This window comes from Bufo gargarizans, chromosome 2 (genome assembly GCF_014858855.1).
Source record: "Bufo gargarizans isolate SCDJY-AF-19 chromosome 2, ASM1485885v1, whole genome shotgun sequence".
Lineage (NCBI taxonomy): Eukaryota > Metazoa > Chordata > Amphibia > Anura > Bufonidae > Bufo > Bufo gargarizans.
Window position 1 is genome coordinate 531,503,896 of NC_058081.1, and position 144,179 is coordinate 531,648,074.

Sequence of the window (144,179 nt, forward strand, 5' to 3'; positions counted from 1 at the left end):
GGCTATGATGGTATGATGGAAGTAGTAGTCCTAACTTTGATACTCCCTGGACCATGAACTGTGAATGAAGGGTGCACCCTTTCTTCCCTCTAAGCGCTGCCTAACTTTCTGGGGCTTCTGCCTCATGGTATTTGGTTTGCCCTTGATGTTAGGTGGTTGGCAGGATGTAAGGCATGAGGTCGGATACAGGGCCAGCGGATCTATCATGGAGTCAATAAGGACAGTTTGCCATGTCTCCAAATAACTACGTGCGTGCTTTTCTGTACTTGTTAACTCTTTCTGCAATTCTTGAGCTGAGAGGTGCATAACTAGATCAGGATGGCCAGTCCCTCCCAAAGTGTGGCAGGTTCTGGAGGCAATGTACCTTTTCCACAGTAGTAAAGCCTTATCCATAAATGAATTAATACTTTACTGATGTTATCTTGCACAACATTTATGCTTCTGGACCTTCTAAGGTGGTTGGTCTCTTTCCTTCAAGGATACTCTGATGATAAAGTATGTTCTTTGGCAGCTGTAGTCTCAGATAAAAAGTTTCTCTGGACTTGGGCCTAGTCTGAAAGATCTTGTACATGTAGGTTTTGTCTGTAGCTCTGCTCAGCTAAGACTTCCTAACAAAATCTTCCACTGTTGACCATATATTGCCCATACTGTACATTGCTATTAGGTATACGTAGTGCATAAAGAAATATGAGCCTCAACAACAAATCACAACATTTCATTCAGCAACATTAAATTAACCCATTAAGCATTAATTAACCCTTTGCAATAGTCCTCTGTGGCACTGCATATACTGTACAATATAATGATAATATATGAATAATATGACTTTATACAGTATAATATATGGATAATCTAGTTTTATACAGCATAATATATGAATTCTATGCAGTGCAATATACAGATATTATAGTTTACTGCAGGGTGATATGAGGAATTAATATAGCTACTGTACATACAGTGTAATTTATGGATAATACCGAATACCGAATCCTTATTATACCCTATCCAATTACAGGTTTCTGCAAAAAAGGATAAATTTTAACAAGCCATGAAACAAGACCTGAAATTGCTGCATGATGCTTCTATGCAATACAAGGAGTGAACAGAAGGCTTTAAATCAACTACACAAAAATAATTATTGTGTAAGTATGTGATAAGGGCGTTCAGATGTTGTCTTGGACAGTGAAAGAACAGGAGATCATACTTAGTGATACTACTATGTATCGTGCATTACCATCATGTCCCACAAGCTTGCACAATCTTTATGGTCTATACAGCAGGAAGGTGTGAGTCACAGCATACTACTCAGAAACACTTTGACTTCTTTATGTGGAAAACCCATTGGGGAAATTTATCATAGACCAGCATTTTACGCTGGTCTATGATCTCTCCTGCGCTGGCAGAAGATTGACCTAATTTAGAGGAGCTGAAGATCAGTTCCAACATGCAGCTAGATAGCCCAGGTTCCTAGATTGCATCCAGGGGAAGAAGTTGCCTCCTGAGAAACTAAGTTCCTTTAAAAGTACAGTACAGAGCCATGTTTTTCCCAGCCAAACAGAGAGCTGAAGGGCAGAAGGATATTCTACAGCAAGGAGACATATACCAGAGGAAGGTTTCCCTACCCAAGGATAAAGCCAGCAATATGGCATATGGGCCTTGGAAAAAGCCAGACAGGAACTGAGGAAAAATACAGCCTGATCTGTAAGTGTTATTCCCTCTGAGTATCTTGCAAGGACTTTGCCTGCCGTTTCTGTGACACTCTTTTACATGTGGAACCAACTAAAGACTGTAAATAGTTGAACTGTTTCAGTAAAAGAAGTTCTGGTTTACTGCAACTTGTGTTCCTCAATTATTACTATATAAAACCTACACAGAAGAATGCCAGACCGCTTATACTAATCAAATTCTTTATTACAAAAATCACAATATGCTTGCATGATTAAATACAGACATGATTAAAACAAAGTGCAGGAGATAGAAAACGACATCACTGGAGGAGATGTACAGCGGATCCAAGTCCATTATTATTCAACATGATTCTCATTCACTAAAGTGCATGTGCAACAAAATGATAAATATATTATAAATAGTAAATATTTGGACATTTACCCATGCTGTTTCTCCTCCAGGATGGCATGGGTAAATGTCCAAATATTTACTATTTATAATATATTCATCATTTTGTTGCACATGCACTTTAGTGAATGAGAATCATGTTGAATAATAATGGACTTGGATCCGCTGTAGATCTCCTCCAGTGATGTCGTTTTTTATCTCCTGCACTTTGTTTTAAATCATGTCTGTATTTAATCATGCAAGCATATTGTGATTTTTGTAATAAAGAATTTGATTAGTATAAGCGGTCTGGCATTCTTCTGTGTAGGTTTTATATATATATATGATAGCTGCCATAGGCTTAACCAATTACTTGGACAAGTAATTAACCCTTGGTTGGGGTGAATATCGGATGTTATATTTACATTCTGTTTTGTTACAGATTTAACCGCAACCAGTACAATGGATTACAGGGCCAGGGAGCAATCCTGGCTCACATCCTTGGAATGCATTTTTAAAGACAAGGGTGCGGGTGTTGGGTGTGGAGACCCGGTGAATGTGAAGGAGATGCAATCAACCCTGATGAATCTCTTCCACAGAAGGATAAAAACATGGTGGAACAAAGCATTCCTGGAGAGGTACCTTCAAATGGATTTGATACCACGCGGCCTACGTATACAGGTGACACCGTCTTTTGATATTGATAGTGAAAGTTTCCTATCCAGTTGGGAAGAAATATGTACGGAATCAGCAAAGAAGTTAATGAATCTGGTAGTTAAACACAATAGTCAGACTCTTACCTCACTGGACACAGATATTGAAAAGCTACAGGTTACTTTGAAACAAGAATGCAGTAGAGAATCTCTGGCGGTTTTTGAGGGTACGCTTAATAAAAATTTTGAAAAATGGGAAAAGGAAATCCAGGAAGTCAAATCGAGGAAATTCACTAGAGACTGTGAGGATTTCCAACAGAAGCATGTATACAAATGGAGACAGAAGAATACACACCAGCAGAGGAGAGGTAATTACATCCCCTGGAACCGGACATCGTCAACATTGTCCTTGTCATCAATTTCTGACAACCAGGAGTCAGATGGAAGGTTGACTAGATCTGGCATGACACAGAAAAGAAAGATACCACCCGGATCAGCCTCAAATGGAAAGAGGAGGCCCTTTGGAGATAGAAGGGATAATAGTAATCGTGACGGGCTAAAGGTAATTAACCTATCGGATCATATTCTGACACCAGCAGATATATCGCTGCTGGAGAAGGGTCTAACGTTTTCTCCCTGTGCACATTTTGATTCATTCACAGCAGTAAAGGATCTGCATTTTTTCGCCCACTCCCTCCTTTTGAAGAGATGGCATCATAGAGAGGGCGATTCTGTTTTTTTTTTCCCCTGTAGAAGAGCTACAGGCGGTACGAATATTGGAGGAATTGGCAGGAGAAGACGAGTCACATACTTTGGAGGAGATTCCGGCTTCCATAAAATGTAAGTCTAAAAAATTCCCTCCCCTGTCACTATGCCCTGCAGTTGATCTATTCGTAAAACTTGTTTCCAAGGAATTTGATAGCATGGCGATATTCACTCCAAAGGATAATTTATCAGGAGCACAATGACAGAGCCTGAAGACCCTTGGTAGATTAAAGGATGTAGTATTTAAACCCTCTGATAAGGGTGGTAATATTGTTGTATGGCCCCATAGCCAATATGAACGAGAGGCTTATAGACAACTGAGGGAGAAAGAATGTTAGAATGTTATAAAAAAACTGACGTTCAATCCATTACAATCATTTGAGAGCAATCTTTGTAAAATTTTGGGGAAAGCAGTTGACAATCAGATAATATCGAAGAATCTATATGATGCTTTGATTGTCAAAGAACCGGTGATACCCACCTTATATTTATTACCCAAAATTCACAAAAATGCCAAAGTACCACCTGGTAGGCCGATTATTTCAGGCCGTGGGAGTCTGACGGAGAAAGTGGGGAGATATCTGGATTCCCAGTTAAAAAATCTGGTGTGTAGTCTTCCGTCGTATATCAAAGATACGACTGATTTTTTGCGTAAGATCGATGGTGTCCACCTTGGGGATGACACACTTATGGTGACGTGTGACGTTGAGTCACTATATACGAGTATCAGGCACCCAGATGGTATCCAGGCAGTGGATTTCTTTTTGATGCAGGAGAATGTAGGCAATGACAGGAGAGGGTTCCTGTTGGAACTCTTATCCTTTGTCCTGACACACAATTTTTTCTCCTTTGGAGGGTCCTTCTACCTGCAGCTCCAGGGCACGGCAATGGGGGCGCCTTGTGCACCGTCATATGCCAACCTGTTCCTGGGGCTGTGGGAGAGGGACCTGTTCCTGTCAGATCGGTACGCGTCGATGGACCGCGCCATCTTTTGGGCGCGGTACATCGACGATGTATTTATGATCTGGCAGGGAAGCACAGAGGAGCTAAGTGATTTCTTTGGGGTACTGAATAGCAATTGCAAGAACATCAAATTAACATATAAATATAGTAGGGAATCTATTGAATTTCTGGATGTGCAACTGGAAAGGGGTGTTGATGGATCTATAGTAACGAATATATTTAGAAAACCGACGGCAGTAAATTCATATTTACATGCATCCTCATCTTATCTGCCACAGATGATAAATTCGATCCCGACGGGGCAATTTCTTCGGGCCCGGAGGATATGTTCAACAGATGAAATTTTCAAGCAACAAGCCCATCAATTAAAAGAGAGATTCACTAAGCGTGGATACAGTCAACGTGTGATCAAGAAGGCCTACAAGAGAGCAAAGACATGCTCTAGACAAAATCTTCTGTTTTCTGGGAACCAAAGGACCAGTGATAGCAGGACACATTTTATCACAGGATATCATGGAAGGTGGATGGAGATGAAAGAGGTCCTGGGGAGATCGTGGCTTGTATTATTGACTGATCCTATTCTGACAAAGTATCTCGCACCGTATCCCATGGTAACAGCCAGACGATCTAAAAATTTAAAAGATCATCTTGTACGCAGTTTATTTGTGAAGCAGAATCAACCATTGTTTCCGGGAACTGGAAAACTTAAATGGGGCTTTGTTCCATGTGGAAAGTGTATAGCGTGTCCAAACATGGAAAGAGCGACTTCTTTTGATGATTCGACCCACACGAAAACTTTTAAAATAACCCAGTGTCTCTCCTGCACCAGCACAGCAGTCGTATATTACGCAAAATGTCCTTGTCCAAAAATTTATGTGGGCTTGACCACGAGAGAACTAAAGGTGAGAGTACGAGAACACGTTAGGGATATAAGAGCGGCAGCCAGTGAAGAAGATCTGTCCAATTTAAAACCTGTGGCAAGGCATTTTAAGGCATATCACGACTGCAGTCCATCACTTTTAAAGGTGCGGGCGATAGACTGTGTTATGAAAAATATCAGGGGTGGTAATATAACCAAAAGATTGGGACAACTCGAATGCAGGTGGATTTGGAAACTAGGCACACTGCATCCGAGCGGTCTCAACGAATCCACCGGTTTCTCCTCATTTCTATAGTATGGGGTTCACGGGTCTCCACACCCAAAGGGGTTTTCTGTTTAGTTTTAATGTTATTTTAGAAATCATGTTTATGTACGCCGAAACGCGCGGTGGGGTTGGCGCCATCCTGGAGGAGAAACAGCATGGGTAAATGTCCAAATATTTACTATTTATAATATATTCATCATTTTGTTGCACATGCACTTTAGTGAATGAGAATCATGTTGAATAATAATGGACTTGGATCCGCTGTACATCTCCTCCAGTGATGTCGTTTTTTATCTCCTGCACTTTGTTTTAATCATGTCTGTATTTAATCATGCAAGCATATTGTGATTTTTGTAATAAAGAATTTGATTAGTATAAGCGGTCTGGCATTCTTCTGTGTAGGTTTTATATATATATGATAGCTGCCATAGGCTTACCCTTCCTTGTGCTTCCAGGATCTGTGCTGCACAAACTCTGCTTGTAGACATAAAAAACTTAAGTAGAAAAAGGTTAGCATTTCATAATCCATACATTGGGGCTTTATTCAAGAAAATCCATACATTAAAAGTTGCAAAAAGATACAAACAAATCCTGTGCATTTCTACATCTTCTGTATCCTTAAACTGCAATGAGTATGGACAAGGAAGCTGTCTGACATGCATACAGTAGGTGTTGTCTGGATCTTTTTGCAACCACTTGTTATGGATATTCTTGAATAAACCCCCAAATTATGGATTCTGAAATACTAGACTATTTTCTACTTTAGCCTTTCGTTTTTCACTCTTCCATGTACCAGACATCTTATTATTTGTGGTCGGATCGGCTATCAGAAAGGTGAACCTAACCTATCTAACCCTATCTACAACAAGCAGTAGAGTTATGCCATAACTGCTGTGGTAGGGCAGCCTAAAGGGGCCCACCCTAATGAGAAGTAACTGTAAGAAGGTGTGGGTGGGTGAAATCAGCTGAATCAGCGTCAGCCTGGGCCCACGGGTGCCTGTAAATAGCCTAGTAATCAGCCAGCCTGGCCCACATGTGCGTATAATTAGCCTTGTAATCAGCCTCCCCTCCCACAAATGTAGCAATACATTGCTTAATACTTGTGGTCGGATCTACTATCAGAAAGCTGAATCTAACCTATCTAACCCTATCTACAACAAGCAGTAGAGTTATGCCATAACTGCTGTGGTAGGGGCCAAAAAGAGCAGACCTTAGTTTAGAGTAATATATACATACCGTTACGACACCAGATTTTGAACGGAAAAGATCTTTCACGATGAAGGTGCGGAATATACCGTATATATCAGTGACTTCCATCTACCTTACCTTTTTGTTATGTGCACCACCACATCGTTCTTGGAGATGGTAAATGCTGATGCGATTGAAAGAGCGGCCGGTAACCAGGAACGATTTACTCCCATGTTGACTAACATATGACCCTATAACGAGAAGGTCTGAATCCTGAGAGCTGCAGACTGAAACAAACAATGGTGAATCTGTTGGAAGGCCTAGATGAACTCCAACCATCCGCCAGGGGCCCTGATCAGGCACCAACTATTCCTGGTGGCAAAATACTTACCTCTACTTATACCCCAGGCCACACTTTCTATTAAGGGCCCAAAAGTTAGAACATGGCATCTTCCGTCTTACTGTAGTAGTAAATTAAGTGAAATGTGTAAACTCACCAGGCCTGGGGAACCATACACAGGAATACATGGCTATTTCGATTAACGAGCTAATGTTGCCTGTAATAAGGACAGAACGTACACATAATACCTGCAGTTGTGACAGAAAATAAGCTTAAGGTCGTGATAAACTATGTATGCTGCGCCTGTAGTCGTGATAGGACTTGTTGTGTCCGAAGACATGACAGACTTCGTAAACTGCGCCTTATTACTGTACCTCCTACTGGAAGACAGATGATACCCAGGACTTAGGCCGGACACCAACACCCTCGGCCCAAGTTTGTAGATGAAGTAAGCATGCCTGGGAGAAGATGATGTCCGCAAAAGCAGGCTTGGGATGACTGTTTATAAAGAAAAACAATGAAAACCCAACCACCTGGAAAATAAAAGTCAGGGAAAACAATAACGCGAGTGAGACTCTAATGGCACAAGCCATGCGTGCGAGCCACCACAAGTATTGTGTTGTGAGCCACAGATGACCGAGCCATGCAAGCGGGTCCGAAGGCAGAAAAAGACATGGAACTTACTTGTTGTGGGACCACACAGCCGGCCTCGAATGGCGGAGTTATGTGTGTAAAATTTAAACGGAGAAGCCATACGTGAGAGACTAATGGCGGAGCCATGCGTGAGAGACTCTAATGGCGGAGACATGTGTAACAGTAAAGGGAGAAACCATGCGTGAGAGACTGATGGCGGAGTCATATGTGTAACACTAAAACGGAGAAGCCATGCGTGAGAGAATAATGGCGGATTCATATGTGTAACACTAACAGGGGAGAAGCTGTGCGTGAGAGACTAATGGCAAAGCCATGTGTGAGAGACTATAATGGCGGAGTCATATGTGACACTAAAAGGGGCAAGCCATACGTATGAGACTAATGGCTAAGCCATACGTGAGAGACTCTAATGGCGGAGTCATATGTAACACTAAAAGGGAGAAGCCATACGTGAGAGACTCTAATGGCGGAGCCCTGCATTAGAGGCTCTGATGGCGGGGTCATATGTAACACTAAGGCCCCTTTCACACGGGCGAGATTTCCGTGCGGGTGCGATGCGTGAGTTGAACGCATTGCACCCGCACTGAATCCTGACCCATTCATTTCTATGGGGCTGTTCACATGAGCGGTGATTTTCACGCAACACTTATGCGTTGCGTGAAAATCGCAGCATGTTCTATATTCAGCGTTTTTCACGTAACGCAGGTCCCATAGAAATGAATGGGGTTGCGTGAAAATCGCAAGCATCCGCAAGCAAGTGCGGATGCGGTGCGATTTCCACGCATGGGTTCTAGGTGACAGTCTATTCACTGTATTATTTTCCCTTATAACATGGTTATAAGGGAAAATAATAGCATTCTGACTACAGAATGCTTAGTATAATAGTGCTGGGAGGGTTAAAAAAAATAAAAAAGTTAACTCACCTTATCCCCATGATCGCCTAGTTCCCGGTCGGTCTCTTCTTTAGCTGTGACTAAAGGACCTGTGGTGATGTCAGATCACATGCTCCATCACCATGGTGATGGACCATGTGATTGGAGCATGTGATCTGACATCACCAAAGGTCATTCAGCCCAAGCCCACAGCTAAAGAAGAGACCGACCGGGAACTACACGATCATGGGGATAAGGTGAGTTAACGTTTTTATTATTTTTTTAACCCTTCCAGCGCTATTATACTAAGCATTCTGTATTCAGAATGCTATTATTTTCCCTTATAACCATGTTATAAGGGAAAATAATAGAATCTACAGAACATCAATCCCAAGCCCGAACTTCTTTGAAGAAGTTCGGGTTTGGGTACCAAACATGCGCGATTTTTCTCACGCGAGTGCAAAACGCATGACAATGTTTTGCACTCGCGCGGAAAAATCGCGGGTGTTTCCGCAACGCACCCGCACATTTTTCCGCAACGCCCGTGTGAAACCAGCCTAAAAGGGAGAAGCCATGCGTGCGAGACTCCAATGGCCGAGCCATGTGTAAAACTAAAACAGAAGCCATGCGTGAGAGACTCTAATAGCGGAGTCATATGTGACTCTAAAAGGGAGAAGCCATACGTGAGAGACTAATGGCGGATTTATATACATTTTTTATATATTTTTTTTAAACCACTTATGCAGCACCAGTATGACTTGGGGACTCGCATAACCATGACCCTCTCCGACAATAAATCTAGGATGCTAACCAGCCTACAACCATATTGTACCCCTAACGAACAACATGAAGAACGGTCATCGGGCCCCCGAAGCCATGAGGCCCCCCGAAGCCAAGACACTGACCTGGATGACCTAACAGTGACGATAAGTAATTAAAACGTGAGCCAGACCTAATGGAAAATGCATAGACATTAGAGATTCGAACCACTTGCATGAATGAAACATTAAATCAACCGCGAAATTGAAACAGAAGGGAGAAAAACAAGAGCCAGAGGCATTGCAGTTCGCTAAGAAAAGACCCTTGTCGTGACAAACGAATGAACCACTGTGAAAACATAGTAGGAATTTACTCCTATTGGCCCACTGACCACTAGGGAGCTATTTGGTTAACTGGGGCGGGAGATCAATCTGAGTGAATGCAAACCAGAAGTAAAGGAGACCAGTCTGAGTGAATGCAAACCAGGACTAAAGAACACCACCCAAATGTTTATTTTATTTTATCTTTTCTTCTTTTCCCTTTCTCCCCCCCTACCCCCAAGTAAACAGAATAAGGTAGGCCTAAGGAATGTAACAAACCACCGGGGAAAGAACCGTAAGCAGCTATGTTTATCGGAAGAGCGGTATGCTGATAGCCCTAGTAAGAATACTGAGTAACCATTATGTAGCAATGAAAAGAAATGCAGCTTTAAGTGGAAGCAGAGTATAACACATGATGTAAGAACAAGTGGGTAAATGCAGCTCTGGATGTGAGTGGTGCTTAAAAACATGGTATGGGCACAGCTCTGAGTATGAGCATGAGGAACATGGTATAAAGCAGCCGTATGAATGCATTCTGAAAGTGAGCAGAGTATTAATGTAATGCAACAGCGGACGTATGACCACAGCTCTAGTAGTGAATGTTGTATAGGACAAAATGTGAACGCAGACACACGGACGTAGCTTTGAAGGTAACCAAGTCCGATCCTACCGTGAATGCCAGCACTCACCTGGCACCTTCTGTGTGTTATTGCAGTAAAGTGCGTTTGCTGCAACACTAAACTGTATATTGCAGTAATATACAAAATGTTCAATAACACAGGCTCGATAATGGTGTTATTGTAGTAAAATGTGTTTGCTGTAACAATGAACAGTATCTTGCAGTAATATAAAGTGCGTTCACTAACACTGGTATAAAACACAGTCGAGTCACATTATTATGACAACCAGCTAATATCTAGAGCAACCGGCGTGTGCAGCACAGACAGCAGAGCAGATTGATAGGTTGGGAGTGACTCAAAAAGGTCCTTGTAGGTTGTCCAATTCACAGCTGCTTGAGGGTGCGTGGAAGAGAATCCATAGAGGGAACACAAAGATCAAGGTGATCCCACAGATACTCAACCTGATTCTAGTCTGGGGAACTAGGGGGCCAGGTTAGTACTTGGAAGTCTCAGGCATGCTCTTCCAAACAATGTTTGATGTCTCATGCTCCCTGAAGCACTCTTTCACAATTTGAGCCCGATGAATCCTGGCATTGTCATCTTGGAATATGCCAGTGCCATCAGGGAAGAAAAAATCCATTGATGGAATAACCTGGTGATTTAGTATGTTCAGGTAGTCAGCTGACCTCATTCTTGGAGCACATACTGTTGCTGAACCTAGACCTGACCAACTGCAGCAACCCCAGATCATAGCACTGCCCCCACAGGCTTGTACAGTAGGCACTAGGCATGATGGGTGCATCACTTCATCTGCCTCTCTTCTTACCCTGATGCGCCCATCACTCTGGAACAGGGTAAATCTTGTCTCATCAGACCATATGACCTTCTTCCATTGCTCCAGAGTCCAATCTTTATGCTCCCTAGCAAATTGAAGCCTTTTTTTCTGGTTTGCCTCATTGATTAGTGGTTTTCTTACGGCTACACAGCTGTTCAGTCCCGATCCCTTGAGTTCCCTTTGCATTGTGCGTGTGGAAATGCTCTTACTTTCACTATTAAATATAGTCCCGAGTTCTACTGTTGTTTTTCTTTGATTTGATTTTGGTTTGTTGAAGTCATCACCGATCACGATCATTCAGGACTTTTTTCCCGCCACATTTCTTCCTCGAATACGATGGGTCCCCACTATCCTTCCAGTATTAAATAATGCGTTGGACAGTTCTTAACCCAATTTTAGTAGTTTCTGCAATCTCCTTAGATGTTTTCTCTGCTTGATGCATGCCAGTGATTTAACCCTTCTCAAACAGACTAACATATTTTCCACGACCATGAGATGTGTCTTTAGACATGGTTGTTTAAGAAATGAGAAGCAACTCATTGCACCAGTTGGGGTGTTGGGGTTAAATAACTTGTTGCCAGCTGAAAGATAATCGCCCATGCAGTAATTATCCAATAGTAGGCTCATAACTAGTTGCTTAGTTAAATCCAGGTGGCGACTTTTTTTTGGACAGGCAGTTTAATTGAGCTGTTGCAGTAAAATGCTCAACACTAAACTGTATCTTGTGGTAATATACAACACATACAATAACATGGGTATAACAATGGTAATATTGCAACAAAATGTGTTTGCTGTAACACTGAACAGTATCTTGTGGTAATATACAACACATACAATAACATGGGTATAACAATGGTAATATTGCAACAAAATGTGTTTGCTGTAACACTGAACAGTATCTTGCAATACTACACAATGCGTTCAGTAACATGGGTATAATAAGTGCATTATTGCAGTAAAATGCTTTTACTGTAATTACTGTAATTACCCATTATCATGCAGTAAGTTACAACACGTTCAATAACACGGATATAAAAATGACTTTATTGCAGTAAAATAATTTTGCTGTAACTACCCATTATCTTGCAGCAATAGAAAATGTGTTTAATAACATAGGTATATGTCACGACCATGGTCATGGTCGTGACTCCTTATCCGCATGCAGTTGCCTGCGGTTTGGTTTTTGTCAATCACATTGTGAGGGCGGCTGGATTGTTGCCTCACATGTGGTTGCCACTGGCAACATGTTTATACTTGGCAGTATAGCAGCCTGAGCTGTTGCTAGGCAGCTTGCTGCAATCTGTATGCGGTTACACTTGGCAACGTGTGTTTATGTGTGCACTTTCCTTGTCTGGTGTGCACAGGGTTTATTGTGTTTATTGCCCTTTTAGTTGCTGTCTTCCCTCCCCTGATGTGAGAAGGGTTAATTCCCTTCCTAGTCTGTGAGCACTGGGTGTGTCTGCGTGGGTGTGGCTACATGGGCTATTTAACCTCAGTTGAGACCTGAGTTCTGCGGGGTACTCCAGCCTTGTAGTAGCTGGAGGCACTCTCCTGGTCCCATATACCATCTGCCCGTGAGGGCCACCCTTGTGGTCATAAATTGTGATACTATATGTTTATGTGATGTTATGTTTATGTCTAAGTGGTGTCTGTTATTATTGCAGCTATGGTTCTGGGCTCCTGTGTGCTTATGTGTGCTGTGTCCTTTTATGTTTGTGTGTGGACAGCCAGCACTTGTGTCCAGGGATCCAGTCAGTGTGTCTGTGGCAGGTAGAGGTGGAAGTCTTTCACTCTCCTGCCATATCCATAGTCTGTTTATGGTTACATCCCATTGCAGCTCAGCCAGTTTTAGACTCCTGTTTCTCCGCATCCAGGAGGAACAGGTGGTCTACCCAGCTCCTAGTTCAGGGATCGGCGGAGGGTGAGTAGGGATCCGAGGTTCCTGAGCATGGGCCCTCTTACCTTCAAGGTCGGCTCATGCAGCTAGGAGTTAGGGTCGGATTAGGGATGCGTTAGGAGGTGACCTGCTCCTTAATTCTGTCGTCCTGGCCGAGCAGCCACTAACATCTTCCGGCATCTCACGGCTGAGGGTTTTCCCCATCCTCAGCCGTGACAGTATAATAATGTTGTTATTGCAGTAAAATGTATTTGCTATAGCACTGAATGCTATCTGCTGTAATATACAACACATTCAATAATACGGGTATAATACAGTAAAATGTGCTGAAAAGTGTTTTTTATAAAAATAAAAAAAAATAAGGGGGACAATTCCTTATAGGGTACAGCAGAATATATGCTATTGGGGTGTTGACAGTAAGTCTATGAACTATAAAAACTTTTCTGACAAAAAAAATGCTGTCTGACTGTTCATACAAAAAATATGAATTTCACACAGGATTGTGTAATACAGAAATTGCCAAGAACCTGTATGAAACAACTGAGACCGTGACCAGTTCCTCACTCTTTCTTTATGCTTAACTTTCCCTGATAAAACTCTAAAATGTACCCAAATATATCTCCATTTCTCTCCCTATAATGCCCTTCAAGTGATCTTTATAACGGGCTTGTGGCAGACACAGCCACAATACATCCTTTCGCAAACCTATCTGGAAACAGAATGTTGTTCCTTCCTTCTGAGCAGAAGAACCTGCCCGCATACTGATCCCTGATTGGCTGATCAGGATGTCTGTCAGCCTCTGAGCCAATCAGGACAAAATTCAGTGTCGTGTAGACCTTTTTTTCCCCCACCAATTTTTATAGTAAAAAGATGCTGGATTATTTTAACCCTTTCCCGACCAGCGCCGTAGTACTACGGCGCTGGCCGGGTCTTTAAAGATAGTGCCTGCTCCTGAACGCAATGCCGATCGCGGACATTTAACCCTGACCATGGCATCTGAGCGCGTGAAACACCAGAAGAAGCAATTGGAGGAACCGCAGCTTATATGCATCAGCCCCTGTCTTCGTGAATGACAGGAGACGGCTGCACAGTATTTTCTATGTACTAGCATTGGAGTCCATGAGAAAATTGCTAGTTTCCTATGGAGCCTATTATAGGCAAGGGCTCCATAGACAACCAGCAATTTTCTCATAGATTCCAATGCTAGTGTAGTGGAGTCTATGAGAATAGCAATCTAATGATTGCTTGTTATCGTTCCCTATGGGAACTATAAAAAGTGTTAAAAAAAGTTAAAATAAATAAAGTTTAAAGCAAAAACATAAAATTCAAATCAACCCCCTTTTCACAAAATAAAAATAAAAGAACAATTTTTTTTTTTTAAATGGGTGTTGCCATGTGTGAAAACGCTCATAGTATAAAAATATAAAAATATATTCCCCATATGGGAAACAGCAAAACAGAAAAAAGCGTCGATATTCTCAGTTTTTGGTTGCTTCATTTACTACAAACATTTTTAATAAAAAGTGTTCAAAAAGTCATACACACCCAAGAATGGTATCAATGAAAAGTTAAGACTTCCCCGCAAAAAATGCCCCCACACACTTTCACACTTTTTCACACTTTTTTATTATTTTAGCACTATCAAAACACAAGAAAAACTATACATATAAGGTATCGCCAGATTTGTACTGACCTGTAGAATAAAAGTAACTGGTCAGTTTTATAGCACATCGAATGTTGTAAATAAAAAACCCATAACACTGTGGTGGAATTACTTTTTTTTGCAATTTCACCCATTTGGAATTTTTTTCCCACTTCCCACTACATCATATGGAATATTAAATGGTGGCGTTTGAAAGTACAACTTGTCCTGCAAAAAACAAGCCCTTATATGGCTATGTCAACAGACAAAAAAAAAAGTTATGGCTCTGGGAAGGCAGGTAGCGCCAAATTGAAAACGCAAAAACAAAAGTTTGTTTGAAGCTAATCAAAAAACTTTTGAGAAATTTGTAACAAATCTGATTAATTTACAATTGATTTGCTTATTTCTAATGGATAGATAGATAGATAGATAGATAGATAGATAATGAAATGATAGATAGATAGATAGATAGATAGATAGATAGATAGATAGATATAAACAAAAGATAGCAGCAGCACAGTCAATAGTGAAATTGGGTGCAATACCTCCTGGACTTTAGGCATAAATCCATAGACAATATCCAAAAAGCAAATAATGAGGCAGCACTCCGGTATCAGTGAAAGGTGTTAGACCAGTTTATTTCCCCAGTCACAACGTCTCAGCCCAGCACAATGAGGCCTTTGTCAAGCAAATAAAATGGTGTCACGTGAGAACATATATACCCATAGACTAATCAAAATCAAAGATTGAGTAATTAATGTCAATTACAGTTATTATGTACATAAAACATAAGCAATCCATCAATGTACGTATGGTACATGATTGTTATATTATAAATTCAATATGTCACGATTCCATAAAAAATAGTGAAAAAAAAAGTGCCTAGTGCATAAAAGTGCTAATGATATCACCTGAAGTGAATATAGATCCTCTAAGTGAAAACAGCAAGAACTGCCAGAAGACATTAAGAACTAATAACTACTATACCATTGATGGTTCCAGTGAAAAAATGTGCCGTCTAATGTGTGCATGCCCAGGAGACGCATGGCGCCAAACAGCACGCCCCAGAATGTCTGATCAGTGCCTCCAGGATATCATCGTGCACATCACGTGAGCGCTCTATGGTGCATCATGACGTCATCAAGGGGCGGGGGGAAAAGCGCCAAACTATCACCTGACTAGTACACTGTCTGGTCCTTATACAATTAGTAACAACAAGGCCATCTCCATAGAAACCGCATATAGTTTAATGTTAAATCAGTAGATCGCAAACAGACAAAGAAATAAAGCAAAATAAGCAAGGAGAACCATCCAGGACTGAAAGACTCCATTATGTCCAAGCACGGTAACAGCAGCTATATGGACAATATAAGGGATATAAACAAAGAACAAAGAAATATATCTCCACTTAAAGTAAATTAATAGATGAACCATGGGTCCCCTATCTGTTTTCTCATAGGACTATCTTTGCCCCTTATAGAGTCCATAAAGAAAAGGGGAAAAGCTAACTGTGTCTAGGGAGTGGTGAGGGGGATGACCAGTGCCAATGATCAACAGTGATGGCCAGTTCGCAGTGTTCGCCTGCGAACACATGCGATCTGCCATCTTAACTGACTGGTCTGGCGAGGAACAGGTAAGTCCTTACCTGTGCCTGTGCGCGAGCCGGTCTGAAATGAAATGCGGTCTCCGGGAGCAGGCAGTTCTCCCGGAGAACGCATTTCATTTCAGACCGCTAGTAGTGATGAGCGGCAGGAGCAATATGCGAATTTGCAATATTTTGCAAATATTTGGTAGAATATTCATCATATATTCACGAATTCGAGAATTCGCTATTATTTTCTTGTTTGCAAAAATCGGCAATGTAATACAGGCGTGGGTCCTTTTGCTACAATTTCCAAGGTGCTAGAAGTTTCCTGAGACTGGCAATTAATAAAGCGCATATTTTGGCGCACTACGTGCAACTTCACATTTTAGCAGGTCTGACTACATATTACTGATTGGTGCACTAAGTATTGTTGTGACATCACAGCACTATGTATGTATGTATGTATGTATGTACTGTGGATATAAAAAGTCTACACACCCCTGTTAAAATGTCAGGTTTCTGTGATGTAAAAAAATTAGACAAAAATAAATCATTTCAGAACTTTTTCCACCTTTAATGTGACCTATAAACTGTACAACTCAATTGAAAAACAAACTGAAATCTTTTAGGTAGAGGGAAGAAAAAATATAAAAATAAAATTAATATGATTGCATAAGTGTGCATACCCTTAAACTAATACTTTGTTGAATCGCCTTGTGATTTTATTACAGCACTCAATCTTTTTGGGTATGAGTCTGTCAGCCTGGCACATTTTGACTTGGCAAGATTTGCCCACTCTTCTTTGCAAAAAAACACTCCAAATCTGTCAGATTGCGAGGGCATCTCCTGTGCACAGCCCTCTTCAGATCACCCCACAGACTCTCAATCGGATTCAGGTCTGGTCTCTGGCTGGGCCATTCCAAAACTTTAATCTTCTTCTGGTGAAGCCATTCCTTTGTTGATTTGGATGTATGCTTTGGGTCGTTCAGCTTTCTAGCAGAAGCCTGAAGGTTTTGTGCCAATATTGACTGGTATTTGGAACTGTTCATAATTCCCTCTAGCTTAACTAAGGCCCCAGTTCCAGCTGAAGAAACACAGCCCCAAAGCATGATGCTGCCACCACCATGCTTCACTGTGGGTATGGTGTTCTTTTGGTGATGTGCAGAAAACAAATAAAACTAAAATAATGTGGTTGCATATGTGTGCACACCCTCTTATAACTGGGGATGTAGCTGTGTTCAGAATTAAGCAAGTTTTCATAGTTCTATAAGCACCCTTGTTCTGTGGCGGCGGACAGAAAATAATCTGGAAGTGCCTCTCCCGAGACCAGGCTCTGGATCCGCCACTGGTCTGGACCGCTCACAGGAGTGTACATTTCTTCTATACTGTAATCCGTATGCTCTGACCTGCAGAAATCGACAGTCGCTCTGTAACAACTAACAGGCAGGACCTGTAGGCTGTAGCCTGGCCCTGTTACCGAAGCTAGCCGAGTGGTGTAAGGTTAAGGTACTAGTAGAGATGAGCGGCCGCTTAATCCTGATTTAAAGTTTAAGTTACTGCAGGATATGGATTACAGTTTAGAAATGTCAAATGTACACTCCTGTGAGAGGCGGCTCGGGAGATCTGTGGATGACACTGTTATGGAGGGGGAAATGGGGATGACACTGTCATGGGGTGTATCTGTGGATGACACATATAGCATAAGATGCTATATGCGGTATGTGTCATGCACAGATCCCCCCCATAGCAGTGTCATCCACAGATCCCGCTCCCTATAAAAGTGTCATCCACAGGCAGCTAGGACATGTTGAAATCTGAGTTGTTGTTATTTTAAACAACAGACAGCAGGACCTTTCTTTCCTGTTGCGGTTTTAGGTATTGGGTAAAGTATTGCAGCATTTCTAAGTGTACTTGTGTAAATGCATCGTTGCTATAGCTGCCCCCCTACTTTTGTCCTGGCCCCCAGTGTGCCCCCCCAAAATTTGAAAGCTAGAGACGCCACTGCATGGCGTGTCCCCAAAGTGGGGTGGATGAAGGTGTCACCTTTTAACATGTACAAGCAATTAACACAACTCAGACAGGGATAGCAACCCAATTTATTTGTGCTGATATATGTTTACACAATTCTCTTATTAGATACATCAGCTTTCACTAGTTTATCCCGCAAGTTAGGTGGGCGCCGATGTGACATCAGTGGAGGTATAGTTAGTTCAGTTAGTTTCAGATTACTGGTCAATACTGGCCAGTGTTTTCTGATAATGCTGCTGATCTGACTACTTTGTTCTGAAAAAGTAGAGACAAAGGGTATACGTGTAAAGGAAGTCTTGTCTTTGTTTCAGAATGTTGATAGCTGATAGGTCAATACATTAGACAAATGTTTCTGCATAATCTTCGAGGGATAACCTCTATGTCTAAATTTTTGTGACATTTCTTGATATCTGATAGGCAGTTTATTTGGGTCCTGTACAATGGGCTTAATTCTCAAAAACTGACTATACGGTAAAGCATTAACTGTTGATTTCGGATGGCAGCTTTCATATCTCAATAAATTGTTGCAATCAGTAGGTTTAGTGTATAAGTCCGTACTCAATCTATCACCTACGACATATACTGTTGTGTCAAGAAATTGAACGTGTTCAGTTGATGATGTCAGTGTAAAACTGATGTCAGAATCAATCTGATTCAGATAGTGATGGAAATTGTGCAAAGCAGATTCATCCCCTGTCCAAATCAAGAAGATATCGTCTATGTATCGCCACCACCCCAACACATGTTTGAAGTGGTGGGACACATAGACGTATCCCTCTTCAATGGCTGCCATAAATATATTTGCATACATGGGCGCCACGTTAGATCCCATGGCGGTCCCACGCAACTGCAAAAAAAAGTGGTCCATGAATGAAAAATAGTTGTGCCGCAAAACTAAATTGAGTAAATCAATGATAAACTCTTGACCTTCTTTAGTATAGTGGCTGGTATCCAAACATCGCTGTACTGCTGCAATGCCCCTGTTGTGGTCTATTGAGGTGTACAGACTAGTGACATCAAAAGAGGTCAGTATACAGTGTAATGGTAGTGTATTGCTCGCAAATATGTCCAAAAAAATCTCCTGTGTGCCTAATATAGGACCTAGTCTTGATAGCATAGTCTCGCAAAAGTTTGTCTAAAAAAATGGCAATATTGGAAAAAATGAATCCTCTGCCCGAAACAATAGGGCATCCTGCTGGGTTAACTAGTGACTTATGTATCTTAGGTAAGATATATAACAAAGGTGTTCTAGGGTGTGTGATCAATAAAAAGTGTAAAGGTCTGCATCTATGATCCCACCCAATTTAGCAGCATCCAGTTTTATTAAAATTTGGATCAGGGGATGATTCTGCTTTGCACAATTTCCATCACTATCTGAATCAGATTTATTCTGACATCAGTTTTACACGGACATTGTCAACTGAACACATTCAATGTCTTGACACAACATTATATGTCGTAGGTGATAGCTTGAGTATGGACTTATACACTAAACCTACTGATTGCAACAATTTATTGAGATATAAAAGCTGCCATCCGAGATCAACAATGAATGCTTTACCGTATAGTAAGTTTTTGAGAATTAAGCCCATTGTACAGGATCCAAATAAACTGCCTATCAGATATCAAGAAATGTCACAAAGATTTAGACATAGAGGTTATCCCTCAAAGGTTATACAGAAACATTTGTCTAATTTATTGACCTATCAACATTCTGAGACAAAAAAAGACAAGACTTCCTTTACACGTATACCCTTTGTCTCTACTTTTTCCGAACAAAGTAGTCAGATCAGCAGCATTATCAGAAAACACTGGCCAGTATTGACCAGTAATCTAAAGTATATTAAAGAACTAACCATAACTCCAGTGATGTCACATTGGCACCCACCTAAATTGCGGCATTGAGCATTCTAATCCTATGGTTACCCCGCTGCCCCACATGCGCTGCTGCGATCAGCAGCAGGGGCCCAGCCGATACTGACAGCCATGCCCCTGCTGTATCTGCCAGCATCGGTGAAAAGACCGATGCCGGCGGAATAACACCTTGTATGCCGCGGTCACGCTGACCGCGGCATACAGGGGGTTTGAGGCAGCTTGTACATGCCCATCGGGTCCACGTGCTACGGTGACGGGGACCTGATGGTTGCTATGTCATCGGGACTGCCAGCTACTGAAGCCCAGGAGATCCAGCCCCAGGACTGGGTCTCCTAGGCGACTGTTAGCATCTTACAGTGTAAGACACTGACAGTTCAAAACAGCACAATACAAATGTATTGTGCTGTATTGAAACAGGGATCAGACCCTGAAATGTTGAAGTCCCATAGTGGGACAAAAAAGAAAGTGAAAAAAGAAATGAAAAAAAATAAAGTTTTACAAAAGAAATTGAAAGTTTCAAGTTAAAAAAAGCGCCCTTTTACCAAAAAAGAGTAAAACTTTTTTTTTGTCACCTTACATCACTAAAAGTGCAACGCCAAGCAATCAAAAAGGCATATGCCCCCCAAAATAGTACCAGTCAATACCCACAAAAAAAGAGTCCCTACCTAAGACAATCACCCAAAACTAAAAAAAATTATGGCTCTCAGACTATGGAGACACTAGACATCAAAAATGCTTTTATTGTGTTAAATGTAAAAAATATATATATATATATATATATACATATTAGGTATAACCACGTCCGTAATAACCTGTTATATAAAAATACCACATAAACTAACCCCTCAGATGAACACCGTAAACAAAATAAAATAAAAACGGTGTCAAAAAAGCAATTTTTTTTGTCACCTTACATCATAAAAAGTGTAATAGCAAGCGATCAAAAGTCATAAGCACCCCAAAATAGTGCCAATCAAGCCCTCATCTCATCCAGCAAAAATTATATCCTACCTAAGACAATCGCCTAAAAAAGAAAAAAAACTATAGCACTCAGACTATGAAGAAACTAAAACATGATTTTTTTTTTGTTTAAAAAATGATATCATTGTGTTAAACTTAAATAAATAAAAAAAGTATACATATTAGGTATTGCCACGTCCGTAACGACCTGCTCTATAAAAATATCACATGAACTAACCTCTCAGATGAACACAGTAAAAAATGTAAAAAAAAACCTTTCAAAACCATTTTTTGTTACCTTACATCATAAAAAGTGTAATAGCAAGCGATCAAAAAGTCATATGCACCCCAAAATAGTGCCAATCAAAAACTCATCTTATCCCACAAAAGATGAGATCCTAACTAAGACAATCGCCCCCCAAAAAAAACTATGGCACTCAGAATATGGAGACATGTAAAACTGAAACAAACAACCAAAAAATATTTGGTATTGTCACATCCGTAACAACTTGCTCTATAAAAATGCCACATGATCTAACCTGTCAGATGAACATTGTAAATAACCAAAAATAAAAACGGTGCCAAAAAAGCTATTTTTTGTTACCTTGCCTCACAAAAAGTGTAACATAGAGCAACCAAAAATCATATGTACCCTAAAATAGTACCCAAAAAACTAGCACCTTATCCATAGTTTCCAAAATGGGGTCGTTTTTGGAGTTTCTACTCTAGGGGTGCATCAGGGGGTCTTAAAATGTGAAATGGCAACTTAAAATTATCTTAGTGAAATCTTCCTTCCCAAACCATATGGCATTCCTTTCCTTCTGCGTGTGTCCTGCCGTGTGCCCGTACAGCAGTTTACAACTACATATGGGGTGTTTCTCTAAACTACAGAATCAGGGCAATAAATATTGAGTTTTGTCTGGCTATTAACCCTTGCTTTGTTACTGGATAAAGTGGATTAAAAAGGAAAATCTACCAAAAAAGTGGAATTCGGAAATTTAATCTCCATTTTCCATTAATTCTTGTGGAACACGTAAAGGGTTAAAAAAGTTTATAAAAGCAGGTTTGAATACCTTGAGGGGTGTAGTTTCTAAAATAGGGTAACTTTTTGGGAGTTTCTACTCTAGGGGGGCATCAGAGGGTCTTCAAATGTGACATGGCAGCTTAAAATTATCCCAGTAAAATCTACCTTCCAAAAACCATATGGTGTTCCTTTCTTTCTGCTCCCGGCCGTGTGCCCGTACAGCAGTTTACGGCCACAGATGGGATGTTTCTGTAAATTACAGAATCAGGGCAATAAATATTGAGTTTTGTTTGGCTGTTAACCCTTGCTTTGTTACTGGAAAAAGTGGGGTGTAGTTTCTAAAATGGGGTCATTTTTGGGTGGTTTCTATTATGTAAGCCTAAAAAAGTGGGTTTTGGAAATTTTCTGAAAAATGTCAAGATTTGCTTCTAAACTAAGCCTTCTGACGTCCCCAAAAAATAAAATTTCATTTACATAATGATCCAAACATGAAGTAAACATATGGGGAATGTAAAGTCATCACTATTTTTGTAGTTATTACTATCTATTATAAAAGTAGAGAAATTGAAATTTGCTAATTTGTCAAAATTTTTGAAAAATATGGTATTTTTTTAAAATAAAAATAAAATGTGATGAGAAAACAATCTCAGAATGACCTGGATAAGTAAAAGTGTTTTAATGTTATCACAACATAAAGCGACACTCCTCCTAGGTCAGGTAGGGGACACCAGTGTTTTGGGTCCCCTGCCAGTGCTGCTATTGGCTGGAACAACACTCCAGCCAATGGCAGCGCTATAGCTGCACAGCAAGAAGTAGAACTTCCCTGCATGCAGCCATTCTAGCTGGTTACTGCATGCAGAGAGGTTTTGTGCCTTTCTGTGCTGCTTGTGGCTTGCTGGTACTTGTGGTGCACTACCATAGTGTTTCAACCCCTTTCCCCTGTCATTTTTTTACGGACGCCATTTGGTCCGTGCGCTTTTTTAAATCTTTTTATTTTTTTTAACCATTTTCCAGCTCTGCACCACTTTTTCTGCGTGCGAGCTGTGACCGCCAAGTGCTGTTCAGTGCGTACCTGCCTGATCAGCACCTGCAGATTATTTATGCAGATTGTTTGGCATATTTTGGTTAAAAAAGAAAAAAAAAGTAGTTAGTGCTTTATATAAATATATATAGAGTTCTATATTTCTATATATACAGTATATAGATATAAGTTAAATTTTTAGCCAGTGTTTACTGTAGTGAATTTTTATACTACAGTTTTTGCACACACGATCTGTGTGCGTGCTGCAGGGCACCGATCAGTAGTGTTCTCAGTAGCATCTGCACATTTTTTATTTTTTTTATTTTATTTTTTTGGGTGTGAAAAAAGAGCTTCAGTTAGAGGTAGTTTAGGTTTTTGCACAAACGCACCATCTGCATGCGTGCATTTTGCAGAGCACTGAGCACCGATCAGTAGTGTCTGTTACTAATCACGTCTGCTTTTTTGTGCAGAAAATACATTTTTTTCTAGAAGACTTTTTTTGTGCAAAATACTTTTTTTTTTACAACTTTTCTTCTAAATTTTAATTTATTACAATTACAAGCCCCTTCATGTGTGAAAACACTACATACACACCTCACACTAAATAAAGTTTTACACATTTCACACATCACACCCCAATAAAATAAAAATGGCCCGTCCATCCCAACGAGTGTACTCAGCTGAAGAGGCGTACGCCATTCTGGCCTCCGATACTGGGACTGCTAGTGTGGGAGAAGAGGATGCCACTTTCCTCTACTCCTCTACCCCCTCACCATCATCATCATCAGCTGATGAGGAACCCTCTAGAAGGCACCCCAGAGTAGCAGCAGAGGCGGCCCCCCGAGAGTGACCCCATATCAGATTTAGTAAATTTTATCGTGGCCCAAACAAATTTATATGCCCAGCAGTTTATTACTCAGAACCCCACATCGCCATTCGCAAGACCCCTTGGTTGGACCCCAATTACAGCAGCAGAAATGAAAAAATTCTGGGGGCTTCTGCTGCATCTGCTGCTTCTTAAAAACAACTGAAATTAGACAGTATTGGAGTGCGGATGTCTTGTACCACACTCCAAGATTCAGTAATTCCATGGCCCGGAATCGATTCGAGCCGATTCTGAAGTTTTTTGATTACAACGATAATGCAGTGTCCGCCCCAAAATGACCCAACATTTGATCGGCTTTTTAAAATTAGGCCCGTCCTTGACCACATCAGCACCAAGTTTGGTGACGTGTACACACCAGAACAAAATATCTGTATAGATGAGTCCCTGGTACATTTTAAGGGGAGGGTAAGATTCCTCCAGTACCTGCCCAGCAAGCAAGCAAGGTATGGCATAAAAATGTATAAACTCTGTGAGAGTAGCTCCGGATACACCTATAGGTTTCGGGTTTATTAAGGGAAAGATTCCCGGATAGAACCACCAGAATGCCCCTGTCCTAGGAGTTAGTGGGCAGATTGTGTGGGAATTACTGCACCCACTGCTGAATAAGGGTTACCACCTCTATGTGGATAACTATTATACCAGCATACCCCTATTCATGTCCCTAACTTCCAGAGGTATTGTGGCTTGCGGCACAGTACATAAAAATCATAGAGGCCTCCCTAGATCCCTGGTTGGGTAACCACTTAGAAAAGGTGACATCAGGGCTCTCCGCAATGAGAACATGCTGGTGGTTAAGTACAAAGACAAGGGGGACGTCCTTGTACTAACCACCATTCACAGTAACGCCAGCTTCCCTGCCGCTGTATGTGATACCACTACCACTGTCCTCCAACCAGACTGCATTCTGGACTACAACAGGCACATGGGCAAGGTTGATCTTTCAGATCAAGTTCTGAAGCCCTACCGTGCCACACGAAAAACAAAAATGTGGTACAAAAAGCTGGCCATACACATTGTACAGACGGCAATGTACAATGCGTATGTGCTATATAAGTCTAGTGGACACACAGGAACATTTCTTCACTTTCAAGAAGTAGTGATTAAGGCCCTAATTATTCCAAACCAAGCAGAAGAGGGCCCCAGTACTTCTGTAAGTGGCCGTGTTGTACCAGGACAACATTTCCCAGCTAAAGTCCCCTAGACAGCAAGAAAGGGAAGGACCCAAAAAAGATGCAGAGTGTGTTCAAAAAGGGATATTAGGAAGGACACCATTTACCACTGCGAAACCTGCCCTAAAAAACCTGGCCTGTGCATGAAGGAGTGTTTTAAAATATACCACACATCCATGGAGTATTAATTTAATTTCATCCTTTATGCTCCCTGTAATATTTCCACTTTATATCTCTGGTTTAGTCCACCTCGTTTGCATATCCACTTTTCAACAACCACTACATATTTTTTTCTGTGGGATAACTGTGCCCTTTCCACCCCTTAAAATGTCCGTACGGGGGTGCACTTTCCAAAAAGGGATCACTTCTTGTTTTTTTTTATATTTCTGGGGACCTCAGGAATTTTTTTATGCGACATGGCAGCTAAAATCCATGTCTATTTATTCAGGCATATACTGGGGTGCATTTTCTCCTTTGACCCCTTGTGAAAGTGAAAAATTGGGGTCTGCTAGTAATTTTTCATTTTTACAAATGTGTGCTTTGAAATACTTTCTCTACTATTTCTGCTTTCTGTGAGACACCTGTTTGCTGAAAAGTACCCTTTCCACCACTTAAAATGTTTGTACGGGGGTGCACTTTCCAAAATGGGGTCACTTCTTGGGGTTTTTCATTTCTGGGCACCTCAGGAAATGTATTTAATGCGACATTGCACCTAAAATCCACGTCTGTTTATTCAGGCCTGCAAAAAACAGTTTGTTCAATTGCAAGATGGCACCTGTGAATTATTCTGGTGAAATCTGCCTTCCAGAAGCCATTTGGTGCTCCTTTCCTTCTGACCCCTGTGGCACGCCCATATAGCAGTATACAAGCACATATGGGGTATTGCTGTAATCAGGAAAAAATGGGCAATAAATTAGGGGGTACATTTTCTCCAGTTCCCCCTTGCAAAAGTGAAAAATGTCGGCCTAAAGTCAATTAAAGCATTTTATTTTCACAGCCAATTCCATGAATCACCTTTGAGGACAAAGGTCTCACAACACATCTTGAAAAATTCTTTGAGAGATGTAGTTTCCAGAATGTTTTTTTGGGGTTTCCACTCTAGGGTACTTCAGGGTGTCTTCATATGCGACAAAGCTCCCAAAAGTCAATCCTGCAAAATCTGTCCTCCAAAAGCCCTATGGCGCTACTTCCCTTTTGAACCCTGCCATGCACCCATACAGGTCACTTTTTTGGGGTTTCCAATGTAGGGCCACCTCAGGTTGTTATAGCTCCCAATTACCATTCCAGAAAAATCCGCTCTCCAAAAGCCATATGGTGCTCCTTCCACTCTGAAGCCTGCTGTGTGCCCATACATCAGGTTTTGAGCACACATGGGGTGTTTCTGTAAACTCCAGATTCAGGGTAATAGATTTTCAGTTTTGTTTGGCTGTTAACCCTTGACGTGTTGCAGAAAAAATTAGATTAAATTAAAAATCTGCAAAAAAAAAAGTGAAATTTTGAAATTTCATTTCCATTTTCTTTTAATTCTCGTAGGGCACCTAAAGCGTTAACAAAGTTTATAAAATCAGTTTTGAATAACTTGAGTGGTGTAGTTTCTAAAATGGGGTAATTTATGGGTGGTTTCTAATATGTAAGCCCCAGAAAGTGACTTCATAACTGAACTGGTCCTGAAAAAAATGGGTTTTGGAAATGTTCTTAAAAATTTGAAGATTTGCTTTTAAACTTCTAAGCCTTCTAAGATCCCCAAAAAATAAAATGTCATTTTCAAAATGATCCAAACATTAAGTAGACATGTGGGGAATATAAAGTAATTACTATTTTTGGAAATTTGCTAATTTTTCCAAATTTTTGGTAAATTTGGTATTTTTTAATAAATAAAAATGAAATTTTTTGACTCATTTTTACCACTGTCATGAAGTACAGAAAACAATCTCAGAATGGCCTGTGAAAGTAAAAGCGTTTTAAAGTTATCACCACATAAATTGACACGTCAGATTTGCTAAAAATGGCCTGGGCAGGAAAGCGAAAACTGGCCCAGGGTTGAAAGGGTTAATGTCTTCTGGCAGTTCTTGCTGTTTTCACTCAGAGGATCTATATTCACTTCAGGTGATATCATTAGCACTTTTATGCACTAGGCACTTTATCTTTCCACTATTTTTTATGGAATCATGACATATTGAATTTATAATATAACAATCATGTACCATACGTACATTGATGGATTGCTTATGTTTTATGTACATAATCACTGTATTTGACATTAATTACACAATCATTGATTTTGATTAGTCTATGGCTATATATGTTCTCACGTGACACCATTTAATTTGCTTGACAAAGGCCTCATTGTGCTGGGCTGAGACGTTGTGACTGGGGAAATAAACTGGTCTAACACCTTTCACTGATACCGGAGTGCTGCCTCATTATTTGCTTTTTAAATAGATAGATAATGAATAGATAGATATATAATGAAATGATAGATAGATACATGCATACATAATGAAATGCTAGATAATGAAATGCTAGATAGATAATGAAATGCTAGATCCAAAAGACCGACAGATCCTAAGCCGGTACAGACTGAGCGCCCACAGCCCGCTCATTGAATCCGGGCGTCACCGACAGAGGTACAAGCCTAGGGAGAGCAGACTGTGCCAGCAGTGCGACCAGGAGGCCGTGGAGGATGAGGCTCATTTCCTGCTGCGATGCCCCAAATACTCAGCATGGAGGGAGACTCACTTCAGGAGACTGTCTGATCTCTGCCCAGACTTCATCTCCATGGAGGAGGAAGAGAGACTCTCCATACTGCTGGGGGAACACAGCGGCCACAGCAGTACAATATATTACTGCCTGCCATAGACTGAGAGGAGCCTGATATACCATGGACTCCTATACCCACCCTGTATATGTCCCCATCCCCCAACCCTGCCTAATTATTTCCCACTTGCTTTGGCAATGCTAAAATGTATTTAGTCCTGCCAATAAAGCTTATTTGATTTGATTTGATAATGAAATGATAGATAGATAAATAGATAGATAACGATTGATTGATTGATTGATTGATAGATAGATAATAAAATGATAGATAAATAGATAGATAGATAGATAATTAAATGATAGATAAATAGATAGATAGATAATTAAATGATTGATAGATAGATAATGAAATTACAGATAGATAATGAAATGATTGATAGATAGATAATGAAATTACAGATAGATAATGAAATGATAGATAGATAGAGAGATAATCAAATAATTGATAAATAGATAGATAGATAGATAATGAAATGATTGATAGATAATGAAATGATAGATAGATAATGAAATGATAGATAGATAGATAGATAGATAATAAAATGATAGATAGATAGATAATGAAATGATAGATAGATAAAATAATTGATAAAGAGATAGATAGATAATTAAATGATTGATAGATAGATAATGAAATGATAGATAGATAATGAAATGAGAGATAGATAGATAGATAGATAGATAGATAGATAGATAGTGAAATGATAGATAGATAGATAAATAGATAATGATAGATAGATAGATAGATAGATAGATAGATAGATAATGAAATGATAGATAGATAGATAGATAGATAGATAATGAAATGATAGATAGATAGATAGATAGATAATGAAATGATAGATAGATAATGATAGATAGATAGATAGATAGATAGATAGATCGTGAAATGATAGATAGATAGATAGTGAAATGATAGATAGATAGATAATGAAATGATAGATAGATAGATAGATAATGAAATGATAGATAGATAGATAGATAGATAGATAGATAGATAGTGAAATGATAGATAGATAGATAAATAGATAATGATAGATAGATAGATAGATAGATAGATAGTGAAATGATAGATAGATAGATAGATAGATAGATAGATAATGAAATGATAGATAGATAGATAGATAATGAAATGATAGATAGATAATGATAGATAGATAGATAGATAGATAGTGAAATGATAGATAGATAGATAATGAAATGATAGATAGATAGATAGATAGATAGATAGATAATGAAATGATAGATAGATAGATAATGAAATGATAGATAGATAGATTGATTTGATTGATTTGATTTGATAGATAGATAATGAAATGATAGATAGATAGATAATGATAGATAGATAGATAGATAGATAGATAATGAAATGATTGATAGATAGATAATGAAATGATAGATAGATAGATAATAGATATGAAATGATAGATAGATAATGAAATGATAGATAGATAGATAGATAGTGAAATGATAGATAGATAGATAAATAGATAATGATAGATAGATAGATAGATAGATAGATAGATAGATAGTGAAATGATAGATAGATAGATAGATAGATAGATAATGAAATGATAGATAGATAGATAGATAGATAGTGAAATGATAGATAGATAGTGAAATGATAGATAGATAGATAGATAGATAGATAGATAGATAATGAAATGATAGATAGATAGATAGATAATGAAATGATAGATAGATAGATAATAAAATGATAGATAGATAGATAGATAATGATAGATAGATAGATAGATAGATAATGAAATGATTGATAGATAGATAATGAAATGATAGATAGATAGATAGATAGATAGATAATAGATAATGAAATGATAGATAGATAATAGATAGATAGATAGATAGATAATAGATAATGAAATGATAGATAGATAATAGATAGATAGACAGGGTTTATTCTCCTGTTTTGCTCCTATTATTGGCTGACTATAGCCTGCACATCATTATACACATTATCAGGTGAGGACGGGCTGTTGGCGGGATGCGCTTCTTTTTCTCCAGCTGATGTCTGTTCACAGATAATGGGTGATAATTGATTTCATCCGCTCTATTTAACAAGCATTTCATTTGGATTCGAAACTTTCAATAGGTTTTATAAATGATTTATAGAGATACAGAGGATTCCACTAATTATCCTCAGCAGAAGGTTGTGTGCAGTGTGAGAACACAGCAGCAGCAGGACCTGACATCGCCCACTACAATGACTCCCAATTGCCATAGATCCTTCTACTTCATCTTGTCCTGGCGCCTCCTGATCCTCACGCTGCAGTGCCCTCGTGGCGTTTTCTGTATTCTGAACAGCTGAGTCCGTGATTCCCTCTGCGCTGTGAATATTAAAGATTACTGAGGAAATGTTTTCACATGAAGAAGAGATTTCAAGAAAATGAAAATGTTTCAAATTGTGTCACAAGAAAATCGACTTAAGAGGCGTCACGAGCGGGGATGACTTAAACATGTGATTTCTCTATTTATTACAGAGCGACGCCGTTTAGTGTGAGGCTGTCGCCGCCTCTCGATCCTCACAGACTCTACTCCAAAATGCTGTTTGGCACCAAAAATAAGCAAAGACACTGGAAAAATATTAAAATCTCTCCGGGAGTGACAGGGAAAAATGGAGTGAGACAGATTCCTATGCCGCCACCCTGCGCCATTCTTCTCCAGTTATTGAGTGTATAAATTTCAATCCGCCAGTACAAGCTGGAGGAAGAGCAGATTACCATATCATTCACCGACGCCGCACCGCTACCCAGAAGATGAATTTTAATCCGTGTTTTAATCGCGGTGTTATATTGTAGCCAATGTTCATCTCTTCCATCCATCACTAACACTCATGTCTGCAGCAGCTTATCCGAATACATGAGCTACTCGTGAGGTCAGAGTGGACCCCGCCATAACTGGGACCTCCATACTGGGTAATATCCTGAGGGCAGAGGGTGATGAGATGTAAAAACGAATTGCTAAAGATTCACATTACCCATTCCCGACCTCTGACCTCAGAATGCAGCCACATACCTAGAGACTGTATGTCAAGGACGCATGGGCAGTAGCTACAGGTTCATGGACCCTGGGGCAAGAGTTCAGCTTGGGCCCCCTTCCATCAGTGCTTTGTGGCCAGGGGCAAGGAAGCAAATAGCGTTTGTACTGCTTGACGCAAAAATTTAAATGACAGCCCCCCTTCGCCCCCATGCTAAATTCGTGACCTAACCCCTTCCCTCCAGCCAGAGGTGTAACTTGAATAGCATGGACTTTCTATAATACCGGTGTCTTCTTATGTGGAACAAGGGTCTTTGGACCCTCTCAGGCCCCTGGGCCCAGTACCTCTGCAACCCCTATAGCTACACCCCTGCAAGGACGCTAAATCTTAGGGAAGAGCGCCGATGTGCACTTATTATATAAAATTCATGGATCTCTCCTCCACAGTCACTAAATAACAGTTTGCCTGTGCACCCCAGTCCTGTATCCGCTCTACAGCAGCCACCTGGCTTCTCATCTCGTGTCTGATGTCCCCACCTGAGGATCCCATGATTCTGTTCGACACTGGAGACATCTGCTGCACTACAGTCAACTCTACAAGCAGGATGGGACCAAATAACAAAACTAGACTGATACCAGATCCCCGAGCTCCCTTGCCCTCCCCATACCTATGGTTATCTGATGATCACCTAGATGACACCACGTAGCCTACACCCTATGTATATAAGGAATGCCAGTGATGCCAGAGGCACTGGGCACAGCGCAGGAGGGCTCCATGCAGGCATCTGACCTTCTCCATAAATGCTTTTTAATTGCTGGAAGGGAAGGATTTATAATCATCTCATTTCCCGATTCAGAACGCACAACACAACTGCAGACTTAATTGAATTCTTGAGTTTGTGTGTTTAGTATCGACACCTTGTGTGCTCCCCATTACGGCGCTTAACTGAACTCGCAGAACGGCAAGGTCAGGCGTAATGGTCACACGGGGCGTAATAAAGCAATTACAGCACAAGTGAGTGCGGATCTATTACGACTTTGAGCGCTCACATCTCTCCAGAGTCATTAGAAAAGCTTCTCCCCAACAACACGCACCGTATCATAAAGGAGAGCGTGCAGCCAGGCATGAGTGCCGCGCACACTGCCATGTTACAGGAGACGTACTTCTTATTCTTAGGACAGAACCTCACTATCTGGAGGATGGAAGGAGCCTTATGTTAGGGTACAAGACTCAGCAACTGCCTTCATTTTATTTGAAGAACGCTCAATTATACAGTACAGGTCTATACACAAGGTTACATACATTAACACACACAATCATATGTACACATGCACAATTATACATGCATTTATACACAGCTACATAACCATACAGACACAAACATATGTACCCTTGCATTCACATAATCAGACACATCTACAATCACACATACACAGTCATACATTCACTCACACATCATACATGCATTTATACACAATCGTACAGAAATAATCATACATTCAATGTTGTATACAAACACACAATCCTGCATGCATTCATACATACTTATGAAACACATAATCATACATTTATACACAATCGTACATAAACAAACACACAAAATCATACACACACAAACATACTTAACCATGCATTCACATAAACAGATACATGTACAGTCGTGGCCAAAAGTTTTGAGAATTACATAAATATTGGAAATTGAAAAAGTTGCTGCTTAAGTTTTTATAATAACAATTTGCATATACTCCAGAATGTTAGGAAGAGTGATCAGATGAATTGCATAGTCCTTCTTTGCCATGAAAATTAACTTAATCCCACTGCATTTCATTGCTGTCATTAAAGGACCTGCTGAGATCATTTCAGTAATCGTCTTGTTAACTCAGGTGAGAATGTTGACGAGCACAGAGCTGGAGATCATTATGTCAGGCTGATTGGGTTAAAATGGCAGACTTGACCTGTTAAAAGGAGGGTGACGGTTGAAATCATTGTTCTTCCATGTTAACCATGGTGACCTGAAAAGAAACGCGTGCAGCCATCATTGCGTTGCATAAAAATGGCTTCACAGGCAAGGATATTGTGGCTACTAAGATTGCACCTCAATCAACAATTTATAGGATCATCAAGAACTTCAAGGAAAGAGGTTCAATTCTTGTTAAGAAGGCTTCAAGGCCTCCAAGAAAGTCCAGCAAGCGCCAGGATCATCTCCTAAAGAGGATTCAGCTGCGGGATCGGAGTGCCACCAGTGCAGAGCTTACTCAGGAATGGCAGCAGGCAGGTGTGAGCGCATATGCACGCACAGTGAGGAGAAGACTTTTGGAAGATGGCCTGGTGTCAAGAAGGGCAGCAAAGAAGCTACTTCTCTCCAAAAAAAACATCAGGGACAGATTGATCTTCTGCAGAAAATATGGTGAATGGACTGCTGAGGACTGGGGCAAAGTCATATTCTCCGATGAAGCCTCTTTCCGATTGTTTGGGGCATCAGGAAAAAGGCTTGTCCGGAGAAGAAAAGGTGAGCGCTACCATCAGTCCTGTGTCATGCCAACAGTAAAGCATCCTGAGACCATTCATGTGTGGGGTTGCTTCTCATCCAAGGTAGTGGGCTCACTCACAATTTTGCCCCAAAACACAGCCATGAATAAAGAATGGTACCAAAACACCCTTCAACAGCAACTTCTTCCAACAATCCAACAACAGTTTAGTGAAGAACAATGCATTTTCCAGCACGATGGAGCACCGTGCCATAAGGAAAAGGTGATAACTAAGTGGCTCAGGGACCAAAACGTTGACATTTTGGGTCCATGGACTGGAAACTCCCCAGATCTTAATCCCATTAAGAACTTGTGGTCAATCCTCAAGAGGCAGGTGGACAAACAAAAACCCACTAATTCTGACGAACTCCAAGAAGTGATTATGAAAGAATGGGTTGCTATCAGTCAGGAATTGGCCCAGAAGTTGATTGAGATCATGCCCATTCAAATTGCAGAGGCCCTGAAAAAGAAGGGCCGACACTGCAAATACTCTTTGCATAAATGTCATGTAATTGTCGATAAAAGCCTTTGAAACGTATGAAGTGCGTGTAATTATATTTCACTACATCACAGAAACAACTGAAGCAAAGATCTAAAAGCAGTTTAGCAGCAAACTTTGTGAAAACTAATATTTGGGTCATTCTCAAAACTTTTGGCCACGACTGTACAATCATACACACACATTCATGCATGCTCTAATAATCATCCAAACACATACAGTAATCATACAGAAAAAATCATACACTCAATATTGTACACATACAATCCTACATGCATTCAAAAATAATCATGAAAGAAAGGGATGCAAATTAGCTCCTAACATAACAAGTTCTGCCTCTAATGCCACCAGATGTAAGGCAGCTATCCTTAAAGTCAATGATTGACCCTTTAACTAGGCCTAGAGACTTGACTTGGATAATACATAGGCCAGCGCCTCATCTGCTCATTTGCATCCCTTTCTTCCCAGAATTCCAAAGGTGCATGTATGGCCTATAACTCTCCTCACGCCGATTCCCCCAATATTCTCTACTCTGCATTAATGAGGGGCAATCACCCCGAAACAGCTGTCTGCAGATGAGATGCTGGCTTATTTATTGCTGGTGGCATTAGTGGCGTAGCTTGTTAAGAGTTCATTTGCATATCTTTATTCCCAGAATTCCACAGTAGCATGTATGGCCTATAAGTCTCCTCACGCCGATTAGGGCGCTATCTCCCCAAGGAGAGATAGTACCTCCCAAATACATAATCAATCATACATATATACAATTATCCATATGTATACTCAAACATAAGCAATTATATATGCACACAATCATCCAATAAACAGAATACTTAAATACACATACATATAAAATAATTTTGTTTCTGTGATTCTTTGTCTAACATTACATACTGTATAAAAATAAGAAACTATCCAGATATCACTGAAAAAACATGCGTTTCTATTGATATTTGAGGCTCCATTTACAAACAGCATTAACAATGGAAAGTAATCAGCATCAGTGATCCACTCTGGTCTCTGTGTGTGCAGAGCACAATGGTTGTATAATGGAACTAATAGCGGAGCCATGCGCCGGTCCTGGAGGAAGTCAGAACTATTGCGCCCATCACTGCTCACCATGAATTGTATGTGGAAATAGCAAAGCTGATTACAACTAATATTACGATGATGGAATCCAGACCACCAGCCCTCAGATCATGAGCCAGTGAGAGGCCATGTGATTTCTATACATGGTGGTAGATTTAAGATATTTAAAAGAAATACAACTCTACCATCACAGATCAAAAAGTGGCATATCTCTCCCCATAAGAGGCAGACCATGCAACTGATATAGGACTTAAAGGGGTTGTCCAAGTTATTTTTCTATTCTTTTTATGTTTCTATTTAACAAAAAGTAACTTCTTCTACAGTGGCCCCTTTCTCACATTTCACTGAGCGTCACATGATCTGTGACATCAGCTTCGTCCCCTGCTCTGATGATCTTCCATGCACCAGCCTAGGGCTGCAGGAGGGAGCAGTCCTGCATCTGCGCACGGAACACCGCTGGAGTCTGATCTGTGGGCTCTGCGTGCTGGAGGGTCCTCACCACTAATGTCTACAGGCTTAGCTGTCAGGCATGTCCAGTTCATTCAGAAGGCTTCCTCATAGAGGCTAGCCTGTCAGCTGGTATTGTGTATGGGCCATAGGAAAATCAGCACTGAGGTTCGAAAGTGGGGTGGAGCTTGTTGGTGTGAAGCCACGCCCCTGCAGGTTACCTGAGGCAGAATGGCCTAGCATTAGCTTTTATAACCCCATAAGCAGAAGAGGAATTCCATTCACAGTGAAAGCTAACAGGGTGGGGGATGGCTTACTGGACAGGAACAGGTGAAACTCTGACTATATGGAATAAGCAGCAAGATGTAAATGGCCAGGAGAGAAACCATAAGAAAGAATGTCTGTATGAGGTCAGTGACTACTGGGAAGAGCTGCAACATGAGAAGATGGATCTGTCAGCAGAGAGAACCAAGACCGGGCAGTGGGAGGGGAAAGGCAGTCTTAGCTAACACACAAATATTCACATAATTTTGTTACATGACCCCACAGCTCTGCACCTGCATGCAAACAATGGGGCCAAAGGAGTGCTAGGTATGTGTTGAAATAGCATTTTTCTTTTGCTAGACTTCACTTTTCTAATGTAAATATTCCTTAATATCAGGTTTGCAGTGTCATTTTCTTTCTGTAACTCAGACAACCCCTTTTAAAGAGGTTGCAGGGCTCAGCGGAAGCACTTTCCTAAATGATACTTTTCACATGACTTAAATCTTCCAGAATCCCAACTGATCTAGGCTGCATTACTGACTTATTCTGTGCTCAGAGAAGGGGAGGAGTCTGAGGGCTGACTTATTCTGTGCATAGAGAAGGCCAGCAGTCTGAGCACTGACTCATCCTGTGCAGAGAGAAGGGGAGGAGACTGAGGACTGTCTATTCCTGTGCAGAGAGAAGGCCAGCAGTCTGAGCACTGACTCATCCTGTGCAGAGAGAAGGGGAGAGCCCGGAGGACTGACTCATCCTGTGCAGAGAGAAGGGGAGGAGTCTGAGGGCTGACTTATTCTGTGCATAGAGAAGGGGAGGAGTCTGAGGGCTGACTTATTCTGTGCATAGAGAAGGGGAGGAGTCTGAGGGCTGACTTATTCTGTGCATAGAGAAGGCCAGCAGTCTGAGCACTGACTCATCCTGTGCAAAGAGAAGGGGAGAAGCCGGAGGACTGTCTATTCCTGTGCAGAGATAAGGGGAGGAGCTTGAGGACTGACTATTACTGTGCAGAGAGAAGGGGAGGAGACTGAGGACTGACTAATCCTGTGCATAGAGAAGGCCAGCAGTCTGAGCACTGACTCATCCTGTGCAAAGAGAAGGGGAGAAGCCTGAGGACTGTCTATTCCTGTGCAGAGAGAAGGGGAGGAGACTGAGCACTGACTATTCCTGTGCAGAGAGAAGGGGAGAAGCCTGAGGACTGTCTATTCCTGTGCAGAGAGAAGGGGAGGAGACTGAGGACTGACTATTCCTGTGCAGAGAGAAGGGGAGGAAACTGAGCACTGACTATTCCTGTGCAGAGAGAAGGGGAGAAGCCTGAGGACTGTCTATTCCTGTGCAGAGAGAAGGGGAGGAGACTGAGGACTGACTATTCCTGTGCAGAGAGAAGGGGAGGAGACTGAGCACTGACTCATCCTGTGCAAAGAGAAGGGGAGAAGCCTGAGGACTGTCTATTCCTGTGCAGAGAGAAGGGGAGGAGACTGAGCACTGACTCATCCTGTGCAGAGAGAAGGGGAGAAGCCTGAGAACTGTCTATTCCTGTGCAGAGAGAAGGGGAGGAGACTGAGCACTGACTCATCCTGTTCAAAGAGAAAGGGAGAAGCCTGAGGACTGTCTATTCCTGTGCAGAGAGAAAGGGAGGAGACTGAGGACTGACTATTCCTGTGCAGAGAGAAGGGGAGGAAACTGAGCACTGACTATTCCTGTGCAGAGAGAAGGGGAGAAGCCTGAGGACTGTCTATTCCTGTGCAGAGAGAAGGGGAGGAGACTGAGGACTGACTATTCCTGTGCAGAGAGAAGGGGAGGAGACTGAGCACTGACTCATCCTGTGCAAAGAGAAGGGGAGAAGCCTGAGGACTGTCTATTCCTGTGCAGAGAGAAGGGGAGGAGACTGAGCACTGACTCATCCTGTGCAGAGAGAAGGGGAGAAGCCTGAGAACTGTCTATTCCTGTGCAGAGAGAAGGGGAGGAGACTGAGCACTGACTCATCCTGTTCAAAGAGAAAGGGAGAAGCCTGAGGACTTACTATTCCTGTGCAGAGAGAAGGGGAGGAGACTGAGAACTGACTCATCCTGTACAGTGAGAAGGGGAGGAGCCTGAGGACTGTCTATTCCTGTGCAGAGAGAAGGGGAGGAGACTGAGAACTGACTCATCCTGTACAGTGAGAAGGGGAGGAGCCTGAGGACTGTCTATTCCTGTGCAGAGAGAAGGGGAGGAGACTGAGCACTGACTCATCCTGTGCAGAGAGAAGGGGAGAAGCCTGAGAACTGTCTATTCCTGTGCAGAGAGAAGGGGAGGAGACTGAGCACTGACTCATCCTGTTCAAAGAGAAAGGGAGAAGCCTGAGGACTTACTATTCCTGTGCAGAGAGAAGGGGAGGAGACTGAGAACTGACTCATCCTGTACAGTGAGAAGGGGAGGAGCCTGAGGACTGTCTATTCCTGTGCAGAGAGAAGGGGAGGAGACTGAGAACTGACTCATCCTGTACAGTGAGAAGGGGAGGAGCCTGAGGACTGTCTATTCCTGTGCAGAGAGAAGGGGAGAAGTCTGAGAACTGACTCATCATGTACAGTGAGAAGGGGAGGAGCTTGAGGACTGGCTTATCCTGTACAGAGAGAAGCCCAGGAATGTTAGGCGTGACTAATCCTATCCAGATAGAAGAGGAGGAGCCAGAGTAATGTGCAGATGGAAAGGGCAGTTGCCTGAACACTGATTCTGTGCAGAGTAAAGGAGAGAAGCTGTAGCACTAACCATTTCTTTGCAGAGAGAAGGAGCCTACAGGTGTGAGCCAAGCAGTGATTTTCATCTTGTACAGACGTGCTCTCCTCCACATTGTTCTACAGTCAGGGCCGGTTCCAGGTTCATGTGGGCCCTTGGGGGATAAATCTCAGTAAGCCCCCTTGTGGCATTTGTGAAATGTCACCATGGCATCTGAGAGTGTTAAAAAAAGGAAGCGCGGACTTCCTGCTCAGACACGCCTTCTCCCAGCGGAGATCAGGGAAAGCACCCTGTTCTAAAAATGAGCCGCAGCCTGTACTAGGCTTCCAGGCTCATTGTTAGTATATCCCAGTTCAGGCCACTAGGTGTCAGCACTAAACTGTGATATAGTGATTTCTATAGAGAATAATGGAGCCATTTCCATTATTCTGTATAAGTTGCAATCTAATGAAAAGTAATTTATAAAAAGTAAAAAAAAGTTTTGAGACTATTTAAAAAACGTAAAACGTTAAATCCCCCCACTTTCCTCAAAATAAGAATTAACAAAAATAGAATAACATTATGGGCATTGTCGCACGTGAAAACACCCATACTATTAAAATATAAAAAAAGTTAGCCCATATGGTGCCGTTTTTTCATCACTTTATCTCCCAAGAAAATTGAATAAAAAGCGATCAAGTCATACACACACCAAAATGGTGTAAAAAAGGACCGATTTTCCTCAAATGAGCCCCCACACATCTCCGTAGACATAACTATAAAAAAAAGTTATGGGGGTCACCGGGGAGCAGGGGTTCTGTTAGGGTTGCCACCTTTCCCAACAAAAAATAATAGTTACACAAAGTAAAAAGGTTGGTGTGTCTATTTAAGTTTTATTTAGCCTCTATTTAAAAAAAAATTAAAGTCAAGAACCTTAACCACTGGGCTCTAGAACTTCATGTTAACCTACTGTAACTATATTATGGCTAAAAACCTTAGTAGTAGTTTTTCACATATGCATTCATATATATCAGAAGTATGATTTTATATATATATATACAGACCAAAAGTTTGGACACACCTTCTCATTCAAAGAGTTTTCTTTATTTTCATGACTATGAAAATTGTAGATTCACACTGAAGGCATCAAAACTATGAATTAACACATGTGGAATTATATACATAACAAAAAAGTGTGAAACAACTGAAAATATGTCATATTCTAGGTTCTTCAAAGTAGCCACCTTTTGCTTTGATTACTGCTTTGCACACTCTTGGCATTCTCTTGATGAGCTTCAAGAGGTAGTCACCTGAAATGGTCTTCCAACAGTATTGAAGGAGTTCCCAGAGATGCTTAGCACTTGTTGGCCCTATTGCCTTCACTTTGCGGTCCAGCTCACCCCAAACCATCTCGATTGGGTTCAGGTCCGGTGACTGTGGAGGCCAGGTCATCTGGCACAGCACCCCATCACTCTCCTTCAAAGCAGCAATCAAAGCAAAAGGTGGCTACTTTGAAGAACCTAGAATATGACATATTTTCAGTTGTTTCACACTTTTTTGTTATGTATATAATTCCACATGTGTTAATTCATAGTTTTGATGCCTTCAGTGTGAATCTACAATTTTCATAGTCATGAAAATAAAGAAAACTCTTTGAATGAGAAGGTGTGAACTTTTGGTCTGTACTGTATATATATATATATATATATATATATTGTAGTAATTACACATTTATTTTGTGCCATACATTTTTCTACAATTACAAAAAATAAATGCATAAGAAACTACTATGAGGTTTTTCTAGCACAGTTTAGCATTGAGTTCCATAGCTCTCAGTGTTTAAGGTTCTTGCCTTTAATGTAGAAGGTTGTGAGTTCAAATATTGGCAGAAACATTTCAGAAATAGAGGCTAAATAATACTTAAATACATGGGGTGTCCCAAAGTATACTGACAATGCTTGGGGATATCCCCTTCATGTTCATAGCACTGACTCCATATATGGACATAGCCATATATGGAGTCAGAGCAGGGACTACTAAGTTGGGAACTAGAGTCCTGACACTGGGAGATTCCCTGTATAGCCATCATCTGCATAGACCTGAGTGGGCCCCCTAAGAGCAGTGGGGCCAAGTGCTGACACCGGCCCTGTCTACAGCAGATATAAAGGGACTTGTTTTTTCCATACAGCTCCACTTCTGCCAAACATTTTCTACACGGCTCAGAGATCCTCCCGTAGGTTGGTACAGGTGTGATATATTCCTTGTGTAGAGCAATGCTCTCCTCCTTCGCATCACCATCAGGTGTGACTGTTGCATGTGTAACACCCCAAAGTGGTGTTACCACTTCTGCACCCTGCTACTGTATTTATTGCGCTAACAAAACTTATGTATTTTGTTCAGGTACTACACACTGTGGGCAGCATAAAATTGTGACAGAAATGCTGATTTCAGTGGTGTGTCATTTATGAGCTAAAAGTAAGTGGTTGCTGAGAACCAACATCATAATCATTGCAGCCCAGGCCCAGAAAAGAGTCAAATCTACCTGAGAAGAGTCAGTGTTATCCATAATCTCCTGCTCTCCCGCCCATCTGCAGATGACTGGCAGTTCTCTCCTAGACAGAAAGGGAGAAAACTAGGTAGAAGACGGTCAGTCATCGGCAGGTGGGCAGGGAGAGCAGGGATTTACGAATAACCATGACTCTTCTCAGGTGGCCGTGACTCTTTTCCAGGCCTAGTCTGCAATGATTGTGATGTTGGTTCTCGGCAACCACTTACTTTTAACTTATAAATGACAGACCGCTGAAATCAACTCACCTGTCTCTACTTTATAATGCCGTTAGTATGGGCACCATAAAGTTGATGACTCAAATGTCTACTTGAGCTCATTATGGTCTTTAATGTGAGTTTGATTGCACCATGTTTTTGTATTATGCATTTGAGCTATGTTTGCATCAATGTTTTATAATTTCAGGAGTTTCTGCAACATTCAAGCACTGTAGCCTATTCTCAGGACTCTTTTTTATGGGTACAACAATGTGACCTCATGCACTTTAAATGGACTTTGGTAAAATAATGTAGTTAGCAAGATAGCTAGCACCTTACTTCTTTGCTCATATGAACTGACTCTGAGGATATTAATACTAATGGTCTTATGTCACCTTGCGTTAGCTTATAAAGCCTAGGCATGGTACTTTATTATTGCTACACAAGGGGGACCAAGTGGTAAGTCACAAGAAGGTCTAACACCACCAAGGGTAACCCCGCTGCTAATGGGTATTTAGAGGGAGTAGCCCTCATGGAAGTTCTAGGAGAGAACTTCTCCTCCTAGTTTAGTGTGTCCTAAGGCCTTGTGCACCGCCTTAAGGAAATTTTTTAAGTTACCTGTTTAGTCATCAAGGTGACCATGCGAAAAGCTTTATATAAACCTTGGTGCTAGGAAGGGATTACAGGATGAAGCCCCCCTCTTTTTTGCAGGCATCTCATAGCATTGTGGAGGGATTACAGTACATGACACCCCCACGCTCCATATACGACTATGGCCACGTCATGGAGTATTTGAGCGCTTTGTGCAGTCTCTTTGGTTCTCTGGTTATTACCGAGAGGGAAACAGTAAATAGACACACTACTCAGAGACCTTGTGGTAGCCATCTCTATATCAGTCTATGTATACAGTAATAATAAATAGTTTCATGCAACACTCTAACCTTCCTTGGATACTTTTAGAGCACATCCTAAGCACAAGCCGAGGACTGCTTTGTTTTAAGTAAGGGGGAATGTAATACCCTGGAGTGGTGTTACCACTTCTGCACCCTGCTACTGTCTTTAACAAAACGTCATCTTATGTATTTTGTTCAGGTGCTATACACTGTGCATTTCTAATGTTTTGCAACTGCTATGTTTAAATGGAATGTGTCTGGTTCACCAGCAGGTGGCAGCAAATTTGGCAGAGCTACAGTTAGGTAGAATGGAGTTTTCCATTCCATTCTTACCCCCCCCCCCCCCCCATTCCTGTGGACCAGTTAGAACTGGTTCTAGTGCTAGTGGTAGTGTGTGTGCTGGTAGGGACTCCATGTTGGAGCTCACTGGACTCTACCACAACCCTTGGCTGAACATAAACCCAACCAAAGAGTGAAGCACAGTATCACGAAGAAAGCAAAGACACTAATTAAGCTTGTCAGGACAGCAGAGTCAGTTATATCAGAGTTGAGTTTGCTTGCCATTTTAATGCTAAAGCCTGCTGGAACCAAGATAAAGCCTGAAATCTGTCTTGGAAAAAACATTTACTCAAGTAAAGCTGCCATTAAACTTAAATTCTTCCTTAATCCCTCAATTATTCACCGTATTTATTGCTTTGGAGCCAAAGCCTGGGGTCCAGCGGTATCCAGGTAGGAGCACCATGACACAAATAAAGAGACATTTCGGCCGCACTATTACTCCACTTGGCATTTACTACACCTGGGACGCGATTTATAATAGGGCCCTGGGGGGAGGACGGCCGTTGCATATGATGGTCTTACTGGTGCACACTGAATTTACAGCAAATATAATGGGACCTAAGTTGCCCATAAAGCTACACTTCTCAGCATCGCTTTGGTCATTTCAGGGTTTTTTACAGATGTAAGCCAAGCATTTCTGTTCCTCTTGGATAGTGGTGCTCCCTCCTCCTCCAAGACTGAAAAGTCAGCTGATCTTTGGAGATTCTAATGGGAGATTGTGTTACTTCCTCAATAAGACGTCTCATTGAAGTCAAAGATGATCTGAAAGCACCTTTGTGACCCACTGTAGGCTTTCCGCTTACAGGGCCAGAACAAATCTGGTGCACCCTAAATTCAGTAATGCAGCCAGACAAAAGAAAACCTGCAAAAGCTTTCCACATATGGCAACATTGACAGTGTGACACTTCTTAGCCCATGCCTATGCCAAGGATAATTAGTTCTCAGAAATCAGAGGCTATTAGTGGGGCAGTAACCCAGAGCCTGGCTGGTGGAGTGGACAATGAAACAGAAGCCTGTCTATAGTATTGCATATACTATGACATTATATAATAACAAATCATCAATGTCTTGGAAGGACCGATCCAAAACCCAAGAAGCTTCAGTCTGTGGACACAGATTTACTATTTTCTTGATTTTTCTCCATGTTTCACAGGGGACCAAACCCTTGAACTCCGGCTGTAACCCTAACATGAACCTTTTACAGTTTCCTATTGATTTCAATGAGCTGAGGTCATCTGATCTATAATGTCACTGCTGGGTCTGGGAGGCGACTGATCTCTGCTGTTGATCTATTGTCCTCACTGGTAGAGCCCCAACAAGAGCTAAGTTTTCAAATACGTGAGTGCAAAGAATTAGGCAATAAAGAAATAATCCCAACTTTCCTTTTAGAACTGCCCCTTAATGGGAAATTCAAGCAAAATCTCTGCAAACATCAGCTCCAAGAATGTCAGCTCACGTGAACAAGACTTAGTGTCAATGATGGAGGATAAGGTCATTGTAAAGGTCAATTGAAAATGCAAAGCTTCTCCTGCCACTGGACAAAGGCCAATTGCACCTGTGTCCTGGTCAATACTGTGGTCACAGAGCCAAGAAGAACAGATCCAGACCCTGAAAAGCTTCATACTATGTTCACATGATATAAAGGGACCCACCAAAATCCTGGGGCCAAATCCTCAAGGTATCAGCCTGTTCCTCTTATTTACACTACAGTTACCTGGACATAGGAATAATACTGTGCCCTCTTCCATTGTCAACATTAATTGCTGAAACCAATGCATAGAGAAGTAAGGACTTAAAGGGGTTGTTCACCTTTGTAGAGCTTTTTTACAGACCCCACAGCGTTGCTGGACCTGCAATCGTAATCATACTTAACTGATCCCTGCCGCTTGATCCTGGGTCTATCGCTGCCCCACCGGCTCTGAAGGTCCCGTTTCCCCCCGTGTGGTTTGATGGCGGATCACGTGACCACTGTAGTCAATGACTGGCAGCAGCAATGAATTGTCACCCATGTGGCATGTCATTGAGTCATTTTTCGCATGGGTGGCACTTCACTTTGGGTAATGGAACCAGCAGCAGATACCACACTGTACACCTCGAGACACTGCATAAGGATGAGCAGAAACGTTGCAGCCTGCTGCAGGCAAATCATCAGATATTTCTGCCTATGCAATGCTAATTCAGCTAAAGTATTTGTGTTTCATCCATACATTTTGTGTTCTGTGTAGACAGAATATAAGTCTCTCCTGTGTGGCTGACTTCCTGTGATCTACAGGATTGCATCATATATCAGATCCCTCCTAGCAGCTCTCAGACACTGACCCTCCCCACCAATTTCCACCCTCGTTGTTTCTTTGTATGTACTTCCATGAAGAGAGTGGTGCTGAAGACTGCATTTCTGCTCTATGTAAGAGACCAAAAGTCGAGTGATAGGTGAGTCCATACAATGACTAGCTGCAGAGTTATAATACTCCACTCACTCATGCTAACGTTCCATACTATATGTGTGTGCTGTGTGTCGAATCCCCATTATAATTGGATGAGATACTGCTTCACACTGCTCTCACCTATCACAAGTGGAAAGCAGGAAGAACGGTGTGAAGCTGCATCATATAGGAATACACTTAGACTCTACAGAGTTAGGGGACAAGTGTTTTATATCATGCATCTACAGCTGGTTGCTCTAAGAGCTTATTTACACAACTATGTCCATGCCCTATCTAAGAAACTAACTGCATGGGCTTTTCTGGTCCATTTTTGTGGATCAGAATAGCCATTCCATTGATGTGAGTGAGAAAAAACTGAAAGTATGCAGTCTCAGAAGCTATCAATTTTCAACCAATCAATTTTTTTGTATACAAAAAATTGGACATAGCTCTGCAAAGCCAGAGGCATAATGGGAAATATAGGTGGAATCAGGTGAACCATATCTGAGGGGAAGAAGGAATCAAGATGGCAGACAACCCATAAATAACCCATCAACTAAAACCAGTATACACCAGGCATACAGCAGAGCCTCCATATTATTACTTTAACAACATCCTATGCCGCACTAGGCAAAAGAAAATATTTGCCGGAGTGCTTCTTCTAATATTGGCATGAACATGTATGAGAACCCAAGCAATACTTTTCCAGCCTGACCTCTCCCAGGGTGGAGTCTTTCTCCTATATACTGTAGCTGGCCATACACAGCTATCTCTCCTGACTCCAGCATGGACATGCATGCTCAGCTTGATCTCACCTACATGTTTACTTCAATGCGAAGAGAATATTCCTCTCTGTCCCCTCTAGACACTTCAGTCCTCTCCAGACCACTCTATACTACTCTTTGTGCCCCTAAACCTCGTAGTTCCATTTAATACCACTCTATGACCTCTTCAGACTTCTCTTTCCTCTCCAAACTCCTCTATTTAGCCCTCTCCAGACTCCTCTATTTAGCCTTTTCTGTCCCCTGCAGACTCCTCTATTTAGCCCTCTCTGTCCTCTCCAGACTTCTCTATTTATCCCTCTGTCAACTCCAGACTCCTCTATTTAGCCATCTATGTCCTCTCCAGACTCCTCCATTTAGCCCTCTCCAGACTGCTCTATTTAGCCCCCCTCTGGACTCCTCTATTTAAACCTCTTTGTCATCTCCAGACACTTCTATTTAGCCCTTTCCATCCAATCCAGACTCCTGTATTTAGCCCTCTCTGTCCTCTCTAGACTCCTCTATATAGCCCTCTCTACATTCCTGTATTTAGCCCTGTCTTTCTTCTCCAGACTCCTCTATATAGCCCTCTCTGTCCTCTCCAGATTCCTCTATTTAGCCCTTTCTATCCTATCCAGACTCCTCTATTTAGCCCTCTCTAGACTCCTTTATTTAGCCCTCTCTGTACTCTATAGACTCTTATATTTAGCCCTCTCTGTCCTCTCTACACTCCTCTATTTAGCTCTCTCTGTACTCTCCAGACTCCTCTATTTAACTTTATCTGTTCTCTCCAGACTACTCTATTTAGCCCTCTATGTTCTCTCTATACTCCTCTATTTAGCCCTCTCTGTCCACTCTACACTCCTCTATTTAGCCCTCTATGTTCTCTCTATACTCCTCTATTTAGCCCTCTCTGTCCTCTCTACACTCCTCTATTTAGCCCTGTCTTTCATCTCCAGACTCCTCTATTTAGCCCTCTCTGTCCTCTCCAGACTCCTCTATTTAGACTTCTCTAGACTCCTCTATTTATCCCGTTCTGTCCTATCCAGAGTCCTCTATTTAGCCCTCTCTAGACTCCGCTATTTAACCCTCTTTGTCCTATCCAGACTCCACTATTTATCCCTCGCTGTCAACTCCAGACTCCTCTATTTAGTCCTCTCTGTCCTCTCCAGACTCCTCTATTTAGCCCTCTCTAGACTACTGTATTTAGCCCTCTCCAGACTTCTCTATTTAGTCCTCTCTGTCCTCTCCAGACTCCTGTATTTAGCCCTCTCTGTCCTTTCCAGACTCCTCTATTTAGCCTTCTCTAGAGTCCTCTATTTAGCCCTCTCTGTCCTCTCTACAAACTCCTCTATTTAGCCCTCTTTGTCCTCTCCAGACTACTCTATTTAGCCCTCTCTGTCCTCTCCAGACTCCTCTATATAGACCTCTCCAGACTCCACTATTTAGCCCTCTCTAAATTCCTCTGTTTTCCCTTTCTGTCCTCTCCAGACTCCTCTATTTAGCGTTCTCTAGAGTCCTCTATTTATCCCTCTCTGTCCTCTCCATACTTCTCTATTTAGCCCTTTCCAGACTCCTCTATGTATCCCTCTCTAGACTCCTCTATTTAGCCCTCTTTGTCCTCTCCAGACTCCTCTATTAAGCCCTCTTTAGAATCCTCTATTTAGCCCTCTTTGTCCTCCCCAGACACCTCTATTTGGCCCTCTCTAGACTGCTCTATTTAAACCTCCCCAGACTACTCTCTTTAGCCCTCTCGTTCCTTCCAGACTCCTCTATTTAGCCCTCTTTAGACTCCAGTAATTAGCCCTCTTTGTTCTCTCCAGTCTCTTCTATTTAGCCCTCCCTGTCCTCTCCAGACTCCTCTATTTCGCCCTCTCTGTCCTCTCCAGACCCCTCTATTTAGCCCTCACTGTCCTCTGCAGACTCCACTATTTAGCCCTCTCTAGACGCCTCTATTTAGCCCCCTCTGTCCTCTCCAGACTCCTCTATTTAGCCTTCTCTGTTCTCTCCAGACTCTTCTATTTAGCCCTCTCCAGACTCCTCTATTTAGACTTCTCTAGACTCCTCTATTTATCCCGTTCTGTCCTATCCAGAGTCCTCTATTTAGCCCTCTCTAGACTCCGCTATTTAACCCTCTTTGTCCTATCCAGACTCCTCTATTTATCCTTCGCTGTCAACTCCAGACTCCTCTATTTACCCCTCTTTGTCCTCTCCAGACCCATCTATTTAGCCCTCACTGTCCTCTCCAGACTCCTGTATTTAGCCCTCTCTGTCCTTTCCAGACTCCTCTATTTAGCCTTCTCTAGAGTCCTCTATTTAGCCCTCTCTGTCCTCTCTACAAACTCCTCTATTTAGCCCTCTTTGTCCTCTCCAGACTACTCTATTTAGCCCTCTCTGTCCTCTCCAGACTCCTCTATATAGACCTCTCCAGACTCCACTATTTAGCCCTCTCTAAACTCCTCTGTTTTCCCTTTCTGTCCTCTCCAGACTCCTCTATTTAGCGTTCTCTAGAGTCCTCTATTTAGCCCTCTCTGTCCTTTCCATACTTCTCTATTTAGCCCTTTCCAGACTCCTCTATGTATCCCTCTCTAGACTCCTCTATTTAGTCCTCTTTGTCCTCTCCAGACTCCTCTATTAAGCCCTCTTTAGAATCCTCTATTTAGCCCTCTTTGTCCTCCCCAGACACCTCTATTTGGCCCTCTCTAGACTGCTCTATTTAAACCTCCCCAGACAACTCTCTTTAGCCCTCTCGTTCCTTCCAGACTCCTCTATTTAGCCCTCTTTAGACTCCAGTAATTAGCCCTCTTTGTTCTCTCCAGTCTCTTCTATTTAGCCTTCCCTGTCCTCTCCAGACTCCTCTATTTCGCCCTCTCTGTCCTCTCCAGACCCCTCTATTTAGCCCTCACTGTCCTCTGCAGACTCCACTATTTAGCCCTCTCTAGACGCCTCTATTTAGCCCCCTCTGTCCTCTCCAGACTCCTCTATTTAGCCTTCTCTGTTCTCTCCAGACTCTTCTATTTAGCCCTCTCCAGACTCCTCTATTTAGACTTCTCTAGACTCCTCTATTTATCCCGTTCTGTCCTATCCAGAGTCCACTATTTAGCCCTCTCTAGACTCCGCTATTTAACCCTCTTTGTCCTATCCAGACTCCTCTATTTATCCTTCGCTGTCAACTCCAGACTCCTCTATTTAAACCTCTCTGTCCTCTCCAGACTCCTCTATTTAGCCCTCTCTAGACTACTGTATTTAGCCCTCTCCAGACTCCTCTATTTAGTCCTCTCTGTCCTCTCCAGACTCCTGTATTTAGCCCTCTCTGTCCTTTCCAAACTCCTCTATTTAGCCTTCTCTAGAGTCCTCTATTTAGCCCTCTCTGTCCTCTCTACAAACTCCTCTATTTAGCCCTCTTTGTCCTCTCCAGACTACTCTATTTAGCCCTCTCTGTCCTCTCCAGACTCCTGTATTTAGCCCTCTCTGTCCTTTCCAAACTCCTCTATTTAGCCTTCTCTAGAGTCCTCTATTTAGCCCTCTCTGTCCTCTCTACAAACTCCTCTATTTAGTCCTCTCCAGACTACTCTATTTAGCCCTCTCTGTCCTCTCCAGACTCCTCTATATAGACCTCTCTAGACTCCACTATTTAACCCTCTTTTGTCCTCTCCAGACTCCTCTATTTAGCCTTTTCTGTCCTTTCCAGATTCCTCGCTTTTGCCCTCTCTAGACTCCTGTATTTAGCCATCCTTGTCCTGTCCAGACTCCTCTTATTAGCCCTTTCTGTCCTCTCCAGAATCCTCTATTTAGCCTTCTCTGTCTTCTCCAGACTCCTCTATTTATCCCTCTCTGTCCTCTCCAGACTCCTCTATTTAGCCTTCTCTGTCCTCTCTAGACTCCTCTATTTAGCCCTCCCTGTCCTCTCAGGACTCTTCTAGTCTTCTCTGTCCTCTCCAGACTCCTCTCTTTAGCCCTCTCTAAACTCCTCTATTTAGTGCTCTCTGTCCTTTCCAGACTCCTCTATTTAGCACTCTCTGTCCTCTCTACAAACTCCTCTATTTAGCCCTCTTTGTCCTCTCCAGACTACTCTATTTAGCCCTCTCTGTCCTCTCCAGACTCCTCTATATAGACCTCTCCAGACTCCACTATTTAGCCCTTTCTGTCCTCTCCAGACTTCTCTATTTAGCCCTTTCCAGACTCCTCTATTTAGCCCTCTTTAGACTCCTCTATTTAGCCCTCTTTGTCCTCTCCAGACTCCTCTAGTTCGCCCTCTCTAGACTCCTCTATTTAACCCTCTGTAGACTTCTCTCTTTAGCCCTCTCGTTCCTTCCAGGCAAATCAATTTAGCCCTCTTTAGACTCCAGTAATTAGCCCTGTTTGTTCTCTCCTGACTCCTCTGTTTAGCCCACTTTGTCCTCTCCAGACTCCTCTATTTAGTCCTCTCCAGACCCATCTATTTAGCCCTCACTGTCCTCTGCAGACTCTCCTATTTAGCCCTCTATAGACTCCTATTTAGCCCTCTCTGTCCTCTCCAGACTCTTCTATTTAGCCCTCTCCAGACTCTTCTATTTAGCCCTCTCCAGACTCCTCTATTTAGCCCTCTATAGACTCCGCTATTTAGCCCTCTTTGTCCTCTCCAGACTCCTCTATTTAGCCATCTCTAGACTACTGTATTTAGCCCTCTCCAGACTCCTCTATTTAGTCCTCTCTGTCCTCTCCAGACTCCTGTATTTAGCCCTCTCTGTTCTTTCCAGACTCCTCTATTTAGCCCTCTCTAGAGTCCTCTATTTAGCCCTTTCCAGACTCCTCTATTTAGCCGTCTGTAGACTCCTCTATTTAAACCTCTATGTCCTCTCCAGACTCCTCGATTTAGCCCTTTCCAGACTCCTCTATTAAGCCCTCTTTAGAATCCTCTATTTAGCCATCTTTGTCCTCCCCAGACTCCTCTATTTGGCCCCCTCTAGACTGCTCTATTTAAACCTCCCCAGACTACTCTCTTTAGCCCTCTCGTTCCTTCCAGACTCCTCTATTTAGCCCTCTTTAGACTCCAGTAATTAGCGCTCTTTGTTCTCTCCAGTCTCTTCTATTTAGCCCTCCCTGTCCTCTCCAGACCCCTCTATTTAGCCCTCTCTAGACTCCTGTTTTGCTCTCTCCTGACTCCTCTGTTTAGCCCACTTTGTCCTCTCCAGACTCCTCTATTTAGCCCTCTCTGTCCTCTCCAAACCCCTCTATTTATCCCTCTCTGTCCTGTCCAGACTCCTCTATTTAGCCCTCTCTAGACTCCTCTATTTAGAACTCCATGTCCTCTCCAGATCCCTCTATTTAGCCCTCTCTAGACTCCTGTTTTGCTCTCTCCTGACTCCTCTGTTTAGCCCACTTTGTCCTCTCCAGACTCCTCTATTTAGTCCTCTCCAGACCCATCTATTTAGCCCTCACTGTCCTCTGCAGATACCCCTATTTAGCCCTCTATAGACTCCTCTATTTAGCCCTCTCTGTCCTCTCCAGACTCTTCTATTTAGCCCTCTCCAGACTCCTCTATTTAGCCCTCTATAGACTTCGCTATTTAGCCCTCTTTGTCCTCTCCAGACTCCTCTATTTAGCCATCTCTAGACTACTGTATTTAGCCCTCTCTGTTCTTTCCAGACTCCTCTATTTAGCCCTCTCTAGAGTCCTCTATTTAGCCCTTTCCAGACTCCTCTATTTAGCCGTCTCTAGACTCCTCTATTTAACCCTCTATGTCCTCTCCAGACTCCTCGATTTAGCCCTCTCTGTTCTTTCCAGACTCCTCTATTTAGCCCTCTCTAGAGTCCTCTATTTAGCCCTTTCCAGACTCCTCTATTTAGCCCTTTCCAGACTCCTCTATTTAGCCGTCTCTAGACTCCTCTATTTAACCCTCTATGTCCTCCCCAGACTCCTCTATTTGGCCCCTTCTAGACTGCTCTATTTAAACCTCCCCAGACTACTCTCTTTAGCCCTCTCGTTCCTTCCAGACTCTTCTATTTAGCCTTCTCTGTCCTCTCTAGACCCCTCTATTTAGCCCTCCCTGTCCTCTCTGGACTACTCTATTTAGCCTTCTCTATCCTCTCCAGACTGCTCTATTTAGCCCTCTTTGTCCTCTCCAGACTGCTCTATTAAGCCCTTTCTGTCTTCTCCAGACTCCTCTATTTAGGCCTTTCCAGACTCCCTTATTTAGCCCTTTCTGTCCTCTCCGGAGTCCTCTATTTAACCCTTTCCAGAGTCCTCTAAACTCCTGTAGTTAGCCCTCTCCGGACTCATCTATTGAGCCCTCTTCAGACCACTCTATTTAGCCCTCTCTGTCCTCTCCAGACCACTCTATTTAGCCCTATCTGCCCTCTCAGGACTCCTCTATTTAGCCCTTTCCAGACTCCTCTATTTAGCCCTTTCTGTCCTCTCCGGAGTCCTCTATTTAACCCTTTCCAGACTCCTCTTTTTAGCCCTTTTATTCCTTCCAGACTCCTCTCTTTAGCCCTCTCTAGACTCCTCTATTTAGCCCTCTCTCTCCTCTCCAGACTCCTCTAGTTAGCATTCTCTGTCCTCTCCAGACTCTTCTATTTTTACCTTTCCGAACTCCTCTCTTTAGCCTTCTCTAGACTTCTCTATTTAGCTTTCTCTGTCTTCTCCAGACTCCTCTATTTTTACTTCTCCAGAATGATTTCTTTAGCCCTCTCTAGACTTTTCTATTTAGCCCTCTTTGTCCTTTCCAGACTCCTGTATTTAGCCCTTTCTGTACTCTCCAGACCACTCTATTTAGCCCTCTGTCCTCTCCAGACTGCTCTCTTTAGCCCTTTCTAAACTCCTCTATTTAGCCCTCTCTCTCTCCTCTCCAGACTCCTCTATTTAGCCCTCTTTGTCCTCTCCAGACCCCTCTATTTAGCCCTTTCTGTCCTCTCCAGACTCCTCTATTTAGCCCTATCCAGACTCCTGTATTTAGCACTCTCTGTCCTCCTCTATTTAGCCCTATCTGTCTTCTCAAGACTCCTCTATTTAGCCCTCTCTGTCTCCTCCAGACTCCTCTATTTAGCCCTCTCTGTCATCTCCAGACTCCTCTATTTAGCCCTCTACTGAATTCTCTATTTAGCCATCTTTGTCCTCTCCAGACTCCTCTATTTAGCCCTCCCTATTCTCTCCAGACTCCTCTGTTTAGCCCTGTCTGTCCTCTCCAGACTCCTCTATTTAGCCCTCTTCAGACTCCTCTATTTAGCCTTCTCTGTCCTCTCCAGTCTCCTCTATTTTTACCTATCCAGACTCCTGTATTTAGCACTCTTTATCCTCTCTGGACGCCTCTATTTAGCCCTCTCCAGACCACTCTATTGAGCTCTATCTGTCCTCTCAAGACTCCTCTATTTAACCCTCTCTGTCCCCTCCAGACTCCTCTATTTAGCCTTCTCTGTCATCTCCAGACTCCGCTATTTAGCCCTCTCCTGACTCCTGTATTTAGCCCTCTCTAGACTCCTCTATTTAGCCCTCTCTGTCCTCTCCGGACTTCTCTATTTTTACCTCTCCAGATTGCTCTCTTTAGCCCTCTCTAGATTTCTCTACTTAGCCCTCTTTCTCCTCTCCAGATTCCTGTATTTAGCCCTTTCTGTACTCTCCAGACCACTCTATTTAGCCCTCTCTGTACTCTTCAGACTCCTCTTTTTAGCCTTCTCTGTCTTCTCCAGACGCCTCTATTTATCCCTCTCTGTCCTCTCCAGGCTGCTCTATTTAGCCTTATCTGTCCTCCCTAGACTCTATTTAGCCCTCCTTGTCCTCTCCAGACTCCTCTATTTAGCATTCTCTGTCCTCTCCAGACTCCTCTATTTATCCCTCTCTATACTCCTCTATTTAGCCATTTCTGTCCTCTCCAGACTTCTCTATTTTGCCCTCTCTCTCTCCTCTCCAGACTCCTCTATTTAGCCCTCTCTGTCCCTCTCCTCACCTCTTTGTCCATTTTCAATCCCTCTGTTCACCTCCAGCAGAGGGCCAGCTTTTATGAAACTACTATTCCCAGCATGCCTACTTGTTTGGTTGTTCTGGAAATAGCCAGTGAAGGAAGCCTGCTGGGAGCTGTAGTGGCTGACCTCTGATCTACAATCTCCTGTCACCTTTCTCTTCAGCTCCCTCTCTGTCCTCCTCCAGATCCTTCTTTACCTTGGTATCCCCAAACACTTGGATGATCCTGTTAAACCTGTGAATTTGGCAGACTTGTGTATGAAAAGCAATCGGTGTAGGGAGGGGCCATGTTGAGTCCCAGCAGATCAATTAAAATTTTACCATAATCTCAAATGTGTCGAGAAGGAGAGGAGGAATAAAGTGATGATGGGGGTGATAGTAAGCAGTCATCATGTGACCCAGGAGCATGTTGGGCTGCACCGGCCACCCCCCAGTCACCCCATTAGTTGCAGGACTTGTCATTCCCAATCCGGGATTTCTCCAGCGCAGGAAGCGTCTCCCCTTTTAAGTGTAACAGCCCGGCATTAGCATTTCCCCCAGTGCGGCGCTCCCTAATTAGAGGCCGCTGATTGGCATTATAAAAGCGCCAGTTTGGCTTCATCTGTCCCAGGTGAGGAGCCGCCGAGGAGGGGGCTGCGCCGGTTCACACGTTCCCGCTCCTTCATTGTTCGGAAAGTTTTCATGTGAGGGATGAATGCAGATAAGAAGCCATTAGACGCGCCGAGCTGCCGCCTCTCATCAGCGGTGCCGCCTCTCATCAGCGCCGCCTTTCATCTCCACAACTTCAGGCTCTTTACCTTTTGTTTCGGAGGCGCAGAGAAGCCCCCGCCGGAGAGTGGACGGGCTCCACAAAGGTTACCGCCTGTCAATACCGGGAGGGGGAGGCACTTTGATATTTTGGAATGTTAGAAGGGTGAATGGGAGGAATCGGAGGTTGGGGATCTAATTACTCCACCATAATTGGGGGCTGGGGAATAAGCTGCAGTCCTCTCAACTCACCGCAGATCAATTATGTTAAGAGAACATCTGTAAGTAGCGCTTAATGAGGTCCATTAGAGCAACATGTAGGGCTCCTCCAGCAGCACTTGTCAGCCTCCTGGACGAGCTGAAGGAAGCCGCTAGCCGGGACCTGCCGAGGTGTTTAACTGCTGCCACCTTGCAGGGGGCCGGCACCTCCCCCCTCCCCCACACTGCGGAGTCCTGTGAAATTCCGGGAGTTCCGCGGCTCCGGACGTTTCTGGTCTGCTCCGCACGGGAGGGACACTCGCTACACCCGCCGCGCCCTGCACCGACTGCACCTGAGGTGAGTGCCCCGCCGGCTCTGCTTCCCTAAATGTGATTGGAGGGTCATCGTCAATATCGGGCAAATCTGCCACTTTCTATCCCCAGAGAAGATCGCGGACTAGACGCAATTGCTGTGTCCGTGTATACAGCAGACTTACCGGGGACGGGGCCCCTCGCCCGGCGTTAACCCTTCACCTTCTAGCGGAGTCTTGCCCTAGACATGAAAGGGTTAATGCAGGGGACTGAGACTTCTGCTTCCCGCGCCGTGTGACCCCCGAACACCCGCTGTCAGTGCCCCTGCCACACTAGGGGTTACCCGCTGTCAGTGCCCCTGCCACACTGGGGGTTACCCACTGTCAGTGCCCCTGCCACACTAGGGGTTACCCGCTGTCAGTGCCCCTGCCACACTGGGGGTTACCCGCTGTCAGTGCCCCTGCCACACTGGGGGTTACCCACTGAAGAGGCTGCCATCATCAAGCACATTGCGCGTTACCCGCTGTCATTGTCCCCCCTGGCCCAGCACACTGGGGGTTACCCGCTGTCATTGTAGCCCCCCTTCCCGGCCCAGCACACTGGGGATCGTTCCCCTGTTCCAGCACACTGGGGGTTACCCGCTATCAGTGTCCCAGAAGATTGGGGGTTACCTGCTGTCATTGTTCCCCCCCCCCCCCCACCCCCGCACACTGGGGGTTGCCCGCTGTCAGTGCCCCAGCACACTGGGGGTTACCCGCTGTCAGACTGGGGGTCGGGAAGCTGGTGCTGACCCCGGGCCTCATTACCGCGATGTCTCCGCAGGCAGAGGAGTAATCTCATCATTTAATTAGCGGAGTGATTTAAACAAAGATTTGCATAGATTGTGTAATCAGCGGAGGGGGAGGGGAGCGCCGGGGACATCATTCATTTAATTGTCCTCATTAGCTCTTCCATTTATTTCTCATTGCCCCCTGTGTGATCGGTCCGCAGGTCTGGCAGGGTGGGGGTCTCTGGTCTGAAGCAGAGGGGGTACCCTAATGTCATGACGGCCCTTCAGCCAGATTCTGGGGCAGATTCAGAAATGCTCCGATCCTGCCACACACTCCTGGAGATCGCTTGGCACAGAGGTCTCACTGCCAACTGTGGTGGAGATTCTGTGGACCTGGATCTTCTGTGTGGTCTAGTTAGTTCAGGATCTTCTAGTCTTGGTGGCCCTGGACCTCTAAGGAGCAGACCTCCAGCACTGGTTCTGGGTCCAACCTGGCTTTTTAGTAAGTTCCACCTAGATCCGTGTGGAGACCACAGGGGACAGTCTGAGGGATCTTCAGTGGTGGTCAGACCCCTGCAGAGATGGGCTACAGAGTCTAGGGGAAGTTTTTTTTCTGACTGCACCCCACTTCTGAGCATGATTGAGCCTTGAACGCAGTTTGAGGTTGGACTTGGGGTATTTGGGGTAGGTCTCCTGGGTGGGGGGGGGGGGGGGGGGGGGGGGGGGGGGGGCAGTGCTGTGACAGGAGCTCTGGGGCTCTTGTGGACCTGCTGAAAGATGAGGTCTGGCTGGTGAAGGAGGTGAGTCTGGGCCACTCCATGGTCCTTGTGTCCTGAGGCTGGAGGTCCAGTAGTGGTGGTTCCTGTCCCCCTCTGCCTTGTATTGGGGTGCAGACCGGATTTTAGGGGTTTGCGGTCTCCAGTCAGGGGCCAATGCCCCCCTTGAGTTGCTGGGTGAGTCCTGTCAGCGCTGACTGGACTGTGCCTACTGCTGGAGCCGTCATGTATTGGGGTGCAGTGCTGTAGGTTTGGGGGTCCGTGCCCCGTTGGTACCTCCATGGGCTGTCCTCTTTGCTGGTGGGGTGCATTTTTGGGGGGTGCAGATGGCGGGTCATTGTCCAGTATGGGGGGAACTTGTGTCCTCCTCCCGTGCAGGGGGACGTCCTCAGTGCTGAGGGGGTGTCCGTATTGGGGGCAGCACTGCAGGCTGTTGCCTGGGTCATTGTCCAGTATCAGGGGGTCGGTGTTCTCGGCGCTGGGTCCTAGCTCCCTCCTCCCTGTTCCCGCTCCTCCTACTCCTCCCCCTGCTATGCTGGGAGCTGTCCCCTCCCCCAGTGCTGATCTGGTTGTGGCTGCTGCTGGTGACACATTTGCTGGGATTAGGGGATTATTTCTCCTCGGGACGGAGTTGGGGACATGCGGCTTTGTCGCGCTCGGGGCTCCGTGTGACATTGTGCCCGGGGAACAAAGGGTTCGTCCAGCTGCTCCCAGAGACCCTCCGCGGCTGCTCCATGAGGGGCTTCTCCCACCCACCCATGCACAGAGGGGAGAAAAGTTTTGGTACGTTAAGCGCTGCAGCAATGCATTGTATGTGTGGTGTGTAATGTATGTGGAGTGTATAATGTATGTACCTATGTATAGTATGTAATGTATGTGTAGTGTGTAATGTATGTAATGTATGTACCTGTGTAATGTATGTGTAGTGTGTAATGTATGTACCTGTGTAATAAATGTGCAGTGTGTAATGTATGTGTAATGTATGTACCTATGTAATGTATGTGGAATGTATAGTATGTATTGTATGTACCTGTGGAATGTATAGTATGTATTGTATGTACCTGTGTAATGCATGTGGAGTGTATATAGTATGTATTGTATGTGCAGTGTCTAATGTATGTACCTATGTAATGTATAGTATGTATTGTATGTACCTGTGTGTAATGTATGTGCAGTGTCTAATGTATGTATCTGTGTATTGTATGTGGAGTGTATAGTGTATTGTATGTGGAGTGTATAGTATGTATTGTGTGTGCTGTATGTACCTGTGTATAGTATGTAATGTATGTGCAGTGTGTAATGTACGTACCTGTGTATTGTGTGTGCTGTATGTACCTGTGTATAGTATGTAATGTATGTGCAGTGTGTAATGTATGTACCTGTGTATAGTGTGTAATGTATGTGCAGTGTCTAATGTATGTATTTGTGTATTGTATGTGGAGTGTATAGTATGTATGTGTAATGTATGTGCAGTCTGTAATGTGTGTATAGTGTGTCATGTATGTGCAGTGTGTAATATATATGTGTGTATGTAATGTATTCTATGTGCAGTGTATGATGTGTGTATGCAGTGCATTGTATGGGGAGTGTATAATGTGTGTATGTAATGTATGCAGAGTGTAAAAGTGTATGTAATGTACTGTATGTGGTGTATGTAATGGTGGTTGAGTCTATAGTGTGTATGTATGTGGAGTGTATGTCTATGTAATGTGTATGGAATGTATTGTATGTGGAATGTGTGTATGTAAAGTATTATGTGCAGTGTATAATGTGTGTATGTGGAGTGTATAGTATGTAATGTATTATATGGAGTCTATAGTGTGTATGTAGTGCATTGCATGTGGAGTGTATAATGTGTGTATGTAATGTATGGTGTGTATAGTGTATTATATGCGGAGTGCCTAATGTGCAATGTATGTAGAGTGCCTAAGGTGTGTAGAGCATTGTGTGGAGTGTCTAATAAGCATGGTGTGTGTGTATATGTGGTGGATTGTATGTCTATTAATGTGGATAGTGTGTGTAGTGCATTGTATGTGAAGTATATTGTGTGTATGTAGTTTAATTATGTGCGTAGTGCTTTGTATGTGGAGTATATAGTGTGTGGTACTTTGTGGAGTATATAGTGTGTGGAGTATGTAGTGTATGCATGTAGTACATTGTATATAGTGTGTATATGTAGTACATTGTATATGGAGTATATAGTGTGTATGTAGTACATTGTATATAGTGTGTATGTAGTACATTGTATATAGTGTGTATGTAGTACATTGTATATAGTGTGTGTATGTAGTACATTGTATATGGAGTATATAGTGTGTATGTAGTACATTGTATATAGAGTACATAGTGTGTGTATGTAGTGCATTGTATATGGAGTATATAGTGTGTGTGTGTGTATGTAGTGCATTGTATATGGAGTATATAGTGTGTGTATGTAGTGCATTGTATATGGAGTATATAGTGTGTGTATGTAGTGCATTGTATATGGAGTATATAGTGTGTATGTAGTCCATCGTATATGGAGTACATAGTGTGTGTATAGTGCATTGTATGTGTAGTATATAGTGTATGTATGGAGTACATTGTGTGTGGAGTATATAGTGTGTGTGTGGAGTATATAGTGTATGTATGGAGTGCATTGTATGTGGAGTATATAGTGTATGTATGGAGTATATAGTGTATGTATGGTGTGCATTGTATGGAGTATATAGTGTATGTATGGAGTGTATAGTGTATGTATGGAGTGCATTGTATGTGTAGTTTATAGTGTATGTATGGATTGCATTGTATGTGGAGTATATAGTGTATGTATGGAGTACATTGTATGTGGAGTATATAGTGTATGTATGGAGTATATAGTGTATGTGTGGAGTATATAGTGTATGTATGGAGTATATCGTGTATGTATGGAGTGCATTGTATGTGGAGTTTATAGTGTATGTATGGAGTACATTGTATGTGGAGTATATAGTGTATGTATGGAGTATATCGTGTATGTATGGAGTGCATTGTATGTGGAGTATATAGTGTATGTATGGAGTATATCGTGTATGTATGGAGTGCATTGTATGTGGAGTTTATAGTGTATGTATGGAGTACATTGTAGTGTATTATGGCTCCCCCATACATAGTGCCCAGGTTTTGCCCCTTTAGTCCCCGGCTCATCCAGAACTCTGTGCCCCGTGTGGGTCTTTGTTTTGGGGTAATTGGAGCCAGGCTCGTCCCTATCTTCGGGGGGCGGAGGACCTCTCAGAGTTGAGGGCTCAGCTGTCTGTAGGTCTTGTTTGACTTGGTCCTGTTCTCATCCCTTGGGGTGTCAGTAGTGGGGCCCCTTAGTTATTTGCGGGTGTTCAGGTTGTGTGTGAACGGTGCCAGTCTTGGGCGCAGTCTGGCTCATCCCTCTCTTTGGCCTTTGCCAGGCGCCCGCACTTTGCTGCTATGGAAACAGTAATTAAACTGATAAGAGTGGAAAAATGTCAGAATCTCTCAGCTCTGCAGCTGCTCTGAGGACGGGGGGAAGCAAATTGGTTCCCAGCTTCAGTGCTCAAAAAAAAAAAAAAGGAGGAGGAGGGTTAGGGGAGGGCTGAGGAGGGGGCTGCTCATAGCCGGGGACCTAGATTAGCATTGGGGGCTGCAGGGGTCTCTGGGCCGCTGAGCATAGGAAAACAAGGCCCATTCCAGAATGAGAGAGGGAAGAGGAAGCTTTGTCTGCCCTCCCCTGGTGAATGAATGGCTGCCGGGACCAATGCTCTGAGTCCAGCACTGAGTAGAGTGGCGTCCCCCCAGAACAGGTAGGTTGTCACAGCCTCCACCTGCTGCTGCCTGTAGACCCTACAGAGGAAGGTGACAGCTGAGAGGACTCCATCTGTAGAGGATGAAGATGAGGTTTGTTTGCTGCATTGACTGCCCATAGAGGTGATGATAGGGGTGGTTGTTGTGTGGACCTTGCCTTTAGAGGGTAATGATGGGGTTGTAACTGTGCGGCTGCCACCTGTAGAGGTGATGATGGGTGTTGTAGTTGTCTGGATGCTGCATGTGGTCAGCAGCTTGTCTGATACTTTGTTGTGTTCGCTGCTGGTGCTGGGACGGTGCGGATGAATGGCACAGAACAAGGGGATAATGGGGGCGCTCAGGCGTGCAGGGACCTTTCAATACAATCTGGGCAATTAAAAGCTCAGCAGAGTTTCAATGAGCCGGTTGTGCGGAGCAGACCCCTCTGTAATTGTGATTCCTCTTAACCCCTGAAGTTCTGGGACCAGCGAGGTTCCAGGTCTCTCCTTACCTTCCCTAAATAGTCATATCCCAAAAGCGGACTTGGGGCAAGGTGGTGTACGGAGCCTGCCCCCAGTTGTACTTCACTTTCGGATCTGGACGTCAGTTGTGTAACATGTGAAATGCAGATGATACAATGTAGTAACAGCGAGGCGGGAAGAGGGCACAAGGCCTCGGGAGAGGTAGCGGCAAATCCATGGTTGAGGGGCGCCTCACCTCCAAACATGGGGATCAATGACCCATCTCCTGCATTTGTGATGTATGATACAGTGTATGCGACGTTGGTATAATGTAAGATACAGTGTGCGTGATGTATGACACAAGGCAAGTAATGTTCAGTTTCATGTGCGATGCCTTGATGTCCAGTGTGAGACAATGTACACAATGGCTGGGGTAATATCAGATGCAACGTATGTGGCATCCAGTACAATGTCAGATGCAACGTATGTGACATCCAGTACAATGTCAGATGCAACGTATGTGACATCCAGTACAATGTCAGATGCAACGTATGTGGCATCCAGTACAATGTCAGATGCAACGTATGTGGCATCCAGTGCAATGTCAGATGCAACGTATGTGACATCCAGTATAATGTCAGATGCAACGTATGTGGCATCCAGTACAATGTCAGATGCAACGTATGTGGCATCCAGTACAATGTCAGATGCAACGTATGTGGCATCCAGTACAATGTCAGATGCAACGTATGTGGCATCCAGTACAATGTCAGATGCAACGTATGTGGCATCCAGTACAATGTCAGATGCAACGTATGTGGCATCCAGTACAATGTCAGATGCAACGTATGTGGCATCCAGTACAATGTCAGATGCAACGTATGTGGCATCCAGTACAATGTCAGATGCAACGTATGTGGCATCCAGTACAATGTCAGATGCAACGTATGTGGCATCCAGTACAATGTCAGATGCAACGTATGTGGCATCCAGCACAATGTCAGATGCAACGTATGTGACTCCTAGTGTCAAGTGCGATACAATGTTCAGTTTCATGTGCGATGCCTTGATGTCCAGTGTGAGACAATGTACACAATGGCTGGGGTAATATCAGATGCAACGTATGTGGCATCCAGTACAATGTCAGATGCAACGTATGTGACATCCAGTACAATGTCAGATGCAACGTATGTGACATCCAGTACAATGTCAGATGCAACGTATGTGACATCCAGTATAATGTCAGATGCAACGTATGTGGCATCCAGTACAATGTCAGATGCAACGTATGTGGCATCCAGTACAATGTCAGATGCAACGTATGTGGCATCCAGTACAATGTCAGATGCAACGTATGTGGCATCCAGTACAATGTCAGATGCAACGTATGTGGCATCCAGTACAATGTCAGATGCAACGTATGTGGCATCCAGTACAATGTCAGATGCAACGTATGTGGCATCCAGCACAATGTCAGATGCAACGTATGTGACTCCTAGTGTCAAGTGCGATACAATGTACATGACATCCGGTATAATGTGTGATGCTATGTATGTGTCGTCCGGTATAATGTGTGATGCTATGTATGTGTCGTCCGGTATAATGTGTGATGCTATGTATGTGTCGTCCGGTATAATGTGTGATGCTATGTATGTGTCGTCCGGTATAATGTGTGATACAATATATGTGATGTCTGGTACAATATCATGTATGTGACATCTGTTATATGCAGGATACGATGTATGGGATGTCTGGTATATTGTATGTGACACTCAGTATAATGTACATGACATTCAGTATAATGTGTGACTTCCAGTACAATGTATACCCTGTATGTGCTGTGATACTGGACGGACGTTATTCTGGATGCCACATACATTATACAGTGTCACATGTTCTACAATATACTGGACGTAACATGCCAATGGTACATTATACCAAATGTCACCTATATTGTACCATGTGTATCTGGCATCCGGTATAATGTGACGTCCAGTGGAGCCATGTATCTGATGACATCTGGTATAATATGTGATTGTATGGTATTGTATATTGTATGGTACCGATAACGTGTGGTATACCGTATGCATCATGCAGTACAGTGTAGGTTTCTTATCATGCCACATAGATGGCATCATACATTATACTGGATGTCCTGTATATTGTACCACACATTATGCCAGATGTAAAATACACTATCATTAAATAAACCAGATACATTGTATCATTTATACTGGACCATGTTCATTGTGCTAGGCGTCCTATACATTGTATCCTACATTATACTGGGCGTCACATGCTAATGATACATTATATTGAACATCACATACATTGTATCCTCTGTGACGTCCAGTATAATGTGTGATACAATGTATGCATCCAGTATCATGTCATAGATGGTATCATACCTCATGTATCTTGTACCACATATTCACACACCAATGATACATTATACCGGATATCTTATACATTGTATGTGATGTGTGATGTCCGGTATACTAGCATCTGGTATTCTGTATGATTCCATTTATTCGGTAAAATGTACGTCTGTATGACGCCACATGGTATTATACCTTAAACTGAACATCCCATACATTGGCCCACGCAGTGACACATTATACAAGAGGTCACATACATTGTACATGATATCTGGTATAATGGATAATACAATGTATGTGACGTCCTGTGTGACCTCAAGTACAGTGTACGTGATGTCCAATTATAATGTACGATACAATATGTGACATCTGGTATAGTGTGCGGTACAATGAATTTGATGTCCAGTCATAATGTATGCTACAAAATATGCCGTAAAGTATAATGTACGTCACATAGAGGGTATCATACATAATGCTGGAAACCAATGCTACATCATACCACATGTTACATCCATTCTATAACTGGTGCATGACGTTGGTACGGCATCATTTATGTGCAGTATAATGTATGACGCAACATACACTGCGTGATACAGTATACTGGATGTCATGTATGTGACGTCCAGACGAAGCATTGGTTAACTTGACACCTTTAACAGCTGCAGCAGTTACAGTATGCCCTGATACAGTGTATACTGATAGTGTTCCGCTGTGTCTCCTGTGCCCAGTTGTTACTGGTGGCACCTCCCGTTCACATTTCTGTGCTGTTTCGGGCACTTATCTCACCTCTGGTTCTTCACTTTGCAGGTATACAAATGCTTTCAGTTCAGCCAGACACGAAACCGAAAGGTTGTGCTGGCTGCAGCCGCAAGATAAAGGACCGTTACCTGCTAAAGGCGCTGGATAAATACTGGCATGAGGACTGCCTGAAGTGTGCCTGCTGCGACTGTCGTCTTGGTGAAGTGGGGTCCACGCTATACACTAAAGCCAACCTCATCCTCTGCAGGAGGGACTACCTGAGGTAAGAACCAACAGAGGGACCCACACATCATCCCTGACCCCAGGAGCTCGCAATCGAATCTTCCTATTTTACATACCATCTATCACACCCTTCATCCTGTGACACGCATGACCAGAACCCATTGTGAGGTCTTCCACTTAACCCTTACAGTGCCGGTTTGTTCTTTATACGCAGGTCCTTTTAAATGTGGTGCAGGCTATGCATCCCATTATGCAGGGTCACGTTTCAGGGAGGAGGATCTGTTGGGATTTTCTCCTCTCTGATGCCTATTGCGCCTGTCCTGGTAGATGCAGAGTAGAAGTATGCGGTCAGTGACATATACGTTACTCTCTGAGAGGCACAGATTTCACAACTCTGTGATCGGGTGGCATCAGCTACTTTTCCGCCGTTCACATCGTGCTCTTCATACACAACACAATTGGGCTTGTTTCACCTTCTGCAAGTAAGGAGACACAAGTTCTGCTCCTTGTTCTCGTTCTTGCACCATACTGGCTCTGGTCCTGATTCTAGTTGCTATTTTAATGGTTCTCGTTGTTTCGGTATCGGCTCTAGTTTGTACACTGTACTGGTTCCAGTTGCAACAGTGCTTGTCCGGGTTCTTGCACTGTACTGGTTCTGGTGGTCACTGTTCTGGCTCTTACACTGTACTGGCTCTAGTTCTGCTTCTGGTTCTTACACCTCTCATCCACATGTTAAACTCACCATTGATTCCTCTTTCATCAGAAGAAGTTTTTCGTTCTTTAGTCAGATTTACCTTCTCTCCTTGTAAGATCCTGGTCAGTCATTAGATCAGCGACCACTGGTTGTAGGGGTTTTTGGGGCAGGAAGTTGTGGAGCGCTAGTTAATAAATGACACCATTTGCTTGTCTGGTTCCTGCACTCAGTTATTTGACAACATTTTTCATTTAGAATGAAGTTTCTCCGGTAATTTCCCTGTTAACTAGTTCAGCTATTGTATGAATTTTTGGATATTTTTCCATGAGGATGAGTGAAACAATATGGCAGCTCGCTCACCCGCTCCTAGTAGGAGAGACGGTCACAAGTGACATCAGTTTAGTACATAAACGCTCCCTAGACAATTCCTATTGCATTATATCTGAGGTTATGAATGTAATGAAATGAGACAGGAAAGATTAGTATCAGGAGAACTCAAGCACTGAGGGTCCAGACTCACAACAGAAGAATTCTTCCGTGATTTGACCATCAATGAAAATAATTGATGGACGTTATGGCAGAAGGGTCATTGTCCTATCCAGTCATCGTCCAGTATCAGTATGTCAGTTTATTTTTTGATAGAAGGTTGTGGTGATTATCCTGGAAGCACTATGTGAACACAATAGACTGGATGACATTCCTGCTGACTGGGTTCATCCGTTGAGATGATGGAACCTACGTGAAGGATTGTCACACCCCGTACAGGTGCTGTTTACAGCTCCTAATGCAGTGTTCACACTTTCTAGGGTGAATGTGGATGACTTGTTGGGAATAGTGTAAGACCCTCAGGAGATCTGATCCAGCACCACACCTGGTGATCAGGAGCCTTGGCCCAAATTACATGATGCAGACGATGGGAACTGAAGCTATTCATGGACAAGAAATTAATGACTAGATCCTCACAGGGGCTGTGGAGATGGTGACTTCTCAGTAAGATGACCCCAAGAGATCTGTTATATCTGCAAATGATAGAAATGTGACATGTATGTTTTAGTAACTAATTGCATTCACCATGTAATAACAATTCTGGAGCATCTATTCTTATGGCTATATACCAGAGGTGGCGAATCTATGGCACGGGTGCCCGAGGGTGCACTCACAGCCCCCTCTGTGGGAACCCGCAACCTGGAAAAAGTCTAAGGTGTACCAATATGCCTTAGACTTTTCCTGCCAGTCAGCAGCGCGGGGCGCACTATGAAAAGCACAGGCAGTACACTGATTGTAGGCAGGCTATTATAGCTAAGTGATAAAGTACATGGAAGTAGGGCTGCAGTAAATGATTATTTCAGTAATCGAGTATTCTATCGATTATTTTTTACAATTAATTGAGTAATCTAATAAGAAAAAATGAATTAATAGACTGTTTTCCTTTATAAAAACCCATCAGACCCCTGCCATCAGTCCCCAACACCCTTTGTTCCCCCTTGTGCGATCAGCTCCGTTCCCCCTGTGCGATCAGTTCTCCCCCACCACAGTGCCTTCAGCTGCACTCCCCCAGTGCCATCAGCCCCTCCATGCCATCTATTGCCATGTCCCCACTCCCCCAGTGCCATCAGATCAGCCCCTCCATGTCTCCCAGTGCCATCAGATCAGCTCCTCCATGTCCGCCACTCCCCCAGTACCATCAGATTAGACCCTCTATGTCCCCCACTCCCCCAGTGGCATCAGATCAGCCCCTCCATGCCCCCCACTCCCATCTGACCCTCCATGCCATCAGATCAGCCCCTCCATGTCCGCCTGTCCCCCAGTGCCATCAGATCAGCCCCTCCATGTCCGCCTGTCCCCCAGTGCCATCAGATCAGCCCCTCCATGTCCGCCTGTCCCCCAGTGCCATCAGATTAGCCCCTCCATGTCCCCCAGTGCCCAGTGCCATCAGATTAGCCCCTCCATGTCCCCCAGTGCCATCAGATCAGCCCCTCCATGTCCCCCAGTGCCATCTGACCCTCCATGCCATCCAGGCTGTCCCCCTTCAGTGCCATGTCCCCAGCGCCAGTGAAATAAAATACTTACCTTTCCCGTAGGGGCGCCGCTCCACAGCTCCTGACGATGTGTCAGGATCCAGTGCAGCATGGTACCGCCGGTTGGTGACCACCGAGCAGTAAGTAATAGCAAGCACTTCACTCCCGCTCCGTGGCCACATGACACAAACACATTTTTTTGTGTCGAATTTCTCGATTCAATCGAGTAATCGTTTTTAGCCCTACATGGAAGATATACTATATTGGACTGTAGTACTCAGGTTAACTTGCCGTGTTGGCACTTTGTGATAAATAAGTGGGGTTTGAGTTGCAGTTTTGGCACTCGGTCTGTAAAAGGTTCACTATCACTGCTCTGTGCTGTCATTCCTGTATTATTCCTGCTAGAAGTTTTTAAATTGTCAGCAGTCTGCAGTAAAGGTACTGCTGAGTGTTACCAGTAGTGGGTGTGCCTGACTCTGTCCAATCAGTGCTGCTTGTGTCAGATGGCACAGGGTCACCCCCCCCCCCCCCCCAAACTAGTAATACACATCTGTAGCATAACTGCAAGCTGACCATTCAAAAACTTCTAGTAGAAATAACAGAGGAATAAGCACAACTTGGAGACATGAGAATAGATGTTCCAGAATTATTATGACATGGGGAATGCAAGTAGGTACTACAACAGACTTGTCTGAAGATGTGACAGGTCCTCTTTAATGTAGGCTGCTGTAGTCAGAAATGTACAAAGATCACAACAAAAATGTAAGAGTAGTGCCCCCTATTGGGGCTGGTACTTGCCATCTCCTCTACCCATGGAAAAGTAGGACTTGGGACCCTCAACACACACTTCTCATCCCATTCAGGAGAGGACGTTGTGTGGGCATCAAGTTGATCCTCTCCCGCTTGCTGATCTGTGGAGTGGAACCAGCATGCATTCTTACTGTCCATAAGGATAAATGGGGTAAATGTAAGCTTGTCCCTGCCCCCTTCATCTTTAAGGTCCTTGGAGCAATTGCATCAGCTGAACCTACAGAGAAATTTGGCTTATGGCCACATGCTGTAGGGATGAAAATGTGCCAATTAAAGGACTGAATATGATTCTGTCATGTACAGGAGGATTGTTCTATACCTGACCAACACTACAGACATAGGGCTTATGCACACAAACGTATTTTTTTTCCGCTTCCGTTCTGGTTTTATTATTTTTATTTATTTTTTTGCGATTAATTTGGTGATTAATAAGTTACTGTTTCCATTCCGCAAAAAAACAGATCGCATACAGATATGTTTTGTGGAATAACGGAACGGAAGAGGACTTAAATCAGAGAAAAAAACCTAAGATACGGAACAACGGATCCGTGAAAAACGGACCACAAAGCAACAACGGTCGTGTGCATGAGGCCATAGTGATGAGTTTGGGAGATGTCACCTTATCGTTCTGTACTTTGAGACAGTCATACCTCTCCACTTGTTCTCCTCTTCCCCTCTAATAACACAGGCGGAGGTAGGAAGACTGCAGGATCATCCCCCTCCTCCCTCTCACAGATAAGCCACAACTGCAACCGCCTCCGTTTTCAATTACTCTGCAACTTAGGCTACTTTCACACTAGCGTTTTTGCTGGATCCGGCAGAGCTCCGCAAAAACGCTTCCGTTACTGATAATACAGCCATCTGCATCTGTGTTGCATTATCTTTAACATAGCCATGACGGACCTGTCATGAACTCCATTAAAAGTCAATAGGGGAAGGATCTGTTTTCTATTGTGGCAGAGAAAGCGGAACCGTCCCAATTCACTTGCATTGGGGGTCATGATGAATCCATCTTGATCAGTTTCCCAGGACGGAAAGCAAAATACAACATGTTGCGGTCTGCTCTCCAGTATGGGAACGCAACTAAACGCAACGTTATGCATTTTGGAGCATTCTGTTCTGTTCAGTTTTGTCCCCGTTGACAATGAATGGGATCAAAACTGAAGCGTTTTTTCCAGTATTGAGCCCCTATGACGGAACTCAACACCGGAAAACTTAAATGCTAGTACCCTTAGGGCTCTTTCATACGAGCGGATGCCATGCGGGTAATCCGTTGCGTCAGAGAGCCAAGCCCCGTTCCGGACAGCAGAGACACAGAGCAGTAACGGATAATGCTCCGTGCCTCTCTGTGATCTTTTTCCTACAAAATCACAGTGAGATAAAGTTGTCACCGTGATTTTGTAGTAAAAAGGTCACAGAGGCACGGAGCATTATCAGTCATGTTACTGCTCCGTGTCTCTGCTGTCCAGAACGGGGCTTGGCTCTCTGACGCAACGGATTACCCCACAGGATCCTCTCTCCCCTGAGTGAGGAGGATTGTTACTACTTAAAGGGGAACAAAATGCTTCTGGAAGGAGAAAGCTGTCATTTATTAGTATATGTTAGACAGGCTGCAGTCAAGGAGATGAGGCCACAGGTTGCTGGAAGGTGAGATGTCCTCAGATAACATATTACAGACATATGTCAGGGAGAGGAGGTGATAGGCTGCTGGGGAGTGAGGCGATGACCCCGATGTTGTGTTATACTGCCCCATGTACAGACACTGAGAATACTTTCCCTATGGTTTGCAATCATTATATACAATGTTGAATTTAAATCATCAGAGCTAACACGGTGTAGACGCTGCAAAAGGGAGAATTCAGCTCTGAAGCTGGAGTGCCATTCAGTATACAATGATCAGTACAGGGTATGTATGCACCCCCTGGGGCATTTACCAATGCTGTCTAAGGCTACACGCACACGACCGTTGTGTGTTTTGCGGAACGGCACAGAAAGCCTTTAATATAACTGCCTATGCTTGTCCGCAAAGCGCGGAGAAGAATAGGACATGTTATTTTTTTTTTTTTGCGGGACCACGGAATGGAGCAACGGATGCGGACAGCACACGGAGGGCTGTCCGCATATTTTGCGGCCCCATTAAAGTAAATGGGTCCGCATCAAAGCCGCCAAAACTGCGGCTCGGATGCGGACCAAAACAACGGCCGTGTGCATGATGCCTAATACTGTAAAATCTCGGTCTACAAATGTGCCAGATTTATCACAATGGCTCACCTTGGAAGATACACTGGGTGCATCTTTAGACACTTTTGTCTGACTTCGCCACCTATTGGCTTAGTTTGCACTAAATTGTTGGTGTATGCAGTCAAGTTGAGCCATGCTCCCTATTAATGAAGCCATACCCCCCTTGTCATCCGATGTACAAAACGTATTTAAAACACCTAAATATGGTGCAAACAATCAACACCATATTGTTGGTGCTGAGAATTCTGGCACCAGCAGCATAAAGGTCACCAGCGACCTCCCTATCTAACTGTTTGCGTAGGCACATGGCTGTGGTTCACCTATGCTATTTTTCTTTAGTTGATCTGAGGCTCCATTCCCGAGTTATGATATTTTTTCTTAATATGCATATTAGGTCTTTGGTGCAATGAGGGTGTCACTGTTGCTCTTGTTGTGGCCAGCTCCTCCCTGGCTGCTTTGCAACTCCCTGGCCCTGTCAATCAAAGCATCAGGAAGGGGCTGGCCACAGAAAGGAGCAGGGCTTGGGTGACAACAAGAGCAATGCCAACGTCCTCTTTGCACCAAATACCTAATTTGCATATTTAGAAAAAGTATCATAACACGAATGGAGCCTTGGATCGCCCAAAGAAAAACAGGGTTTTAATCATGTGAACCACAGCCATGTGTCTATGCAAACAGTTTAATAGGGAGGTCGCTAGTGACAGAACCTTCCAATAAATCTATCCCAATGACTCCAACAGGGTAATGAGCGCAGCTCTGGAATATAATTCAGGATCAATATTGTAAAGCATGCACACATGACTTGAGAAGGCGTCTGCAATGTGAAGAGCCCGTTACTCTCCTGCATTAACCTCCCGTCCTTGCTGTATGTACGCGCTGGATTAAATAAAGGAAGATTTTTATGCTTTGGATTCCTTTTTGTTCTGGACTCTTATTGGATTAATAGTGCTGCATTAAGCACCACCGATCGCTAGTGTGTGTGTTCTCTTATAAAAGGGCCGGCCGGCCGCGTGTTTTCTTTCGTTTTATAGTAACGTGCATTGTGTTTACAGGTCATAAGTGATCGGGGTTTAAAGGCTTCTTGGAAGAGTTCCTACATCTGGCTACTCTCTAGACTGCTGATCAACAGCATTGACTGTCAAGACTAGTGATGAGCGACATAGGCAATATTCGAATTCGCAATATTTAGTGAATTGTTGGCCGAATATTCACCATAAATTAGCAAATTCGAGAATTTGTGATCTCCAGTCATTATTTACTTGATTGCGAAAATCGGCAATGTAATATATTTGCGATTAGAATATTCGCGATCAACACTAAGGCCCCTTTCACACGGGCAAGAATTCCGCACGGGTGCAATGCGTGAGGTGAACGCATTGCACCCGCGCTGAATCCGGACCCATTTACTTCAGTGGGGCTGTGCAGATGAGCAGTGATTTTCACGCATCACTTGTGCGCTGCGTGAAAATCGCAGAAGGTTCTATATTCAGCGTTTTTCATGCAACGCAGGCCCAATAAAAATGAATGTGTGTGAAAATCGCAAGCAAGTGCGGTGCCATTTTTATTTTATTTTTTAATGCATGGTTGCTAGGAGATGATAGGGATGAAAGCAACCCTGGACCCCATTAAAGTGTATTCCATATATTATTTTCCCTTTATAATATGGTTATAAGGGAAAATGATAGCATTCTTAATACAGAATGTTTACAAAAATATGGCTGGAGGGGTTAAAAAAATGTAATTAAATTAACTCACCTCATCCTCTTGTTCGCGCATAGTCTTTCTTCTTTCAGGATCTGCAAAAGGACCTTTGATGTAATCCTTCTATCTTCATTCAGCAGGACCTGTGCTGACGTCACCGCGCTCACCACGTGGTGCGCGCGATTACCTCACCAAAGGTCCTTTTGCAGGTCCTGAAAGAAGCAAGAAGAGGATGCCGGCTGCGCGATCAATTGAAACAGGTAAGTAAATTTATTTTTATTTTTTAACACCTCAATCTACAGTTTACTAAGCATTCTGTATTAAGAATGCTAATATTTTCCCTTATAACCATGTTATAAGGGAAAAGATTTAAATATACAGAATACCAAACCCTTCCAGTGACGAAGTTCGGGTTCGGGTCTGGGTACCACAGTCAGTTTTTTATCACGCGCGTGCAAAACGCATTGCACCCGCGATAAAAAACCTGAACATCGGTGTAATTTTCTTGTATCTACAGTTGCAAGAAAAAGTATGTGAACCCTTTGGAACGATATGGATTTCTGCACAAATTGGTCATAAACTGTGATCTGATCTTCATCTAAGTCACAACAATAGACAATCACAGTTTGCTTAAACTAATAACACACAAAGAATTAAATGTCACCATGTTTTTATTGAACACACCATGTAAACATTCACAGTGCAGGTGGAAAAAGTATGTGAACCCTTGGATTTAATAACTGGTTGAATCTCCTTTGGCATCAATAACTTCAACCAAACGTTTCCTGTAGTTGCAGATCAGACGTGCACAACGGTCAGGAGTAATTCTTGACCATTCCTCTTTACAGAACTGTTTCAGTTCAGCAATATTCTTGGGATGTCTGGTGTGAATCGCTTTCTTGAGGTCATGCCACAGCATCTCAATCGGGTTGAGGTCAGGACTCTGACTGGGCCACTCCAGAAGGTGTATTTTCTTCTGTTTAAGCCATTCTGTTGTTGATTTAGTTCTATGCTTTGGGTTGTTGTCCTATTGCAACACCCATCTTCTGTTGAGCTTCAGCTGGTGGGCAGATGGCCTTAAGTTCTCCTGCAAAATGTCTTGATAAACTTGGGAATTCATTTTTTCTTCGATGATAGCAATCCGTCCAGGCCCTGACGCAGAAAAGCAGCCCCAAACCATAAAGCCCCCACCAACATACTTCACAGTTGGGATGAGGTTTTGATGTTGGTGTGCTGTGCCTCTTTTTCTCCACACATAGTGTTATGTGTTTCTTCCAAACAACTCAACTTTGGTTTCATTTGTCCACAGAAAATTTTGCCAGTACTGCTGTGGAACATCCAGGTGCTCTTGTGCAAACTGTAAACGTGCAGCAATGGTTTTTTGGGACAGCAGTGGCTTCCTCTGTGGTATCCTCCCATGAAATCCATTCTTGTTTAGTGTTTTACATATCGTAGATTCGCTAACAGGGATGTTAGCATATGCCAGAGACTTTTGTAAGTCTTTAGCTGACACTCTAGGATTCTTCTTCCCCTCATTGAGCAGTCTGCGCTGTGCTCTTGCAGTCATATTTACAGGACGGCAACTCCTAGGGAGAGTAGCAGCAGTGCTGAACTTTCTCCATTTATAGACAAGTTGTCTTACCGTGGACTGATAAACAGCAAGGCTTTTGGAGATACTTTTATAACCCTTTCCAGCTTAATGCAAGTCAACAATTCTTAATCATAGGTGTTCTGAGAGCTCTTTTGTGCGAGGCATCATTCCAATCAGGCAATGCTTCTTGTGAAAAGCAAACCCAGAACTGGTGGCGTTTTTTTATAGGGCAGGGCAGCTGTAACCAACACCTCCAATCTCATCTCATTTATTGGACACCAGTTGGCTGACGCCTCACTCCAATTAGCTCTTGGAGATGTCATTAGTCTAGGGGTTCACATACTTTTTCCACCTGCACTGTGAATGTTTACATGGTGTGTTCAATAAAAACATGGTAACATTTAATTATTTGTGTTATTAGTTTAAGCAGACTGTGATTGTCTATTGTTGTGACTTAGATGAAGATTAGATCACATTTTATGACCAATTTGTGCAGAAATCCATATCATTCCAAAGGGTTCACATACTTTTTCTTGCAACTGTATATGCATCGGGTATGCCCGATATATCCCTTGTAATTGTAAAACTGTAATAAAAACTATTAAAAAGAAAACTGAACATTGGAACGCAATCGCAGTCAAAACCGACTGCAATTGTGTACCTACTCGCATGATTTTCCCTGAACGCAGACGCAACGCATCCGGACCTTATCCGGACACGCTCGTCTGCAAGGGGCCCAAGGGGTAGGCAACTTTCCTATTGATTGCTAGGGATGTTGCTAAGTGCAGATATTCGCGATAAATTTGCAAATAGAATATTGGCGATCAACACTATTCGCGAATGCGAACATATAACACTATATTCTAAATATTCGTGAATTCTCAAAGTGGTGATATTCGCAATTTAAAATTTGCGATTCGAATATTTGCGCTCAACACTAGTAAAGACCTTCACAGGCTACTGTCTCTTCTGCTACTGGATTGTAGACATAGGACTGTTCGTCAGGGTGACATATCCTGAGCAGAGAGATCTCTGGATATTTGGGGTCAGTGGATGACTGGACGTAATGGCATCATGAGGTTTTTCACAGCCCTTGTCTGGTTGTTAATGGTCGCCGTGTCATTAGAATTGTCCTGATACTTTCCCCTGTCCCAATAAAACAGTAAAATCATGTGGCCATTGGCTAACACTGGTAGGCCTGGCTTACCAGTGTGACACTCTCCGGTCTCACCCTGATGGGCAGACCAGGTACCTGGGCTACATTTCCTGTTGAGGAGTTTCCACCATCCCCTTGGTCCAACCATCGTCTGTGTTATATTAAGCACTTAAGTCACAAGACATCATTAAGGGTCAATGCAGAGCAGAGATCCTACTGAACTGCCCCCCAAACTAGTATTTATTGCAAGCCATTTGATTGGCATAATGGAAAAACTAAAACCAAAGGGCCAAATCGCAGTTTTTTGGTTGCTTTAGTTGAATAAAGAGATCAAAAATTTATACATACCCCTAAATGTTATCAGTCGAAACTACTAATCGCCCTGCTAAAAGATTAGCCCATGCACAGCTACATACTCGGAAACATAAAGTTACGGCTGTCAGAATATGACAAATACAAAGAAATTGCTGTTCAAAGTTTATTTTCTTTTAAATGTATTAAAACATAGAAAAAACTATAAAAATTTATCGCTGCAATCATACCGACCCGGAGAATGAAGTTAACATGTCAGTTTTACTGCATAGAGAATGCTGTAAAAATGAAACCGACAAAACATGTTGCGGTATCGCTTAGGGGCACTATTCAAACAGCTAACGGGAGAGAGCGCTAGGAGTCAGGCCCTGTCAATCTGATATTGATATCCTATCCGGAGAATAGGTCATCAATAAAAAAAACTCCTGGAAAATGTCCTTTAAATCCTGCCCATAAGTGGACATTGCAGAGTGGGTTTGGAGTGGGCTTTACACCTTTGGCTATGTACATCTTTGGGGTATTCATTTATTTATTTTTTAAATTATTGCAGTGTACTTATTTTGAGCTAAAAATATTTTTTTAATTGGTCTTTATTAACAATATGGAATCCTTTTTTGTGTACATAGCTGAGATTCTGTAGTAGCAGCCTGTGGATTTTTTGTCTTTTCCGACATCTGAGGAGCAGACGGACTCCTTATCTCTGCTTTCTGTCCTTACAGGTATAAACACTCATTAAAGCTCAGTTCTTATCTTACTGATAATAATGTGGCTTAAGTAAGTGCTCAGTAGTTTAGCGATTAAAAATGAGTAAAATGCAGTCATAAACAAAAATTGCCTCCAAAGATATACAAAGCCTTTAAGTCCTCTGAAGTGACGATAGTAATGTTGGCAATTGTGTTTAAGTCACGCAGTGTATGTCAGTCTGTAAAATCTTCTTGTCGTGTAGAGAACACAGGGATTATTTTGTTTAATTTCCTCAATTTTTATTTGGCAGGGGTGGTGTTTAAAAGCATAGGCCTAGGACCCAACAACCCCAGTTCTCCTAAAGTGTGCCACTTTATATAAAAAAATACTTGTCCGTGGTCCTCATCTATGAGGCTGGGTTCACATCACGTTTTTACCATCTGTTTAATATGTACGTTAAACGGATACCTCAGACTGATGCCATACAGTGGCATCCATTCACCATAGTTTTTTTTGTTTTTTATCGTATTCTGTAGGATACAAGAAGGTGTTGTGCTGCGCTTTTGTATCCTTTTACCTAACATGTACGTCAAATGGAGCCATAAAATGTGATGTGAACCCAGCCTTAATGACACTGGACCACGAAGTGGCTTGGTCCTGTCACCTCTGCAGCCAGTTAGAGGCCTCAGTGGTCACATGTGCTTAAATTGGGGAACTGGGAAGCGATGCAGGCATGATAGGACTGTTAAAGGGGAGTGTGTGGTTGTTTCTTTCTTTTATTGGGCGCAGTTTAGGAGCACTGTATTTGTTGGATTCTAGCCTAGATAACCCCTTTTAACACTTTGTGTCCTATTTCAAACTGAGAAGTGAGGGTGGTTTCCTGATGCAACCAGGTGAGTCAGTCCGATACCTTTTGGATTGTATTAGTAACTAATCTCTTGGGACACAAAGTAGAATAAGGTCAGAGGAGATGATGGAGACGATGAGGGGAATGGCTAAATGGAGGAGAGAGTAACAGGAGGTGATGGGAGGTGAGGATGGAGGAAATGAGATGAAGAAGGGAGAGAGAGTATGGGAGATTACATGATGCTAGGAGAGAATGGGTGGAGGACCAGCAGAACTAAGGAGGGCAAGAGTATATTAAGAGATGATTGGAGGACATCATGGAAGGTGAGGATGGGAAGAAATGAGTTGAGGAGATATCTGGAGTGGACAGTAAAGATGACGGGAGGACATGACAGGACAGGGAGGAGGCGACAAAAGATGACGTGAGGAGGGAAGACTGGGGGAGATGGTTGGAGAGTTCAGGAGATAAGAGAGGGATGGAGATGATGAAGAGGAGAAGTGGAGGAAATTACGAGAGAAGATGAGGGAAGAACATCACAAGATTGGGGAGGATATTATATATATTTTTTTTTTATGCTGAGAAATTTCAGGCTTGAAATTTCCAAGCTCATGAGTTGTGTGAGGTAGCATGTCTGGCCTTAAAGTTCAGAGTGTTTTCTAGTCAAATCAGTGGACCCAGATTTACTAATCATGAAGCTGGCAGAAGCTTAGACAGGCTGTTTAGATCTGCACAAGATGTATCACAGGGACTCAGGCTGAAAGTTAAAGCTGAGGCAGCGTAGATACTTTTCTCCGATGCTATGTCAACTATTGGCTGGCTTACTTTGACACAAATTTTTATGCCAGAATAGCACTGAAATTTTAGTGCATAATGGCTCATCTTGGGCACCAACCCCTGTCCATATAAGTGCTGGCCACTTTCTTCTCAGTCCCACCCCCTTATCAAGCATGTCGAAGGAAAAAAGTGCATAAACCCTAGATGCACTAATTTGCAGATAGATTTTTGGTGAAGACACTTTAGTAAATCTAAGCCATTGAATGTTGAGTCCATGTGGTCATGATCTGTGGCCTCATTTACATTGTTGCCCATATAGACATTTAGGTGCTTCTAACAGTATAGAATATAATTTGCCCATGTATACTGTTTGCCAGACCGACTGGGATTCTTCATTATGGGGCTTCAGGAGGTGGGAACAAATAATTCTGTTCACAGACTATTATTATCACCTCATACTGTAAATCATGCATACATCTAATAGCCCTACAGAACCTATCTCCCAGCACAGGCAACAGGCATGTGCCATAAGGAGGCTTAGAGCGGAGCTGTGAAACTCACCACAGCCCCTGTAGGAATATGTTCTATGCTGTAAATGGCCTCTAGAGGGGCTCACTACTTGTTAGCTGTAGTTTACCGGGCAGCCCTGTGTAATAGCGCCTTACATCTCCATATGATAACATCTAACAGGAGAGACCTATTCACATTGAACAGTGGGGAGAACATAGCAGTAATCAGTGGCGTAGTCTCTTATGGTAGTCCTAGTACCACCTTTGTCAGGTATATAGAGAATCCTTGTTAAGTAAAGGCGGCTTTACACAGGTCGATGAAGCGGGTGATTTTCAGGGGAAAGTGTTCCTTCCCAACAACTGCCTGCTCGTCAGTGGAGGTGAAGAGCTACATTTACATGTAGCGATCACCTCCACTGTATGGAGCTGTCTACTGCTATCACTCATCCCCATACAGATCCAGTGTTTCTAGGCAGCAGATCACTACTTAGACAGTCTCATCTGCTGCCCAGAAATGATGATTTAGGTGTCCACATGAATGAATCTGTCCGACAACTGGGCGGTGCAAATCCACCTTAGGTAAACCCTCCAGCTCCAGCCCAGGAATCTCACCGTCTGTGTCACTGGCCTGGGTTTGCCTTTTGTCTGATCTCTTGATCTCCGATTTAGGCCGGGAGAGTGTAACAAATGCTGCGTTTTCCAGTTAATTAGATGAGATTTCCACATCCGCGGCCTCAGCCTGCGCGCTGACAGTTCAGTAAAATGTTCCCATGTAAGGTCCCCCCTCCGAGGGAAAGGGGCAATAATTCATCATTAGGACTTCAGAGTCCAGGTGCAGATGAAAACTGATGGAGCCTCCAGCGAGGCAGAGAGAAGGAGCAGCAGCAGAAAATCGTATGTGAAGCCCAATTCCCCGGATACACGAGAGAATAATTAAGACAATGTTGCTTCACGAGTCCTGTAATGATTAAAAATCACATATGCAGAATGTATGGATCGCAGAAAGCTAAAGCCGCTCGTCTTGTGTGCTGGAAAGTTCCTGGCAGCTGAACACTGCCACTGACAAGCGCCAGGGATCGGGCCTCATCCAAGGACTTTGTTTAGGTGCAACAAATCATTTGTCTGTTATTAACCCAGAGCTTGTAATTATGCAGATTGCCATAGATTTTCCTGGGCCTGGATGTGAGATTGAGGTGTGTTGTGAGCACTGGTGGCGGCGGCGGCTCAGGCCTGGCCGTGCATTACTGAGCGCGGCCCATTCATCATGCTGACTGATGGCCGTGTGAGCAGGTCTTGGGTCCCAGTGGTTAATGTAGTGGGTAATTAACTGTCATTTGCCTAGTAATAGGCTGATGATCAATGGTTTGTGTGGAAACAAATTCTAATCAGGGAGCTGATAAATGTCTCCTGCCGCAGAAGCTCAAATTGGCCGACGTCTGAGGAAAGCTACGACGTGCTGAGTTTCCAAGTGACACGTTAGCTGGGGAAATTCTCACATTTGTCCAATTTTCTTATCTCCTGCAGGAATGGGAGAACAAAAATTTTAAAAAAAATCTAATCTGCGGCCTGGTTTATGTGTGGTCTGCTCTGTTCCTTCCATGACTCCTTGTAGGTGTGTGTCCTGCTGCTCCTCAATATCCTTGTTAATACTCAGTCATTGCTTCGTTCTGACGGAGCCAGTTGGTCGGCCCAGAATGCATCTATTCTCCTCACAGCCATCTCCAGGTCTTCATCGCAACCATTGCCGTACAAAATAGTTTACGGCCTCATTTACTTTAATGCTTTATCTGAAAGCAGTAATGGTAATGACAAAAACAACAAAACAGGGCTGGTGATCTAAACGACGGTACCACAAATATTAACCCTATAGCCACCCTCATCCCTGGTAATGGGATACACCATTGACAAAATTCTTAAGGAACTTAGATGATTATAGCATGTGACAAATATCCATTATACAAATAACAAAAATAAATTGAATCTAAACATATTCTTATACTAGTGTTTTTCTATCTGCAGTGACCTGGTGGTTCACTGCTAAATGGGGTTATGTGACTTTATTGTGTATATTACATCCCACATGCTGTGTATAGGAGAGATGGTTAATCTGTGGCCCTAGACTCAGTTACTAGGTGTGGGCTGGCTCCACCTTTCTGAGCTGGGAGCTCTTGGATAGGAGAGTGTACAGCCAGCTAAGTTGTGAGTAGCGACTCTGGTGTCTGGGAGAGAAGCAGGGTTATAACAGCCCTGCAAGCTGAGAAGTACCAGAAAAGTGACACAACCTGTGCTAGTCTCGGACAAAAAGGAGCGTTTGAACTTTGCAGAGGTTTGAGGGCCATTACAAAAGGGACAGTGCATTAACAAAACATCAGTGACAGATAATGCGTTTATGGAGGATGTGGACTTCACTGCATTTGGTTGGGGAGAAACTTCAGGTATCCCGGCCATACTACTGAGACAGACTGGCCATATGCTAAGACTACACCCCAGAGTTGGGCATTTTAGTGCTATACTGAGAGTGAAGATTTATTGTGAGATCGAATTTGCACTCCCTGGCTGAATTAAGAAGGATTGTTTGGATTAAGTGGAAAGAGATTAAGATGTGCTCAGGAAAACTGTGCATGTAGCCTGGAAAGACTGAACTTACTTTTGCAAGAGCCTGTGTATTATCTGCCCAAATTGTCTCAGTAAAGTACAGTGGACTTGTTACCCCAAAACTGGCCTCATCATTGCCTTGCATCGCTAAGGGTACTTTCACACTTGCGGCAGAGGATTCCAGCAGGCAGTTCCGGCGACTGATCCGGCAATCCGGATCAAGAGATCAGACAAAAGGCAAACCCAGGCCAGTGACACAGACGGGGAGATTCCTGGGCTGGAGCTGGAGGGTTTACCTAAGGTGGATTTGCACCGCCAGTTGTCGGACAGCCGGCGCCGGCTGTACACTCACCATGGTCCTCATAGTGCCTGATGAAGGGCGTATGTTAGCCCGAAACGTTGCACGCAACTGATATACCACTGACCTCGGCTGAAATAATATGAAATGAAATAAAATCACTATCATCACCAAGGAGTGCTGTCTAAATATATGTGTGACGTGTGCGCCCTACAATCGTCCGTACACTGCCCGCGCTCGCCCTACAATTGTCCATACACTGCCCGCGCTCGCCCTACAATTGTCCGTACACTGCCCGCGCGCGCCCTACAATCGTCCGTACACTGCCCGCTCGCGCCCTACAATCGTCCGTACACTGCCTGCGCGCGCCCTACAATTGTCCGTACACTGCCAGCGCGCCCTATAATTGTCCGTACACTGCCCGTGTGCGCCCTATAATCATCCCGTACATTTTAGTCATCTTGTGTACTGCCCTTGTAGATACTATGAGGCTCATTTATTAACTGATATATGCCAGCGTATATCGGTCGCATACAAAATGACTTAAATCGACACCAGCAAGGGAGCTGGTGTAGATTTTAGATTGTCGCACGTCCGGCTGGAGGAATCGACAAACGTTATGTAGAGGCCCTGCACCTCCGCGTAATTATTAAAACCGGTGTAAATAAATGTGCCCCTGTAAACGTATATATTCATCCAACACACTGTCTATATAGACGAGTCATCCCATATGAATGTATAGCAGTTGCAGCGTTATAGACGTGTAGTTGATGCATCATAAATGTCCTTCACACAAAACTCACTTGAGGCTGTGATGTCAGAGGATATGCCGGTATAATGTGGTGTGGGGTAATGGACAAGGGACACATTTGTATAATTTTATAGTAATATAAAAACCATCATCAATCAATAGTATAATTGTTACTTATTGTATTATTGCTATAACTAGTAGTATAACCCCCATCATCATCCCCGAACCTTTCTGCCCATGCTGTGAGTCTTTCTGATTGTGAACTTTGCTTCCTGCGCAGGTTGTTTGGCGTAACAGGGAATTGTGCAGCGTGCAGTAAGCTGATCCCTGCCTTCGAGATGGTGATGCGTGCGAAGGACAATGTCTACCACCTGGACTGCTTCGCTTGTCAGCTGTGTAACCAGAGGTGAGTGGCGTCTCCAGTACTATGACAGGCCACTGCTGATCTCAATTAACCATGTTTTGAAGGGACAGGGCAACACTACAGTCAATGTAGAAAAAAAGTATTGAAGGGGTTGTATTATATTATGACATGGCTGCTTATAGCTAGGCACAGTGGCGCTCTTCCCCATAGGATGTGCGTGCTATTGCAGCTCAGAGGAGAGCGGCACTGTATCTGAAGGTAAGGAGCGATGTTTACTCTAATCTAACCCGTTACATGTCCGTTTCCAGACTATTCTCTGAAAGCAATTTAAAAAAAAAAATTGCCTGAGAATATATGTACAATCCCAGGTATAGTATTAGCTCGCAGGCAGAGTGCCATGGCTGGCTAATGGACGTCCCTGTGTGGGCTCAGACTCTGCCGAGAGCCTGAAATAACACAGTATGGACTTGAATGGTCAACTGTGCCAACAACTGGTAGCCCTCCCTTTAGATTGCCCATGATAAGGCCTTATGCAAACAACCATATCTGTTTGGCAGTCCGCACACTGCGGATCCACAAAATACGGATACTAGCCGTGCACATGCTGCATTTTTCTACTATCACTAGCTATTCGTGTCCGCAAAACAGACAAGAAAAGGACATGTTCTATATTTTGTGGAGTTGCTACACGGATGCGGAAGCACACAGATGACATCAGAGTGCTGTCCGCATTTTTTGCAGGACAATAGAAATGAATGGGTCTACATTTAATCTGCAAAAGAATGCTGATTGGACACAGACCAAAACTACGGTCTTGTGCATGAAGCCTTACCGAGCAGGGGCACCCACCTCTCAGAGACCCCCAGAGAAAACAGCGGCTGCATTCTGTGAAGAGGAGGATAGGATTATTTTAGGTGAAGGTCACCAAAGGTTAACTGATCCTCTGCACCATTCCCATCAAGGGCAAAGCTATAGGGGGTGCAGACGTAGAGGTCAGATCTTGGTGCCCCTCTGCCCCATAAGAAGTGTTATAAATGATATATTGTAGATGGGGGCCTAGTACAGGTTTTGCCTTGGGACCCTGGAGCTTAAAGTTATCCCATCTTCTCCTTTATAACAGCATTTTCCTGCAAGCAGAAGGGAACAACTCCAGTCTGCTCAGTTTTCTTGCTAAACCTCCTAGCTGCCTCCTTGGAGGGTCATTATTTGACACCTCAGTGTCCTCATGTAGAGTTCAGCTTCTGCACTTGGCTTCAGGATCTTCAGCGCTAGTGATGATGAGGAGCCTCTTCTTAGGTTATCAGAGATGGACGCTCATACATGACCCAGGGCCCACATGTGACCTGCTGGGTCTTTATTCAGTTTATGTTTCTGGACGTAAAATTGTTCTCATTTTTCTTTCAGGTTTTGTGTGGGAGACAAATTTTTTTTAAAGAACAACATGATTCTGTGCCAGACGGACTATGAGGAGGGCTTGATGAAGGAGGGTTACGTGGCCCAGGTGCGCTGAATGGACAGCACTGAATGGTGTATATAACGGCTGGGACTTCTAATAGGGGATGAATCGTGGTGCCGGAGCTGAGCTGTATGTAGTAACGTAACTCGCTGCACAAGTGAATGTCCCCTACAGACCCTGTACAGACTGCGGATCATTATTATTATTATTTCTGGAGCCCCTCCCCCTTTCCTTTTGCTTGCACCGGTTCGGTCGGTTTTGCTCGGCATGAGACTGTACATAATGTATTGTACGACACAAATGGAATACAGTTTTATTGTGTTGCCGTTTGTGTTGCTGTTGCTTCCTTTGTAATTGTTGCATTTAGTACAATCAGTGTTTACACAATGAATATTTCTGCTTTCTGTATCTGGCAGCCATTTTACATGAGCTGGAACTTTCTATAGTAAAGAATTAAAGAGCAGAACATGTTGATATATAAAAGATGATCGACTTGCTGTTTACCTTCACTCCTGTATGTCTTACAATGTGATGGGAAGAGACAATAGGGGGACGGGGGCTAGTCATTGCACCTTCCTTTTACCTCGTCGACCTTATCACTCAGCTGTAATTATACTGTTAGATCTGGAGAAGATCTTATACAGGGAATCAAAAAATGTAACATTCCATAGGATTAAATAACATATATATATATATATCTCAATATCTGTAAAATAATTTTAAAGTAACAATGATCTCCGCTCTGTAGATATTACAGCTGAAGGAGACGTGATGGTATGATGTAGAGGAGTGGGTAATATGAGGGAGGGGTCAAAGTATAGCAAAAATCACTGCAAAATCAAAGAAGTATAATGGAGGAAAAGTAGTGGAGTATGAAAAAGGAACAGTAGATGAGTGGAGAATTAAACACTAATCGAGAAGTAAAAAAATTCTAGGAGTAGAAAAATGGGCAGCATGGCCTGGTACTAGTATTATCGTATCTGATCCCACCACATACAGCAGCTGCTCAGATATGTCCTCACCACATTTGCTGGGCATTTAACTGATGTTGTTCAGCTGAAAATATAATACAAGGAAATAGAACTACAATAAAATACAATGCAAGGCAATATAAATAACATTATGCAAGGAAATTGAAAATATAATGAAAAAACTACAAATTATATGATGAAGTATAATATAATACAGGAAGATATAAATTATGATCCAAGGAATGTAACATATAACATTGTGCAAGGAAATGTAAATTATATAACATTATAAAAATATAAACTGTATTTTACATTGTATTATAACTTTATGCAAGTAAAATGTTAATTATAAATATTCAAGGAAAAATTATATACTATAATACAAGGGAATATACATTTATATTTCACAATGTTATTTATATTTCCATGTGTAATGTTAAGTTCTATTAGGAAATATTAGTTATAACTATACAAGGAAATATACATTTCAGAATGTTATAATCTGTTGTCTTAAATAATATTACAATTTAGATTTCCTTGCATTATGTTGTAATTCACATATCCTTTTATAATGTTATAATTTACATTTCCTTTATATTATAACTTTGCCTTGTATAACGTCATAACTTAGATTTCCTCTTATAATTTATATTATAAAAGGATGATCTAGAACATTTACCGTATGTATTTTAATATACCGGTGTTTGCTTTATATTACAATTAATAACACAAAACCTATACATGATTACATCAAGCAAGGAAGTATTAAATTATAATATATATAAATAAAGTAATACAAGGAAATTAAATCATAAAATTACATGTTCTCACATAATTTTCTAATTTACATTTTCTTCTATAACGTTATAATTTACATGTCCTCACATTTTTTGCATTTAAATTTCCTTGTATGTGATTTTTGTTTTCTTCATGTTTTTTTCTATATGTAATGTATATATATTAGAATTTATAATACATAGAGATATAAATTATAATGTTGCACATCATGTATACAGTATGTAACATTATACATGGACATGTAAATTCTAAACCTATATACAAAGACCTACCGTAGGTGTAGGAACCAGGTATATTGACCAAGCGCGGTAACTAGTAATAGTGGCGTTTGGTGAGCAGGAGTAGTGATCAGGTATAGTGACATGAAACCCTCCTGACGTTCTCTCCACTGTTTCCTTCTGTAATCGAAAAAATTTTAATGTCCAGTTGTCCAAAAGTAATAAGGCCTGAGCTCGAGGTTAGGAGGTGGCAAATCCCCTTCAGTGACCAATAGGTACAGATCCTTCAGAGAGACTGTGAGAACAATTGAGCAGTCAGCCTTATTGTGACCTAAAATAGGCTGCTGCACTTTCTTTGTCTGGTTGCCTCCATTCAGTTTTTCCCTTCTGGTGTAGAGCCGGCTTACCAGGGAGGACTAACCCTTGTAATCTCTGTCATGGCCATGGGAAGGTATAACCTTTATGTGGACAGGTCACATTCTCCTCAGACTTTACTTGAACCTTTGGAAAATGGCTCCAGTAATTGTTGCATGATGAGGACTCTAAAGCACTAATTACTCATTAACCCAACAAAAGAGAAGCTTAATGATTACGTCACCTCACAAAAAATTCAGTATGAATGTGTTCAAAACTTCTACTGTGTCCCAGCAATGACCAGTGACCACCATTAATAAATCATGTTAGCCATCCATTCACTTACTGTTAATTCTCCAATCACATCTGTTGGAAGTTTGCTCCAAGTATCTACAATTCTTTCAGTACATAATATTTTCTGGCATTGCTCCCCCCCCCCCCCCCCCCCCCACCCCCAACAACCAGTTTTTGTGTTTAGTTTCTCATTACCTCTTTCATGTTAAATGACATGCATGTATGCCAAGTGAGGGGTATGCTTGCTACAGAATGTCATACATGTACATCCTTCTGAATGCTGGGCCTACTCAGTCACCATTTCAGCCTAGTCGCTTCTTGCTGCAGTGGTTGGGATTAGAAAGAAATTTCATATTAATAAAAGTACTTTTCCCAATGAAAATGCTCAAGAAATAAAAGCATAAATAATAAAGTATGGTCATAGTAAAAACCCAAACTATTAAATTATTCAGCTGCATAGTTAACACTGTGAACAATTAAAAACAATCCTAAAAACTGAAAAATTTCAACTCTGGCCACAAAAAAAATGTCCAGTCAATAAAAAAAAGTGTGTTTTTTTTTTTTCATGCTAGTTAGTGAATCGTAAAATAAACTATAAATATTGTACATTATATCTCTATAATGGTCCTCATCCGCAGAATGAAGTTAACATGGTGAATGGCACAAAATTTAGGGAAAAAGATGAGAAGTTGTCAACTTCCACATGACATGGTCATGTTAGCTTCAACATTGATGTCTCCAAGTGGCACATCACTGCTGGGTCATGTTGTGATGCAATCAGTGGGTTGGTATGGGCATTTTTTTCCCTTTTATTTAATTGTACTTGTATTTGTACTTTTGTCATGAAAGACCTTTTGGGTGAAATTCACTCTTAATTTTTATTTTTTTATTTTGCACTTTTCCACTGTAACTGGGGCATCCATAGGAGAACAAGTTACAAATTAAAAACGGAACCCAGTGATGGCACTTGTCATTGGCTGAGCTATGGGCGCATTCACATCACTGTTTTGTTTTCCATTCTTCTGATCCTTTAGAAGAACAGAAAAAAAAAAATGGACCGTAATTTTGAGCATCAGTTTCCACTAAAAACAAGTTTGTGTCAGTCCCGCCGGAGATCCGTTATTTTTTATAGTGAGAAGGACTTTTTTCTTCCATCTAAAACAGTGGATCTCTGATGGAACTGCCAAAAATAAATGCAAACTGATCATAATGGATCTTCAAAATAATGGATCCATAAAAAAAAAATAGTTTTCTGTTCTTCTGATGGATCAGCAAAATGCTGATGTGAATGCACCCTAATTTGGGTCTTGTGGGAATTCGCTCTGGTAGTTAGGACTAGCGGATGCAGTATAGAGGCAAAGTAGACCGTTCTTGAATCAAACAGCAGTGTTTACTCACACATTGGTGTATCTCAAAATGCAGATAAGGTGTATCACAAAACGCAGGTGGCTTGGTGTTTGTTCACACACAAGGAACGTCCATAAACAATAAAAGTCACCTTTTCTCCTGGGTGTTAATTCACACCCTGTTAGCAGTTCAGCCTCATCAAGTCCATAGGCGGCCTGTTCGCCTTTAGAGGGGCCTGAGTCCTCTAGCCCGACTCAAACCTCAAATCCTAGCACAGCACACAGACTCCTGAGCTCCACTGTCAGAGGGAGGTAAAATCCCTGGCAGTGCTGGCTGGTTTTTATGCCTGGCAAAACCCAGCCTGGAACATGGGGAATAGTCACCCACCCAGTACTTTGACTACTCCCAGTAAGAGCCGTCCCGGATCAGCTATGACAGCCATGCTAAATCTGACGGTGTCAATTAGCAATAGCTGCTGCTGACACATAAAAATACCAGCTCTTACTTCATCGAGGCCAGGAACCTCGGTGACACATACCTTCCATCCACGATGATTCCAGGTACCTTCTTACAGTCTGCAATGCCAGGAGACATTTAGTATCCACCAGGTCCAATAGCATCAGGAGAGCACTGGTAAACCGCTTCTGTCTACTTCTCTGTTTCCCGAATGTCTGACAGCTGGGTGTGTGACATGCTGCTGCTAGAGCGCAGGAGCGTAAATGCACCCACGCCAAACAGGTAGGGATTTGCAATGCCTGCCATCAAAAGGATGAAATCCCAACTGTATTTGTTTGATATGCCATACATTGCGCATGGCCTTAGCTGTGATGCTTATGTGTATAGTAGGAGACTGCTAAGGCCAGTGGCTGGTTACAGGTAACCAAGACCAACAGCAACCCGGATCCATAACGCTTTATTTTTTTTTATTCAACTAGCCTTATGAGGACTTGTATTTTGTGGGACAAGTTGTACTTTCTAATGGCACCATTTATTATTGCATACAATGTGGTTGGGAAGCTAGAAAAAAAATTCTAAATGGGGTGGAATTGGAAAAAACGCAATTCCGCCATAGCTTTATGGGTTTTGTTTTTACAGCTTTCCCTATGTGGTAAAACTGTTCTGTCTTGGTCAGTATGATTACAATAGGACAATTACCATATTTTTCGCCCTATTAGACGCACCGATGTGTCTTATGGGGTGAATACTAACGAGCGCTTCCATTATGAAAGTGCATATTAGTAAAGGAGTACCGGGAAGCGGTGAATGCAGTGCTCCCCAGGCTCTGTACTCCTCGCTTCCTGGTCTTCCTCAGCCGTTCGCTGTGCTGTGACTGCGCACAGCGTGAGGATGTCGGCGCTCTGTGGCCTCACTCTGTCTGTGCGCATTGGGTCAACGCACAGCACGCAGCAGAAAGAAGAGAAGAGCTGGATGACAGGAGCAGCAGCAGTGTCCAGAGCAGGGGAGGTAAGTTGATTTTTTTTTCTGATCTGAACATGGGGGTCATTCACATGGAGGTCTACCTGTATATTTGACCTCAAATCGATTATTTCCTGCAATTTGGACCTTAAATATCTATAATCGGCTTATGTATATGCTAATATCAGGCCTTATTCACAGTCAGTGTTTTTTGTCAGTAATTTCCATCAGTAATTGTGAGCCAAAACCAAGTGCGGGTCTAAACACAAAATACTGGTGCAGATCTTTCCCTTGTACCTTACTTCTCTGTAGTCAACACTCCTGGTTTTGGCTCACAATCACTGATGGAAAACTCAGACCAAAACACTGACGTGTGAATGCCTTAAATGGATATTGAAGCGTAGGGAAAAAAAATTGTCCTAGGAATTGCACATGCTGTAAAACTAACAAAAGAACTACTCACCTCACCGATCACCAGCTGCTGCAGTTTAGACAGTCGGGTCCCTGCTGCCCCTCACTTCGTGCTAATAGCTTGAAATGGCTGTGAGTGCTGCTTAGTCTATCACTGGCTGCAGCAATGACTTCAGCCTGTGATTGGATCTTTTACAAAATCAGCTTCAAACGTCCCTCTTTGACCAAACAAAAAGTTGGAGGGTATATGAAGGTGTAGTTCTCTCCTCATTTACCTTTCTCCCTATGATGTCTACTGATGCCCTATAATAACAGTCTGGTCATGCTGACAGTTGTAGTTCTTTCTTCATATCTCTATCCCTATGATGTCCACTGATTCCCTATAATAACAGTCTGGACATGCTAGGAGTTGTAGGTCCCTCCTCTTAAACCTATGTTTCTGTAATGTCCTCTGATAGCCCATAATAGCATCGTAGAAATGCTGATCCGTCACAGCTGGTGGCCAGTTATAGGCTGCAACAGTCACGTCCCCTACATCAAAATGGATGTTGATACAGGGGTACTAGGGACCTGTGGAGCCGGAACCAGTGGTTCACAAAAAGTATGATCACCACCTCGGGTCTGGTCACGAGGTGATCCCGCATCATATGTGGTGGGTGACTTCTGGGGTTGCAGGGAAGTTGCTGTGGGGAAAACCTATTTAAAAATTTGCTATGGGGCAATCTCTTTCTAACAAAGCCTGAACCAGCCCTGTACCCTGCATGAATCAAGGGTTCTCAGGAGGTGTGTCCTTTCTAACAACAGTAGCTAGGGCGGTGACAGTTGAAGGATGGTACAGAGCATCTGAGTTCACTTTAGCGATATTACTGAGTCTGATCGAGAAATAAGAAAAATAATACACAGTAGGTGGTGCTATACAGATACATCTTATTGAGCAACATAACGCCTTCAAGGCCCTGCGATTTTCCATTTTTGCATTTTTTAATTTTTTATTCCAAACCTTACTGGAGCTATAACTATTTTTTTATATTTCCGTTCACATGTTTTTTTGTGAGACCAGTTTTCTAATGGCACCATTTAATATTGAAGCTGTGGTGTTCCATTCCGTGCTTCCCTTTTGCAAAAAGATAGAACTATCTTTTTGCGGAACGGACAGATCGCGGCTGGCCCACGGTCGGTGCTCGTGCATTATGGACCGCAATTTGCGGTCCACAGCACGGGCATAGGCAGCACACCTATCAGACAGTTATATCCAGATGACACACTCCCATTAAGTCTTTCCTGCTTCATGGCTCCGGGCTTAGTGTTCAACTCCAGGTCTCTGGCTTTGTGTTCAGCTCTGTTGGTTATTTGCTAATGTACAGGTCTTAGGTCTCTGTGTTCAGTTCAAGGTCACCAGGTCTCTATTCTCCGCTTCAGGTCATTAAGTTCTGTATTCAGCTTCAGCTCTCAGGGTTATGTGTTTCACTCTAGCTTTTGGGCTCTGGGGTAAGCTTCTGGTCTCTGTAATCAGTTTCAGGTCCAGGTTCCAGGCTCAGTGTTCAGCTTTCAGTGTATTTGGTCTTTGCATTCACTTCCAGGTCTCTAGACTCTGTGTTCAGCCCCAAGTCCTGCTGTTAGCTAGGACTCCTCACTGCCCCTGTTGCTCACTGCACTCGAAGACTCCACAAGATCTCCTACTGGCCTCTATAAAAACCAAGGGACACATACTCTAACTTAATACTAGTGGAGACATTGTCTGTGACTTGTAGACTTGGGACAAAAGGGCCAACTTCAGATAGAGAGGTGATGCCTCTAGTTATTTTCAACTCTTGAAAAATTGTGTAGAAGTGTTTAGAATTGTCAGTGTCATATCATCTCTTGAAGCTGAGGACCTTTATCTTCTCTATATCTCCATGACAGTCAATACTGATCACCATAAACTTTAAACAGTCCTGAAGTATATTATAAATTATGTAGATCCAACTCATATTCTGCTGAAATTGATCATATTCCGTCCGCCTGGAAGCTTATCCTTGTTATAGGAAGCATACAGAGAATCCACGTACAATTGCACATAATGCTACTGATTGGATCTATAGTATATTTGAAGACTAGTATCATGTGATCGTGGGCGGGAAGATCCCACTATCGGCGTTGAAACTCCCAGCTGCCTATTTCTGCACTAAGTCCTAATTACTACATAACGGGACACTGTCTGGTTGTGGTGGCCACATGTCCATAGTTTGTTCACTTATTTACTGAAAACAATGTTCATAATTGTTAATATGCAAGACCCCAGTCCAAAAAAATAGCACATTAGATATACTGGAAGTTACTCAGAGATCTTGGTGTAAAGCTTATTTGTAATTCTAACTGCTCCCCAAGGTGGATGCCGAACATCTGCTGGTAGCAAATACCAGGTGTTCTCAATCCCACTTAGGACAAATTTAAAAAGCTGTGTTTTTTTATTAGACTTCTGCCTTGTAAGGGACAAAAGTTCTATAGTTTCCTAATAATGTCAAATGTTCCACCCACTAATAAAGTGCTAACCTAGGGACACAGAGGCCCCAAGGGTTCAGTCATCACAAAAAAGAATCTTCATTGTATCAACATGGTTGGTGGGGTTGGTAAGGAGTATTTTGGATGTCTGTCACAATATATTTCAATAAGATCACTAGTATGAGTCCACCCAGATGGTCAATGTTGCTGCCCTACAGGTCATTATTAGCTGCTTGTGTCATTTCGTTCTTGTTCCTTGTCTGGGTTGCAGACATCTGGGTCAGTCCATGAATCATAAAGGGGTTCAAGAATGCCACATTTTATGCACCATTCCCATGGTGTTATTGTTATACAGTTGCCTCAGTATATCACACCTTATGAAGGTCAGGAGACTTGTGTATAACTTCTCATGGTCAAGAACATTTCTACATCTCATAGTCAGGCAGAATCTCTGTGACTTGTCATGACCTGGTAATATCACTATGGCTTATCATAATCAGGAGATATGTCTGACATCCCTTTGACTTCTTGTGGCCAGAAGATATCTCTGTGACTTCTGATACTCTAGAGAAAGCTCTGCAGCTTCTCATGGTCAGGAGAGATCTCCTATGCTCCAAAAATGAATTTTGTTACCATGTATTGATCACCTCACATTAGAAAATTCTCACAATTTAGCATTCAACATTGGAGGAGATGATCTGGTGATGGATAGACATCATTTCCTATCATTACACTTCTCTTTTGTCTTGTTCTTATTCCATAGACTGGAGATATTTGCTTGGGTCTTGTTTCTTTGGAGATTGAGCAGCTAAAGACCTTAAATGACAGGGCTGATTACACAAAAATGCTAATTAGTAGAAAGATGAGAGTGGCCACAACATTAAAATAGAATACAATGGAAAGGGTATGATTGATCAGACTGTAAATATGTGGTGATTGCAGCTGTATGCAGCTCTACTAGATAGAATCATTCTCATTATGCATTGAAGCCTATTTTCACTATTTCTGCCCCTATCATAGTATAGGAATGGAAAATTATTCTTAAAACCCATAGAAAGAAGGCTTTAAATCTCTGTCTTCAGGTCTTCTCTAAAGAGTGGCCCAGTAAAAGATACATTTCCCTCTTATCTTAAGCTTCTCCTTGACCAGAAAACAATTTGTCTACTCCATATTTGGACATTTGCAAACAGTTCAGAACCTTCCGGGCCTCACAGCTTCTAGAATGAACAGCAGCCTGGATCTAGACTCAGTCTTCTAAAAGGTTCAGGGGTCTTTCTAAAGCGCTTTTCACTGCAGTGCATACTGAATCCATACACAGAAGCCATATATGCAGTGTACTGATTCTGATTTGTACAATACTCGCTGCAGTGAGCACCGTACTGGCAGGAGCACACATAGCTGCTCCTGCCTGTGCCCACTGCGATGCAACCTTTGCATAGCACATTGGTGTAGGATGCCTTGCACTGATGTGCTATGCCAGGCTTTAGCACAACAGAGCGAGTACAGGCAGGAGCACTGATTTGCAATCTGGAGTTCCTGCCTGTTGCCGCTTTGCTAATGCCTGGCATAGAACATTGGTACGGGGTATCCTGCACCACAGTGCTATGCAAAGTTTTCAGAGGAGTGGGCACAGGCAGGAGCAGCTATGTGTGCTTCTACAGGTATAGTGCTCACTGCAGCGCATATTGTAGATGTGCGTAAACTGTGTATATGGCTGTAATGTACAGATTCTCTATGGTCTGCAGTGAAAAGTGCTGTAGACAGGCTCTAACGTCGGGGGCCTGTTTTGCTGGTAAAACAATAAAATCTATTAATACAAAAATATAAAAAAAATATTTGTATTATATTATTTAGGTAATTTCTAACAGTTTTAAAAAATGTTTATAGGTTTAGGTACACTTTAAGGTCAGCAGTCTGATTCTAGTTTATCTTCTAGATACTATTCTTCTGCAATTTTATGTTAGTCTCGGTCCTTTACTAGTCTGGTTCTAGGTTCAACAGTCCAATAGTCTGGATCTAGATACTGTTCTCCAGTTTTCTTCTAGAACCTGTCCTTTATCAGTCTAGTTCTAGGCTGCAATTCTCTTCTTGAGTATTATGAACGTGCACATGGCTTCTCCTGCAGGAGGCAATATTGACCCAATGGCCCTGCTCCTTCTTCTCAGCAGATGTCACTGGAAACAGTAAGTGACAAGAGGAGGCTCTGCTGCATGCTGCAGAGTGAATGGCTTCTCTGAGTATTTTGGTAGGGGCTCCATGCATCTAAATCTGTACACATTACTGCCCCCTTATGGTCTCACATAGATTGGAGTGTTTTGTGATTTCACGCTCACTCGTCCCAATAGTAGGAGATGAGTGCACTATATCTGGCTAGAGAGTGGGAGCAGTCTCTTCTGCAGCTGCTAATAATGATGCCAAGTAATGATTTCCCCAGAGCTGCTCTGATCTATGGCCACTAGCAAAGAGCAAATGCTCCAAAGTCTGCAAACATTACCCTGGAGGCGGAAGCTGCAGCTTGGTGTCAGAACAAGCCCATCATACTGATCGCCTCAGCTACAAGAGTTATGCCCGGGTACAAGAGGGAGCGCTAACATTCTAATGAAACAGCTGAAAGGTAACATTTAACAATTCTCCAAACTCAATAAGATAAACAGCAAATTACAGGATTCAATGTTGAGAGGAGAAACATCGATCCCAGCGTCAAAAATTAATCTGCCTGAGAGTGACCTCTGCTCCAGTCCGGGGGAGCGATGGAGAGGCATAGACTGGGCCCGCGTCTCTTCACCTCCAGGCGAGGCCCTGATTACAATCTCCACTGAGATGCTCTTATGTTGGGAGCGCAAAGCAAAATTGGAATCAATACTTTCCAAAAATAATTGGAGGAAAATCTTCACAGGTTGTTTGCGCAGAACATGTGAGGCCGTTCACTTCTGCTGCTTCTTCCTGGGGCTGAGACCTGGGGAGGAATCAGTTCAAAGGTGTCCCTGGGTAATTGTTGTGTTCACCTTGTATTTGCCAATCTTTACCCCCAGCCGGTGGCTTATCTGTGGCTGCTTCACAATGCTGAGGCTTCAAGCTGCTCTTAACCCTTGAGAAGCAGAGAACAGGCAGCAATGCATTATTATTATGATGGTGAATCTGCCATCAATGCAGTCCAGGTATGACAATGTTGTAATAGTCTCATCTTCAGAATTGATCACTGGACCCAGTTTCATGTAAACCTCACTATCAGGTAATGTGTGCTGCAGGCGTGTTGTCTGGTTTGGGCTGCTATTGCCTGCGGTGTTGTATGTACCAAGTAGTTGATCTGTTCTGGAATCTCATGTTTTCTCCTCTTCATCCATGGTAAGTGAGACATCCCCACCCTGGTTCGATCAGTGGGGCAGACACATCAGAGCCTCTCCTATCTGAGAAAAATGATGAAGATGCTACTTGCCTGAAGAAACTGCCCAGGAGGACACAAATACTGCGCCGTACATACCAAACAATACACATAAAATGAAGCAACAATTACAAATACATATAAATAAATCTCAACAAAACAATTAAAACCTATAAAAAATACCACCCTCACATGCCTTGCTAATATCTATACAATATCACTCAGGACAATTGCGTACTTTCACACTTGCGTTGTTTGATTCCGGCAGGCAGTTCCGTTGCCTGAACTGCCTGCCTGATCAGGCAAACTGTATGCAAACGGATGTCATTTTTTCTGACTGATCAGAAAAATGCCTGATCAGTCAGAAAAATGCATTGCAATACCGGATCCGTTTTTACAGTGTCATCAGGCAAAACGGATCCGTTTTTTCCCCCCTCATTTTTAAAGGTCTGCGCATGTGCAGACCGGAAGGACGGATCCGGCATTCCAGTATTTTGAATGCCGGATCTGGCACTAATACATTCCTATTGAAAAAAATGCCGGATCCGGAATTCAGGCAAGTCTTCAGTTTTTTTCGCCGGAGATAAAACCGTAGCATGCTACTGTTTTCTCTTTTGCCTGATCAGTCAAAATGACTGAACTGAAGACATCCTGATGCATCCTGAAAGGATTTCTCTCTATTCAGAATGCATGGGGATATGCCTGATCAGTTCTTTTCCGGTATAGAGCCTCTGTGACGGAACTCTATGCCGGAAAAGAAAAACGCTAATGTGAAAGTAGCCTTAGGTAAAAAATTATTCTTACTGTATATCAGTCCATACTGCAGCAAAACTGTATATACCTATTACAAAAAGGACTACGCTGTCCAACTGAGGTCTGTTGGAGCGGATGAACTACATTGACCACAATTACACTTAGCTTTTTAATCACCTTCTGTTGAACAGCACCTTCCAGGTTTTCCGAGCATCAGCTAACTACACTTTTGCTTTCTGAATCAACTTGTTAAAACGGTTTTCCAGGATTTTATAACTCATGCCCTATCCTCTGGATAAGATAGGCCATTACTTATTCAGAGGATATCAGTATATAATCGGTGGGGGTCCAACACCCGGGAACCCCGCTTATCAACTGTTTGAGAAGGCACCGGCCGGCGCTCCCGTGAGCACCGCTGCTTTCTCGCAGCTTGCCAAGCACAGTGCTGTATATTGTATAGAGGCCATGCTTGGTATGACACCCAGCCCCATTCAGTTGAATGGGGCTAAACTCTGCCTAGGCCACATGACCAATGAACGTGTCGTCACTGGCCTAGGAGAAGCTGTGAGAGCCACTGCCTTCTCAAACAGCTGATTGGCGGGTGTCCCCCACCGATCAGATACTGATGACTTATCCGGAGGGGAAGAGCAATGAGCTTTACTGAGGTGTTCTTGACAAATAACACTTGTGAGGATACGGTCAATCACTTCAGGGTATAAACACAATCTTTCTGTAGGCTGTATATGGAAAAGCAGGCTGAATAGTAACTATCTCAGAGTCTCTGTCTATAAAATCCAGACAACTGCCCAAATTGACAAAAGGCATGCCATTCTGTTCTCATTAACTCTTTCTGCAATTCCTGGGCTGAAAGATGCTAGTCTTAGATTGGGAGGCCAATCCATCTCCAAAGTGTGGTGGGCGCCAAAGCAATATACCCTTTTGACAAGCAGCAAAGTCTAAGTTGTGTGTTACCTTTGCTATCATGCAACGTCCCTTTTACTCGTAAAGAGTCTTGCTATCAGACACAGTAACTTTTAGTCCTTCTCTCAGAATTTTGGTGCTTGTTCTCAGCCTGAAGGGATGAAGGATACATGTAGTAGACCTCACACTTTGACTGCCTAGGCCAGGCTCCCTGGATGAGGCAATCAGACTACATAGCTCCCCTAACTCAGAGGGGACAGGGCCAGCCTTCCTCCAACTGAGTAGGGCATGTGTAAGCCATGTACCGGGGTGGGCTCCCCAGGATACAGTGAAGTCACGAACGAGGAAAGCAACCCCAACATCAGCTTTTGCCAAAACAGAATTTTACTTAAATGTGGCAATAAACACATCCACAAATACTGAGAACATACAATATATAGCACAGCGCCCTCCGATGGATGCAGGAGGAAAAAGCAGTAATTTACCTACTGGCGGGCACAACTAAACTGAGGCACTTTACCTGTTATTATTACCCTAAAAGCATAAGAATTGGGTGTGTGGTACTGGCAAGCCTGCGGTGCAGCACAACAGCTTACAATCTTACCCAGATCTACAGTATTCCCCCTCCCCTAACTGATCCTGTAGCACAGGCCTGAGTATTCCTTCTGAGCAAAACGCCAGCCTGGCTTGAGTTTGTGGGAATTTTATCAGCTCTCCAATGTGAAAAGTCACTTTAAGTTATGGAGCCCTTGCAATGAACAGTAGTAACACTTGTGGCCTGACACAAACAGGGACCCTAACTACCTCCAGGCCTGGTCCTAGTCCCCAGGCGCCACCACTGTAATGAGGTGCGTGCACGATCTTACTGAGCCAGGTCTGCTCTGCATCTGCTGGTGACTCTGAAAAGAACAAATGCCTCTCCAACAAGCATGCGGTACCGCAGTGTATGTAGTTTTGCTCCTCAGCTCTCATCAGCGTTCCTGGAAGCATTCCTCGTTCCTCTGGACAGGATCAGGGTCTTGAACACAATCAGCTTCACTTAGCTGCAGCTCTGGTCACTCTCACTCTCTGAATGTCATCGGATTCACTGCTCACACAGTTCCTCGGTGTCTTTCACAGCCTCACTATATATATGATGGCTGCTGCCTTCCTCTCAAGACTTGTAACTCCACCCCCTGAGAGTTCCCAACATCACTTGAAATGCAGTCTGTTGCTGTGCTTAGGAAACAGCGGCATCTTGTGGCCAAACAGCAGAATGTCAGTCCAGATCATTTAACTTAATTTAAACAAACACAATGTTCAGACAATGCCATCTGTTTCCCCATCTCACACATGATAACTAAACTGTTTTCCTTTTTTCCGTTATTGGAATCATATACATGTCATAGGAAAGTAGATTAACCCAAAATAGTAAACATTAACCCATTAAGCAGTAAATTAGAATAGCTATCCGTTAAAAAACTACCCCCCACAGCTGGGCATTTTAGTGCTATTGAAATAGGAAAAAAAAGTATTTGCACCCCTTTGTCTAAATTTTGAAAACTCAATTGCTATTAGAAAAGGGACTCGATGGGACAGAAGACCTTAATATTACTACCTTCATCTACTTTCTATACAGCTTTTTGGAGAACCATCATATGCAGTCTTTTTTTTTTAATTAAATATCTCTTTATTGCCCTCATCTCAAAAATCATCATCTATAGATTGGATAAAAATTACATTTTTTGAGCCATCAGAAAAAGATGAAAAACATTCCAATCTTATTTTATACATACCCAAATATTTTTACTCCCAAATTACCCACCCACCCACCTCCCTTAAGGGGGGGGAGGGAGACGTGTAATACAAAAAAAAAAAAAAAAAAAAAAAAAACCGTCTATCCAGCCCTAAAATAACCACCTCTTCCATATTTCATCCGTAGTTTTTCCTTTTCTACTATGGCCCTCCATCACCCGTTCTTCTTTAATCAAGTCCTCCACTGCTTTTTTCCACTGCCGAACTGTTGGAGGGTCGACCCCTACCCATTTCTTAAGTCTTAAGAGTCTAGCTTGAAATAGCACCTTACTCAGGACCATACTTATATCTCTATTTAGACCCAGGTGTTCGGTTGCCCCCAAAATACACGTCATCGGGTCTTCTGATATTTGAACCTTCAAAATTCGATATATGGTATCTGTTATTTCTGTCCAATATCTAAACAATCTGGGGCATCTCCAAAAGCAATGCATTAAGTCAGCTCTCTCTCCCCCACATTTTACACAATCATCCGAGGCTCTAACACCCATTCTTTTCAGTATCCATGGGGATCTATGCAACCTATGGACCACAAAAAATTGTGAAATCTTATGTGAACCCCTATTTGAGACTCGAGAATAATTCTTTAATGCATCGTTCCATTTTTCTTCCGTAAAGAATTCCAGTTCATTCTCCCATTTTTTCCTAGCTAATATTGTGACCCGTTTCTTTTTCCCCCCCATCAGTATCTTATATCTTTTTGCCGTTATTCCTCCTCTTTCCCCCAGATTAGTAAATTTGTGTAATAGCTCAGATCTTTCCATCTTATATTTATCCTCTTGCATACCTGACCTCAATGCATTCCTAAGCTGAAAATATTTATATATGTCATTATGCGGTATACCAAACTCTCTAACCATTGTATTAAAATCTTTCAATTTACCCTGCTCAAATATCTGGTTTAAGTATTTCATCCCATTTTTTTCCCAGTCTATATACATTTTAATCCCCTGCAGTTCCTTAAGGTTAATATTTTTCCATATAGGTGTGTATTGCAAAAACTCTTTAATCTCTAGTATTTTTTTAATCTCCACCCATATGTATTCCATTAAGTTTAAAACTCTATTTCCAATACTATTTCTCCCCAATGTACCCGATTCCAACACCTCTAAAAAGTTCCATTCTTCTTTCCATCCCAGTCTGTTTACTACCTGACTACCCACCAACCCATTTAAACTACTCTTTATTTGACCATATTGTGTGATTATATAATAAAAAAACCAATTCGGAACTGCGAGTCCACCTTCTCTCACTGGGAGCTGAAGTATCTCTCTCTTTATTCTGGGAATCTTACCTTTCCAAACGAAATCTCCCATTAACCTATCAAGCAATCTAAAGGTATCCTGCGACAACCTGACTGGGGCATTTTGAAGGACATATAGTATTTTAGGGAGAAAAACCATTTTTATTAAGTTTACCCGACCCTGTATTGAAATTGGTAATCTACGCCAGACATGTATTTTGGCCCTAAGTTCTTTTATTAGGGGAAGTACATTTAATTTTTCATATTCTCCTATGTTTCCGGAGATTTGTATCCCTAAATATTTAAAGTTTTCTTGTTTTCCCAACACCTGCACCTTTAAAGACCCCTGTGGTTGTGCATCTCCCAACATCAACATATATGATTTCCCCCAATTAATATTTAATCCAGAAAAACAACCAAACTTATCTATTATATCAATAACTCTATCAAACTGGTCTCCAGTATTGTGCATAAATAATAAAATATCATCCGCGTACATTAACAATTTTTCTTCCCCACCCTCATAGTGAAAGCCCTTAATTTCCCTATCGTTTCTTATTATACATGCCATAGGTTCGATCGCGATAGCGAATAATAGTGGAGAGAGAGGGCATCCCTGCCTAGTGCCCCCGTATAGGGCAAGGGGCAGGGACAAGCTCCCATCCACCATCACTCTGGCCCCGGATCCTGATATATTAACTGTATCCATCTTATAAATCCTTCCCCTATACCGACCCTTTTTAATACTGCCCATAAATATTCCCATTCAATACAGTCGAATGCCTTTTGGGCATCCAATGATAGTACGGCTTTCTCCCCCGCTTCTGTTCTATTAGCTTCTATCATATGCAGTCTAAAGAGACTGTGCTTACCCTTGGAGGTGCCTGTGTCTATCAATTGCACAAATCCACAGAGAAACTGGCATTTATGTTCAAAACCCACCAGATCCCATCATAATCAATGGGGATCCTGCAGAGCCCACTGCTGTTTGGTTATGCCGGATATGTTGCACTCCGTTAGTCTATTCCTTGGCTAGAACAGTCTACTGGTGTGCTAGTGGCCTGTGCCCACCCCTGTCCCACTTCCCCAAGCTGGCATGGGCGGCACATCACTTATTTTGCCTTGTTTGTTGCTATGTTGGAGGTTCTGGCCTACGTGCCCTACTCTTGTCACCAGTAGTAGGTCCAGCCGCTGGCATCCTACATTGCTCGACTTGCTCCAGACAAGGCCTGCGCTTTCCTATTGGACCTCCCTGTAGTGCTCTTAGGGTGGACATGCACTTCAAGGATTTTAAAGGACCAGCACATGCCATAGTTTTCCCCAGCCAATAGCTGGACACTTCAGGGTATTTAAGATACCTTCCCTTACGGCATGGTGCCTCAGCTTTAGGTTATCGAGCTTGCTAGCCCTTAGTAAAGGTGTGCTGTTCTGTTTGTCCGCCCATTTATTGACCTCTGCCTGTTTACCAATTGTGACCCTCCACTGACTGATCTGAGCGTAACCTATGTACCGTATTGACTCTTTGTCACCTGCCCTGACCTCGGACTAGTTGCACGGATTCGAAGAAACTCTGCCTGCCCTTACCCCAGCTTGTCTTCTGACTAAGAGTATTCCCTGACTCTCAGTGCTTTTCACCGGGGTCTCTGACTTTTGGGGGTCAGCTGCCAACCACTCTGGGACTATTCCAAAAGGTAGCGGCTTGGTGGCTCACCTGAAGCAAAGTCCAGATCCCCCTCTAACCCTAGGGGTTTAATAGTGAATACTAGGGGACTGCCAGGGTAATGCCCTTAGGACTAGCATAATGTCAAACCAAATGGTTGGTGCAGTGGTTCCACACCCACTGCCCGCAACAACCAGAGTACACAACTGAGATGTAAACGAAGGCTAACATAAAAGAAGCTCACATACAGTAGGCCCTCAGGAGACTACTTAGGGGCTTTTTCATCCATTCTATTAGAGTGATTTTACTTATAAAATATACAGTAGAGAACATTAACAAGCCAAAGACAAGTTCAAATATACGATGAGGTATCCTTACCTGTGTATTAGTGGAAGTCTCAAGTGTTGCACTGTGTTCCAAGAAAACCTGTGTTAAGGCATAGTTGTAGTGTTATTATTAAACAGAAAGGGCACTGTGATAGCCACACAGTTACTTGTGGCCATACTCCTGTGTTGCACAGAGTATGATGTGATGTGGATGCTGCTTGCTCATAGTCTTGAGTAGTCGGGAATACACAAAAGGTATTAATGTAATGGTATAGCCCCTCTTACGTTCCCAAGACATCACCTCTCCCCACTCCTCTCAGTTCTCTCCCCCACCCTACACTTCTCATTTTACTTCCCCTTTCTCCTTACTACTCCTTTAACCTTTCATTTCTCACTTCTTCCCACACTTCTCCTCCACCCTTCCCAGACTTCTTATTTCCTCTACCCTTTCTAAACCTCTCCGCGCTCTTGCCTCTTTCCAAATTTCTTCACTCTCCTCATACCTCCTTTTCCCTGTCCTGTCATTTTCCCTCTCTCCCTTCCTCAACTTTTCCTCTCCCTCTTGCCCTATCCACTTTTCTGTCACCCATCTCTACTCCTCTGCCCCATGTCTTTCCTCTCCTCAGACTTCCACTCCACTCCTCTCCCCAACCCAGACCTCTCCTGTCCCCTCTCTCCACTGCAGATCTCTCTCCATACCTCCTTTCTCTAGACTGCTCATCTACTCTCACCTTCTTCTTACCATAGGTCATCTATCGCCAGACTTCTCTTCTCCCCTGACCTCTCCTCACACCTCTACTCCTTTCTATGTTCCCCACACCTTGCTTGTACCGAATAGTGTCGATCAAGCACCAAAGGGAGCGAGGGCCTGCTGCTGATCTGACCATCTAAAACATTAGGGGTGAGGGTCTGCTGCTGATCTGACCATTTAAAACATTAGGGGTGAGGGCCTGCTGCTGAGCTAACCATCAAAAAATTATGGTTGAGGGTCTGCTGGTGAGCTGACTCTCTAAAACATTAGGGGCGAGGGCCTGCTGCTGATCTGACAATGGAAAAAATTTAGGGGCGAGGGCCTGCTGCTGAGCTGACCATCGAAGAAATTATGGGCGAGGGCCTGTTGCTGAGCTGACCATCGAAGAAATTATGGTTGAGGGCCTGCTGCTCAGCTGACCATTAAAAAAAACTATGGTTCAGGGTCTGCTGCTGAGCTGACTCTCTAAAACATTAGGGGCGAGTGCCTGCTGCTGATCTGACCATCGAAAAAATTATGGTTTAGAGCCTGCTACTGAGCTGACCATCGAAAAAATTATGGTTAAAGGCCTGCTGCCTGAGCTGACCATCGAAAAAATTATGGTTGAGGGCCTGTTGCCGAGCTGACCATCTAAAACATTAGGGGTGAGGGTCTGCTGTTGAGCTGACTCTCTAAAACATTAGCGGCTAGTGCCTGCTGCTGATCTGACCATCTAAAACATTATGGGCGAGGGCCTGCTGCTGAGTCGACCATCTAAAACATTAGGGGCGAGGGCCTTCTGCTGATCTGACCATGGAAAAAATGATGGTCGAGGGCCTACTGATGAGCTGACCATCTAAAAAGTTATGGTTGAGGGCCTGCTGCTGAGCTGAACATTGAAAAAATTATTGTTGAGGGCCTGCTGCTGAGCTGACCATCGAAAAAATTATGGTTGAGGGCCTGCTGGTGAGCTGACTCTCCAAAACATTAGGGGCGAGTGCCTGCTGCTGATCTGACCATGGAAAAAATTATGGTTGAGGGCCTGCTGCTGAGCTGACCATTGAAAAAATTATGGTTGAGGGTCTGCTGTGATCTGACCATGGAAAAAAGTATGGTTGAGGGCCTGCTGCTGAGCTGACCCTGTAAAACATTAGGGGCAAGGGCAGCCTAATAAGCATGTTGATATGATGGAGGAGGAGGAGGAGGAGGAGGAGGAGGAGGAGGACGAGAAAAGGAAGATTGAAATATATACAATTTTTTGTGGTGGAAGGGGTGCATGGGCATACAGTATATTTAATACACCATAAAAGCTACATTTAAAGTGCCTTTATGTTCATCCGCTTTCCTCTGGTGGAGTAGCGAAGAAGTCAGGGGCAATCCATGCCTTGTCTGCTATGTACTCCTTCACCATCTTCCAAAACTTTTCTCTCCTTGTGACACTAGGCCGCGCATCAGGGTAAGGTTGCTGGAGGGGTGTCATAAAACTGTCCCAGGCCTTGGAGAGTGTTGCCTTGCCTCTGTTGGAACTGCTGTGTGTTCCCCTCATCTCCCCTCCTCAGTTGCCCAAGGAACTACGTACTCTGCAGCCATCGTTGTCAGCTGGAAATTTATTGAGCAATTTTTCCACAAGGACCTTCTGGTATTGCACCATTTTGCTTGTCCTCTGCACCACAGGAATGAGAGATGAGTTCTCTTTGTAGCGGGGTCGAGAAGAGTGAACAACCAGTAATCGGTGTTGGCCAAAATGCATATAACGTGAGGGTCACGGGCAAGGCAGCATAACATAAAGTCAGCTATGTGTGCCAGAGTCCCAACAGAAAAGACTTCGCTGTCCTCATCAGGAGGATGACTCTTAATCTCCTCATCCTCTTCGCCCCATACACGCTGAACAGATGGAATAAACCTGCTGTGGGTACTACCCTCTGTAGCAGAGGCAACCATCTCCTCCTCATTATTCAATTCAAGCTGAGAAGACGAATGGAGGGTGGTCTGGCTATCACCCTGTGTCTTCCCCTAGTTCCACCTCTTCCACATGCAAAGCGTCCTCCTTCATTGTGAGCAGCGAGCGTTTCAGTAGACACAGAAGTGGGATGGTTACGCTGATAATAGCGGCATCGCCGCTCACCATCTGTGTTGATTCCTCAAAGTTGCGTAAAACCTCACAGAGGTCAGACATGTGAAGAGTGGAAGCTGACTGGAAAGGCAATGACCATGTCGCAGCTGTTCCACTACTGCCCTCTGCTGCTCACAAAGCCTGGCCAACATGTGGAATGTGGAGTTCCAGCGTGTGCTGACGTCACACAACAGTCGGTGAGCTGGCAATTGCAAACGCCGCTGCAACATTGCCAGATCGGCGGCAGCTGTAGATGACTTTCAGAAATGGGCACACAAGCAGCGCACCTTCATCAGTAGCTCAGGGAAATTGGGGTAGGTTTTGAGAAACCGCTGAATCACTAAGTTGAACACGTGGGCTAGGCATGGTATGTGTGTGAGCTTGCCAAGCTCCAAAGCCGCCACTAAGTTATGACCATTTTCAGACACAACCATGCCTGGTTCTAGGTTGAGTGGTGAGAGCCACAGCTCAGTCTGGTCTCTTATCCCCTGCCACAGCTGCGTTGTGCTGTTTGTCACCTAAACATATTAGTTTCAGAACGGCCTGTTGCTGCAGTGCTACATTGTGTCTAGCTACTGACTGATGGCTGACTGATGCTGCAAGGTGATAATTCAGAGGTGGAAGTGGAGGAGGAGAAGGGGGGGTTGCAGCCACTAATGTAGGTGGTGGCGGAAATCTTGATCGAAGTTGGGCCCCGCAATCCTTGCCGTCGGTAGCACCTGTGCCATCCCAGGGAACGAGTCGCTCCCTGCCTCCTCAATGTTCACCCAGTGTGCCGTCAGGGAAATGAAGTGTCCCTGGCCACAAGCACTTGGCCATGTGTCACTCGTTAAGTGGACCTTTCCAATAACTGCATTGGTCAGGGCACGGGTGATGTTACAGAACACATGCTGGTGTAAAGGCGGGGACGGCACACTGGGAAAAATAGTGGCGGCTGGGGACTGAGTAACAAGGGACTGCCGCCACCATCAGGCTGCAGAAAGCCTTTAGTGTCCACAAGCCTAAATGGCAGCATTTCCAGGGACAGCAATTTGAAAAGGTGCGCATTTAGTGCTATGGCCTATGAGTGGCTGAGTATTTGCGTTTTCGTTCTAAGGCCTGGGATATGGACATCTGTACACTGAGCTGGGACACAGAAGTGGATGTGCTAGCTGATGGTGCTTGCGAAGGTCCAGGTGCTGAGCAGGAGGCATCCGGGCCTGCGTCTTGGACAGGGGATTAGCCAGCACGTAACACAGGGGAAGAGGAGGCAGTGGTGTTACCCGCAGACACTGATTGTGGATCCAGGCATTCGGCCCACCTATTAGGGTGCTTTGATGCCATGTGGCGGATCATGCTGGTGGTGGTGAGGTTGCTAGTGTTCACGCCCCTGCTCATTTTGGTACAGAACAGGTTGAAAATGACAATTCTTTTATCGTCCGCACTTTCCTCAAAAGACCGCCAGACTGCGGAACACCTATCCCTTGGAAAGGGAGATTGTCGCAAGGGGGTGCTCCGGGGAACAGTTGCGGGCCTGTTTGGTGTGGCCCGCCTTCTTCCTTTTGCCACCCCACTGCCTCTTCCAGCCTGTTGCGGTGCTGAAGATCCCTCCCTCTCTGTACTGCTGTCCTCGCTCGGCTTGCCACCTTCCCAGTTGGGTCAGTGATTTCCAGCACCTTCTCTTCCATTTTCTCACTCTGGTCATCCTCCTGACTTGTTGACCTAAAAACAACCTCACTTATTGACAACTGTGTCTCATCCTCATCATCAACCTCTTGAGACACTAATTGCTGTTGACTTATGGGCAACTGTGTCTCATCATCATCATCCACCTCGTGAAACACTAATAACACCGTCATCTTCTTGTGACTGTGGATGCTCAAGAGTTTGGGCATCGGTGCATGCAATCTCCTCAGGTCCCTCTTCAAGCGGGCTTGGTGAAAGGTCCAAATCAAGGAATGGCGAGGAAAAGAGCTCCTCGGAATATCCAAGTGTGGGATCACTTGTTTGGCAAGACTCTCCATGGTGGGAAGAAGGAGGATCAGGGTGAGGATTCTGTTGACCATACTCTTGGCTACTGAGACTGGACTTTGTAGAAGACAGGGTGGTGCTTAACCTACTGGAAGCATTATCTGCTGCAATCCCACCGACCACCTGGTCGCACTGGTCTGACTTCGAGAGTGGTGTTCTGTACCGCCCTGCAAACTGGGACATGAAGCTAGGTATTGTGCATGAGTGTGTTTCTTGTGCTCTTACAGCAGGCACAGTTTCCCCGCGCCAAGGGCCACGGCCAGTTCCCCGTCCCTTACTGCTCGTCTTCTGCATATTAAATGTTATATATGCTTGCAAGTATGTCACACGTACAGTAGCACAGGTTTTGTAAGTGTATGCGCAAATAAATTAAACTGAATGTCACTGATATTTAGGATGTGCAACCATTATACAGGAGATGTAGTGCCCGTAATGTCGCTGCCACCAGCAGCAAAAAAATTTGACTGAATGTCACTGATATTTAGGATGGGCAAACATTATACAGGAGATGTAGCGCAGGTAATGTCGCTGCTGTCACCAGCAGCTAATAAAAAATTGCAGGGAATATCACTGATATTTATGATGCGCAAACGTTATACAAGAGATGTAGCGCAGGTAATATTGCTGTTGTAACCAGCGGCTAATAAAAAAATTACAGGGAATATCACTGATATTTATTATGCGCAAACATTATACAGGAGATGTAGCGCAGGTAATGTCGCTGCTGTCACCAGCGGCTAATAAAAAATTACATGGAATATCACAGTTATTTGGGATGCGCAAACGTTATACAGGAGATGTAGCGCAGGTAATGTAACTGTCCGCATCGGACACCGTCTACGGAAAAAGTACACTGGATGTCACAGATATTTTTAGGCTGCGCACAAGTAGAGATGTAGTACAGATAATGTCGCTGTCTGCAGCGGCCAAACAATTGCAAGCTATTTAGCGCAGGTTGCGCTAAAAATATATATTGCTGCCAGATAAAACAATAGTCCTTAAAAGGACTTTTGGGTCTCTAATCGCATGCAAATTTAGCGCAGGTTGCGCTAAAAATATACATTGCTGCCAGACACCACAATAGTCCTTAAAAGGACTTTTGGGTCTCTAACACCAACCCTGCCTAACCAAAAAATAAAATTTAATTCCCTACACTATCTGTCCCTTCTACAGAACAGCTCTTCCTTACTAACACTGAGCAGAACCACGTGTCATCGGGTGCTTTATAGCACCCGAAGACGCATTCCAGCCAGGCAATCACTGTAATGCCAGTAACCAACATGGCTACGGCATTAGGGTCCATTCACACGTCCCCAATTCTGTTCCGCATTTTGCGGAACGGAATTGCAGACCCATTCATTTCTATGGGGCCACATGATGTGCTGCCCATATCCATAATTGCTGATCCGCACTTCCGGGTCCGCAATTCCGTTCCCGCAATTGCCGGTGGATCCGCAAAACACACACGGACGTGTGAATGGACCCCTTACAGTGAGTGGCAGCACTTACCTGCATGTTTATTGGCTGCGTAGCAGCCAACAAATGTGAGGGGAGGAGACTTGAGCATGGCGCTCGAGCACACTTGGTATTCGGCCGAACACCACAATGTGCCGAGCATCGCGATGCTCGAGCAGAACTGGTATTCGGCTGAGCATGCTTGATCAACACTACCCACCGCCCCTTTTATCCACAGACCACTCCTCTCATCTCTAACTTTCCCTCTACTCATACCTCTCCATGCTCCACTTTCCCCTACCTCTCCCCTCTTCTCCTCTACAGTTTCTGGATCTCATTCTTCCCTGCATAGAGTAAAAGTCGACTCCAGCATGTTCTACTCCTTGCCTGGTGCAAGTGCCCAGGAGAAGTAGTAACCTCCACCCTATGCAGACCTCCCAAGTGTCCCTCTTTTGAAGGGACACTCCCTCTTTTTTTCCCATGTCCCTCTTTGATCCTTAAATGTCCCTCTTTTTGACCTGGGGAATTAATGCATAAATGTGCATCAATATATTTACTAAATTGCTCCTTACTAAAGTGTCTGTATGGTTTCTACCTGTATATTAGACCAAAACTTCATTATTTTGTGCAATTTCTACCTTAAAATATCTATAATCCGATGATTTATGTGCTAATATTTAAATGGACATTGAAGCACCGAAGCTCCTGCGGTTGGGGAACTTACACTCACCTCACAGATCCCCGACTGCTGCGGCTGTGACGGGGGTCAGTTATTATGCTTCTTGCCGTGATGCATGCCGCACATATTGTCCCACTTTGCGATTTTCAAAAGTTGGGAGGTATGCCTATGTGATTTATATATTCCTCTCACATCACACCCAGCACTGCAGCTGGCACAGTACAGAGCCAGGTCATTTCGTATGGTTGGCTCCTGGCATCACATAAATACCCAACAATTGGCGGGAGGCCGTTTGGCGGAGACATAGAAAATTAACAGGGCTGAGAGGCCGAGAGAAGTCTTTCCTGGGGGGCAGCTGTCACCTATAGTCAAAGCAATTTCAGAATTTATCCAAATAAGAAATGTTGCTGCAAGCATCACTTTCTATGGTAATTCACTTCATGGGACTTTAATATTAATATGTGATAAACAGTATGGCGGCTCCTAATGCTGGAGATGATGGCGCCAATAGCACAGCTCTCATGTTATCAAAACAGTATTCAAATGTAGGGAGGGTGCTGACTCCCCCGGTCTGAGACCGCGACTAATGGCTGCATCTCAGGAGGCCTATCTCTCTCCACACAGTTAACCTATAAGTGGCCACGCAGAGTGGAGGAGGCTGGACCTCCAAGGGCCTGCCACATATTGTACTCATAGCCCAATACTGTGGGAAAACCATTGTAAAACTGTCTACACGTTTTGCTGGGGAGGGATGAGGGGGGTAAACAGTGTTTTTTTTGCACATTACAAACATTTCAGCAAGACTAAAAACGAGCGGGAGGTGGAGAAGACAAAATATTCTCCTGCGGGATCTCATGAGTCACAGTCAGATGCTTGTTTAATCCCCCAGAGGTGTGATTACCACACAACCATTTCTGTAACGTAGAGAAATGTCACGGCTCCGGCCTTCACTGGTGAGAGGACAGAACATCGGGAATTAGTAAAATTGTAAATGAAATATAATAATCTTCATTTCTGTCCCCAGAGGAAATTTGCGGATTTGTTTTGTCAGAGGCCACATTAAATGTAATAAGATTTGTCACTTGCTGTTCCTGATTGTTCTGCGGATGCTGAGAGTGCGCCACTTACCGCTCCGGAGCCGAGGATTTAGGTTTGTGGCAGGAGGATAAATCACTCGTACTTTGCGTTCTGCTCTTGTTTGTTCTTGTGCCTTTTGTGATGCAATAATCCGGCTAATGACTCAGTGCTGGAGTGCAGGTAACATTCCCAGGCCACCAGCTTTACAGATTAACGTTTACCGTACCGGCTCTGCTGAGCCAAGGAAACTGGAGATGTCTTCATAAGTTTTAGATCAACAATGTGGTCTGAGACTATACCTTGTAGTGTTACAATAAACAGCACTGCTACTGCGCTAACACTACTACAGCACCACACAGCACTACTCCTGCACAGCACTACTACTGTACTGCATAGCGCTACTACAGCACCACACAGCTCTATACAACACCACACAGCACTACTCCTCCACTGCACAGCACTACTACTGCTACTGCACTACACTACAATAGCACTACACAGCTCTATACAACACCACACAGTACTACTCCTCCACTGCACAGCGCTAATACTGCTACTGCGCTAACACTACTACAGCACCACACAGCTCTATACACCACACAGCACTACTCCACCACTGTACAGCGCTACTACTGCACTGCATAACACTACTACTGCACCACACACAGGGGTGTATCTATCACAAGGCAAACAAGGCATTTGCCTAGGGCGGCACTTGAAAAGGGGGCGGCAAAATGCCTTGTTTGCTTAGTGATAGTTCCAATATATGCTAAATATATTTTTTGCTCCTTGTCCGATCCTTCACTATGCAAGCGGCATCGCCGGCGCCGCATAGTGAAGGAGTTGAAAAACGTACTTCCTCCCCCTCCTGACTTCCTCCCGACCTCCCCTGCCTTTTGCGTCCTCACGTTGCCGTTGTGACGTCACACGGAGGTGGAGTCACAGGCCAGCAACGCTAGGGTGAGCCTTATCTCCTCCAAGTGCAGAGCGGATCCTGCACACGGTCACCGTGAACACTGAGGCCAGGCCCCGGCCACCAATGCACTGATCCCTGAGCCTGCTGTCTTCAAAAACTGTAAGTACTTAAATTACAGTAATTCACAAAAAATCAATTACTTAGTTGTTTTATGGGGTAAGGGGGTTGGGACCCGTTGGGTGGTTAGAGGGGGGAGAATTAGGGAGGGATTAATACTGTACTAACTCTAGATGCACATTGTTTTTTAACAAGGAAGGGGTGGGTCAAATTTATATTAGGGGGTGCCCGAGTTTAATCTCGCCTAGGGCAGCACAAAACCAAGATACACAACGCACTACTCCTGCACAGCACTACTACCAGTGGCGTGCCTAGGGTGTTTGGCACCCAGGGCGGGTCCTTTCTCTGGCACCCCCTTCCCAAAATACTTTTTTTTTAATGTACTCCCTCACAGTAGTATTGGCCTCATTGTACAGCCTTCACAGTAGTTTTGTACAGATGTGTTCCCACTAACAGTAGTTATGCCCACATTGTGCCCTCTTAGAGTAGTTATGCCCTCTCTGTGCCCCTTTCACAGTTGTAATGCCCACTGTGCTAGTAATGCCCTCTGTGCCCCCTCCATAGTAGAAATCCCCATTGTGCCTCCTTCACAGTAATAATGCCCATTGTGCCCCTTCACAGTAATAATGCCCAGTGTTCCCCCTTCACAGTAATAATGCCCACTGTGCCCCTTCACAGTAATCATGCCCACTGTGCCCATTCACAGTAGTAATGCCCATTGTGTCCCTTCACAGTAATAATGCCTATTGTGCCCCCTTCACAGTAATAATGCCTACTGTGCTAATAATGCCCTCTGTGCCCCCTCCATAGTAGAAATCCCCATTGTGCCCCCTTCACAGTAATAATGCCCACTGTGCCCCCTTCACAGTAATAATGCCCACTGTGCCCCCTTCACAGTAATAATGCCCATTGTTCCCCCCTTCACAGTAATAATGCCCACTGTTCCCCTTCACAGTAATAATGCCTATTGTGCCCCTTCACAGTAATAATGCCCACTGTGCTAGTAATGCACTCTGTGCCCCCTCCATAGTAGAAATATTCATTGTGCCCCCTTCACAGTAATAATGCCCACTGTGCCCCCTTCACAGTAATAATGCCCACTGTGCCCCCTTCATTGTAGTAATGCCCTCTGGCTCTCTGCCCTCTCCATAGTAGAAATGCCCATTGTGCCCCCTTCACATTAGTAATGCCCTCTGTACCCCCTCCATAGTAGTAATGCCCTCTGTGCCCCCAGCTGTTTGAAGAGAGTGCAGCGCTTATATGAGAGCTGCTTTCTCTGTTCTGTTCACCTGCTCGCCGTAGCATTTGCAGTGATGAGCAGGTAAAAGGAGCAGAGAAGGCAGCGCTCATACAAAAAAAAAGCGGACAACCCTTTTAAACACATACTTGGAAAACATTACATACAGCGCTACAGAACATACAGGGTATTGCAGCGCCACATATGTACCTCTTACATCCAGTGACTTCTCTTCTCTCATGTAGATATTCTCTTTCCTCTTCTTCTCCTGTTAGACCAGACCACCATTGTGACTTCTTTCAGCCATGCCTCGTCTCTGCAGAGTTTAACAAACAGACATCTTATTTTCTTACTTTTCCATCCTCCTCCTCACCTTCTCAACACCCCATCCTGCCACCCCCAATACTGTGTCCACTGTGCTCCCCAATACTTTTCTGCAGAAACAGTCCCCCTGAAAATACTGGTACCACACAGAGTGTGGACAGTGCGTCAGTATAAAAACACCCCTTTATATTGTGCACTAGCACACAAAAAAATCCCCTCTTCCTTTCAGATTAACCCCCCATATAAAACCCTAAATGAGACCCCCCCCCCCCATCTCAGACCAAACCCCCTTTAGACCTCTATGTCAGACCCCATGTGAGACCCCAGTTTTAAACCTCAGATCAGACCCCCATTAGACTTCCATGGAAGACCCCGACCCATTATGAGACCTCAGATAAGACCCCCATATAATACCCCCATTAGACCTCCAGACCCCCATATCAGACCTCCAGACTCCCACTAGACCTCCAAATCCCCATTAGACCTCTAGACCCCCATATCTGACCCCCATTCAACCTCCATACCCCCAATCAGACCCCCATACCCCTAATCAGACTCCCATTAGACCTCTAGACCCCCCCAGTCAGACCTCCAGACCTCAAATCAGACTCCTATTAGCCCTCTAGACCCCCAATCAGACCCCCATAAAACCTCCAGACCCCCAATCAGACTCCCATTAGACCTCCAGACCCCTAATCAGACCCCACAGTCAGAACCCCATTAGACCTCTAAACCCCCCGAGTCAGACCTTTAGATCCCCATTAGACCCCCAGAACCCCAATCAGACCACCAGACCCCCAATCAGACCCCCATTAGACCTCTAGACCCCCCAGTCAGATCTCCAGACCCCTAATAAGACCTCCAGACCCCCCATTAGACCACCCCAGACCCCCCAGTCAGACCTCCAGACCCCCCAGTCAGACCTTGTAACCACCCCAGTCAGATCTCCTGACGCCCCCTAGTCAGATCTCCAGACCCCCCATAGACAGCTCCAGACCCCCATTAGACCTCTCCACACCCCCATTAGTCCTCTCCACCCCCCCCATTAAACACCACACACTACTCCTCCATTGCACAGCGCTACTACTGCACTGCAGAACACTACTACAGCACCACACAGCTCTATACAACATCACACAGCACTACTCCACCACTGCACAGTGCTACTACTGCACTGCAGAACACTACTACAGCACCACACAGCTCTATACAACATCACACAGCACTACTCCACCACTGCACAGTGCTACTACTGCACTGCAGAACACTACTACAGCACCACACAGCTCTATACAACATCACACAGCACTACTCCTCCACTGTACAGTGCTACTACTGCACTGCATAGCGCTACTACAGCACCACACAGCTCTACTCCTCCATTGCACAGCGCTACTACTGCACTGCAGAACACTACTACAGCACCACACAGCTCTATACAACATCACACAGCACTACTCCACCACTGCACAGTGCTACTACTGCACTGCATAGCGCTACTACAGCACCACACAGCTCTACTCCTCCATTGCACAGCGCTACTACTGCACTGCAGAACACTACTACAGCACCACACAGCTCTATACAACATCACACAGCACTACTCCACCACTGCACAGTGCTACTACTGCACTGCATAGCGCTACTACAGCACCACACAGCTCTATACAACATCACACAGCACTACTCCTCCACTGCATAACACTACTACTACCACACAGGACTAATACCAAACTACTGCACTAAATAACAATACTACTTCACACAGGACAAGGGGTACATGGGTTAGGAGCGTAGGGGGCTAATTTATAGCAGTGATCCAAATAGTTATGAATTGGGGAGGTTTTGTCACAAATAATAGCATTTGCAACAAAAACTGTGATGTGCAAAAATCCTTGAAAGAATAAATATATGCAGGACCTGTTACTGTAGAAGGACCTGTGGTGGCTATATATTAGACTACCCACCCCCCATTTTAAAAACTGCACCCCATCAAAAAGGAATTTAAATAGTTTGTTACCCTTTAGGCGTTTCAAAGAAACTAACACAAATTGAAAGTCAAATCTTTTTTTTTTTTTTACAGATTTAGAATTTTAAACTTTGGTTACACTGAATGCAAGAGAAATAAAACTCAATATTTATTACCCTAAGGGCTCATTCACAAGACATTTGTTTTTGCGGTCCGCAAATTGCAAATCCGTAAAAGACGGATACCGGCCCATGTGCATTCTGCATTTTGTGGACCGCACATGGCAGGCACTATGATAGAAAATGCCCATTCTTGTCTGTAAAATGGACAAAAATAAAACATGCTCTTTTTTTTTGCAGGGCTGCGGAATGGAACTATGGATGCGGACAGCACACGGTGTTCTGTCTACATCTTTTGCAGCCCCATTGAAAGTAATGGGTCCATACCCGTTCTACAAAATTGCGGAACGGATGTGGACCCATTCCTATGGTTGTGAGAATGAGCCCTATTAATGAAGTTTTAGATATGCCATATTTGATTTTATTGCATTACTAGACTCAGATACCAGCCTCAGAAATTAAATTGTGGATTTTGAGGCCTTCTTTTTCTTTTACAATGTTTCAGGTGCTAGGTCTTGATGTGCCAAAACATTAGGAACACCCCTAAAAGACCCCATTTTGGAAACTGCACTATCAAGGAGTTCATCTAGGCATTGTAAGAAGCTACAAGGAATCATTGTGTATGATAGGTATGTGTCACCGAGGTTCCGGTTTTTATGTGTCAGCAGCAGTTGCCGATATTTGACACCTTAATAATTAGTATGGCTGTATAGCTGATTCGGGACGGCTCTTACTGGGAGTAGTCAAAGTGCTGGGTGGGTGACTACTCCCCATGTTCCAGGCCGGGTTTTGCCAGGCCTATAAACCAGCCAGCACTGCCAGGTGAGGAGGATTACCTCAGTCTGACGGTGAAGCTCAGGAGGTGTGTGTACTGGGATCTGAGGCTTGTGCTGTGCTGGAGGGCTGAGACCTGTCTGTATGGGAAACGGGCCCCCTAAAAGCCTGCCATGGACTGCTGGAGGCAGAACTGCCAACAAGGTGATTTTTGCTATGTGGACTTTCATTGTGTGTGAACTAACACTAAGACTGCAAAGTGACGTTTTGTTTTTGCTTTATGTGTGAATAAACATGGAAGTTTGATTTAAGAACTGGTAATTTGCCTCTGTACTGCATCCGCACACCCTGTCTACCAGAGCGAATCCCCACAATTGGTGGAGGATGTGGGCAAGAGCAGTAAAGGCTGGGTTCTGCATTTTTCCAGGCATGGTTGTATGTCGTACATTAAACCAGCTGTATTACAACCAGTGCCCCACGACAAAATGGAGGCTGTTGTGAAGGCCCTCATGGAGGCTAATCTGCAGCAGTGAGAGACAAACCTGCATCAACGCGAGGCTAATAAGCAGCAGTAGGAGACCAACCAGTTGCTGCTATAACATGTGATGGCTTTGCAGACAGCAGGAGCAACTCCGAACGTCTACGATGCCCGGAAAGCAGTCCATGCCCCGATTCCTAAGATGACCCCCACAGATGACATCGAAACCTACCTGGCAATGTATGAGAAAGTGGCCATCAGGGAGAAGCTACCTCAAGACCAGTGGGCTGAGGTCATCGCTCCGTTCCTGGCATCCGATTCCCAGCGAGTGTATTTCGACTTGCCGGACGATTAAGCGTCCGACTACCAAAAAGTAAAGGGTGAGATTTTGGCAAGACTGGGGGTGAATGTGTTGGTCCGGGCCCAGCCGTTACATCAGTGGGGGTTTAAGCCAGTGGAGCCTGTGAGACCCCAGTATTATGAATTATTCCACCTCTTGCAAAAGTGTTTACAGCCTGATGTGCTGAGTCCCACGGCTATGCTGGATAGGCTATTGGCTGATATGTTGGGAGGGCTCTGCCACCCCCTCTCCAGCACTGGATTGACCAGGTGTCTCCTCGCAATGTAAATAATAGAAAAATCCAGCTCACCCACTTTAAAATCCAAGCGGTCCACCCTTGGTGCACAGAGATATAGGTAAGACCTTAATAGTTGTAAAAATGATGAGAATTCCAGTACAGGTAATCTTTGAGTGATTTCTTTATTTCCAGTAGTGGGTTACACAAAGTCAATGGCACATATCTTCACATATCCATCTACAGTCAACGCGTTTCGAACAAATAAATGCTGTTACTCATGACTGGCGTGAGTAAGAGCATTTATTTGTTCGAAACGCGTTGACTGTAAATGAATATGTGAATATATGTGCCATTCACGTTGTATCATCCACTACTGGAAATAAAGAAATCATCACTCAAAGATTGCAGGTGCTGGAATTCTCATCATTGGCTCCTGGCAATGCCCTGGGAATGGTGGACCTGGTGGAGCGCTATGAGGCTACCCGGAATCTACAGGGGGTTCTTTTGGGAGGGGGGCAGTCAAATCCCGTAAATTTCCACCCCAGACCCGGCGACTTGTGTCAACCAAGCCCGCCCGGGGTGTACTTCCTATGGATCCGGCTCAGATAGTCTACTGGTGGTGTCGGGAGCCTGGCCATGTAAGAGCTGACTGTCCACATCAGGTAGAACCCATGAATACTAACTTTGGCTACCGTTAGTCGTTATATGCCAGGAAGCTGTGTGCAGCAGGTACCCCAGAAACTCTAAACCACTTGTGCCGGGTGGAAATGGGAAACACTCCAGTGGAGGCCCTGCTGGACTCAGGGAGTCTAGTGTCCCTAGTAAGGGATCCCCTGGTACGGTCCACGGAATATACTGGCTGGAAAATTGGGGTCATGTGCATCCATTGAGACTTAAAAGACTACCCACCACCCTTGTGTCTAACCACAGGGACCAGCAGGTGGACTCAGGAAGTGGCAGTTGCCACAAATTTACACTATGAACTTATAATAGAGAGAGTCCAGCTTCAATTGCCAAAGTAGAAAAAGGTACAATTGTCATGAAGAAGGACCCCCACTAAACTGGTCCGAAACATGTCACAATTGGTCCTGTTATTTTTACAAAGTCGCTGAAATAAAGATACCTTTTTCTACTTTGGCAATTGAAGCCGGACTTTTTCAACCAACTGCGGGGTGAACATATTGAACAGTTAGTGGTGCCCCAGGCTTATCGCAAACTCGTGTTAGAGTTAGCCCACCTTGGTAACTCTCCCAATCATCGAGGTACCATTTGAGAGAATCGCAATGGACCTCATAGGCCAGTACTGAAGTCCGCTAGAGGACACCAACACATCCTGGTCGTCCTAGATTACGCCACTCGGTACCCGGAGGCATGGAGACTGCGACATACATCTGCTAAACTGATAGCTAAGGAACTAATGGAAATGTTCTCCCGAGTGGGGCTACCTAAAGAGGTTCTGACTGACCAGGGGAGCCCTTTTATGTCTAAGGTCACGAGGGAGCTCTGCAAGTTGCTTCATATAAAACAGTTACAGACCTCTGTTTACCATCCGCAAACGGACGGTCTAGTGAGGCTGTACTGGACGCAGTTTGGGGAGGCCGACATGAGCGGTTTTGGCGGGAGGGGGCCGGTAGTGGTAGGGTTAAGTGGAGGTAGGATTTGAGGTGGGGTGGAGCTAGAAGTGGGTGGACTAGGGAGGTTATATTAAGGGGAGTGGGGACGGAGCCATCTTAGTTTAGAAAATTGTGGAGACAGAGAAAACTACAGACGCTCACTTACGTGATGGAGGTGGAGGCTTTACTTCAGCAGTTGCGGGCAGCGGCGGAGTCCCGGGGACCCGAATGGCTGCAGGATCAGGTGGCTGGTGTGCTGCAGGGGGCGGCGGTGAGTAACGTTAGCTCACCGCCAACTGTTAGATGGCCGCGGCGGGTCCGGCCGCCGGCGCGCCTTAGTCCGGAGGTGACCCCCAGGGCTCGGCGCCGGGTGCGGAGCCCCTCCGGGGACCCTTCGCTTAGGGAGGGTGGCGGTGTGCCTGCTGCCAGCTCCTCCCGACGCGGGAGGAATCCTTATGCACGGCGGAGCTCCAGAACGGGCGGGCGGATCCCTTCCCCGCCTTCGGCAGTGTGCAGCGTGGATTCCGGACCTGGTGCGGCGGGTGCCCCTAATCCAGGGGAGGCCGCCCGGCGTGGGAGGGCTGAGGAGTCGGTCGGGGCTGTGTGCAGGGAGCTGGCGTTGGCACACAGGCCTCTGGTGACGGTTGGGCAGCATGGTGGAGGCTCCGCCCATCGTGCGAGGGAAGAAGAGCAAGGGCCGGTGCAGGGCGCATCCAGCAGGCCAGGTGCTGGGATGTTGGTGGCGCATGGAGAAGAGGATCGTGCTGCGGCTCAGGATCATCAGGAAGCAGGACCGTCGGCTGCGGGGTTCACAGCCCCCCGGCAGCTTTGTGAGGCTAACTGGGGTGCTATTAATGCGTGGGCGGGTGGCCCAGGGGGGGTAGGGGTGTCACAGAGGGACTTGGGTAGGGGGTTTGGGGCAGCTTTTTCAGAGTTTGGCGGGTTGGGTGTCTGGTTTTGGGGCGGCGAGTTCACCGGTGCCGGCGTGGGGAATGGGGGCCGGGGTTAGTGGTGGAGCGGCCAGCGTGGCGAGCAGGGCTGGGGAATCGGTGTCCGTGCAGACGCAGGTCGGGGGGGAGGAGGATAGGTCAAAGGTGGACGACACAGCGCGGGGGGAGGTGTATGTCTGTTTTGAGGGCCCCTTGGGTGCGCACTTAAAAATGGAGGTGCGGGAGCGCATATGGAAAGGGGAGTATGTGGAGATATTTTCATTGCTCCCCCTGGAGAGGTTTAATTTGGATAAGAGTAGGAAGGAGGACGGCAAGAAAGAGGAGGAGAAGCGGAGGTTTCGTCTGATTCCTCTGACGTTTTCTAATTGGCTTCAGGCATTTGCTATTCTGGCCAGTGTGATAGGAGAAAAGAAGCCGGAGTGTTGTTCGGCTCTTTTTTGCTATATGGATGCGATTGGGGAAGCGTTTAGGGTGTACGGTGGGACGGGCTGGTTGCGTTACGACGAGCAGTTCCGGCAGAGGATGGCGGTGCGTAGTAATATTGGATGGGATCACAAGGACATTGGTTTGTGGATGAGGGTGATGGCCCCAGTGCGTTCGGGGCAGTCCTTTCGGGGGGAGGCGGGGGGAACAGGGCAAGGAGCTTTTTCGGCGGCGTCAGCAAAGGGGCTTTGCTTCCTCTTTAACGAGGGCAACTGCAGGTTTGGGGCAAAGTGTCGCTTTAAGCATGAATGTTCCGCCTGCGGCGGGAATCATGGATTCAGTCTGTGTTTTAAGGGGGGGAGGCAAAGGGGGGGGGAGGCCGGTGGAAAAGGGGCTGACGCCGGTGCGGGTGGCAGAGATGGGCCCCTTCCTAAGTAGATATCCTGATCAAGGGATGGCTGAGTTTTTGAGGGTTGGATTTACGGAGGGGTTTCGCATTCCCTCTTCTCCCGGGCCGGTGGTTATGGGGGGTAAAAATTTGCGTTCGGCACTTGAGCATCCCGAGGTGGTGTCTGAAAAACTGGCGAAGGAGGTATCGTTGGGGCGCATGGATGGCCCCTTTGCGAGTCCGCCTTTGGTCAATTTGAGGGTATCACCTTTGGGGATTGTCCCCAAGAAGGAGCCGAATAAGTTTCGGCTGATTCATCATTTGTCCTATCCGAAGGGTGGGTCGGTCAATGACGGTATCGATCCGGAATTATGTTCGGTGGGATACACTTCATTTGATGCGGCTGTGGATTGGGTGCGGAAGTTGGGGGCGGGCGCGTTGTTGGCTAAAACGGATATCGAGGCTGCGTTCCGGTTGTTGCCGGTGAATCCGGATAGCTTGTATCTGTTCGGATGTTACTGGGAGGGGGGCTATTTTGTGGATAGGTGTTTGCCAATGGGGTGTTCAGTGTCCTGTACATATTTTGAGGCGTTCAGTTCATTTTTGGAGTGGGTAGTTAGGGACGTTTCGGGTTGTTCATCCATTATTCATTATCTGGATGACTTTCTTTGTTTGGGTCCGGCGGGGTCTAGGGTTTGTGCGTTGTTACTTGGCACGTTGGAGTCGGTTTTCGGTTCCTTTGGGGTACCGTTGGCGGAGGAAAAGACGGTGGGTCCCACTACGGAGTTGAGTTTTCTGGGTATTGTTATTGACACTGAAAGGATGGAATGTCAGTTGCCGGAGGATAAGGTGCAGGACTTGCGTTTGGTGGTGGAGAGGGCTAGGCAGTCGGCGAAGATTAGATTGAAGGATTTGCAATCGCTGCTTGGTAAACTCAACTTTGCGTGCCGGATTATGCCGATGGGACGGATTTTTTGTCGTCGGTTGGCGGGGGCTACGGCGGGGGTTACGGCCCCGCATCATTTTATTAGGTTGGGAAAGGAGTTAAAAGGGGATTTGGCGGTGTGGGGGGACTTTCTGCAGCATTTTAATGGAAGGAATTTGGTTTTGGGGGCAGCTGTGGATAGTTTCGACTTCGAGTTGTTTTCGGATGCGGCGGGCGGTTCGGGTTTTGGAGTGTACTGTCATGGGCAGTGGTGTGCGGGCAGGTGGCCGGTGACCTGGGTGGAGAGGGGTTGGGTTCGAAATTTGGCGTTGTTAGAACTTTTTCCGATTGTGTTGGCCATGGTGTTGTGGGGGGACCGGTTTAAGGATAAAAAGATCCGTTTTCATTGCGACAATTTGGGGGTGGTTACAGGCCATTAATGGTATGACAGCGTCGTCTCCGCCGGTTGTTCGTTTGTTACAGCATTTGGTGTTGGTTTGTTTGTCACGTAATGTGTGGGTGGTAGCGGTACATGTGCCGGGTGTTTTTAATAATATTGCGGATGCCCTTTCTCGTTCGCAGCTGGAGCGGTTTCGGCAATTGGCGCCAGGAGCGGACGCCGAGGGATTGGTGTGTCCGGAGTCCATGTGGGAGATGTTGGAGGTACCATAGACGTACTCCTTCGGGATTCGATGAGTTCCGGGACGTGGTTGGCGTATGGTAAAGTGTGGGGGGAGTGGCTGCGGTGGTGCGAGGAGCTGGGGGCTCGTACTGCGGAGGGGGAGATTCCATTATTGTTGTTTCTGGGGCATGTGAGGGAATTGGGGTGGTCGGTTGCGAAATTGAATAAGTGGGTGGCTGGGCTGGCTTTTGGCTGCAAGTTGCGGGGTTTGGAGGATGTGACGAAAACGTTCTTAGTGAGGCAGGTTTTGCGGGGCTGGCGGCGCGGGCAGAAGGTTTCGGACAGGAGGAGGCCGGTTTCGTTTGAATTGTTGTTGAGTCTGGGGACGCAGTTGGAATCCGTTGGTAGTTCGGGCTGGGAGGTGAAGTTGTTTAGGGCAGCTTTTTCTTTGGCGTTTTTTGGCGCGTTTCGGTTAGGTGAGTTGGTGTGTCCGAGTGTGCGGGCTATCGGTGGGGGGTTGTTGGGGGGAGATGTTGTGTTGGCTGGGAATAGGGTGGTGATTAAGATTCGCAGATCTAAAACGGATAGGGATGGTAAGGGGTGCTTTGTGCGGCTGTTCGAGGTGCCCGGTTGTTCGATGTGTCCGGTGCGGTGTGTGAGGGAGTATGCAGCTGCTGGTATCGACGAAGGAAGGCCGTTGTTGAGGCACATGGATGGGTCGTATTTATCACGGTATCAGTTTCTGGCGGTGTTCAGGCGCTGTTTACAGGAGCTGGGTATTGCGGCAGAGAATTTTGCGGGACACTCATTCCGGATTGGGGCGGCTACGGAGGCGGCTAGGTTGGGCATGAGTGACGAGGTTATCAAGAGGATAGGGAGATGGGAGTCTGTCAGGTTTAGGTCCTATGTGCGGGTGGGGTTGTTGTAGATGTTTGTTGAACTAACGTGTTATTGTGTTTGCTTTATCCTATCTTTCAGGTTCCGGTTCGGCGTTGGTTTGGATCATGGGGCACTCATTTGTGTTCTGGGGCGCTTTGAGGGCGGATGTTCGTCGTGAGGGACGGCAGCTGGGGTTTGACAGGGACGTCGCGGTCGTTAGATGGTTGGGGGTGAGAGGTATGTTGTGGCAGGGGGTGTTGAGGGAGGTTCATCGTTATGTACGGTTGAGTAGGCCGGACGTGTTGGTGCTTCATGTGGGGGGGAACGATTTGGGGGTGCGGCCTGTGAGGGAGTTGTTAAGGGATATTAAGTTCGACTTCTTGCGTTTGTGGTCTTTGTTCCCGGGTATGGTTACGGTGTGGTCGGACATCGTGCCTAGACAGGTGTGGCGCGGGGCGCGGTCGGTGGAGCGCCTTAATAAGGCAAGGATCAAGGTGAATAGGGCGTTGGGTAAGTTTATGGCCAGGAATGGGGCGGTGGCGGTGCGGCATTCGGAGTTGGAGACTGGTGTGGGGGCGTTCTGGAGGGCTGATGGCGTGCATTTGAACGCGGTAGGTATTGACTTGTGGTCGTTGGGGCTTCAAGGAGGAATTGAGCGAGCGTTAGGGGTGTGGAGGAACACGCAATCCTGAGGGTGTTGAGTCAGGTTGCGCGTTGTTGGCGGTGGGAGGTCCTCGAAGTTGGTGGTAAGGAGGCTTCAGGTGAAATGGGAGGGCCTCAATTGTGGGGCTGGACTCCCATGGTTGGACAGTTGGCTCGGATGAAAGGCGTCCGTCAGGTGGTCTCCGAGCTGGTGCTTTACGGCTGGAGGCAAGACGGATGTGCCAGTTTTTGGGGACTTGTGTTTAAACGAATTTGGGGCTTCAAGGACCTCCCTCGTCAGGGGTAAAAAGATTGTAATGTTATTTATGGTTACTGTATTTATGTTAATAAACGGCTGCTGTGGCCATTATAATCCAAGCTCTTGGTATTTGTGTTTTATTTGGGGGGAAAATCGGGGTTAAAGGGTGGTCGAAGCAGCAAGTAGGTGGGCCCCCGAGTATATAGCCAATAACCCGCTCAAGTTGAAAGGTTTAATAAAACATTAAAAACCATGTTAACAAGGGTGGTGTCTAAAGATGGGAAGGACTGGGACCTTCTTCTGTCCTATCTCATGTTCACTGTGCGAGAGGTGCCCCAGGCCCCTACTGGGTTCTCGCCCTTCGCATTGCTATATGGCAGACATCCTTGCGGTTTGTTGGACATAGCCAAAGAGGCGTGGGAATAGCATTCCACTCCGCATAGAAGTGTCCTTGCGTATGTTACCAAGATGCAATTGCAGATAGAAACTGTTTTGCCTCTTGTCAGGGAGCATATGGAGGCCGCTTAGCGTGCCCAGAGTTGGATCTATAATCGGCAGGCTTGGATCCGGATCTTTAACCCGGGTGATCGGGTTTTGGTTCTGGTGCCGACCGTGGACAGTAAGTTCCTGGCTAGGTGGCAGTGGCCCTACGAGGTACTTTGAAAAAATTGGAGAGGTAAATTACAAGGTACACAGGCCAGGCAGGCGAAAGCTGGAGCAGGTGTACTATGTGAATCTACTCAAACCATGGAAAGATAGGAAAACCTGTACTGAAGACAGCCTGCAGCCAGATTTTATGGGGGAAGCGGTTTCGGCCCCTCTCTCTGAAGCAAGGGAAGCGGCTGCCACAGTAAGAATTGCTGATAGCCTCTCCTCTAAGCAGACTCAGGAGGCCAGGGAGTTTATTAGCCAGAACATGGATGTTTTCAGATCTCCCTGGAAGCACTTCCACAATTTGGCATGACATTGTCACTGAGCCTCAGGTGATAGTCCGGCTAAAACCATACTGGGTACCCGAGGCTCGGCGACAAGCCATCTCAGAGGAAGTGCAGATGATGCTGAGGCTAGACGTCATTGAGGAGTCTAAAAGTGAGTGGCCTAGTCCTATAGTTCTAATACCCAAGCCGGACAGGACACTCCGGTTCTGTAACGATTTTCGTAAACTGAACGAGATTTCCAAATTCGATGAGCATCCCATGCCCCGGGTGGATGAGCTCATCAAGAGGTTAGGACAAGCCTGGTATTTTTCTGTTTTGGACGTCACGCTGATGCTGCCACCTTGCCTATTTTGTTAAAATAGCGCTCCTACGCTGCGCTGTGCCCCCCGGTATTTTCTCGCACAGTATGCTAATACTGAACATTGGAGCAATGGGGAGGAGACGCAGTCTTTCTTTGTGGACGTCTAATTCTCCCTGGCTGTAGCACTGTCCAATCGCATCGGAGAATATCACAGCCAGGGAGGTTTTTTAAAACCCTTTTTTTCTTCTGCTGTGTAAGTTTTCCAGTATTGAGATCGTCATAGGGGCTCAATACCGGAAAGAAAACAAACTGAACAAAACAGAATGCTCCAAAATCCATTCAGTTTAGTTGCATTCTTATACTGGAGAGCAAACCACAACATGTAGTTTGCTTTCTGTCCTGGGATGTGGAGCAAGACGGATCCGGCATGACCCCCAATGCAAGTCAATGGGGACGGATCCGTTTTCTCTAACACAATAGAAAACAGATCCGTCCCCCATTGACTTTCAATGGAGTTCATGACGGATCCATCTTGGCTATGTTAAAGATAATACAGCCGGATCCATTCATAACAGATGCAGATGGTTGTATTATCAGTAACGGAAGCGTTGTTGCTGAACCCTGCAGGATCCGGCAAAAACGCTAGTGTGAAAGTAGCCTAAGGGGAGAGGTTTTTGATCTCAGGTGCTATACATTGAACCTCAGGACTCTTTCTAAGCTTGCTACACCAAGAGGCTTGTGAATAAGTGGAGATAAGGAACTGGAGTTTAAGACAAGGAGCTAAAGACAAGACACAAAGAACTTGTAAGTAATCAACTTTTTTCAGATTCATGTTTTTTTATAACTAAGATAATGGCTAGCAACATTGGAGATTTCCTTCAGTGCACAGTCTGCCCTATGTATAGACGATTGGAACAGGAGATCCAGGGTGAATACCGATGTGAAAGATGTGAGCATGTTGCCTATCTGGAAGCTCGTGTTAGAGATCTGGAAGATCAAAATGCAACACTGAGGACAACTGACAATCTTGAGAGTAGCATCCTGCTCACTGAGCAAGCAGTTAGTGAAGTCGGAGATCAAGAGGTGGATCAGCAGGAACAGGCAAGTAGCTGGGTTAATTTAGTTAGAAGGAGTAGTAATGGATCCCAGAACAGAAAGTCCAATTCTGTTTTATCCAAGCAAAATTGCCAAGTTGGGTGATATGAATGGATGTCAGTTTAAGAAATGGCAGCCCTAGCAGATACTGTTGTCTTTAACAGCTTGGAGAACATCCCAGCTAGTAGTCGGGGGATGGCAGTGCAGATAGGCCTAGACAGGTCATGGTTATAGAGGATTCTATAATCAGGAAGACAGAATAATTTGTTGCCAAGAACACCTCAACCAAATGGTTTGCTGTCTCTTTGGTGCCAGGGTTCGGCATGTGGTGGAATTGGTGGATAAATGTGAATGACCCAGGTGTCATGTTCCATGTTGATACCAATGACAAAATAAATGGTAGGTGGAAGGTCCTTAAGAATAATTTAAAAAAAAACTAGCCTTTAAGCTGAAGCGAAGGACCTCCAAGGTAGTGTTCTCTAGAATACTGCCTGTGCCATGTGCTACATGCTTACTTGATGATTGCATTTTACTCATTTTAGGCTAAAAATCTTTTTTTTTTAATTGGTCGTTATTAAAAATATTGAGCCGTTCTGTCACAAAGGGTTACATTTTTTTCTAGTTGTGTGCATCCTACTTTCACTTTGTCCTGCTTCATCAATAAACCTTACCTCTAAATTACTAAGAGGTCATAAACACTTATTCTAAGCCATATTCTTATCAGTAAGATAAGGATTGAGCTTTGATGAATATTTATATGGTCTCAGAGCAGAGATAAGGAGGCCTGGCAGCCCTATGGAGAGCTTGGTTCGTCACCGAAACTCCAGAAAATGCCTTTGCCCTGCGCGATTCAGGGCAGGGCAAAGGAGAGCATCGGAGCATAAACTGCTCTGATGCTCAAGTCAGGGGGACTGCCTGGGTAAAAATGCGGATATGTCCGGGTTCAGCTCTGAACCCGGGCAACCCCTTTAAACCCCCTCGAAAAAAAAGGGGGCTACTCCCTACGCCTGGAGAAAAGAAGATTCAGAGGTGACAAGCATTCTTTACAGTAAGATCTGTGAATCTCTGGAATAGCCTGCCGCAGGAGCTGGTCACAGCAAATACAGTAGGTGGCTTCAGAAAAGATTAAGATTACTTTTTATTTCTAAATAACATTGAAGCTTGTGACAATATATAAAAATCTTGTTCTACACATCCTTTCCCATTGGCCGAACCCCTTTTTAAAAGAAAGATGGACATTGATCCAGGGATTAGTTCTATGGATCAATATATCAGGATTACAGGTTGGACTTTAGTCTTTTTTCAACCTTAACAACAACTATATAACTATAAAAGGAAAAAGGGTGATTTTTTTAATGTAAAAATGTAATTTATTTTCTTTGACAAAAACTTTTTTTCACCTTTTATACTTTTTTTTTTTATAAGCCCCACTAGGGGACTTGAACTTACAATCTTCTGATTGCTGGTAAAATACATTTAAAAAAAACTGTGTTAAAAAATGGATCTTATCTGTATTATACTGATAGTTAACCTATTAAATCCTGACCCTGCCTTTGTTAGGCCTATGGTTGCTGTGGCCAGCATGAGGCCAGGCAATCAATTTACAGGAGCCTCCTCCCTCTGTAAATGACTTATATGCCGTGGTTGCTATTGACGACAGCATCTACGTGATTAAGGGGGTCATTTGTGAACAGATATATGCCACTTGGGGGCCCAAAAAAATAACTCCCTCTCCCCAAAATTAAAATAAACAATCAAAAAAATAAACATCATAGGCATCACTGCATCCCGAAAACACCTATAATATTAAAATCTATTTTTTTTTATCCCATACAGTGAATGGCGTAACAGGAAAAAAAATCTAAATGGCCAGTTCACAGTTTATTTATTGCTCTTCTTCTCCTCAAAAAATGTAAAAATTGAAATTGATCATAAAGCCATACACATCTCAAAATGCTATCAATAAAAACTACAGATTGCCCCGCAGAAAATGATCCTTCACACAGCTCCATAGACGTAACTCTAAAAAAATTTGCGGGTCAGAATATGGCGATGAAAAAAATATAGTTTTTTCCAACATTTTTATTTCTTTTAGTATTAAAACACAAGAAAAACTATATAAAATATATAAACATTGTATTGACAGAGAATGAAGGGAACTGGTCAGTTACAGACGTGGACAAAATTGTTGGTACCCTTTGGTCAATGAAAGAAAAAGTCACAATGGTCACAGAAATAACTTTAATCTGACAAAAGTAATAATAAATTAAAATTCTATAAATGTTAACCAATGAAAGTCAGACATTGTTTTTCAACCATGCTTCAACAGAATTATGTAAAAAAATAAACTCATGAAACAGGCATGGACAAAAATGATGGTACCCCTAGAAAACACAGAACATAATGTGACCAAAGGGACATGTTAATTCAAGGTGTGTCCACTAATTAGCATCACAGGTGTCTACAACCTTGTAATCAGCCATTGGGCCTATATATATGGCTCCAGGTAATCACTGTGTTGTTTGGTGATATGGTGTGTACCACACTCGACATGGACCAGAGGAAGCAAAGGAAAGAGCTGTCTCAAGAGATCAGAAAGAAAATTATAGACAAGCATGTTAAAGGTAAAGGCTATAAGACCATCTCCAAGCAACTAGATGTTCCTGTGAGTACAGTTGCACATATTATTCATAAGTTTAAGATCCATGGGACTGTAGCCAACCTCCCTGGACGTGGCCGCAGGAGGAAAATTGATGACAAATCTAAGAGACGGATAATCCGAATGGTAACAAAAGAGCCTAGAAAGACTTCTAAAGAGATTCAAGGTGAACTTCATGCTCAAGGAACATCAGTGTCAGATCGCACCATCCGTCGTTGTTTGAGCCAAAGTGGACTACATGGGAGACGACCAAGGAGGACACCATTGTTGAAAACGAATCATAAAAAAGCAAGACTGGAATATGCCAAACTACATGTTGACAAGCCACAAAGCTTCTGGGAGAATGTCCTGTGGACAGATGAGACAAAAATCGAAGTTTTTGCCAAGGCACATCAGCTGTATGTTCACAGACGAAAAAATGAAGCATATCAAGAAAAGAACACTGTCCCTACTGTGAAACATGGAGGAGGCTCTGTTATGTTCTGGGGCTGCTTTGCTGCGTCTGGCACAGGGTGTCTTGAATCTGTGCAGGGTACAATGAAATCTCAAGACTATCAAGGAATTCTAGAGAGAAATGTACTAGCCAGTGTCAGAAAGCTTGGTCTCAGTCGCAGGTCATGGGTCTTGCAACAGGACAATGACCCAAAACACACCGCTAAAAACACCCAAGAATGGCTAAGAGGAAAAAATTGGACTATTCTAAAGTGGCCTTCTATGAGCCCTGACCTCAATCCTATTGAGCATCTTTGGAAGGAGCTGAAACATGCAGTCTGGAAAAGGCACCCTTCAAACCGGACACAACTGGAGCAGTTTGCTCATGAGGAGTGGGCCAAAATACCTGCTGAGAGGTGCAGATGTCTCATTGACAGTTACAGGAAGCGTTTGATTGCAGTGATTGCCTCAAAAGGTTGCGCAACAAAATATTAAGTTAGGGGTACCATCATTTTTGTCCATGCCTGTTTCATGAGTTTATTTTTTTACATAATTCTGTTGAAGCATGGTTGAAAAACAATGTCTGACTTTCATTGGTTAACATTTATAGAATTTTAATTTATTATTACTTTTGTCAGATTAAAGTTATTTCTGTGACCATTGTGACTTTTTCTTTCATTGACCAAAGGGTACCAACAATTTTGTCCACGTCTGTATACCGTATACTGAATGCTGTAAAAACGAAACCCACAAAACTGTGTCGGAATTGCATTCTTTTTCCAATTCCTCCATATCTGGAATTACTTCTACATTTCTCATTTATTTGTTTCAGGATAACACAGGAGTTTGTACAGAAAGAGTGGGGTATTAGGGAAATGAATGATTTTAGGTAGTCTGCACTGAGGCATGGAGAAGGTTAAAATATTACAAGACTCAGTACACCAGAAATTTGAGGAAATAGGAGAAAGGAAGAAGTTTATTGCATTTGTTGCATTAACTAAAGGTCCCTTTACATGGGATGATACAGCAGCAGATTGTCGGGAAAGAAGCGTTCTTTCCCAACAATCACTATATAGCGGAGGTGAATGCTGCATTTACATGCGCAAAACGGACAAGAATACGACATGATCTATGATTTTTGCGGGGCCACGGAACAGAGCAATGGATGCAGACAGCACATGGAGTGCTGTCCGCATCTTTTACGGCCCTATTGAAGTGAATGGGTCATGGGATGTGGATCCAAACAATGTTCAAGTGCATGAGATCTAGGGATTATCTTGTGGATTTTTGGCCTGTTTAGTAATAAAAAAAAGGGCCACATAATTGAGATGTGTACTACTGTTTATACCCCGGGTCACTTAAAGGGGTATGCTCATCTTATAAATCGATGACTTATCGATAGGATATGTACTCAGAACCCTCCACTGCTTTTTCCTGCACAGAAGAGCTCCCAGCTCTTCCGCCTAATAGGAAAAACTGTGAAGGGGACACAGAGCTGAATCAGTGCTGGCCTATCCTACTTCGGGCTCAAGCACACGGCCGTTGTCTGGTCGTGGCCGTATTGTGGCACACATACAGCAGGTCCGCAAGACACGGGCACCGGCTGTGTGCACCCCGCATCACAGATGCAGACCCATTCATTTGAATGGGTCCGCAATCTGGGAGATGCAGTGTGGAACGGAGGCGTGCACTACTTTTTTGCAGTGCGGACCGCCGGATGTGGATCGCGGACCCCATTCAAGTCCGCGATCCGCATATGGCGGCAGAACGGTCGGTGCCCATGCATTGCCAGCGCACGGTTGTGTTCATGAGCCCTAAATGGGGATGGCTGAGTCTGGTTAATCAGTTCATAATCCTTCAGAGGACGAGGTTTCATGTAAAGGTAAGAAGGCAAAATTTATATGGAATTGTAAAAGTGGACAATGAGTGCTTAGTACATTTAGTATCTTAGTATTATAAAACATAAATACTCGAATTTAATAAAAGGTAAAAAAATAAAATAATGTACTGTATTTATTTACTTCTGCTTGACGCATTATCAGACTCATTAAAACTGGTAACAGAAGTGGAGGCAGCAGTCTATTCAAAGATTATTGATTCACAATTTGGTATTTACTGGAAATGTAAGATCCCTGATTATGATCCACCGCAACCCTTATCATCCACTTCATATAATATAGGCTTATATTATCTGCTGCACTGTAGTCTTCCTCTCCATGCTACACAGCGATTGTGGCGAAAAAAGATAGGAAGGCGCTCATAGAGTAATAAGTTCAACAATAAATATATTAAATAAAGACATCAAGAATTGTGCTCACCTTCTAGTGTTGTGCGTACGTAGGCACAACACTCGTGAGGACAGGGGTCGGTGCAGCCGGTATCTTCTCAATCCTCTTAGGTGGAGTAGCCAAGTCTCCAGAGGAATGGTTTGTATTGCAATAGGAAAAAGATTATTGGTGCACTAGTATAGTACACCAATTGATACCTTCTGGCGCAAAAACACGACCTCAGTAGATAGATAAGAGGGTCTTTTATTGATGAGTGACAACGCGTTTCGGAGTTGGTACACTCCTTTTTCAAGTCTAAGAGATCACAAATTTAGAGGGGTTTTTTTTGGGTACAAAAGAAAAATAAAATAAAATGTATACACAAAGTCATTACATTAAAATGAATTAGGAATAAATGTGCACGTAAAAAATCCGTGCACATATACAAGTCAAATAAAACAAAGAGCAAAAAACACTAAAATGCGTGGTTGGGAAAGATTAAAATTGTCCACGCATTTGGAGATATATCACAAATGAGGACGGGTAGAAAAATAATGCTGTATAAAATGCATATAGATATATGGGGGGGATATATGAAAACACACATGCACGCATGAGGTGTACTTACGTATACGTGGCCGCATGTATAATCACATATAGAACTGGAACCACTGTTGGTGATAAAAAATATATAGGCAGGAATGCCATAAATAAGGTGATATATACCACATACAAATATCGATAGTCATCATACCACAAACAATACCACAGGTGTGATGATATATACCCCTATTAGTAACATATAATATTATTGATATTGGCTCCAATAGTGATGGTAGTGTCGCCATATACATACATATGCATACACCTTCACATATATACACACATATACAGCCATAAGCTGCTCTGGACTGCTTACTCTTGATACTAGTCTTGTAAAAAATGCATGGGCGTTTAGTATGGAGCTTGAAAATACACATGTAAATAGTAATAATAAGCATGCACATATATACACATGTATAGACCTACACGCGAATGCACCCACACTTGCATGAACACATACATACCCATAAAAAATATAAAATATGGTAAATATATATATGTGTATATATACATATGTGTAAAGAATGATAAAAACTGAATGTACATTAAAACCATACATAGTGAGTAGCATGATCGGGACAATTTAATAAGTGAGGGTTTACTGGCCCCATGCTGACTCAAGTAATAGGAGAGTAGATGAATACATAGATAAATAAATAATTATATAATTGTTTGAATTGATGGGAGACATATATAGATGGTATGGACCACTATAGAATGAAATTCAAGTGGAGTGGAGTATTCTATGATGTAGAAATGGCATAACAGGGATGTGTGCCTAAAAAAATTGTTGATATTGTAACATGTAGCTGAAATAACAAAGTGGACATGAGGAGATCGGAGATGTAGAGAATCATGGCTGCTGATCTTAGCTGTGGGGTCCGTGCTGTGGCTTGAAGCGCGGCCTTGCACGCCTGCTGGAAGGCGCGCTCAGAAGAGCAGGAGGGAGAGGGGCGGAGTCTCTGATTGACAGCTGCTCGGTCCGTCGGACCGGAGCTGTCATTGTGAACAGCGCATGCGCCGAGCGCTGTGTTCGATGCTGGTTCTCTGAGCAGGGATCACTCACAGGGAGACTGTCAGGTATGGTGATAGCTAGAATGGGGAAATGAATGGGGGGGAGTAGTGTGGGGTGTGTTGGAGACTAAGGGCTGGTTTGGTTGTATGACTGGGAAATTAGGCAGTTATGAACTAGATAATAGGGGAAAATAGTGATTTGATGAATTTGTACGCTCACACAGGCTTGTATTATCTGCTGTGTAGTAGACTGTGTCCCAGTGCTGCATATGCTGGTATTATTTGCTGTGCAACAGACTGAGTCTCCATGTTGCATTGACGTGTATAATCAGTTGTACAGTAGACTGCCTCTCTGTGTAACACAGGATTGTATAATCTAATGCACAGTTGATTGTCTTTCCATGCTGCACAGGGTTGTTATACAGTAGAATGCCTCTCTATGCTGGATATTCTGGTGTCTGCTGTACCAAAGATTACCTTTCCATGATACAAATTATTGTATTATCTGCTCTAAGATAGGTTGCCACTCCATGCTGAAAACATATGTATTATCTGCTGTACAGTAGCCTGCCTCTCCATGCTGCACAGACTATTACTACCAGTTGTACAACAGACAGCCTCAGCATGCTGCACAGGCTTAAATTATTGGTTGTATAGTACACAGTTTCTGTAATCACCAGAACTATCATCATCAATATAACGTTGAAGTTTTCCTTTGAATGAATCATAGGAATACATTCCTCAGTGTCCTCCAGTTCTCAGTAGTCAGTGTGTGCAGCTGCTTTTCCTCTGAATGGTTCCTCTGAAGGCAACACCTTCAGCTGCCCAGACTCCATCACAGAATTGTTTCATAAAGCTTCCTTCATCCTCTTAAGTGGATTGGTTTTATCGACAGACGCAGATAGGAAGCTTCGAACTGGACACCATAACTGATAAGCAGAGCTTCTGCGCCACTGACCCCTGAAATGGCCTCATAAAAATGCATGATTAGCTTTAGGGAGATGGACGAAGGCACATGTTCTGATCTTCAGCACTTCCCTGATAACCTAAGAGTCTAGAAAGTCTAAGAGCATCAGCCTACAGCAAACAATGAGAGAGACAGGGGAAATATGTGAGAACGTCCGGATCAGGCACCGGCCCTCACACTAATGGTGCTAAAAGCTCCTAGGAATGAATCGCCCAAAGAAGTGTCACTTACATGTCGATCCCATCTCCTCCTCAGGTGTCACAGACAAACAATGAGACATTGAGATGTCCGAACAGCTGGTGGCGGCCATCCAAGACCAGTCAGAGACTGTTGTGGAACTACAAGTCAAAACATATCACCAAAGGGACGCTCAGCACAACAGTGCAGAAACTGCATCCCTGGAAAAATATGTAACCCCCAATGCCCAACAAGAGATAAAAATTATATAAACATGAAAGTAAATTATCCCAGAGATACAGTGAATCCAATACAGTGCATTTGGAAAGTCTTCAGACCCTTTTGTTTTTTTTTATATTTTGCTATATTTTTGGTGAATAAAAAAAAACTTTCCCCCATCAATCTGCACTCAACCCCCCTTAATAAAAAATTTAAACTGAATTTTAGTAATGTTTGCAAATTTATTAAAAATAAAAATGAAAATTTTGTGTGGACATAAATATTTAGACCCTTTGTTTTGACACTTTAAATTTAGCTCTTGGGGCCTCCCTTTTCTCTTCATCATCTCTGAGGTGTTTCTACACCTTGATTGGAGTCCAGCTGTGGTAAATTCCATTGATTGGACATGAATTGGAAAGACAAACCCCTGTCTATATAAGGTCTCACAGCTGACAATGCATATCAAAGTAAAAACCAAGCCATGAGGAAGAAAGAACTGCCTGTAGTGCTCAGAGGCAGAATTGTGTGTAGGCACATATCTGGAGAAGGGTACAACATTTTTTGCTGCTCTGAAAGTTCCCAAGAGCACAGTGGCCTCCATAATTCTTTACTGGAAGAGGTTTGGAACACCAGGACTGTTCCTAGAGCTGGCCACCTCACCAAACTATGTAATCAAAGAAAAGGGGCCTTGTTAAGAGAAGTGACCAAGAATCCAATAAACATTCTGGCCAAGCTCCAAAGATGCTGAGTGCAGATGTGAGAAACTTCCAGAAGGTCAACCATCACTGCAGCACTCTACCATTCTGGGCTTTATGGCAGAGTGGCTAATAAGAAAGCCTCACCTTAGTAAAAGAGAAACGGAAGTTTGCAAAAAAAAAGCAGCTAAAGGACTCTCAAACTGTGAGAAACAACATTCTCTGGTCTGATAAATCAAACATTGAACTTTTGGATTCAATTCTAAGCGTCATGTTTGGAGGAAACCAGGCACTGCTCATCACCTGCCCAGTACCATCCCTGCAGTGAAGCATGTTGGTGGCAGCATCATGAGGTGGGGGTGCTTTTCAGTGGCTAGAGACTGGTCAGAGTTGAAGCTAAGCTTAATGGAGCAAAGTTTGGACGTATTCTTAATGAAAACGTGATCCAGAGTGCTCTGGACCTTAGACTGGGCCGAAGGTTCACCTTCCAACAAGACAATGACCCTAAGCACACAGCAAAGACCGCATAGGAGTAGCTTAGCGACAACTCTGTGAATGTCCTTGAGTGGCCCAGCCAGAGCCCTGACTTTAACCCAATTAAACATCTCTGGAGAGAGAGTTGAAAATGGCTGGCCACTGACGGTCCCCATCTAACCTGACAGAGCTTAAGAGGATCTGTAGTGAAGAATGGCAGAAAAATCACCAAATCCAGGTGTGCAAACCTTATGGTATCATACCCAAGACGACTGGAGCTTGTAATCACAGCCAAATATGCTCCAACTTCGTACTGAGTATAGGGTCTGAATACTTTTGAACATTCTGTTTTCACTTTCTCATTATGGGGTATTGAATGCAGAATGTTGGGGAACTTGAACTTTTTTATATTAGCACAAGGCCACAACATATCAAAATGTGAAAAAGTGAAAGGGTCTGTAGACTGTACAGTGTGTCTAGTGATACAAAGATGAAGAGCATAGTGCTTCTAGTGGTCCAATTATGAAATGCAAAGTACCTCCAGTAGTCCAGGAATTAAGTCAACAGACATAAATGGCATAGCCCCTCTAGTAGTTTATCTGGGAAGTGGACAGCACTTCTGGTGGTCCACATCTTGAAAAGTACAACATCTGGAGTGATCAAGTCATGAAGACGACAGCACTTTAAATGGTCTGGTCAGTGGTCAAATCATTAAGAACATACAGCCTCTAATTTAGTCATCAAGTTGTTATCTAGGAGTTGAGTCATGAAGAGTACTGTGCCTCAAGTAACCCAGTCATGACAAGTACTGCTCGTCCAGTGGCCCAATCATAAGAAGCACAGTTCCTCTAGTGGTCAGTCTTGAAGAGCACAACACCTCTAATGCAACAATCATGAAAAGTACTGTGTCATCAGTAGTAGCCCATTCATGTACCTCCAGTGGCCAAATTATGTGCCTCTACTGGTCCAGTCAGATGACCAGTTAATCAGTCATCTGGAGCACAGCACCTATAGTGGTCTAGTAATAATGAGAACAACATCTCTAGTGGTCAGTCATGAAGAGTACTGTGTCGTTAGTGGCCCAGTCCTTTGAAGCACAGTGTCTCTAGTGGTTTAGTGATATATATGTTTTTATATGGATTTCCATCTCTATTATGGAGTGTGCAGTAAACCTGTATGCATGTAGATACATCTCTGAAGTCCACATTTTGGGACGTTTGGCCCCTTATTCAGTATTAAATTGAAGCCTGCTCTCAGCATTTGCTAAGAATCACTCTATGATATTATTGCTATAATATAAAATGTGCACTGTGTCACTCTATCTCATAAATTGTTGCTTAGATACAATGAGGATTTAGATTTCACTTGTGAAACACCTGCAGAATGAGGCTGTTTCTTTAGCAGATGTTTGTACTGCTGCTGAGAGCGTGCAGGAATGAATCCAATACTATAAGTTAATTATGTTCATGAAAATAAAAACTGCACTTAGCAGAAGTTTCCATTAGAGATAGGAGACATTCAGAAGAATTTACTAAAATGTAAACTGTCAAAAATCTAAATGTAGCAACAACAAAACATGAAGTTATAAAACAATGCCACATAACAAAACAATGTAAAGTAATACACTTCTCAACATTGAAACTGCAATGCAAAGAAGGAAAAGTCGTGGAATTACGGAAATCACAGGGTCAATAGAAATGTTAATGATATGCAATGACGTCTTAGGCTACTTTCACACCTGCGTTCAGGTGTCCGCTCGTGAGCTCCGTTTGAAGGGGCTCACAAGCGGCCCTGAACGCAGCCGTCTGGCCCTAATGCATTCTCAGTGGAGGCGGATGCACTGAGAATGCATCCGTCTGCCAGCGCTCAGCCTCCGCTCCGCTCAGTGAGCGGACACCTGAACGTTCGGGTGTCCGCCTGGCCGTGCAGAGGCGAGCGGATCCGTCCAGACTTATAATGGAAGTCAATGGGGACGGATCCGCTTGAAGATGACACCATATGGCTCAATCTTCAAGCGGATCCGTCCCCCATTGACTTTCAATGTAAAGTTTGAACGGATCCGCTCAGGCTACTTTCACACTTAGAAATTTTTCTAAGTTATAATGCAGACGGATCCGTTCTGAACGGATGCAAACGTCTGCATTATAGGAGCGGATCCGTCTGATGAAACATCGGACGGACCCGCTCCGAACGCTAGTGTGAAAGTAGCCTAAGATGTGCTCGAAGGGAGATAAGTCCAGAGAAGCTGCAAGCCATAGTAAGTTTAGGCCTGGCATTGTCCTTTTGAAAAACAGCTCCTGGAACACTTTGGAGAAATGGCCATACCACTGGTTCCATGACCAAATCAATGTGACACGGAGCTATCAGTGTACCTGCAATGAAAACTACAGGATCTGGCTACTGAACATTATGCCAACCCACACCATAATCCCAGGAGTAGGACTTGTGTGACATTCCCTTGCGAAGGCTTCTTCATGGCATTGCCCATGTTGCAGACGAATATCTGACTATCATTGAATCCAAGACAAAAGTGGGACTCATCGCTGAAGAGGATAGACCTCTATTCCAGTCTCCATTGCTGTATTGCTGTGTACCATGATAGCCTTCAATGGAACACCAGTAGCCAGACACCTGTCTCATAGCCCAGTGTCACACATACAGGTCCTTCTAAAAAAAATTAGCATATTGTGATAAAGGTAATTATTTTCTGTAATGTACTGATAAACATTAGACTTTCATATATTTTAGATTCATTACACACAACTGAAGTAGTTCAAGCCTTTTATTGTTTTAATATTGATGATTTTGGCATACAGCTCATGAAAACCCAAATTTCCTATCTCAAAAAATTTGCATATTTCATCCGACCAATAAAAGAAAAGTGTTTTTAATACAAAAAAAGTCAACCTTCAAATAATTATGTTCAGTTATGCACTCAATACTTGGTCGGGAATCCTTTTGCAGAAATGACTGCGTCAATGCGGCGTGGCATGGAGGCAATCAGCCTGTGGCACTGCTGAGGTGTTATGGAGGCCCAGGATGCTTCGATAGCGGCCTTAAGCTCATCCAGAGTGTTGGGTCTTGCGTCTCTCAACTTTCTCTTCCCAATATCCCACAGATTCTCTATGGGGTTCAGGTCAGGAGAGTTGGCAGGCCAATTGAGCACAGTAATACCATGGTCAGTAAACCATTTACCAGTGGTTTTGGCACTGTGAGCAGGTGCCAGGTCGTGCTGAAAAATGAAATCTTCATCTCCATAAAGCTTTTCAGCAGATGGAAGCATGAAGTGCTCCAAAATCTCCTGATAGCTAGCTGCATTGACCCTGCCCTTGATAAAACACAGTGGACCAACACCAGCAGCTGAGATGGCACCCCAGACCATCACTGACTGTGGGTACTTGACACTGGACTTCAGGCATTTTGGCATTTACCTCTCCCCATTCTTCCTCCAGACTCTGGCACCTTGATTTCCGAATGACATGCAAAATTTGCTTTCATCCGAAAAAAGTACTTTGGACCACTGAGCAACAGTCCAGTGCTGCTTCTCTGTAGCCCAGGTCAGGCGCTTCTGGCACTCTTTCTGGTTCAAAAGTGGCTTGACCTGGGGAATGCGGCACCTGTAGCCCATTTCCTGCACACGCCTGTACACGGTGGCTCTGGATGTTTCTACTCCAGACTCAGTCCACTGCTTCCGCAGGTCCCCCAAAGTCTGGAATCGGTCCTTCTCCACAATCTTCCTCAGGGTCCAGTCACCTCTTCTCGTTGTGCAGCGTTTTCTACCACACTTTTTCCTTCCCACAGACTTCCCATTGAGGTGCCTTGATACAGCACTCTGGGAACAGCCTATTCGTTCAGAAATTTCTTTCTGTGTCTTACCCTCTTGCTTGAGGGTGTCAATGATGGCCTTCTGGACAGCAGTCAGGTCGGCAGTCTTACCCATGATTGCGGCTTTGAGTAATGAACCAGGCTGGGAGTTTTTAAAAGCCTCAGGAATCTTTTGCAGGTGTTTAGAGTTAATTAGTTGATTCAGATGATTAGGTTAATAACTTGTTTAGAGAACCTTTTCATGATATGCTAATTTTTTTAGATAGGAATTTTGGGTTTTCATGAGCTGTATGCCAAAATCATCAATATTAAAACAATAAAAGGCTTGAACTACTTCAGTTGGTGTGTAATGAATCTAAAATATATGAAAGTCTAATGTTTATCAGTACATTACAGAAAATAATGAACTTTATCACAATATGCAAATTTTTTTAGAAGGACCTGTACATCTTCTGTTGGTTTGTGTAGACACATTTTGCCGCCATAGGCTTGGTATGTGACATCCAATTTTATATGCCGTCCTGAATAGATCTTTATGCAGCATTTTTCTCAGATGGTCCGTCCATGCAGAGATTTATCTCTGTGCACCTCTTAGGGTCCATTCACACGTCCGCAAATGGGTCCGCATCCGTTCCACAATTTTGCGGAACGGGTGCAGACCCATTCATTTTCTATGGGGACGGAATGGATGCGCAAAAGCAGCTGCGGACAAGAATAGGCATCACTGTTATTCCGAAAACCAAGACAAGGCACCGTGCTGACATCTCAATCTAGGTGTTTAGTGATCTGCTTCAGTGATAAACCAAGGTCTCTCATATACTTTTTATGGATTTTGTGCCTCCCAGTTAGTGGCAGGGGGTGATAACTGCCACAAAGTTGAACTGGAGACATCGCACAATCATTCCACACGACTTGATCCAATTTTTAAGGTTTTGTGTGCCTAAAAACTTTGCTTTCAATCTGGCTTTTATGCTCCTCCCACATGCCACAGATTGCAGATAGGTGCTTGAAAGTTTGATCATATGCAGATCTTAGTGACATCTGCTACTTCCTCGATTTGTATAACCTTCTTGTTGTATAACCTGTTATATAACCTTAAAGTAGATCCGGCAGCACTACTATTTTTCAAAGAGAAAGCCAATTTGGAAAGTCCATATATTGTACCTTGTATCCCGGCAATGTTGGTGCCAGCAGATCGGGATCCTGGCCGATGATCCACAGTCAAAATAGTAAAATATAAAGAAATCCGCAGCACTCTTCAGATAATGGTGAATAAAGTGGATTTATTCCATACAACAGCAAGGACTTGCGACGTTTCGACCGCTCCCGGTCTTTCTCAAGCAATCTTGAGAAAGACCGGGAGCGGTCGAAACGTCGCAAGTCCTTGCTGTTGTATGGAATAAATCCACTTTATTCACCATTATCTGAAGAGTGCTGCGGATTTCTTTATATTTTACTGTTATATAACCTAACATCTTGTCCTTCTTGGTGTTGCAGTTTCAATGTTGAGGAGTAAAGAAAAATGTAATGTGGTAAAATGAAGCCTCGCATAATAACAATGAAACCTAAAGAATTGGAGCATAATATAAAAGAGATGTTGCATGGCAAAACAATGTAACATCCCATAAAAGCAATGTACCACAATACAAAAGTGATGTAACAAAAAATGAGGTTGCTATACAGTGCATTAGAACAATGTAGCAATAAAATAATGTACCACCATGAAACAATGTATCATAGCAGAACAATGTAATGTAATATAATGATGTAATGCAACAAAACCATTTGTTCTCCTCATCTTTTGACATCTGATTCTTATCATCACAAAAAATGTTTAAGTTGCCCATACACATTAGAGCAAAGTGTGACGAACCCATTGTCATGATAGGCCAACTATCTTTATGTGTATTGGGATGTTCGGATTCCCCCCCCCCCCCCCCCATCTTTTCTTTTTGCCCGATATTTTCTTCTCACAATAAGTCCATCTCTCACTGTAGCCTCCCTGCAAAGAAGGGTCTACAGTGTGCTGATAGGGGAGACCCCTACCACTCATTTATCCTACAGCAATAGAGAGGGAGCAGGAGAAAGAAATCATATTGTTGTCATATATAATTCATCAGTCACTCATTCCCATCAATATTCAGTGACAGATCTGGACTGGGGTACCAGAACAGTGGTTTCCCCTCCTGGTACAGACTCCAAGACCATATATTCCTGCAGTGGAAAAGGAGAGGGATAGAGAAAAGGTGGCATGGTCATTGAGTTGGTTTGATCCCCTTGGTTTTCTAACAGTGAGGCAACTGGCAATGACTGTGAGGATTATCATGGGACCAACCTGATGTGAGACCCACTCTCCACTGGACCAATAGATGGTGGGGTCAGCCTATGCTCTTTTTTCACTAATCATTCTACAGAAAGTTCTACATTCACAGATGGAGACTGAGCACTGAACACTGGGAGGCAAATGAGGACAAAATGGATACTTTCTTCTAAAAGCTCTTGGAAAAACATGTCCAGCTTGTACTTCCCAACTTCCTTCACAACAATCAACTGCTGCTCGACACATTAAAATAATACCTTTACTTACCAAAAGTAAGAACCAGAAGCTCAGCCCTTCACAGCATTCATATAAATGATGATTATGTTCCTCAAAAACTACTTAAAACAACTTTGTCACCTTGAACCACATAGGGAATTTAAGGATGGTGTGGTTTCAATCATACTTTGTTATTTTTTTTTCTCTGCTGATATTTAGTTTTTTTTTCTCATTTTACGGTTTACCGGAACATGGAAGATCATTACTTGGGGAGAAGCTGAACGTTTTCTCTTAATCTCTTCATGAAAGAATGAGTAGCCATTGGAGGTGAAAAACCTCCACCCTGGAGATCTTGATGGTCGATGGCATAAATTTCTGAAGAGTGACAACTAGAAATGTTTTCTGAAACTTCTCCTAGGCGAAAAAGCTATAAAATGCAACAGAAATTATCTGGCACAGAGCAACTAAAAGCAGAGAACACTAGAAGAAGTTATGAGAATGACACTCCTGAAGCACAGCAGACATCATACACTACCGATCAAATGTTTTAGAACACGTCAATATAAACAGTTATTATTGATATCCACACAGAAGTCCAGCGAATAATGTGAAATGGTGCAATGGAACAAAAGTAAGGTTAAAAAATAAAAATAATTTTAAATAATTTTACATTTTAACCTGCAATTAACAAAAGAAGACAAATAATTATAACCCTTTGAATTGTAGGTCTGTCCTATAGGGAAATAGCAAAGAAAGCCAAGGTGTCAGTGAGTGGACTTTTCTATACTATCAAAAGGCACTTGGAACTCAGTTCCTCAGTGTGTGATACCAACTGTAAAACATGGAGGAGGAAGCATGAGGGTCTGCTGGATCTAGAGTTGGGCACTTGCACAATGTGACTGGCACACATAAAGGGCTACCACAGCATTTTGAAGCTCCATGTGATACCTTTTGGTCTATGCCTAGTTGGTCACAGGTCACATATCACAGCAAGACAATGACCCAAAACATACTTCTAGGTTATGTCAGAACTACCTTAGGAGTTGATAACAAGACAGTAGGGGTCAAAGAATAAAATGGCCTCCACAGTCTCCAGACTTTATCCCAAACAAGCTCAATGAGGTTAGACTGGACAGAAAGGAGAAAGCAACCTACAAGTGCAGCACATTTGTGGGAAATTATGTAACACGGTCTGGCAGAACTTTCTGAACAATATCAGCAAGAAGTGGTTACTTTGAAGAGTCAAATATCTATATTCAATTTCGTCAAACAAAATCATTCCACAATTTATTTTTATCTTGTTTGTATTGTTTATTTTAACTTGTTTATATGTTCTATGCATGAATTTCAAAGTAAATTTTAAGGCATAAAACTGTAAATATCAATAGAAACTGTAAAAATGAGGGTAATCTAAAACATTTTACTGGTAGTGTATATGGCCATCAAATATTATATGTGTTCTATAATTGTCCTGTATGTATTCTATGTGTATTCTGTGCATGTTCTGTGTATTCTGCATGTCATGCATATGTCCTGTACAGGTTATCTGTATGTTCCTGCTGTACCTCCTTTTTCATATCCTGTGTGGCAACAGTTCCAGCTTTACAATGGTAACTCAATGGTGCAGCAAAGGAGGTGAAACTTTGTATGTGCAAACAAATTCTAAAATACTGTGGTTCTCAGCTTTGTAATATTATACCCAAAGTTCGTCAGCAGGGATACAGTCTCTTTATTCAGTGAGACGAACTGTGAGCTGAACTCCTGGTTGCAACTGGAGTTACATCTGGCATAAAGTCCTTCAGTCCTCCATTATCCCTATATGAAAGGAAAGTTGCTTAAAAGTTCAGCACAAGGATTGATTTGATCATACTGACAGGTTTCCCACAATAAAACGCATATAACAATAAAAGATGCAGTACTAGGTATTGTACATGGCCCATCATTGCCCAAAAGCCTGAGTTTCACCCAAAGATTTTTCCATAGGCTGCTCCAGAACACTTTTCCACTAGAAAGACATCTTTGCATGTGCACTTGAATTAGCCGCGGCACACAATGAATAAGCGGTCATGTGAATGGGAGCTGCCCAGCATTACTCCCATACATCATCCCTTACACTGCAGCCACTACACAGTGGGATGGAACCTTCGTATATCCACTGTGTCCACTTTTTGTTTCCAGCATCAGCAACTGCAAAAACAGCTGATAATGGGGTGCCAGGTGTCGGACCCCTAGTATCAGGGGATAGGTTATCAATATCTACATCATTTTAATAGCATACACTGTACACACCACACATGACAAAAATATACGGGTACAGTCGTGGCCAAAAGTTTTGAGAATGACACAAATATTAGTTTTCACAAAGTTTGCTGCTAAACTGCTTTTAGATCTTTGCTTCAGTTGTTTCTGTGATGTAGTGAAATATAATTACACGCACTTCATACGTTTCAAAGGCTTTTATCGACAATTACATGACATTTATGCAAAGAGTCAGTATTTGCAGTGTTGGCCCTTCTTTTTCAGGACCTCTGCAATTCGACTGGGCATGCACTCAATCAACTTCTGGGCCAATTCCTGACTGATAGCAACCCATTCTTTCATAATCACTTCTTGGAGTTTGTCAGAATTAGTGGGTTTTTGTTTGTCCACATGCCTCTTGAGGAATGACCGCAAGTTCTCAATGGGATTAAGATCTGGGGAGTTTCCAGACCATGGACCCAAAATGTCGCTTAGTTATCACTTTTGCCTTATGGCATGGTGCTCTATCGTGCTGGAAAATGCATTGTTCTTCACCAAACTGTTGTTGGATTGTTGGAAGAAGTTGCTGTTGGAGGGTGTTTTGGTACCATTCTTTATTCATGGCTGTGTTTTTGGGCAAAATTGTGAGTGAGCCTACTCCCTTGGATGAGAAGCAAGCCCCACACATGAATGGTCTCAGGATGCTTTACTGTTGGCATGACACAGGACTGATGGTAGCGCTCACCTTTTCTTCTCCAGACAAGCCTTTTTCCTGATGCCCCAAACAATCGGAAAGAGGCTTCATCGGAGAATATGACTTTGCCCCAGTCCTCAGCAGTCCATTCACCATATTTTCTGCAGAAGATCAATCTGTCCCTGATGTTTTTTTTGGAGAGAAGTGGCTTCTTTGCTGCCCTTCTTGACACCAGGCCATCTTCCAAAAGTCTTCGCCTCACTGTGTATGTAGATGCGCTCACACCTGCCTGCTGCACTGGTGGCACTCCAATCCTGCAGCTTAATCCTCTTTAGGAGACGATCCTGGCACTTGCTGGACTTTCTTGGACGCCCTGAAGCCTTCTTAACAAGAATTGAACCTCTTTCCTTGAAGTTCTTGATGATCCTATAAATTGTTGATTGAGGTGCAATCTTAGTAGCCATAATATCCTTGCCCGTGAAGCCATTTTTATGCAACGCAATGA

The 144,179-nt window shown here is 43.8% G+C and overlaps 1 protein-coding gene across 1 annotated transcript; it reads left to right on the plus strand.

Annotated features, from left to right (window-relative positions):
* Positions 1–57,237: 57,237 nt before the first annotated feature.
* On the plus strand, positions 57,238–83,040 carry LMO3 (LIM domain only 3). The gene is made up of 4 exons (XM_044278040.1): positions 57,238–57,285; positions 63,920–64,133; positions 81,355–81,480; positions 82,843–83,040. Exons 1-4 carry the CDS (start codon positions 57,261–57,263, stop codon positions 82,946–82,948), a joined length of 471 nt encoding a protein of 156 aa, XP_044133975.1. The 5' UTR covers positions 57,238–57,260; the 3' UTR covers positions 82,949–83,040.
* The last annotated feature ends 61,139 nt before the right edge of the window (positions 83,041–144,179 follow it).

Bases quoted from the DNA above. Each gene is read 5' to 3' on its own strand.
- LMO3 (XM_044278040.1), top strand. From the start codon at position 57,261: ATGCACAGAGGGGAGAAAAGTTTTG. The intron at 57,286-63,919 runs GTACGTTAAGCG...TTCACTTTGCAG, and splicing joins CAGAGGGGAGAAAAGTTTTG to GTATACAAATGCTTTCAGTT. The intron at 81,481-82,842 runs GTGAGTGGCGTC...TTTTTCTTTCAG, and splicing joins TGTCAGCTGTGTAACCAGAG to GTTTTGTGTGGGAGACAAAT.